The 118,569-nt window shown below is 52.0% G+C and overlaps 3 protein-coding genes, 2 non-coding genes and 1 pseudogene across 6 annotated transcripts; 4 read left to right on the forward strand and 2 right to left on the reverse strand.

Annotated features, from left to right (window-relative positions):
- The first annotated feature begins 11,126 nt into the window (after nt 1-11,126).
- On the forward strand, nt 11,127-94,450 carry PRRC2B (proline rich coiled-coil 2B). The gene is given in 33 exon segments (XM_032478689.1): nt 11,127-11,366; nt 36,432-36,601; nt 37,396-37,573; nt 40,416-40,518; nt 43,102-43,174; nt 47,010-47,153; nt 49,003-49,244; nt 49,699-49,820; nt 50,262-50,404; nt 54,771-54,861; nt 57,331-57,523; nt 60,992-61,307; nt 62,867-62,904; nt 62,906-63,112; nt 65,595-65,793; nt 70,193-70,409; nt 71,084-73,147; nt 74,467-74,663; nt 75,212-75,357; nt 75,911-76,052; nt 77,543-77,625; nt 78,023-78,211; nt 78,349-78,546; nt 78,977-79,063; nt 79,766-79,870; nt 80,011-80,203; nt 81,002-81,099; nt 82,008-82,135; nt 82,662-82,902; nt 85,631-85,807; nt 86,424-86,515; nt 88,702-88,783; nt 89,986-94,450. Coding segments are annotated over 32 exon segments (6,735 nt in total). The 5' UTR covers nt 11,127-11,366; nt 36,432-36,486; the 3' UTR covers nt 90,118-94,450.
- Nucleotides 80,690-80,775, forward strand: LOC116663453. Its single transcript, XR_004319703.1, has one exon. It is a non-coding gene; the product is annotated as a small nucleolar RNA SNORD62 (small nucleolar RNA).
- On the forward strand, nt 84,813-84,898 carry LOC116663454. The gene has a single exon (XR_004319704.1). It is a non-coding gene; the product is annotated as a small nucleolar RNA SNORD62 (small nucleolar RNA).
- LOC116663294 lies at nt 93,659-94,400 on the reverse strand (annotated as a pseudogene).
- A 1,508-nt stretch (nt 94,451-95,958) lies between the features above and the next one.
- Nucleotides 95,959-111,245, forward strand: POMT1 (protein O-mannosyltransferase 1). Its single transcript, XM_032478710.1, is given in 21 exon segments — nt 95,959-96,090; nt 96,844-96,992; nt 97,885-97,991; nt 98,165-98,215; nt 98,871-99,017; nt 99,774-99,885; nt 100,253-100,318; nt 100,395-100,488; nt 100,726-100,881; nt 101,515-101,645; nt 101,924-102,019; nt 103,194-103,286; nt 104,773-104,824; nt 104,826-104,870; nt 106,318-106,410; nt 106,704-106,824; nt 107,192-107,289; nt 107,871-107,984; nt 108,709-108,835; nt 109,612-109,789; nt 110,416-111,245. Coding segments are annotated over 20 exon segments (2,175 nt in total). The 5' UTR covers nt 95,959-96,090; nt 96,844-96,873; the 3' UTR covers nt 110,591-111,245.
- A 950-nt stretch (nt 111,246-112,195) lies between these two features.
- On the reverse strand, nt 112,196-117,108 carry UCK1 (uridine-cytidine kinase 1). 2 transcript variants are annotated; one of them, XM_032478712.1, is made up of 7 exons: nt 116,897-117,108; nt 116,320-116,479; nt 115,347-115,443; nt 115,008-115,150; nt 114,824-114,918; nt 113,009-113,057; nt 112,196-112,525 (listed from the first exon to the last, which is right to left on the reverse strand). In XM_032478712.1, exons 1-7 carry the CDS (start codon nt 117,002-117,004, stop codon nt 112,344-112,346), a joined length of 834 nt encoding a protein of 277 aa, XP_032334603.1. In that variant the 5' UTR covers nt 117,005-117,108; the 3' UTR covers nt 112,196-112,343. The 2 variants fall into 2 exon arrangements, 1 of the variants encoding a protein (XP_032334603.1); XR_004319535.1 differs by having other exon boundaries at nt 112,388-112,525; nt 112,619-113,057; nt 116,897-117,107.
- Nucleotides 117,109-118,569: the final 1,461 nt, after the last annotated feature.

Here is a 118,569-nt window from a genome sequence, read left to right on the forward strand (position 1 = left end):
TGTGGCCACAAGGCCCCGCCTTCCGCTCCGCGATGTAGACGTTCTGGGCATGCGTGAGGCAGCCTGCGTTTAGGGTGGAGTCGGTACCTAAGGTGGGTGTCAAGTCGTCATTAAATCTTGACATGAATCTTTTAAAATCGCTTGTCCACACTGAGAGAGCTAGCTTAATTAAAACTAAACATACCACGCTGATCCACTTATCCAAACACTGCAGGCGATACCTTCTGTGTCTATTTATTCTAAAAAAAAATCAGCGATAGTAAATTTTACTAATATGTATTAATTACACAGATTGATCCTCAGCTGTGAGAAGATGTTAGCAAAATTTAATATAGCTCTGATTTTTTCAAAGAATAAAAATAAAGATGACTAGAAGGATCATATTTCCCTCTCTCACCCCAGTGGGACCAGCTGGAATCCTCCCCAGGGTGCTAGCACCTCACTTCGCCCTACAAGAGTTCCTTTTGTTGTCTGCGGAGGCTGAAGCAGAGCAAAGCTGTATGGAGACTCTGGAGAAAAACTGCCTAGAATTATCTCAGGCGAGTCACTTGGCCTCTCTGTACAATTTCATCATCTTTACAATAAGGGTATTAACAGTATCTATCTCATAGGAGTTTTGTGATGATCGAATGTGGTTAATAACATGAAAGTGCTTAGAACAATGCCTCACCAACATACAGTAGGCTCTGAAGTGATGATGCTGAGTGAGTGGGTGTAGTCTCAGAGCAGCTTCCTATTGTTAATCTGTCCTTACTTTTTTTTTCACTTACAAGTTTTGGAGTCAGAATGATCTGGTTCCACACTGATTCTCCAAGCACGAGCCTTTTGCCTCATAAAATTTACTTATTCTGAGCCTCACTTTCCTGCTCTGTGAATGAGAGATGATGTAAGAATAAAATGACAACATGCATGTAACTTATTTAGCATGCTGCCTGACATTTAGTAGACTCTCAAGTAAATAAGAGCTGTGACAAAGACTAAGGTGTTTATCAATCCCCACTTCCTTTTCCTCCAGGGCATTCCACTAGACTGCAAATCCCAGCCTCCCATGCAGTTAGGTGGGGGCCACAAGACTGAGTTCTAGCATTCCTATCTCACCTATATTTCTGCTCTCCTCTCCTTTTTACGGAATCCCTTGTCATTCACTAGTTGACTTATCAAATATTTATTGAGCTCCTAATCTTTGTCCAGGGGAACTTACAGCCTAATGGGCAAGTAAGACAAGCAAGCAGTATTTTCTATGTAAAACACTGGCCTGTGAGCTCCGTGAGCATCGTATCTGTCTTGTAAGCTATGGCATCCCTGGTACTGATGCTGAACAAGTGATGGAGGTATGGTGCTATGGATTTCTGGAGGTGGACATCAACAGAGAAGGCTTCTTAAAGGAGGTGAGGTCCAACGTGTGTCCTGAGTGGTGAGTAGGATTCCCCCAGGCACAGGAGGTTGTGTGGGGCTGGAGACAGTTTGTTCCAGGCAGAGGGAACAGTTGGTACCAAGTGTGTGCAGGTGAGAGAAAGCTATGACTCTGGAAAGTGAGGGGGTGAGAGATGAGACTGGAGAGGCCATTAGGGGCCACGTCACATTCAGGAAGGCCCAGGAGCTTGGCCTGAGGTGTTGATGAACACCTGGCAAGACTAGCAGCTGGTGTTTCACTGGTTAATTTCTTCCTGAAAAGGATTGGCATAACCTCAGAAATTATTCAGCTCAGCCTCTCAGGGAAAAGCCACTCCCAGCCTCACCAGAGGAACTTTGGCAGGTGTGGCCTCTGACCTGTGGGGACACCACCCGGGGTGGCCCAGCTGTCTCATTATTCTTACTGGATTTTAGATTCCACACCTGGGTCCCACTGGCATGTCATTCCTTCCCTGGCTATTGTTTGTGTCAGTCATCTGCTGGGATGATAAAGGCCTGTACACCTAGACTTTGTGAGAAGGGGCTTGCCATGATCACCATCCATCATTCTTAACATCCTTCTTTAAACCAGCCATTCAATTAGCTGCTAACCCACAGGCCCAGGTGAATGGGACAGATAAGTCTTCATGCAGTTTGCTAGCTAGGAAGTCAATGATACATTTATGTAGGCAGCCTAGTTATTCAAACTCATTTACAAAATTTTCTTAAAATTTCCTGGAATGATATTCCTCTCTTTGACTTGATCTGACCCTTGACCAAAGATTTTTTTTTTTTTTTTTACCAAATAGATTCAGTATGACACAATGGTTTGAAGTCAGACAAAATTGGGTTTGACTCCTGGTCATCACTAGCTGTGTTGGCTAATTACTTATCCTCTCTGAGCCTTGCTTTTCTCATCTGTAAAATAAGGATGCTAGATTCACTGAGACAATGTATGTAGAATGTTTAACATAGCACCTGGTGTGGCGTCAGCCCTGGAGATGGAGGCCACTATTCAAGGTGAAAAAAAAAAATGTTTATACAATACCTCATGTGCTCAGTAAGTATCTCTACATGAGCCCACTTCTTCCGGATAGATTTTCTCTTCTGCTTTTATTTATTTATTAATTTTTTATTGAAGTGTATTTGATTGACAATGTTAGTTTCAGGTGTACAGTAAAATGATTCAGTTATACATATACCTGTATTTTTTTCTTTTCAGATTCTTTTCCATTATATGTTATTACAAGATAGTGAATATAGTTCCCTGTGCTATACAGTAGGTCCTTGTTGTTTATCTATTTTATATATAGTAATGTGTGTGTGTGTCTTCTGCTTTTCAGTTACCAGGAGGGAAACAAGCTTAGGCAGATTGTTTCCAAATTATGATCTGGAGACTCCTGGAGGTCCCTGAGACCCTCTCAGGGACCTGCAAGGTTCAAAACCATTTTCATAAAATTTCGAAGACATTATTCGCCTTTTTCACTGTGTAGACACTTATACTGTTGGTGGGTGAAACTGCTGGCACCTTAGCATGAATCAAAGCAGTGGCTCTAAATAGCATCAGTAGTCATTGTGTCCCTCATCGCCATGGTCTTACAGAAAAAAGGAAGGCTAGTGCTACTTTAGAATGTCCCCGAGGAAGCAGTAAAAATAATTTTATTAAATCTCAATCCTTGAGGGCATTACTTTTTAGTATCTTGTCTGAGAAAATGGGAGGTACCCCAAAGGCACTTCTCTGAGGAGTACCAAAGTACAATGGTGTCTACAAGAAAAGCTTTATATGACTCAGTTGCCAGCTGACCTAGCTGCTTTTCTCGGGGATCACCATTTTTATCCAACAGACAAACTACGGTTATTCAGAATGTTAGATAACATAGATCCGCTGTCTACTGGGACTGCCCTGCACCCCACCAGCCTCTCAGTAGGCATTGAAACCCCAATGGGGACCCAGGAAGCTCCTCAGATGCCATCAGAGGAGGCTCTCCTGGCTCCACGTAACCCATCTCTCCTTGGACCCAGAAGAGTGAACCTTTTAGAAATAAACAAAATGTGTATCTCCCATACAGTTGAAACATCACCTGGAAGGTTGGAAATCTAAATGATACATGTGTGAACAAATGATGGTAACATAACTGACCAAGATCCCAGCAAAAGTGCCATTTCGAATTAGATTATTTGTATTGTTGGAAAGTACACATAACACCTACCATTTTAACTACTCTAGAGCGTGCAGTTCAGTGACATTTAGTACGCTTACAGTGTTGTGTGATTATCACCTCTGTCTAGTTCCAGAACTGTTTCATCATCGCAAAAGGAAATCCCACACTCAGTAAGCTGTTACTCCCCATCGCCCTTCCTCCCAGCCCCTGGCAAACACTAATCTGCTTTCTGCCTCTTGGGATTTGTTGGTTTTGGATATTTCATATAAATGGGATCACGTGATATATGGCCTTTTGTATCTGGTTTCTGTCTCTTGGTATAATGCTTTCAAGGTTCATAGTTGATAGACATTTGGGTTGTTTCTACCTTTTGACTATTGTGAATAATGCTGCTGTCAACGTTCATATGTAGGTTTTTGTTTGAACCTCTGTTTTCAACTCTTTTAGGTCTGTGCCTAGGAGTAGAGTTGCGGGGTGATATGATAATTCTATGTTTAACTTTTTGAGGAACCTCCATACTGTTTTATATAGCAGCTGCACCATTTGATATTCCCACCAGTAATGTATGAGTGTTCCAATATCTCTATATCCTTGCCAACATTTGTTATTTTCCACGTAGCCATCCTAGTGGGTACGAAGTTTTATCTCAGTGTGGTTTCGATTTGCATTTCCCTGAAGGCTAATGATGTTGAGCATCTTTTCATATGCTTGTTGGCCATCTGTGTATCTTCTTTGGAGAAATGTCTATTCAATTCCTTTGCCCACTTTTTCATGGGGGTTGTTGGTCTTTTTGTTATTGAGTTGTAAGCGTTCTTTACATATTCTGGATGTTAGATCCTTATCAGATCTATTGTTTGCAAGCATTTTCTCCCATTTGTGGCTTTTCTTCTTCCTTTCTTGTTAGCAAGTTAGGTTTTGAGATCTATTCCTTCTCCAGTACCTACATTTCTGGAATACTGCCACAGAGGACAAGACCTGATTCCTAAATTCTCCTGCCAATGACCCTCCTTTAGCCTACATTTATCCTCAGCTCCATCTCAAGGCTCAGCTCCGCCAGGTGGCATGGCTTCCTCGGGCTCCATGTTGAGGGAGATTCTGAAGTGGTTCATTGGAAAGGAGGACCACAAGTTGGGATTCGGCCATTGACACAGAAAGGGAGGGGGTAGGACGCGTGCCTGGTTCTTGCCAGCGCTGTCCTTAATTTAAGAGCCTCCTTGGTGAATTGCTTCTTTCCTTCCCCCACCCTGACCTAAGCCCTACCCCTCCATAATTTTTCACTGCCTTTCCTCAGCCAAAGTTGCCAAGTTTTAAATCTTATCCTTATAAGAATAAAATATTCTTTTATTCCCCAGTCCTGGCTCTCTCCCTCTCCTGGGTCTTTCTCCCTGATGGAAAATGGAAGGCAAATTCCTAAGACTCAGGTGTGATGGGAAGAGAAATAGCCAGCCTTCCCTGCCCTGAACTCCCTTTGTCACGAGCCCCTCAGAGGAGACCTTGCTTGTAGCCCACACACGGTGCTGAGAGTCAGATGCTGCCCACCCCGGGGTGAGCACCAAGGTCTGGGCAGGGCCCCCTGCTGCCTGTTCAGACCCAAGTGGTGTATTTTTAGCTCAAGGTTCCCATTCCTCCAGAATGCACGTTCCCTGGGATGAGGCCACTTTTCCAGTGGCCACCAGTCAGCCCATGGTCCCTTCCCAGTGTCCGGATGCTCCCACCTCCAGGCCTTTGTTCAAGCTGATCCCTTCATCTGGAAAGTTCTTCCCCAGTCTCTTCTGATTAAACTCCATCCTTCCTTCAAAGCCTAGTGTCAAAAGCACCTGTACCAAGAAGGCTCCCGCAGCCTCCCCAGCTGGAATCAATTTCTCCCTGGGCTATTGTTCTTCTTCCCCCTCTAGTGAAGCTGACCACAGTTTCTGATCTGTAACTGGGACTCACTCTCTCTGTCAGTACACTTGCATTTTGGAGAACAGGTGCAGAGACTATGAAAGCGGGCCCGTCCAGGAATCCTGGCTCATAGGATCAGTAAACACGCTGTGGCTCTCACATCCGTGAACTGTACTGTAAGTTATCCATGCTGTGTCATCTACTGTCCTCCTGCAGTTCTGGGCTGGGAGGATGCGCTAAACCAGGTCAGAACCAGGCTTAAATGATTCAGACCCACCTCAGTCCTGTGCCTGGAGGTCATGAGAGCTTGATGAATTGGTTTTTATTGTTGTTGGGTTTTTGTTTGTTTGTTTTTCATGCCCCTTAACTTGAGAGTTTCTTTTATTAAATATTTTATTGAAGTGTAGTTGACTTACAATGTTAGTTTCAAGTGTACAGCAAAGTGATTCAGTTATACATGTACATACACATATATTTTCTTTTCAGATTCCTTTCCATTATGTTATGACAAGAAATTGAATATAGTTCCCTGTGCTATACAGTAGTTCCTTGTTGTTCATCTATTTTATATATAGTAGTGTGTGTCTGTTAACCCCCAATCCCTAATTTACCCCTTCTCGCCATTTCCACTTTGGTAACCATAGTTTGTTTTCTATGTCCATGAGTCTGATTTTGGTTTGTAAATAGAATTTGTATCATTTTTTAAAGATTCCACATATAAGTGATATCATATGATATTTGTCTTTCTCTATCTGACTTACTTCACTCAACATGATAATCTCTAGGTCCATCCATATTGCTGCAAAAGGCATGATTTAATTCTTTTTTATGGCTGAGTAATATTCCTTTATGTGTGTGTGTGTATGTATGTATGTATGTGTGTACCACATCTTCTTTCTCCAGTCATCTGATGGACATTTAGTTTGTTAATGTAAGAGTTTCTTGAATGGCGAGATGGTTTCTCAGCGCTCTACCCTTGCTGTGATAGAGCTCAGTAAACATTTTTTGCAGTTGGATGGAAGATCTTCATTAGACAGAATGAGTGGAGGTTTGGATAAGACCTGGGATGGGGGAAATTAAGAAGTCCTGAGAACCAGGAAGATCATCTACAGATAATCTGCCACCAGTCTGCCCCTTCCTGTACACCTGTGCTGCTCCGTCCGCCGAGGGGCGGGAAGGGTTTACTTCCCCTCTTCTTGAGTCTGAGCTAGCCCTGTGACTCACTCTGACAGGATGCACTCTTTAGAGGCCTGTCAGCTTCCACTGTTACTCCTTTGGAACCCAGCTGCCTTGCTAATAGGGAAGCCCCAAATATTTTTCTGGAAAGGGGGGCCACAGGAGAATTCTGGAGCATGAGACACCCTGTGGAGGAAGAGATGTTGCAATGGCAAGAGTGACCCCAGTTAACACCAGGTGGAACAGAAGAGTCATCCAAAAACCCACTAAATGGTGAGAAATAGCAACTTGTTTTAAGCCACTAAGTTTTGGGGCTCTTTGTTACATGGCAGCTGATGACTGACAAGGGAGGCTCCAATGTGTCTGAGAGGAAGAAGAAATAACAATAATAACCAGCATGTTCTGAGTGCCTGCTGGATGCCAGCCTGTGCCATCACCCAAGGTACATCATCTCATTTAATTCTCACAACACACTTCTCCCCCAGTTTTTAGAGGCTCAAGGAATTATAGTCAGTTGTCTAAAGATACCCAGTAAATGAGGATAGAGACAGGATTTAACTCAGGTCAGTCTGACTCCAACTCCTGCACTTTTAACCATGGCTCTATGCCCAGGGGAACAGTGTAGACACAGTGCCAGTTTCTGGGTTTAGGTTGGACACCCACTGAGGACGTGAGCTGACAATGTGAGCTGGTGGGGCCTCTGAGGTTTGCGGAACCTGTGGGTGGTGTGCATGGCCATGCTGTGGACAAGACTCAGGATCTGAGTGGCTGAAGGGAGGCTTGGCCTTGAAGCCAGATGGGGCTCACAGGAGAGGCTCCTGGGGCGGCCTCCTGTGCTCTGTGCCTGGGCCAGCACTTTAAAGGCCAGCTCCCTGTTTGTGTTCAGTGTCTCATGGTCCTCCACTTCTCTTCACTGATTTGCCAGAGCTTTCTGAGGTCTGGATGACCAGAAAGGCTCTCCTATCCACAGTGGTGCGATGCAGCATCGGACAGCCAGGCGGTGGTGGGTGAAGGTGCCGTAGCCTCAATTTACTGATCTGTAAAATGGGGGTGATAATAGACCCTAACTCACAAAATCATGGGGCAAAGGCTGTGATAAACAGAAACTGGGTGCAGACACAACCAGCCCTCCACAAGTGTGCATTCTCCTGTCCGCCTCTTCCTTCTACTCAACTCTATCACCAACTGGGGCAAATCACTGACTCTGTGTTTTAATTTCCTTACCTGAAAGTGCTCAATAAATGGTGACCATTACTATTTTTTTAATTGAAGTATAGTTGATTTATAATGTGTTAGTTTCTGGTGTACAGCATAGTGATTCAGTTGGACACACATATGTATATTCTTTTTCATCTGCTTTTTCATTACAGGTTATTGATTATAGTTCCCTGTGCTGTACAGTAGGACCTTGTTGTTTATTTAAATGGTGACCGCCGCCCCCCCGAACAGAGGCACTGGGGAATTGAACCCAGGACCTTGTACACACCAACATGTGCTCTACCACTGAGCTACATGCCCCGCCCCTACATGATGACTGTTCTTGATGGAAGGATGAAAGAAGCCCAGCAAAGTCTTAGACTTTCCAGGCAGTGGAGCGATGGGGGGGGGGGGGTGGCGGTGGCGGAGGGGAGTCTTCTGGCTTTCTTTTGAGGCTAGGACTGGATACGGTCCCAGCAGATGTCAAATTCTTTCTCTGAGTCTCAACATTTTCTCTGCCTTCATTTTTTTCCTTCTTTCATTCAATAATCTCTCATTAAGTACCTCTGATGTGCTGCTGATTGTGTGCTAGGGGTGCTGGGGAATTTTAAAAAAATGAATATGTCAGTGGCTCCGTTTGGAATGAGCTCCTAGGCTTAGAGGGGACACACATGTGTATAAAAATGATGGCCAGCAGCAAGACTAGGATTATGATGGAGGGAATGTTGGAGTGTGCCTGAGGGGGTTAGAGAAGAAGAGATCAGGGCATAAGAAAGAGGAAAAAGGAGACAACCTTCCAAACCAGTGAAAAGAAGGAGAAAAAAAAAAAAAAAAGAAAAAAAGACTTGAATCTGACCAGTGACAGGGCTTTCCATATTCCACATGAAATTAATGCAAAACAGAGCCACATCTAGCCATAATGTGGTTTTTAAAAAAGAAAACCACAAAGAAATACATATCTAAGTATTATACAAAAACGTTACATTTCAATATACCAAGAAACAGTGATTCCATCTTGGGGCAAATACAATTCTGTATATGTAAGATCTGCAGTTGGCTGTGAGAGTTAGATGAAATTCCCCCTCTGACTCAGTTTGGGGGTCCTAAGAGGACTTCTCCACCCCTAAGCAGAGTTGCAAGTTTCCTAACATTTAACAGAAGAAGGGAAAAAAACCTTATCTGAACAAACTCTTGCCCATTGGTTCATGCCAGCGCTCCCCAGCTTTGCCTTGCATGGCTCGCTCATTTTGTACTTTTTTTCCTGGGTATTGCTGTTTACTTTATAGTAACTTTGATTAAATGAAAGTGTCTCCTTGAAGGTTCCCCGTCCATCACAGGCAGACTCCTGGTGCTAAATGATCCCTTGGTCCAGCCTTGGTCCAGCCCTCATGTTCTGCTCTCTTCTTCCTTCTTCCTACCTCTGTCCTCTTTGGGTCCCCAGTCCTGGGAGAGCTTGGACAGGCACCTTCAGGGTCCTGGAGAAATCCCAGGTGCAGCCCTGGCTGACAGCCTCAGACCATGGACAACAGTCCCCCTAGGCTGCCCCAGCATCTTAGCCTTGTTTTCCCCAGGAAGGGCTCCCACTCCAAAGACTAACACTGCTGGGTTCAAATCCTTGCTCCACCACCTGTGCCATTTGTGATCTCAGTTTCCTTATCCGTAAAGTGGGAACAATAATAACTGTCTCCCAAGTATTGAGTTATCTCTTGTAAACTGCTTAGCAGCATGCCCGGCCAGGAAAAATGCTCAGTAAACAGTATCTATCATTGTTGCTGTAGTCACCCCCAGAGAAGTACAGAAAGAAAAGGATTTCCTGAATCCAGGACAAAACCCAGTTTTTGTGGTACCAGGGAAACATCCACTGTCATTTAACTCCCAGGGACCTAGCAGCCTTTGCTGTCCCCAGAGGGCGTCACTCCCCTTCCAGATCTGCCCAAGGGGCAGCGCACTTGTCCACTTGACTTTCTCCCTGCTTGCCATCTGAAATGTTTCCCCATATTCCTTCCAGAGCACTCAGGGCCCTCCACACTTTTCATCTTTTTTTGTTCACTCTCACCAGATAAGAAAAAGAGGTAACCTCCTGATCTTTAATGAGTCCCAGAGCCCCTTACCTTCCAGTCACTCATTCCTCCATGCAACAAGCCAGCCAATATTTATTGAGCGCCTACTGTGTGCCAGGCACCCTGCTCAGGGATTTCACTAACCACAATCCTAAATCTAGTCAGGTTGAAGTGGGTTAACTTTCCGCCCAGATCTAGCTGAGTGGCGTCGGGCACATTACTTAACCTCTCTGAGTCTCCATTTCTCATCTGTGAGTTGGAACTGTCATATCTCCCCTGGAGTTGGGATTAAATGAGACCAACCACTCCCCTGCGGCTGGTGTTTACGGTGTATGTGGACAAGTGCCAGAGATGATTTGGATTCTAGGCTTCAGATACATTTCTTTTTGTCTTTCCTTTTTCAAGTTGTTTGTTTTTCTAATTGCCGAAGTATCTAGAATAAAAAGCGAGACTCCTCCTAAGCCCTCGAGACCTCAGACCGCAGAGGTAACTAAGAGCAGAGTGCATTCTCCGTGACCTTTTGTTTTGCACTCACACAAATACACACTCAAGAGGATTGGTTTATTATTTTTCATCTGACGAAAATGGAATAAAGTATCTAGACTGTGCAACAAGCTTGCTTTTGAATTAACAATGTATTACTGCAGTTTCCTTTCTGTGCATGTATCAAATACATACTTTAACAAAATCCGGGCTCACGGCCTGGCAGCAGGCGCTGCAGTTCTGCAGGGGGAGGGGGCGGAGATCCGGGCTCTCACCCCTCCCTTCCCAACCCTCCCTGCGCCAGGGCCTCACCCGCCCCGGCCCCTCCAGCCCAGCCCCTCTCCTTCCGGACCACCCTGCCCCCTCCCTCTCCCAGCCCCCTGCACTGGGCCTCCTCCCCTTCCCAGCACCCCCCTTCACGGACCCCTCCTCCTCCGCTCCTCAGGCCCCTTCTGGGGCCCCCATCCCGAGTTCCCCCTTTCCCAGGCCCCCTTCTCCCAACTCCGTTCCCTAGTCCGTCCAGCCCCTCCTCCGGGCCCTTCCCCCTTCCCGAGGCCCCTCCCCGGTCCCCTCCCCCTCCCAGGCTCCCTTTCTCTCGTACCCTTCCCCCTCCTCTCCCCGGCCCCTCCCCCTCCCGGGACCCCAGCGCCCCTCAGGCCCAGGGGCGGGACGGGAGCCGCGGATCCCGGGAGGCGCGGCAGGGGGCGCTGCGCGGGCTGAGGCGCGGCTGCGGGCGGCGGCGGCGGCGGCGCGAGGAGGAGGCAGGAGGAGGCGGGGGCGGCGGCGGCAGGCGGGGGGCGGGGAGCCGAGCGCGAGAGGGAGGCGAGCGGCGAGACACAGGCTCCGAGGCTCCAGCGAGCGAGCGAGCGCCGAGCGAGCCCGGGAGGGAGGGAGCGAACGAGCGAGTAGTTGCGCCGCCGCCTCGCAATCCGCCGCCATCCCGCCGCCTCCGCGCCCGACCGCCACCCGACCGCCATTGCCCGGCCCAGTCGCACCCGCGGAACCAGACCAGGTGGGCCCGGGGTGCGGGGCGGCGCGGGGCCGGGGCGGCGATGGCGGCGGCGGCGGCGGGCGCGGTACTAAGATGGAGGCGGCGCGGCCCGGCCGGCTTTGTCTCGGCGGCGGCTGACTGACAGCGGCGAGCCCGGGCCCGGCACACCTTTGTCCGCGAGCGCCGGCCTCGGCCCGCCCCGCGCCGCCGCCGTTGGCCTGCAGGGCCGGGCCGGGGGCGGTCGGGTGGGGGGGCGGCGGGCGGCTGGCTGGCCATTGTTGTGGCGGCGCCGCGCGGCCTCGGCTCGGGCGGGCGGAGGGGTCGGGCCCCTTCTCCCGCCGGGCTCGCAGTCCCCGCGCCCCCGAGGCTGGGCCTGGGCGCCGCGCGGCCGCGGGCCTCCCGGGAAAGGGGCCGCCGGTGCAGACGGGGCCCCCGGAGCCCCCGAGCCGCCTTTCCGCCCCAGATCCCGACGGCCGGGAATGCCTCCGCGGTCTGGAGGGATCGAGGACGGTTCCCGGGTGGCCCCATCTTGCGTACCCGTGAAAGCAGACCCGGGGTGCAGAGCCGGGGTCGCGGGCGACCCTCGGGGCCGGGGGCTGGGCGTAGAGTCGCCGAGCTTTTTCGGGGCGCGAGGCCGGGCGGGTCCCCCCCCCCCCGACTGTCCCCGAAGTTGATGGTCAGGGGCTGCTGGCCTGTGTGCAAGGGACAGGGGGGTTAACAGCCGCGCAGACTGCTGCAGTTTGAGTGCGGGAACAAGAGGATTATTTTCGAAACACTTAATGCTCTGTTGCTGAAAATGTTTAATAATAAACAGGATGTCGCTACTCGGGGCCTGCCAGATCGGTTTTTTTTCATCCCTTCCTTTTTCTTTTTTCCCCCTCCGCCTTCTAAGTAAAACACAGCACTGTTGAAATCGCGGGCTTCTGGAGAGTGGATTTGCCTACGTAAAATTGAAAGGCGGTTTTTTTTTTTTCCCTTTCCCGTTTCTCCCTTTTTTTCAGTATCGGGGGCGGTCCGATCCCACCTTTAGGCAAGCCGGGGAGGTGTTTTTCAAGAAAATGGTTAGCTCGAAGGAAGTGGGAGAAGGGGGGCTGGGAGGCTCTCCGGAGTGTGTCATTTGCTAAATGGCTGCCCAGGAGAAACCTTTAGGAAGCTTTGCTTTACAGGACTGTTAAATTGTCTCTGAGATTTGTTTTTTTCCTTCAAGGTTTTGTGTGCATTTTAAGTGAGTTTATACATTATCATCGAGTTTGGTTTTTGTCACCATCCTTTTGAAGTCTTAGCAGGGTTTCTCCCAAGTCCAGCTATAGCCTTCTAGCCCTGTCTGTGCAGTACTGTGGTCTAAAGTGGGCCTGGGGAGGCCCAGGCTTTGGGGTGTGGATCCTACTTCTGTCAGAGAACTCTGGAACGCTCGGAGCCTTCGCTGGCATACTCAGGGGACATTGCACCCTCCAGCCGGTAGAGTTGGGAAGATGGTGAAAGACCTCGAAGAGGGCCTGGCACACAATTGGTGCTTAATAGTTGTTTCTCTTAGGGCTGTTTGTATAACTGCTATCAAGTCCTAGGGTGGAAGTTAGCCACTTGTGCCGTGCTTCATGGTGAGCCGTCAGGCAGATGCCACAGGTGCTGGGCTAAGGCATGGACAGTGGAGGAGGATTACAGGCACAAAACATCACTGGGCACTGCTTATTCACCGCTGGGCTTCTTTGGGAAGACAAGGATGAGAAAGAGTAGCGTTTGGAGCCCTCAAGAACTAAATGGACCTGGGTTGTGTGGTAATTGGTCTCTGTCCTTGGATCTGGGATGCCTGCCCTTTTCGAGGCTGTTCTTGTTCTTTTGGTTTAAGGCAGAGCAGGAGCAGTTCGACAAAACAGGTACCTAAAGACAACAAGCAGAGGCCTTGGGAGTCCTGCCTTTTGAGGATAACTGCCTTCCTTTGGGAATGGCAAGCAATCACTCGGGGAACCTCTGCTTGTTTGGGCAAGCGTGTCTCTTGGAGCCTGGGTTCTGGTCCTCATCGGGTTACCTTACGCAAGTCTAGGCCTCAGCTCCTGTGTCTGTAAAACGGGAATAATTATGCCTTGCCCTGGGTAACTGTTGGGCCTCTTGGGAGCCTCATATACTGTTTGTAGCAAAGTGCTTCCATCCATGGGAAGGTGATGAAAATGTGTTTTTGTTGGTTACTTAGTTTTCTGGTCTCTGCTAATTCCTGCTCTTTTTCTCCTGTTATCTTATTGATGGAACCACGCCAGATTGTATCTCCAGCTAATGTTTTGATAACATTCTGGAAGTATCAGAATGGCCTGGAAGAGCTAAGCTTCTCAGCCAGACCTGTATGTCTGCTGTTCATTGGACACCATAGGAAGGACTGAGGCTAATGCGGGGGAGACTCTCTGAGTCTTGGCCATGGGTGAGGGCTGAGACCCAAGTTTCCTCTGGGCCAAACCTGTAGCTCGTTTGTAAAGGGCCCCAGAGACGACTCTGCTTGGACATAGTGTGGTTCTGCAGTCTAGTGGGAAATTTGTTTTGGTTCATCCCGGCATTCCCACAGCCATCTTAGTTTTGTTTTGTTCTTTTTTTTTTTTTTTTTTAACCTCCTTGGAACCTCCTCCAGGCCTGGCTGTGTGACTGAGACATGACTGAGATGTTTCAGCAGCGTCAAGTTGGCCTTTCAGTTTTCCCTACTTCCTGCCTCCTGGCCCATCCTTTGTAACTGATTTCATTCTGGGTCTGGACTGTGTTAGCTGGTTGGTTAGGGAAGTAGATGAATTAGCTGCCCCTCCCATGAACCTTTTTGGTTACCTGTGAATTTCAGTTATCCACTGGCTCCCTAATGCTGATTGCACGATAAAGGGGCCCGTTTCAGCCTGTTGTGGGGGCCTGTCATCTTCTGCAACACTCTGGGTCCTCTCCATTCTCCTTCCAGCCCAACTGGGTGAAAAGAGATCCTGGGGAAGGAAGAGCCAGAAACCTTGGGAGAGTGGAATTTCAGGAATGGCAAGTCAGAACTGGTTCCAGCACTGTCTGGTTGCCTGGAGCCTGGCCGAGGGATTTTTTTGTTATGCCTTTTGGTTGGCCCATCCCCCACCTTCTTTTAAATTTGTTCTTTTTTTTTTTTCCTGAGGGGATTATTTTATTGTATTCTCAAGATTTTTTTTTTCTTTTTGCCTTGCACAAAGTACTGACTCATGTTGCTAATAGCTGTGTGCTGGTTGTACGTCTCATTCTACCGGTTTAAGATTGATCATTTCTGTGTTGGTTTCTATTTCAAACCTGAATAGGCTGGTTGGGCCAGTCCATGTATTCCTAAATTTGGTAATGAGGCTTCTCCACAGTCAAACGTGCCTATCCCGTTACGGGTGAGCAGGTGCTAAATAGGCCAATCTACACTAGATTGTAAAGCAGTGCATTTCCCCCTGAAGAGTACAGTTTTCAGCAGAGATCTGTTGGGCTTTGTGTTCTGAATCTCATACTTTAGTGAGGGCAAACTAGACTGTCTTCTTTTCTAATCGTAATTTGATTTCTTTCATAAGATTTCCCCCCCCCCCCCGGAACTTAAATAGACTTGGGAACCTTGGGTCTGTTATTTGGACAAAGAAATAAAGGCATAATCTGAAGAATATAATTGAATCATTTTGCTGTACACCTAAAACTACTGTAACTCAGCTGTACTTCAATTTTAAAAATAGGTAAGCAACAAGGATTTACTGTATAGCATGGGGAACCATATTCAGTGTCTTGTAATAACCTATAATGGAAAATCTGAAAAAAAAAAGTAACTGAATCACTTTGCTGTACACCTGAAACTAACGTGTTATAAATCGACTATACCTCAATTTAAAAAAACAAAACAAAACTTGGCCTCTGGTGCTGGAGGTGAGACATGGTGATCCTTCTGGTGAAATAAAATTGTGTATGACAAGCTTTTAGGGGTACAAGGTGCTGTTTGGACCGGCCTCCTCCACTGGGAGCTGGAAGACCTGGGCTTTGCTGTGGGTGTTATCACTGTCGCTCTGGATGGCACGTGGGACTCTCAGCCCTAGGAGAGAGGCCTGCCTTTGGGACTTGAGCCAGAAGTCTTGGTTGAGTTTGTTCCTAGCTGTACTCGTTGACTTTTTTTTCCCCACTCCCGTGAGGGCTGAGCTGAGGGCTGGGTTGTTCTGTAGGTGCCAGCAGCGTGGTCGGTGTGTAAGGCTGTGTGTGCGTGCAGCAGGAGGTGTCTGCCAGCAAAGTGAAGTCTGTCTTAAGTTACTGGCGGTCCTTCACAATCTCTCTAGACGACCTCCTTCTGCTCCCACCTCTGCAGCTGGTTTTGTAGCTCTGCTCTATATCCTTTCTTCCTCTTTCAAGAAAACCACTAGCCTTTTCCTCTCTGTAGTGGTACAAAAGCAGTATTTATTGCTTTTAGAAGTCACTGCTGCATAGCAGATACTCCTTGGGCATCTCCTGTTTGCCAGGCACTGTGCAAAGCCCTTGAAGTACATTTTCCCCCATTCATAAAAGGAACATTTTCACTGAAAAAAAAAATGCAAAATACTGAAGAGGATAAAGATAAAAACACAAATCACCTCTACCTCGTCATCCAGAGATAGCATTAAGACTGGTGTATTTCTTTCTTTTGATTATGTTTTTTTTCAAAATTAGAAAAGTACTATATACATTATTCACATTTCATAGGTCCTCTTAATGTTGTAGTATATTTCTGTAAGTTATTGAAAACATGGATTTTTAATAATTACATCATTGTTCTTATGTGGAGATGCCAACATTGACGCAGTTCTCTATTACTAGACATTTAGATTTTTGTTACCCATTTTTCCTTCTTAAAAGCAGAACTTTCGGGAGCATTCTTGCGTGTAAATTTTGGGTCCATGTATTTGAGCCCTTTGATGAATGGGCTTGGGATCTTAACTCCATTTCCTGGTTTGAGTCTGGACCAGTATCTTGACTTATCTGTTGTTCTGGGGACACAGGTGCGGCTGCCCACCTTGTGTTCCTCGGGAGCTCATGGGCCAGTCGGGGGAAGGCAGGCACCTCCTTAAAGAGGCCCTCAGGATCCCTCAGCCCCACTCTGTCCTCACCCTCCTGTGAGTCTTTCCTAGTCCCCATTGTTTTTCTTTCTTTTTTCTCTTTTTTCCTCTTGCTTTTGTTTTCTCTTTTTTCCTCTTTTGTTTATAACTTCATTCTCAACTTTAAAAACAGATTTTTTAAACCATTATTTTATTGTAAAGTACACACACAAAGTTCGCCACCTTGAACGTTTTAAGTGTCCAGTCCAGTGGCATTAAGTACAGTCACAGTGCTGTTCAACCACCTTCCATCTTCAGACCTCTGTCCTCTACCCGGATTGAAGCTCTGCACCCACTGAACACACTCCTCACCCCCTGTCCCAGGCCCTGGCGGCTGCCGGTTCACTTTCTGTCCCTATGAGTTTGATTAGTCCACGTCCTTTAGATAAGTCGAATTATCCAATATCTGTCCTTTGGTGAATGGCTTATTTTACAATAGCATACTTTTTTCAGGGTTCATCTGTATTGCTGCGGCATGTGTCTGAACTCCATTCCTTTTTAAGGCTGAATAATATTCCATCACACACTTATTAAAAAATTTTTATCTTTTTAATTTTTTGGTGGGGGGAGGGAGTAATTAGTGCACACGTTTTGTTTATCCATACAACTTGGAAATACATTTTTGTTTTTGTTTATTGAATTGTCCTTCTCCCCCATGGGGTGTGACATGAGCAGAGTTCTGTTGCTGTCTGTTCCTTGCTGTGTCACACACAGAGGGCCCTCCGTCACCGTGTGTAGGGTGAGCTGTGGAAGAGGGTCTGGTGGGAGCCCTCCGAAAAGTCAGGGCCAGCTCAGCCTGGCTTCGGGGGGGGTCAGGGAATGCCTCCCAGAAAATGTGGCAGACTTGAAGTAAGCACCTCTTGAAAATAGCGAGGCTTGGAGTAGTTAAAGATGTGTTTCTAAGTTGAGGTCAGAAATGTGTGGGCCGCAGAGGGAAGCGGGTGGGTCAGCTTGCTTTTAGAAGGTGGACATTGTGCAGGTGCTCTGGTGTGGCATGGGATGGCCGAGATGGGAAGGTGGGCTTGGGCTCCGGGCCTTCCCAGCTGACTCTCCCTTGTGCTTGGAGCTCATCCCCTTGTGGGATGGTGGGATGGATCCCATTGCAGGACCTGCTGGGAAGGGGAGGTCATCTCCTGTGCTCTTTCCATGGTTCCTTTGTGTCTTTAGCGCTTTTTCGGCAGGTGTTGTTTACATCTAGTTCAGTGCTTAAAGAACTGCTCTGTTCCAGGCGGGACAGAACACACAGGCCGGTCTGGGAGGGGCACCCTCCACACTGCTTCCTGGCCGACCTGTCAGTGGGACTGAATGGGCTGAGTGTTCAGAAATGCTGGGGAGAGTGGAACAGTGCCCTGAAGCATAAAGTGGAATTCTTTTTCTGATGTAAAATTAATTACCAAAGTATATGTACCCATATAGAACGAGACGAAAAGAAAAAGCAAGTGTATGTAGAAAAGCGAAAGCTCTTCTCTCCAGCTTCCCAGGCGGTGACCACCGTTTACGGTTTGGTGTGCTTATCCTTCTAGGCTCTGGGTGCGCTCGTGAATGTGGCCCTTTGTAGGCAGGTTTTTAAAAAAGTTCACATGAGAGTATACATAGTGAGCACTCTTCCATACTAAGGTACACAGACCTGTCACCTTGGGTGTTTGAAGAATAATACTTGTTTTTTTAAAGAAAATAATGCAAGTGCATGGAAGAAGAAAACAAAAATAGTTCTTAATCCCTTGGCCCAGAAATGCCAAGTTGTATTGGAAGGCATAAGGGTTCTTCCCCAGTCTCTCTGAAAGGAAACACTATTTGAAATTTCCTATGATTCCTTCCAGAAAAAAAAAGCACATCATTCATCTGCATTTATATATGTTCTTAAAGCATGCTGCCCTCTTCACTTAAGGAAATGTCTCCACCTGGGCCCTCCTGTATAGATGGAGCACAGCATCAGTGTTAGCAACTGCAGGCGCTCAGTAAACAGTAGCTATTAATGGTTCCTGGATCCACCACTAGCTGAGGGCCTGGGGGTTTGGAGTAGGCAGGCTTATACGCTTGGGGCTCTTTTGTTTACTAGATGTTGGTGTTTCTAATTGTGTGCTAAGCCTTCTGCTCTGTGCTGAAGATTTAGACCCAAATCAAACCAGCCCTGCCCTCTCCTGCAGAAGCTCAGACCCTGGCCTCCCAGTGGGGCAGGGGCATTGAGCTTCTTTCCGCCATCCATCTCTCTCCGAGGTAAAGACCGTCTAACGGGAGCATTTGTTCACTGCTTGCTGCCCTTTGCCGAGTCTTCTGTTCTTGGAGGGTTTGAAATGTCTTGAAAGAGATAAAGATAGGTTTGTTAAAGCTCATGGGTTCCAGCTGCAAGGGAGGCTCTGCAGCTTGGCAGCCTCGGCCCCAGACTGGCATCAGGCAGACAGGAGTGCTCATTTCTGCCGCTTACACCCCCCAGGCCTGGAGCAAGTCTCCCTTATCCCCCGATCCTGCTTCCTCACCTGCGGGGTGGGGTTGGAACCTGTCTCACCGTGTTACTGTGACAATGGCACCTAGTCCCCTCAGAAACAGTCCAAGGTGTTGATTCTATATTGCTCAGTTTACCAGGACTTTAAATACAATGTAATAGAGGTGTAATTAGTAAGTACAATGTAGCAGTTTGTTACCAAAACCCAAACACTCCAGAAATGCCCAAAGTAGAAAGTAAGAGTCATTCCTTCCTGCTTGCTATGTGTCTTGAAAACAGGTTCTTTTTCCACGAGTGAAAATGTTTTAAGGACACCGGTGAGTTCTAACCCTGAAGCGACTATGGGAAAGCAGGAGGTGAGAATGTTCATTGGTGTACTTAAGACTATGCGTAGTTTCCAGTCCTTTCCTGTCCTCATAAGGAAAAAAAGAAAGGGCCATGGTGATTCTTTGTCCACCTGGATGACTGGCAATGCTGTATTGGTGACTCTTAGAAGTGGCAAAGGGGAGTTTGACAGGTGCTGCTTGCTCCCCGGAGATTAAAGCTGTGTGAATTGGTATTGGCCTGGGGGTGTTGGGTACAGGTGAAGGGGGGCTGTGTGCTCCGTGATGAGAGCTTGTTAGAGTAAAGGGGCAGGACAGTGTATGATGGTTTAGGAACTGGGGAGAGAATATGGGGTGGGGTGGGGTCTGGGAGTTGTGATAATAGAGTTCTAGTAGGATGGGTAAGGTCTCAGTAATATCCGTTTATTATAAATAACCAATGAGTAAAGTCAGTGTATTTGTGGGCGAGCACGTGTTCCTCTTTCCCCTTGCTGAAACGACAGGTTGGCGTCCCTCTGAAAGCCCCTGGGGACCGCTTAGACCGACCGTATTTTTTGGTTCTTCCTTTTCTTAACTTCACACCTGATCTTGCCTGATTGGTGACCCAGTGTCTGTCGTCATCCTGCGTCTCCTCTAGTGTCTGAGGCCTGGAGGATAAACAGCACGTGGATTCTGGGGCCCAGTGCCTCGGGCTTTGTTGGAGATCATTTAAACCAACTCAGCCCTTGTTGTTCCCCTGTCTTCAGTCTATTTGAATTTATTTTCATCAAAGAGAAGGTGACTTGGGGGGGGGGCTAGTCGTTGATGAACTCTCTCTATATCAGCAAACACCCTCCTGCACGAGGCTCAGCTCCGAGATGGTGTCACAGAGAGAGAAAGGGGGTGGGTTGACCTTGGCCCCCATTTCCTCATCTGTAAGGGGGTGTGACAGTGAGGACAGCCACCTCAGCGGTTGTGGGCAGGATCCTCTGCACAGTTGTAATTATGATTCTGCCAGCCTGATCCTACTCGGATTAAAGAGACACATTACCATCCAGGTGGAATGGTTTGTTGCCAAGAAGTCTCCTTGGGGGCCTCTTCTGCCTTCTCTAGACTGAGGATGGGAGGGCGCAGGTGGAGGAGGGCTGCCAGAGGGAGAGGGGTGGTTGTTTTAAGTGGCTGGTGTTCTGTGTCCCTGTGGGCATTAGCTGCTGGAGGGCACTTGCCTCCTGTGTAATTTACCTGGTCAGAGGTCTGGGGCCTGCAACACTGCTGGTGTCTGTCTCTGGGCGGGGTCACAGTTCTCATCTTCCGTCTCACTTTTCTGTCCCTTTCAGTTCTTTGGGCACGAACTCAAAATATGCTTTGTAGGTATATCAGCTGGTACACGAATATTGGCCCAAGAGTTAAGTTCTGTGTACTGGGACATTGGTTGTAGTATTACTTGTTGCAGTGCGCATGGTACGCAGAAAATGATTTCCAAGTCCATCTTAGGGCAGTGGGTAAATCAGTGTGGCATAGCTACACAGCGAAATACTACATAGGCATTACAAAGAGTGAGGTAGACCCGTTTGTGTTTTCTTGAAGAGATAACCAGCGTATTAATAAAGGAAAATAAGTTGCAACATAATGTAGTAACATCCCACATTTTTAGGATAAAAACTGAAGACCCACCACTGGTAGCTTTGTGCAGACTGTGAAAAAAAGGCGTGGAGGATATCCACCAAGTTAACATTGGTTACCTTTTGAGTTGGATAGACTTGTTTTGCATACTTTAGTGTCTTTTGAATTTGTTATAATGGATGTGTATTGGAAACACCTGTTAGTTGCAGAGATAACTAATTACACAGGTAACCCATATAAACTTAAAAAGAAAAAAGAAAAGAGAAAAGAGTGTGGGCCAAGACTGAGGCTGGTGCCTTATTGACTCTTTCCTGGGGAGAGCTTCACCTGGGCTCCCTTCTTTGGCTCAGACCCATCCGGAGTGCCTTGGCTCCTAGCTCTGGGGCCCTGATGGGTCACAGGAACCCAACCAATTCAATCATGTCTCTGTTTGTGTGTCAGTGGTCCCGGGAAACTGCTTTGTTGATCTAGTTAGAAGGAACAATCCGATACAAATGCCGTCTCCAATTTCTGTCCTCTACTAAATCAGATTTTATGATACAGAGTGTAGAGTTTGGTGGCATTTGTAGAGTGCTTCTCACTTGCTAATTCACCATTATTTGGCGGTGGAAGGGGAAGGAGAAATGGAAATGGAGTTATGTGTCATGTATTTCTTTTATTTGCAGGTCCTTGGTAAATTTTGACCCTGGGCAGGGAGGCTTATGTGTGACAAAACTGTCCACCCCCAGCTGTATATTGAAATGGCCTTTTCCTTTTTTTTTATTAAAATTTTACTTACTTGCTAAATTAACTGCATATTCAAAAGGTGAGATAGGCCAGTAACTCTCTGCAGACTGCACATGAACTTCTAACTGGAGTCCGCTGCAAGCTTCAGCTCTAGTGTGCCTGTGCGTTAGGTGGGTGGGAACTGACGCCACAGCCCATGAGGAAAAGAGCCATAACAGCATTGAAATTGGCCAAGAGTGATGAGGATCCGACTGGAACCATCCAGCAAGTGCTGTGCTTGAGCTGGCGCACACCCTGGGGCCACTGGACCCTGTGTTAGGAGGAGATGTTCCTTACCTGATGCAGTGCCCCGCTCAGACCCCAGCCACCCACCCGGGGCCAGACTTGCCCTACACAGTCGCGTTGGCTGCAGCCCCAGAGTGCGGGCAGAGCCTGTGCGGGTACTGTGGGTGGTTAATCCTGGGCCTCAGGCCCCTTGGTGGCCCATATGGTTGTTGTCAGGGGCCTACAGCATGGACCTCGTAATCCCAGTGGCAGGCATTGTTTCTCAGGGCGCAGGGAGTGCCCACACTTCCGCTGCAGACCTGGAAGTTAGACTGATTTGGGTTCAAGTTCAGGTTTTGTTCATGCCCTAACATGAAGATGGTGACCTTGGGCCAGTCACTGAGCCTCACTGAGCCTTGGTGTCTTGTCTGTAAAATGAGGGTACAAATGCGTTTCTCTCTTTTATTTCTTGCTTCAAAGAACTATTTTAAAATTGAGCTTTAGTCAAATGTATTCATTCAATGACTTTTGGCTTTTTCTTCATTGTTTCTGTTTTCCTTTGTATTCAATTGTTTCTCTTTTTCTGATTTTTTATATCACATTCTAAATTCCTAACAGAATTTAAAGTTTTTAGATTATTAAATTTCCTCAGAGTACAAATTTGTCTTTGTTTTTAAAGTTTGATGTGTAGTGTTTTTTTCTCCATCTGTGCTATTTTCTAGGTATTCTGCAGCTGTGGTTTTGAATTCCCCTTTGAGTCAAAAGTTCTTAGTAGGGAGTTTTAAGTTTTCCCATTGATGGGGTTATTTTTACTTCTACTTTCATTATATCTTGTTTTATTGCACTGTGGTCAGAGATTTTTGCTTTTCAGAATTTGGGGTTTTCCTTAAAGTCTCCTATGGAATCACTTTTTGAACACATTTGCTGTTCTGCCTTGATCAGATCATGTATTATCTCTGTTTTGAATGGGCTTTGACTTACTAAGTTGTAGAGATTTTTATATTTTCCAATGTTTTCTACTTAAAATGATCTTTTTCATTTTAAAATGACTCTGCAAATACAGATTCATACCAGTTATATTTTCACTATGGATTGTCCCCCAACTCATATGGAATGCTTCTTTGTTCTGCTTTTTACTCTTTTGTGTCTGGCTTCTTTCTTTCAGCATTATATGTTTGTGAGTTTCATTTGTGTAGTTGTGTGAGTTTATTCCTCATTTATTTTTCTTTAGCTTTATTGAGATACAAAATGACAAGGTGGACAGCATAATGATTTAACTTACATTATGAAGTGATTACCACAATAAGTTTCGTGAACATCATCTCATAGAGATACAAAATTTAAAAAATAGAAAAAAACTTTTTTCCTGGTGACGAGAACTCTTAGGATTTACTCTCCTTAACAACTCTCACATGTAACATACAGTAGTGAATTATATTTACATGTTGTACGTTGCAGCCCTAGTTCTTATTTATCTTGTAACTGGAAGTGTGTACCTTTTGACCACCTCTATCCAATTCCCCCCACCACCCCCACCCCGCCTCTAGTAACCAGAAATCTGATTTCTTTTTCTATGAGTTTGTTAGTTTGTTTTTGAAGTATAATTGACCTACAGTACTGTGTTAGTTCCTGGTACACAGCATAGTGATTTGATATTTTTATGCTTTTCAGAATGATCACCATGATAAGTCTAGTTACCATCTGTTCCTTCTCATTGTTAAATAGTATCCTGTTATGTGAATATAATATTTATTCATTCTAGTGGTGGTAGACTTTTAGCTTGTTTCCATTTTGAGCTGTTCCAAATAGTGCTGCAATTAATGTTCTCACACACATCCTTCAACGTGTGTATGTTGGGTGTACACCTAGGAATGGCATTGTCAGGTTGGAGGGTAGGCATTTGTTCGGCGTTAGGGGATGTCTTCCAGATTCCCGAGATTGTACCAGCTGGCACACCCACCAGCTGTGCAGGAGTGGTGTCCCATGCTCACCAGCACTTGGTGGTGGAAAGATGGTAGTTTTCCCCAGGTTGATCTCTGGATTCCATGTCATTCCAGCCAAAATCCCAGCAGACTTTTCTTTTGTTGTTTTGTTTGGCAGGTGACAAACTGATTCTGGAATTTATATAAAAGTGCAAAAGGCCAAGAATAGTCAAAATATTCTTGAAAAAAATTCTTGAAAAGGAACAAAGCTGGAAGGACTTATCTTACTAGATGTCAAGACTTTATAAAAGCTACAGTAACTAAGACAGCACAGTGTTGGTGAAAGAATAGACAAATTGGTTGATAGAATAGATGGAGATCTTAAAACAGACTGCACAGAAGTTATCACTTAATTTATGACAAAGGTGCTACTTGATGAATGGGAAAGATGGCCTTTTCAAAAAAAGGTACTGGGAAAACTGGATTTTCCATATGGTGAAAAAATGAATCTTCTGTCTCAGGTCATATCCAGAATCAGTTTTAGGTAGCTAAACATGAACGATAAAACACAGTAGAGCTTCTAGAAGAAAATGCAGACTATCTTTGTGATCTTGGAGAAGATAGTATTCCTTAAATAGGTTACGGAGTGCACTGCCAAAATAGAAATGATTGCTACAGTGAACTACATTAAACCTTCTATCTTCTGCTTTTTAACAGATGCTCAAATAAAATGCGTCAGGTACTATTTTATAATTGACCAGATACATTAGCTCATCTGTCAGTTCCATTTACCCCGGGAACCCTCTGTCCTGCTCTCATCAGGCTGGTCCTCTCTTGCCTGCTGTGCAGATGCCATCTTGGGCTTTCTGGGGTTGTTCTGGATCTGGTCCCTGTGTTGCATCCTGTGTGCGCGTCTGTGTATCAGTTGGGTAATGTGAGCATCACATAACAGCAACTGTCTTAAGCTGCCTTAAGCAATAAGGACATTTGTTGGCTCAAGTGACTAGAACTCAGGAGGCGGGCAGGTTTCTGATTGGTTCGTTCTGTGTGTGGTGTTGTGGTCCTTAAGGAATCAGGTGTCTTATTTGTCTGGGTGGGTCACTCGCAAGAGGGTTGGGTTTCTCTTAGACCAGGCTTGCCCCGCCCCCCGAGCTGGGTGTGGGTCAGCCTCCCAGTCCGCAGGCTTCCTGCGGAAGGACAGGGTCACTTCCTCTAGGAAGGAGGAAGGGAGAATTTGCTGCTGTGAAGGCGGGCGGGAGTGGCCACTGTGACGCTTGCCTCTGTCTTGGTTTGCTCTCTTGTTCTAGAGCACCTTTCTCTGCAACCTTCTGAGAAGGCAACTGTTTTGGGTCCTTGTGTGAGTCCGAAGATCTTTTTCTGCCCCCACACTTGGTCAGGCTGGGTGCTGGATTTTACACTGAAAATTGTTTTCAGGAGGGGAATGATGCTGATAAGCACATCACTTGCTCCTGAGAACTCACTGCCATCCCATTGTTCATCCTTGGGACCTCTTTTTGGGGGAATGGCTTTCAGAAGCTTTGGGTTCTTATCTGTATCCCTAATGTACTGAAATTTCACATGTGCCTTGTGCTCTTTTTACTTTCATTATTTTGAGCACTTGGTGAGCCCTTGCAGTCTTGAGTACTTTAACTGGGAACTTTTCTTGTAATTTTTATTTGATAATTTTCCTTCCTTTTTTTTTTTTCCTCTTTGTTTCTGGAACTAGTTAAATTTGAACTTGTGGGGATTAATCTAATTTGGGGGTTGGGGAGAGACTTACATTCATCTCCTTGTTAATTTTTCTGAAATTTCCTTGACTTCATCTTGCATTTCTTCTACTGAAATTGAAGTTAAAAAATTTTTAGAGTAATTTGGATTTACAGAAAAGTTGGAGGTGCTATATACTTGTTACCAGTTTCTTCTCTTACAAAGATCTTAACATTATTATGGTACATTCGTCCCAAATAATGAACCAATATTTATACACTAGTTTATATTTTACTCAGATTTCCTTAGTTTTTACCTGATGTCCTTCTTCTGTCCTAGGATACCACATTTTAGTTGTCATGTTTCCTTAGGTTCCTTTAGGCTCTGACAGTTACCCAGTTTTCCTGTTTCCGAGGACCTTGACAGTTTTGAGGAGCACTGATCAGGTGTTTTGTAGAATATCTCTTAGTTGGGGTTTGTCTCATATTTTTCTTGTGATTAACCTGGGATTATGAGGTTTTGGTTTTCGTGTGTTAAATTCTTCCTAGGTCTTTTTCCTGTTTTCTGATTGCCCCGAAGCGCATGCACGCACACAGACACACACAAATCCTGTTTCTGTTGCATGTGTGCAGCATCTTCTCTTCATTTCCTGAGGATATTAATTTTATATTACATATTTTAAAAAAAATTTTTGTTTCCTGGCATTGTCTGTTTCCTCCAGGTTCTTTTGTTTGGTTGGTTTCTGTCTCTGAGGTCTCAGATGTCTGTGGTCTTGGGCACACACAGTGGGTCAGAGGGAGCTTTTGGGTGGGTGGGCAGCTGGCCCTTTATTCTTGAGCCCCAAGTGTCTGCGTCTGTAGGTTTTTAGAAGATTCCTTTGCCAGTGGTGGCGAGGTGGAGCTGTTACGTTTGTCTTCGGCTCCCCTGTGAAGCCCCACAGCAGAGGGGGCCTGAGGTCCCCCACGATGTGCTCCTCGGGTTTTCACTTAGCTTCTCTTTTAGCTCCTTTCCTCTCCCTCACCCCCTTTGACCCTGGTGTTCTCAAGTCTAGACTTCTCTGGGTTAGCTTATCCAGAGGGGAGAGAGGAGGCGACATGGGAGGCTGGCTGTTGCATAGGCAGCTTTTCTACAAGTGCTCCCAGCTTTAACTCCCCCCCCCCCCTCCAGTCTTACAGGGCACCCCTGCTCCTAGCACCTCCTGAGCCCTCTGGGTTCTCAGTTCCTAGCATCCTTTAGTCTGCTAAGTCTGTTACTACTCTGTCCTTTGTCTGCCTAAGTCGCCCCTGACTTTTGGATTCTCTTTGTCGTTTGTTTTCATTTTAGAGGGTTTTGGAAAGGTGAGCTGTTAATGTCTGTGGTCCTTCTGCCATGTTTAGCCAGAACACCCCCATTTTCCAGAGAGTTTCTATGAATCACGTGAACTTAAATTAAGGGCCATGTCTGGGACGTGTGTGCAGACACAGGGTTACACAGCCGTAGCTCTGGGCGCCTGTGTTCCAGTCGCTGTGTGCGTGTCCATCAGCTGCACCGCTTGCTGCTGTCTTCACGTGGTTGGTGGCGGTGTCTTTCTGTGCCAGAACACCTGGAGCTGCTGCTGCTGTGTTGCCAGACCCTGAAGACAGGATGAGTTGGCATGTCTGGTTCGTTGTCACTACCTCCTTATAGAAAGTGAACTGCCTGTCCTTGTCCTCGTGAGTGGGGCGGGAGCCTGAAGGTGCAGCAGGAGAGGTGGGGCATAGTGACGCCATGGGTTGGCTCCTCCTCTGTGCCTGGAGGGCTCCATCAGGGGTGTCTGTGTGACACCTGGGACCGTTGTCTCTAGTCCTGCAACAGCCTTCTAAAGTAGGTCTTCTGTCCCCACTGTGTGGCATTTGGACTCTCCGGCTGGCTCCTTCCACCGTGGCAGTCCGTGCGCAGGGAGACCTGCTGCTTCTCCTGGGGTGGGTGTCAGCTTCTGCTGTCCGCAGCGGCTGTCACTTGGTGGATGATTGAACCCATCTCTGTCTGTCTACCCTCCTGTGTGCCTGTGTTTTTCCGGCAATGAATTTGTGAGGACCTGGGGCTTGGGAAGGTGGAATGAATGCTTTCTCTTGGGCTAAAGAAAGGCACTTCCTGCCAATTAGTTACCCCTCTTCTAGCTTCCAGACTCCAGCTTGGAGGTGACATCATTCCTGCGGGAAAGGCTTTGGGTGTAAACACAGTCACTGCTGGACCGGACAGGGACAGGGACAGTGAAGCTGTGGCTGGCTGGGACGTTGTCCTCTGTGTGTTTATGCTCGGCCTGTCTGCAGTACTCTCTAAGCTTTCTTAAAATCATTCTCATAATTTTTTTTAAAACAGAACAAATCTCTTTAGAATTTACATACACTGATTTTTGACCTTTCTTGCTAAACTCTTGAAATAAGGAAGCTCAGACACAACAGAACAGAGTAGATAATTAGCAGCGCAGCACGCTGCCCCAGAACTGAAGTGACTTGTGCTGGTGAAGAGGGATCCCACAGTGTAGCTGGGAGCTGGTTTACGGGATAATTTTCTGTGTTTTCTTTAAGCATCACTGTTTTTCTGTATCAAGCATATATTCCTTTAGCTACTAAAAAATGTCATGGATAAACAAATGAGCAGGGCCGGGATGATTCACCTCTGTGAGGCAGTCTGTAGTAACACCAGTGTGTGGTTGTGTGGAACGTCCCTGCTCATTGCCCTGAAGGAAACCTTGTAGCTAGAGCAGTTTAGTGCTGTTTGAAATGTAGTTACAGTGGAGTGTTTATCTCAAGGGTTTTCTGAGCATTAAAGTGCATCTCTGTCTCCTGAGAATTAAAGGGGGTCCACAAATAGATCCTAAACATCCATGGGTTTATGGTCATCGATTTGAAGGTCTGCCTTCTGCATCAGGGCCCTTAAGCTGCGATATGCCAAAGCAAAGTGGAGCACAGGTGTCCAGAGGGAGCTGGGAAGTTGGAGGCTTCACTGGTTGTATGGGAGTCTGGGAGGCTGACGGTGGGGCTGGGCAGCTGAGGGGTGAGCAGCGCAGAACCAGGGTGATGGCTGCCCTGGGTCCCGTGGGTTGTAGCCATTCTTTCACTTATTCCTGACGTTAGACCTGTGAGGTGGGTAACGGTGTGTTCATCTCTGTTAAATCCACAGGGAAACTGGCCAGTGTTGGGTGGAGGCAAGATGCAAACCCGTGTTTTGGAGAGATGAGACTGGTGGGGGCATGGTTGGGTGTCGAGATGAGACTGGATGGTGGTCTGGGGCCAGTGTGTTGGGCTAGAGGGTTTGGATTTGACCGTGGAGCAGTGGGATGATGTCGAAGGTATGTGAGCAGGTGCTCGTGACCTGGTTTGATTCTGGTGGCGGCTGGGCTGAGAGAGCTGGGTCTGTGGTTCAGGGAGGCAGTGGCAGGGCACGAACAACCCAAAGTGTGCGGCGAGTTGGGGTAAGGAACTCTGGTCCCTGAAGCACAGGCCTTGAATCTCATTTTTAATTTCTGTTGCTTCCTAAATGTGCCTCTCTCCTCGGGGCATGGCCCTTCTGCTGGTGGCTGACATCTCCCATGACACTGGGAACACTGGGTTACCAGAGCCGCACTTCCACCCAGTGTTGTCCCCTTGGGCCTTCATTTTCAGGCAGCTTACTCTTGGAGAGGTTTGTACTCTGCTCTCCAGGCTCCCACATGCCCTTCCTGCGGAATCCTCACCTGCTCAGGCTTCTGCAGGGGAAGTGACTGCTTGTGTTGCAGACTCAGCAGCGCAGGTTTCAGCTTCCCGGGAGGGCCAGCCCCTGACTGCTGGGCGTGGAGAAGTGGGTGCCCTGCGTTCCGACTGGTGCCCTGTAGGAGCCTCTGAAAGCTAGAGGTGTGGAGGGTGTTCGGTTACGCTGTTGCTGAGTAGTGAGACAACAGACATCCCCCTGCGGACCCAGGCAGGATTCCCCACCCCCATCCCCCACTCCCACCCTGTCCTGGGGTGAACCCCTTTTTATCAAATCCGTTTTATGGTAATGTATCTGCTTCTCCCTTTAGACTGAGGAGTCAGCAAACTGCAGCCCCAAGAGTTCCAATAAAGTTTTATTGGAACCCACCTCTGTGCTTTTGTTTCTGTTGTCTGTGACTGTGGCAGCGGCCGGGCGGTGGAGTGGTGGTGACGGAGATGCTCACTGTCTGGGCCTCCTGAGAAGACACTGCGGAGCTCCTTGTCTCCGCATCCTTGGCACCGCACCCCCAGCAGCACTCTGTTATGCAGAGTGGGCATGCAGGTCTGAGAATTGGAAGTAGGTGATGCGGTGCCTCCCTTATGTCAGAGTGGTTCTTTGCTAGACACTGACTTGCTGGAGAACGATGGAGTTATTTCTTTCTCCTGTACCTGGGTTTTGTGGTGATGGTTCTCTGTGTTTTGACTGAGACTTGACAAGTGTACTGTTTAATGGCTGTATTCTTTCCTGGCCCACGTGCCTGTTTTCTGCACTGTTTATCTGGCCTGCTCTCAGTTTCCATTCCTGTCAGATCATGCGTTTTGGTATGTTTTGTGTAGCAGTGGGATCTTTCCTTCTGGACAGAGATATTCCATCTTCCTTTCTCCCCACTCCAGGTTGGGGCTTCTGCTTGTGCCTCGCGGCCCAGGCTCTTAGGCTAAATGCCCGTGCTCCTTGGGGGTGGGGCTGGAACACACAGTGCATCCTTTCATGTTGGTGACTGAAGAAAAGAGCCACATGGTGATGTCACCAGATGTCCTGAGGATTGAGGACTATTTTAAAAAAACAGGTGATTTAGATCAAATATTACTACACTCAGGGAGGCCTGGGTGTGCCCTGAGGCAAATCTGGCTGATGGCAGCATTGGCGCGTATAAAATGTTCATCTTTGAACACCTCGTCCAGTACCACCATCTGTGCCACCACCCAGAAGGCAGCCTTTGAGCTGGGGTTGCCGCAGGGCAGAACCAGTGCACTCGCCCTCCCACAGGTAAAGCCTGGAGTCATAGTCCCCCCAGCGTGTGTCTGCAGCCTGGTGTTCCTGCCTGGACTCCAGGCCCGGTTCCAGCATCAGTAGCCTTGTGACTGTGGACAAGTTACTTCTCTTTCCTGACTGCACCTTAGCGTCCATCTCTGTAAGGCAGGCTGATGACAGGAGTGTCTTCCAAAGAGGATTGTTGTGTGGAGTTGGGATCAGGGACTGAGCGCTGAGCCGGCGCCTGGCCCTCAGGAGCTGGGCCACACTGTGATCGGCCCTGCGTGTGCAGCTGCAGTGGCTCCCCGCTGAGCTACAGGCTGTCCCTAGAGCTGGCTGGGACCCAAGTGGGAGTGAAGTGAATCCTGTTACTCGGAAATGGCTTGTGATAACACTGAGTGTGGGAGATCCTCCCCCTGGTGGACGGAGAGCAGTCTGGTGACCTGGACAGGTGGGGCTGCTGTCTGGAGAGGCGGGGCCTGCTTATTAAGTTGCCTTTGTTAGCAAATCTTTCTGGGAGTTTTTGTTCCAGGAAGGCCTGGGCCTCTCAGCACTTTTAGGTAACTTGCCAAGGTATGCAGACCTGGATTTGCTTTCTAAATGTCCTTTTCTTCATTCCCCAAAGCTATCTTTGTGTGGATTTTAGGTCCTTCTTTCCTCTACGTAATGGCAGCCTATTATTTTAGGTCAAACATTTTCCATATGCCTGCGGGGGGCCTGCGGGGCCTGAGGGCTTGCAGCAGTGGGGGTGGGGCACAGGCAGGACTCCCTCTCAGGCAGGGCTTCCCTTGGCTTGTGTCTGTTTTGTATATAATACTGAGGATCCAAATTAGATCTTGTTTGGGGAAAAAAAAGCAGAAATGAATTCTGTTGCCTACAGAAGGGAGTGAGAGCAGCGTGAAAGCGGTGGCTGCACTCCAAGCTTGGTCTGTGCCCATCAGGCTTGAAAGGACACGCCTGTGACCCACCCAGAAGCATGTTCACTCTGCTGGCTCCGTGATTCACACCCAGTTGTTTGCCTGCACCTCTTTCTGCTGTCTGACAGGGCTGGGCAAGCTTAGGGGTGGGTGTGTGTGTGTGTGTGTGTTGATGGATAGAAAGTCAGCAGATATTTGGAAGCTGGTTAAACCCCTAGTAACAGTCAGTGTCCCTGGCCTGAGTTTATGAAAACCAGGGGCAGGCAGAGGAGCCAGATGGGTGTAGGACGGAGCTAGGCCCCAGACGTGGCCCCGGTTCACTGGAGGTGCGTACAGTTGGGGGAACCAGAATGATTTCATTTGTGTTTCGGATTTGTGTCCAGTAGAATCTGGTTAAATGAAAGAACCCCTGTATGCTCTAAGGCCCGTGTCTGTATTCTTTCTTTGTAAAGGGCCAGAGAGTACACAGTTTTGCCTTGTGGGCCACTGATGTGCATTCTTCAGGCCAACTCCAGCTTTAAGGGAGAGTTGGGGCTGGAAGAGCCTCCCTCTGTGTGGTCTCACTGTGGAGCATCACACTGACCAGGTATCAGGCTCCCTCCCCTGGTGCTGTTTCCATAGCAATGGTCACTTGGTTCCCACAGCCCGTTAGCATCCTAGGTTTCTGTCAATATAAAATCCAACCCCGGATGTGTGGTCAGAGATGGCTGCTTTGATGGTGAATCACTTGTAATTCCTTGGCTGTGGGTTATTAACATCGATATGTTTGATTTTAGAACCTTCTGGCACTTGTGAAGTCTTGTCTTGGCTCCCCAGTTCTGTAGATAGGGAAACAGGTCTAGAGAGGCCAGAATGTGCTCAACAGGCACAAAACTTGGTTAAAAGGTGGGAGAAGGGGCTTCAAAAAATTGCAGTGTTGGGTTGAGCGTAGGCGGTAGCCCCGTGTGTCCTCTGTTTCAGCTTCTCTGAGGGGCCCTCATTGCAAGAAGTAGGAGGCGTTTTACCTAAACATAGTAGGTGGTGGTCAGTTAGTATTTGCTGAATGGTTGAACTTATTGAGAGGACAGAGTTCAAGCAACAGGTGGAGACCAGCCAACATCTCTTAGACACGGTTCCCAGGAGAGTGGCTTTCAGTGGCCCAGCGCCTGCCTGCCTGTCTTTCCTTCTTTCCTTCTTCCTTCCTTCCTGCAGGAGTGGGGTTGTGGTCAGGCTCTGGCCTCCTGATGCTTCCTGGGGGTGGGGTGGGGCTGGTTAGTTCTGAGAAGCGTGGTGTCACCAGGAAGACCCATGGAGGGCTCTCCGCTCCGACATTTGCCCCTGGGCCCAGGCAGTGCAGAGTCAAAGAAAGATTGGTTTGTATCAGTGAACAGGCAGAAGTTTGGTCTGGCAGGTTTTTTTTTTATAATGTTACGTAAGTTTCATGTGTACACATCGCATTTCTACTGCTGCAAACCCCACAGCGTGCTCACCGCCAACAGTGTAGTTTCCATCCGTCCCCACACAATTGATCTCCTTTGCCCATTTCGCCCTCCCCCAATCCCTTCCTTTCTGGTCACCACTACTCTGTTCTCTGTATCCATGTGTTTTTGATTGGTTTGGTTTGTTCATCTATTTTGTGTTTGGTTGGTTTTTATATTCCACATAAAAGTGAAATCTTTCTTTGTCTATCTCCATCTGACTTATTTCACTTAACGTAATACTCTTGAGGTCCACCCGTGTTATGCAAATGGCAAGGTTTGAGTAATAGTCCGTTGCATTTATATATACTACATCTGTTTTATCCATTCATCCATTTAGGCTGTTCCCATATTTTGTCATTTTGGCTTTTGTAAGTAATGCCATAATGAACATAGGGTGCGTATATATTTTTTTCAAATTAGTATTTTCCTATTCTTTGGATAAATACCCAGAAGTGGGATAACTGGATCACATGGTAGTTCTGTTAATTTTTTGAGGAATCGCCATACAGTCTTGCACAGTGGCTGCACCAGTACACATTCCCGTGGACTAACAGATTTTAAGTAGCTCGGTCAGGGACCGCGGAGGTGTAGCTGTGATTTAGCATTTCTGCCGTTGTGCTGCAGTGAAGGGTTGTGGAACATGCTGCTTATGAACTAGCCCTGTGACCGTGGGTGAGTCCCACCATCTCTGCAGGCTGGATGCCGCGTGGAGGTTGTGTCCCCTTTATCCCCTGCATGTCCCAGGCCCAGCTCACTGTGGGCACATGGCAGTGCTCAGGAAAAATGTGTTGGATAAATGAGTGCATTAGTTTTCTATCGTTGCTTTGACAGATTACCATAAATCTAGTGGCTTAAAACAACACATGGATTCTCTCACAGTTCTGGAGGTCAGAAGTCTGAAATGAATCTTGTTGGTCTGAAATCAAAGTGTCAGCAGGGCTGTGTTCCTTTTGGAGGCTCTAGGGGGAATCTGTTTCCTTGCCTTTTCTGGCTTCTGGAGGCCGCCTGCCTGCCTCTGCTCTCTGTCCTCTTCCAACTTTAAAGAACATCGCTCCAGCCTGTGCTCCTATTGCCACGCCTCTCCTACTCCGAGCCTCCTGCCTCGTGCTTCTGAGGACCCTTGTGATTCCACTGAGCCCGCCCTGATAATCCAGGACCATCTCCCCTTGCCAGGGTCCTTCCTCACATCCCTTTGGCTGTGACACATGGAGGGTAGCATGGCCACAGGTTGTGGGGATTAGGACATCCGCATCTTTGTTGCTTGGCTTGTCACAGTTTGTTCAGTATCCTGGTCAGAGTCCATGGGGAGGCCTCCTGCTGGTGAGTGGAAGACTCAGCCCTCTGCCTGGGCCCCCCTCTCTTGGCGGGCCCTACTTGGACCCTTGCTCAGGCTGTAGGGCCTCTTCAGGGGTGCCCCCCAGGCTGCCCAGCTGTTTCCCACCTGAGACCTTTGAAAGTGCTTGTTTAAGGCCTTTCCTTTTAGACCCAGGGTCAGCAGACTTTGCAGGCTGCATGCTATCCTCTTGCATGTTCTTTGCTGTTCTGTTTTGTTTTTTTTTTTTTTTTAACAAATATGAAGAATGTAAGAAAAAGTCATTTTAGCTTGAGGGCCTTAAAAAACAGGCCATTGGCTGGGGCCCTGACTTGTGTTTGCCAACCCCTGTTACAAACCGAGCTCTGCACGCAGGGGCCATGTGTGGCTCTCACCACAGCGACAGTGCCAAGCGCTTTTGTTGATGGTGTTGAGTGTGTGTGTGTGTGTGTGTGTGTGTGTGTGTGCGCGCGCGCGCACTAGCGCTAGCAGGGGTTCCTGTCCCCCCCAGTGGTCTTTTCTGCTGGTTTGATTTGACAGAATTACCTGATCTTAATGGAGACTTCCAGGCTATTCACGTTTGAAAGCCTGTTAAGCACTGGCCATTCTGCCGCAAGCAAGAGCCGCTCCCTTTCCTGGAGGGGCTTACAGCCCAGTCTGGGGGGGGAGGCAGCCCGGGGAGGCTGTTACTAATTCTGACTTCAGTGGAATTGGACCCAGTTTGGGGGAGGGAGATCTAAAGGTAAGGGGTGTGTTGTGGAACCCTGGGGCGTCAAATCTGAATTTAGACACTTTGGGATGGTTTCCACCCCCGGTCACTGCTGTTCCTTGCTCCTGGCACTTGAGGGTGACTGGTACTGAGTGGCTCTGACTGGTAACTTGGTGAGCATTTCTGCTGGTTCCTTTTTCACTGAGCCCGCTCTCCTGGACGCTGCAGGGCTCTTACCTCCTGGGCTTGGGTGCCGACGCGAGCCTCTCCCTTCCCCTCGGCCAGCTGAGCTGAGTGAACCAGGATGTAGGTGGGGAAAGGAGTTAAGTATTCAAGCTGGGTGGCTGCAACCATGTGGGGAGGAGAGGAGCCTTTCCCTGAGAGAGGGGTGACCACCTGGTAGGTGTCCCCTGTGCAGAGGCGAGCTCTGCGCATCGCACCCAAGCCAGGACTCTTGCCCCTGGGCGCCCATCGAGGTGCGTAAGCTTCCAGCTACAAATTGCATGCTTATCTGTTCCTGCACCTGAGACAGTGACTGGAGGGTCTTGAGTATCAGATTTATTCATTTTCATGACTTGTGAAATGAACGAAAGGTTGGATAACACCCAGCCTGTTGGATGTGCTCTTCTGGCCTGCGTGGCTTCGGACTAGGATGAAGTGACAACCCTTCCTGCTGCAGCGAGACCAAGTGCCTCTTATGAGGCATGGGTGTTTTCACAGCTGTCTGTTTCATCATTAAAGACAAATTGTCAATATGTCTAAGTTGATGCTTTAGCTTTCTTTTCCATACATTAATTCCAGTGGAGGTAACGGTCACCTGTACAAGTTTTTATTTTCCATGATCAAGTTTAGAACCGATAGCCAGGATTGGATGTAGAATAAAGGGCACTGGAGCTATTAGTCCTCAGTGCCTGGCACGGGGCCTAAGTATTTGAGTGGATGAGTGAAGCCAGTGCTCACGGAGGAGCCTGCAGAAAGGTAGGAAGTAGCAGAGGGGAGGAGCTTCTCTTCAAGATTTCCTCCGAGTGGGGAGGCAGGAATCGGGGGAGCAGGCATGGACATGCAGCCCCGTGTGGGCTCCCCCAGGGAGCGCCTGCTCCCTGCTCTCTGCTTGCCACGTCTGCACCTCAGAGAGCCCTGCTCTTGTTGGCTAAGCAGGCGTTTTTCCCTCTGGGTGCTGGTTCTTTATTTTGAAAAGAAAGGAACCCAGCTGCTTGGTTGCGTCCCTAGACTTGGTTTGGCTCATCTGTGAAGTGGCCAGCCTTCCGTCAGCGAGTTTTGTGCTCCCCCCCCCCCCCCCGTCTGCCTGCCTTATTTTGGTGGTACATGGATGTGCTGCAAGTGACAAGTAAGCATTTATTTTTGCACCTTGAGGAGCTGTCCTTGCCTCAGAGAGAGGACTCGGTGTGTGCAGGCTTCCCTTTCCGTGTGATGGGTGAGTGAGAGACTCCAGCTGGTTTTCAGCTGGGGGAGAGCTCTCAGCCTGGTGGGGTGGGGTGGGGTGGTGTCTACAAAATGCTCTGATTTAAACGTGAGCAGGACAGCTTGTGTGTGGTAAGGACATCTTTCTAGGGACAGAGTCCAGAGCTTTCTTCAGATCTTCAAGGAGATCCACCATCCCTGAAGGATTCAGTCCATTGTGTCAGAGGTTCTGGCAGATTAACATGCTCTTTTTTTCCTTTTCAAAGGCAGATCGGGAGCGGTGCCAAGAAAAATTTCCTTACTAGATGACATTTCATCGCAATGTCCGATCGTTTGGGGCAAATAACCAAGGGCAAGGATGGGAAAAGCAAGTATTCGACTCTCAGCCTGTTTGATAAGTATAAAGGAAAATCAGTAGACGCGATCAGATCCTCAGGTAAGAGCGAGTTGGAAGCCAGCTCCTTATGCTTTCCCTTCGGTGAGAAGCCCGAGGTCAAGGACTGGGAAAAGCCAGAGTCCCCTGTCTGGTCAGACAGATGTGGTCCACGCACGCCAGTCTCTGGGCCGTGGTGGTCATCCCGCAGTTCCAGGGAAGCGAATCACTCTCTGCTCCTATTTGATGTCTGATTTCAGAGCCTGGAGTGTCCTGACTGCTGTAGTAGGGTTATTTCCTCATCTATCTTTTCTTACTGAAGCCATGAATATTTTTAGCCTGAAGGGTAGAATGGAACTTAATTTGCATTAGAGTCACTTTTTTTGGGTTTCTTGGTTCTGATATTCTGGAACTTGGTGGGAAGAGTTCCTGTTGATTGTATCCGTACCCTGTGAGGATTGTATGGATGTCAGGGGCCCCGCTCAGGCTTGGGTCCAGGAGAGGCTGTCCCTCCAGCCCTGCTGTAACAAGGCCGGAGCAGTTGCCCCTTGCAGGGGGTGGCTACTCTGTGAGATGGAGGTTTCGGGCCTGGCTCCTTGCCCGTGTTGTAAACTCCCTGAGCCTTCTGTGCTCCAGTGAAGTGGGAGCCTCTGCTCAGATTTCAGCAGCTCCTGTTTCTCTGAAGTCCTCGTTGAAGAGCTTGTAAAGTGACCACTTTTTGTTTCCGTGACAGGTCTGTCCCTTGTCTTTCGTTTGATTGTCTTTGACATTATCAAGTAGAGTTTGGAAGAGCAGCAGAATGAACCCAGCATCTTTCCTTCTGTAACTTTCCTGTTTCCACCTCTCCCTTCCTGCAGTTCTTCCTAGACATGGCTTACAGAGTCTCGGGAAAGTTGCCACAGCCCGGCGTATGCCACCGCCTGCAAACCTACCAAGCTTGAAGTCTGAGAACAAAGGAAACGACCCCAACATCGTTATAGTACCCAAGGACGGGACGGGATGGGCAAACAAGCAGGAGCAGCAAGACCCAAAGAGGTTTTGGGAGAGGGGCTGGTGGGGGGCGGGGGCTGGGGCTTTCCTTCTGTAGGCTGCCACGCTGGAACCAGGGAGATTCCAAAGGAAGCTGCTTCCACCCTTCCTCCTGCTGCTTAGTTGTTTTTTGTGCCCTGCCTTAATTTTTCCTAACTCTGGGAGCTGATGCTGCGGTGTTTCTGTGAGCTGCCTTGTCCCCAGTGACCATGTCCCCTGTACCTTGTTAGGAAGGGACTCATCACCCCCCAGAGGAGCTTGTGCAGTGACTCAGAGCCAGTTCCTGTACGAGCCCCGGGGGACAGAGCTGGTGCTTGAGTTCTTCATGCTGGTGGGGGTCCCCAGGTGCTGGGCTCCTGGCTGTGGGGCCAGCAGCTTTCCACACAGGCTGCTGCAGGAGCTCCAGACAGCCCAGTCACTAAGGAGAGCACCCCCAAATCCAAGGAGTCAGGGTCAGTACGCAGCCTCCCTGAAGGCTCCCCCTCTGCCAGCACAGTGCTTATGGGAGCCTTAGGGGCTGACACACAAGTCATCACTAGAGAAAGAGAGCAACCGTTGCAGCTGCTATTGGGTGGTGGGGCCGAAAGCTCAAGTCCGCCAGGCACGCGACCTGGTCCTGCCTTCCCTCAGACGCCTGGGCCTTTGTCCCTCTCCTTCCGCTGCTGGTCTCCTCGGGCTGCATTTCAGCCAGTGACAGGCTGTCCAGGAAAGAGGACTTGGGGTTTGTGCTGAGGGGGGCCTGGGGAGGGACAGGACCTTGCTAAGGCTGGCAGGCGGAGTCCTACTGCTAGGGTTTGCCTGTTGGGGAGTGAAAACAAAGCGGTCCGGCCTTTTACACTTTCTTGCCCTGCCTCCCTCGTGGTGTGGCTGCTCAGACTCAGGACCCAGAAAGTAAAAGTGGCCCAGGTGACAGCTTGCCCCCAGGGCCCTTTTCTCTTTTCTGAAAATGGCCACAGTAGCTTTTGTGAAACCTCCTTGTAGTGACTTCAGATGACACGTGGAGAGTGAGCAAATAATTCAGTCAGGTTGTCATTGAAGTAGTCATACCTGAAATAGAGTCTTGCAGTAGCTGTTTAAACACCCTTCCCAGCGTGTCCTCAAGGGTCGTACTGATTGATGGTATAGTATGACTTTCAGAGTCGGGCAGGTGTGTGCGTGTGATTTCCATCCACGCCCTTTATTAGCTTTATGGGACCTGGGGAATGATCTGAATTCTGAGCATCAGTGTCCTCCTGTGAAGTAGAACTAATACCTGGCTCCGGGGGGTTTCAGGAGGTAGAGGAGGTTACGCAAGGCAAGCTCTGAGCACAGAGCCTGGCACAGAGGCCGTGCTCGCAGGTGTCAGCTGTCACTGTCATCGCTCTATCCAAGTGTGGAACGCTACAAACTCGGTAGTGAAACTGACACTGTTCATTTCAGTGAAAGCAGCGAAATGCCTCTGCTACTGACAGTTCTAGAGAGAGGACAGAGCCTCGCTCTCTCCCCTTATCCAGTCTTACCCAGCGTCGGCAGAGAAAGTACCAAGTAGCTGGAATGAGGCCAGTTGTGCTGAAGCCAGCCTGCCAGTGAGGGGTGGAGTGCAGTCCTCCGCTGCCCTGGGCCACAACCCGTGGGCTGTCAGGGCGGTGGCGGAGCAGGGGCCACACCTGCTGGAAGTCAGTGCTTGGGTTTGGAGAACACAGAAGTGACGCTACCTGGAAGCGTCCATCTGAGGCAGAGGGTGACGTGGGCAAAGGAGGACTTACTGTGTAGCCGTTGTGCGTGGCGAGTTGCAGTGCTGAGTAAGCCTGGGAGAGTGTATGTGTAGAGTTTGGCTTCAGCTTACAGATGAGCCGCTGGCATTGGTGGATTCTGGCCAAGAGCTTGCGTCCTTCTTGAATCTCGTCAGGTGGAGACTGAACAGAAAGAGTGACTAGAAGGCTGCAGGCTGGCAGGCTCTTGTTGCTGTCTCAGACGATTACTTGGGGAGTAATTAACAGATGCACTTTGCCAGAGGGCAGTCCCACTCTATCTTTTAAACTTCAAAACATCTTTTAATCCAGCTTTTCCATTTCTCAGAACTTAGACTGCTGAACTGCTCACACACAAGTGTGCAAAGATACATGCGTAGAAAAGTTTACTGCAGTTTTTACCTGTAATAGAAGAGAAATTGGAGATTGGTACATGTGGCCCAGCCACCTATGCTGTGTCGTTAAAAGAAAGGTAGAGCCATGTGCATTCTCATGGAAATGTGTCAGGTGGATTAAGTAAAGCGCAAGCTGTGGAACTGTGTGTGTATGCGTGTGAACTGTATGTTACCCCACGGGTATTGAAAAAATAGTCTTACTATATGTAGAAAAAATCTACTTGAGTTTCTCTCTGGAGGATGAGATTGTGACAAATTCTGTGTCATGTTTATTAATTTATTTTTACTATGAGCATATAATTCTTTTACAAGCTAAGAGAAGGTTAGAAAAACACCATGTTTCAAAGCAACCAGCCCCTGAGTTGCTGTGGGCTCTTGGTCAGGAGTGAGGGGCAAGGGGCTCAGCCCCTTCCCTGCACTGGCTCAGTGCCCCGCTTGGCAAACCCTCCATCCCTTCCTTGTTCATGGTGAGCTCTCAGTTTTGGCAGACAGAAGGCCCTGCAAGAAGGCAGAGGTCTGGCCTGTAGGATGTCACGGTGTAGGCCTTACTTGTGGTTCAGTTTCTCATTGCCTTTGCCAGCATAGGAGTCTACCTGGGAAGGTATTTTTGTCGCCCACAGGAGTCTTGCTCCCAGCGAGCAACCGTGTCTCTTGGGAACGCGGAGGGACCTTGTCAGCCTGGCCGGTGCCTGTCTAACTCTCATGTATCCTGTCTTTGTCTAGTTCCACTGCGACGGCCTCTCAGCCGCCGGAGTCGCAGCCGCAGCCGGGTTTGCAGAAATCTGTCTCCAATTTACAGAAGCCGACACAGTCAATCAGTCAAGAGGTAGGTGCTAGGGACCCTGTCCCTATTGTTGACCAGACATTGGAGCGCTTCGCGCCCCTGTGCCGGGGTCGGCTGGGGGCTGTCACCGAGCAGGGGAAGTCTGCACAGCCTGCTTACTCCAGAGACAGACCCCAAGAGGGGTTTGGGAGAGGAGCGTGGGAGATGGCCGTGGTCGCTGGTGGAGCAGGTCATCTGCAGCTCTTGGGAAAGATCCCAGGTCCGGAATGGAATGCAGATACCTCATTTGGTTCCTGTTGGCTGAACCTGAGGTGAGGTTGCTCAGGCCAGCAGGGGCCTAGATCAGGGTCCCTCAGTGTCTGTGTGGAAGCTAGGGCCTTAAAGAAACAAGGGTTAGGGCCCAGAAAGTTCAGTGTCACGTGAGTTTGAAAAGCAAAATTAAACAAGCTGCTTTACTTGCTTTTTCTTAATGTCGTGCTTTTTCTCCACATCTTCAATATGCCAGCGTGTCCTGGGACACTCTTAGAAGAAGACGTAATGGACGGCATTCCCCAAATTTACTTGTCCTTGGGAAGCTTTTCTAACTGAACGTCTGTAGAAACTGGTGTCTCTCTGAACACACTGGGAAATACTGCACTATAACCCTTTACTTGCTGATGCATTTAAGCGGAAGTCATGATGTAATCGATGTAAACTTCAAAACATCACAGCATGCCCAGTCCATCGGAGTCTGTCTGTGGGTCACAGAGATCAGCTGGCAGCTAGGATTCTAGATGGTGTCTGAATCTATTAGAAGACCAAAAGAAAACCAGATAGGTTCCTGACATTCCCCGGCACTCTTGAAAACAGTTTGAACTGCTAATTTTGTGTTGCTGCCTGGGTGGTAAAAGGTCTGAGGTGCTGTCCTCTGTCTGTGGGGAAGGTTTCTGGCTTTGCCGGAAGGATACCCTCCTCCACCCAACACTGAACTGTGCTTTGGAATTAAGGGAAAAGAAAGGAAGAAATCCATGTTCACACGAGGCCCCATGTCCATTGGCCTAAGTCTCCTGGGGCCTGTCAGTCAGAGTATGTAGCGTTGAGTTCCCCAGAATTTGAAACTAAGTGAAATTAAGGACCTTGGTTAATTTTACAGCCTTGGCTCTACATCAGACTCAGCCTTCAGAGCTCATCAGAGACGTGCACATCTGTACCAGTGCTGCAGGGTCCGGGCTGGGCCTGCGTGCGGTCCTAGGCAGTTGGCTGTGGGAACTGTCTGTGGTCAGGGTGGGGCCCTGTCCTGGAGCCAGCACCCAGCACTACCTGGCGCTCAGCTCCTCCCAGCGCGTACCAGCCCTCCTCTCATGTGGGGCTGGGAGCAGGGGAGGCTCCCCATGTTCTCCGGCTTTTAAAACCTCACCTGAGTCATTACAGCAGTTCTCCTCTTGGGATGAGATTTGCCACAATGTTAGGAACCCCTTCTTGGCCCCGCAGGCGTTCTCTTCTGTTTCAGTGCCTTTGGTGGGTGAGGACAGGGGTGCTGTCCCTGTGACTACAGACATCAAGCGGGAGGCTGTGGGGCGGCAGCACCCAGGGCACCCCTGCTTCCTGCTGGTCTGGAGCCTCGCCTCCCCCCTGCCAAGGGACGCCAGCCCCAGCAGGAGCTGCCTTGCTGGTCATGTTGCTGTCACCACCCGCATGTGGTCTGCGTGGGGGGATTGTGGGCATTCCAGACCACCCATGGCAGGCACTCAGGGCACACCTGTGAGAAATAAGTGGATTGTTGCTCTGCACTGCGGGTGAGAGAGACGGCCTCTGCTTTGAGTTGTGCAGTGGTGGTGGCAGGGGGAGGGGTGATTATTTAATCTGAGATCTAATCCAGTGAGTGATGGAATGGCCTGCTGCTTCAGCTGCTTTGTTTTGTGTCTTTACCTTCAGTTGTTAAGCCTCGTGTTGTTGGGAAAGGCAGCTGACCTCAGTGGTGGAGACCTGAAGGGCCTTTGGACGCAAGCAGGCGGGGGCGCGTCCTAGTCCTGCCTCTCTAGCTGGGTGTCTAACCCAAGTGACTCTCAGCCTTGGCCGGGAGGTGGGGGGGGCGTCCCAGGTGTGCTGCAGTGAGCTTCTGGCAAAGGTTAGTGGAGCCGGCAAGTCCAGATCCGTGCAGGGATCCGTGCAGGCAGAGGCGTCTGACTTGGGGAGCTGTGCATTGTAGGATGGCAGGAGTTATGGGAAGTGGTGCAGTGGCCTGGCCAGCCGAGCGCCAGGCGGGTTTGTGTTCTTCTGTAGCAGTGGCACCCAGTGTTTGAGACATGTGCTAGAACTGGGGTTTGGTCTTTTTCCGGAGCAAGACAGTAGTTCTGTGTGGGCCCGGGAGGCAATGTGAGGGCATGCTCGGAGCCCGGCATGGCTTGGCTGTGTGACTGCGGGCTAGCCACTCACCCCTGCCTTGCGCCGCATCTGTCCGACCCCCGGCTTCTGCATGAACCAGAGACTGTGGGGGTGGATCCTGCTCAGCTGGTGGTAGTGGGAACAAGGCTGTAGCGGTTGGGCCTCCGGTGAGGGCCCAGGGGGCACCTTGTTCTGACTCACTCAGTGATGGACAGCAGGCCCACCAGGCTGGCCCTGTTCTCACTGTCTGTCTTCTTTCAGAGTACAAGTTCAGCGCCAGGTGGACCAAAGTCATGGGCACAGCTGAATGGAAAGCCAGCAGGACACGAAGGTGGTAAGTGTGTGTGGGGCATTGCTGTGGGCAGGTGTGAGAGACTGGCCTGGCTGGGCCAGGCGGTCTTTGGCCTGAAGCTTTGTGGACCCTTCCCCAAGTGAGATACTGCTCTGTGGGGTCTTTGCCTTCGCCCCGGCTGTGGAAGCGCTGATTCTGCAGAACCCATCAGCTCTCGGATGTCATTGCATATTACTGCTGAAGCAGTCCTGCGGTGTGCAGGGCAGACCCGGGTGCCCGCCCTGCCGCCAGTTGCTTGGCCGAGCTGCTGATGGAGTCAGCGCCCCTGGGTCTTGCCAGCTCTCACCCCCTCCTCTCTCCTGGGGCCCCGGGAGGGGGGCGTGTGTTGGGCGGTGACCTTCCTTTGGGCCTGGGTTTATAAATAAGCCAGCCATGGGAGTTGAGCTGCTTGCTTTTGCACAGTAACACCAGTGTTGAGAGGGCTACGTGGGATTTGTTGCCATTAGTCCATTAGGTCGTGCCAGACACTGGGGAAGCACTGGAAAATGCATTTGGCTCTGTCCAGCTGTGGGGCTTCAGCAGAGGGAGGATGGGGGTTGGGAGGCAGAGGAGAGAGAGTCCAGAGCTTTGAACTCATGCTGAATGGCAAACTGAGTGGCTTCCGAGGCAGGACTGGAACAGAGCAGTGTGGGTGAGGGGCGGGGGTGCCGTGGGGCCCGGAGCCTGTGAGCCCTGAGCCGGGGGGGGGGCGGGGACACGCTCTCCTCCAGCGACCAGAGCCCTTTGAGTGTGTGGGCCCAGGGCCAGCAGGTGTTTTTGAGAGAAGGCAAAGATCCAGACTTTTCTTCATGAGCTCCCTAACCTTCCAGCGTTGGCTTGACTGTCTCTAGCTCGCTGTGCAGTCCTTGCTCGGCGAGCCCCCGAGCTGGAAGGAGAGTGAACATGGTGTGAGCGGTTAGACCCCAATTGCTCTTCCTTCTGTACAGAGCACGGGCTGCCTTTTTCACCCTTTGCCCCCTGACCTGGCATTGCTCTCTGTCTTCTGTGTATCCCTGCCAGCCAAGGCCTTGCCAGACTTAACGTTTTATAGCTTATAGTAGAAAAAGAGCTACATGTCCTGCTTTCCCTGTGCAGCCCTCACCACTCTGATGCCCAGAGGACGCGCCATCCCAGGGTTGGAGGCCCACCTCTTGCTCCGCCCCTGTGGGGAAGGGCACATCAGTCCGTGCGCTGGGTTGAAGTTCCCGCTCCTCTAGAGGAGCTACGGGCAGGGGATGTCGGCCTGGGACTGTGAGCGGGCTGTACGGGTGTCTCCAGCCTGGGGTGAAATGGAGGGATGGGCGGGCCGGGTGGTGACAAGGCATCCCAGCCCCTCAAACCAGGTCTTTACGGAGGATTCACTCGACTGTTAACAGTGGTTCTTCGCTTTCTGTAGCCTTTGTTTCTGTACTGTTGGAATTTAAGTAAACCAATGTATTAATTTTTATTTAAAAAGAACTACAGAGATAAATAAAGAGCTCGCGTACATGGGCACAACCCCTCTGGAGGGCAGCTGGGCACTGCCTGTCACATACCAATTTGATACCTTTGACCCGGCACTTCCACTTTCAGGAAATCACCCTGTTAAGTGACACTTGCAGGTGTATGAAATGGCATATATACAAGATGATTCACTGCAGCATTGTAATAGCAAAAGATTGGAAACAGTCACTTGAGTCAATTTATGGTACTTTAATAAATACTATCTGGCTATAAGGAAAAAAAGCAGTTTTCTGCTGATATGGCAAGATCTCCAGGACATTAAAAAAAAAAGTGTAGAATAGTATGTAGAACATATTGTTATCATTTGTGCAAAAAATCAGGGTGTGGGAAAATACACTTTAAAGAAATGTTGAATATGCAAAAAAAAAAGTCTCTAGAAGGAAACATAAGAGGAAGGGAGGGGAGGAAACAGAAAACCACCTGTTTTGTGTAGGCAGATGGGGCACGAGGCGGGGAGGAAGCCTTTCAGTTTATACCTTTTAAGGCTTTTTGCTTTTGAACCTTGTGATTGTATTACCTATTAAAAATAAAACTTGATTTAGAAAGTGATTCTAAAACAGTAAAATACTCTAAACGTGTGATAACTCGTCTGCGAGACGGCGAACCCAGCGGCCAGGGGAGAGAACAGAGGCGTGCCGACCCAGTGGGGCCAGGGTGGGCTTCTGACTCCCCTCCTGTGCTGGGGCCACAAGCCAGTGATGCCAGCAGATTGTGGGGATTTGAGGGTGTTGCCCGCAAACCTTTTCAGGGCTTTGAAATTCAGAAGAATTCTTCCTGAATTGATAGGCTCTCTCCATGTAGAAGGTGGTTGTGTGGTCAGTTTCACCTGGGTCAGACCCAGGAGGCCTAAGGGTATGGTTCAGGCAGAGGCCAAAGGCACATGGCTCGTGGCCTCTGCTGCCAGCAGCACCACCAGGAGCTCGATCTGGGGCCTTGGAAGAACCCCCTGACTTTCCCACCTCGGTTTCTCACGACGGAGAACAGATGATGGGGCGGGAGGTGAACATTGTAGGGCATGGAAGGAAACCTTAGGAATACTACTGCTTTGGTTGGAGATTTTGAGTTCTTCACTTTATCCTTTTTGCCTGTGGAGGGTAAGTTTAATTCATGATTGGAATAATACCTTTAGGACTGTCGAGGTAGAGAAAAAGTAGTGGGCATTTGCTGGGTTTTTTTTTTTTTTTTAACTTCAAATAATCTACTGTATTTTTACAGTATGACTTTCACAACTCATTCTTGCCAGTGACCTTTTAACATAATGAAGCAGCTATGTGAGTCAGGGGCCCCTCCACAGAGCAGTAAGGCTCCATCGTGATGCTTGGCGATTGTCTCTCAGGTTAATCATTTGTTAACCATGTGCCCAGTGATCAGCCTGGCAGGTTCTTTTGACCGTGGACCTTTTCACTAAGTGGGATGGTAAATGAACTGGCTCCTTATGCATCTTCACTAGTCCCGGCTGCATCTTTCTGCAAAGTCTGCCTTCGTTAGCAAGTCCACAAATCAGTGGTGCTAAGAAATTTGCCTTGGGGCAAATTTGACTTTATTTTCTAGGGAGTAAGTCATATCACAGCTGGACATCGTGCTGTGGTGTTAGCCTTACTAAGTTTGTAGGGTGCTGGACGTGTGCTGTGTATTCCAGATAAAAGGATCAAATCCTACTTGAGACCCTAAAATTCGTCACTTATTAACAATTCATTCAGCAGGCTCCCGATGCTGAGTGCAGTGAGTGATAGGAACAGTTAGAAAAAGGCTTCTTCCCTGAAGGAGTATCTAGTCTTGGGGAATGGTTGGAAGAACAAAGAAAGAAATCATTCCCAGGATTACAAGAGTGAAATGTTTGGCCTTGAGGAACTTTGGAGAAAATGGTAAACTGGAGCGGACAAACGAGGAGACAGTTGTGAGGGTCAGCCTATGGTGGAGGCATTGCATGGGGGCATTGCCTCCACCCAGAAGCAGCTGACTTCACTGGGCTGATTTCACTGAAGACCATGCTTATCTGCCCCCAGGGTCACCAGCAGGACCTTACTGCCTTCTTCCAGGAGCGGACTGGGGAGGGTCTGGGCTGGAGCAGCTGTGGCATCTTCCCCCACGCCCTCTGTAACCAGCTGCTGCAGGTTAGCTGGCAAGGGGCCTGGTGCAGCCTGCAGCTGGCCTCTCCTTGTCACCCTCAGGGAACCCCGGCGTCGCTGTGCCGGCACCAAACGCCAGCGCAGACAGCGCACTTGAAGGGAGCTCACTTCAGGGCCGTGTGGCTTTGGGGGTGGGCAGTTGCCGCAGCAGAGAGCTGTGATGCTGCTCTCACTCGCTCCATAAGTCTTTCTCATTTTCTTGACAGGTTTAAGGGGCTCAAGCCGACTGTTATCCTTCTCTCCCGAGGAATTTCCGACGCTGAAAGCAGCTGGAGGGCAGGACAAGGCTGGCAGAGAAAAGGGCGTCTTAGATCTGTCGTATGGGCCAGGACCAAGCCTCCGCCCTCAGAGTAAGTGAGCTACAGCCCCTCTGGGCGCCCGTGGGAGCAGCAGGATTTCCCCACCTTTCTGGCCTTTAAGAAGTGTGCCGCTTCTCACAAAGTTAGAGCTCCGGGGTCCAGGCTCCTTGCCCAGAAGGCGTGGTTACTGACCCTGCACCTGATCCCTGCATCTGCCGGACCTACTCCCTGGGCTGGGCTGGAGGTCTCTCCTCCTGTCTTGACCTTCGGGTCGGGCCAGGCCTATTTGCCTTCCCGGCTGTCATGGGATGTCTGTTCTGCTGAGCGTGGGTGGTCGTGGCGAGGACAGACAGGCCAGCTTGGCCCCTGATTCCAGAGGTGGTTTTCTAAGCTGTGGTCCCCAAACCTAGACAGATCCCATCAGCATCACTTGGGGAGTTGGTTAAAAAGTCTGATTTCCAGCGCTCCCCCATCCCTAGCCAAACTAGAATGTATTTTTTTAATACGTCCCCCTGGTTGAGTCGCCAGCCCAGCACTAGTCTCCCCAGCCCCCTCATCAGGCGTTGGCCAAGGGGCCAGCAGGATGGTGGAGTGATACTTGCTGCTGATGTTTTTTTCTTGGTGGCCTAGGGTGATAAGTTAAGGTGTTGTTTAGAAATGAGATTTTCCATCTGTTCTAATCACGGGTTCTGAAATAGCTCAGGTTGAGGGGTGGGTGTTGATTGGGTCCTGAAATATGAGGGACTTTTATCTGCTTGTTTTGATTACTCCCCAAGGTATCTGAAAGTCAGAACTGATACTCCGTAAATGAAATGATCACTATGCGACTCTTTAATGAAACATACTGCCTTTTCAGTGACCATTGCTGGGTTATTTTGTCCACTCCAAAAATATAATCAAATTCCTTAGGCCAAGAACTGGAACTTACAGGGATTAATTAAGATGAGCTGCTATGGACTATAAAAAATTAGAACTAGGAGAAGCTTCTCGGAACGATTCTACTTTCGGGTTTGAGAAGATGAAGAAGCAGATGGCCAGAGGGGTGATCACAGGGCTTGGCCAAGGTCACGCACAGGTGGTTGAAGAGCTGGGGGCAGACTCTGATTTTGAGGCTCCCGTCCTGAGCTTCATTCTCACAGGGGTCAAGTGTTCAGGGGTCTTCATGTTTCAACTCCTGCCAAAAAGTTGACTGAAAAGAGGTTTTTTTTGGCTCATCTGATTTCTCCTTGGCCTCTAATTCCATCAGATTCTGCTGTGTTGGGCAGTAGAAAGCATCACCTTAAAACGTTTGGGAGGATTGGCAGTTCTCAGCCTGTAACCCACAGGAGGGCCCCATGGGCTGCTGCCGGGGTAGACAAGGGTGAAGGCCCCAGACCCTTCCACACCTCTGGCCTACCTCAGGAACTGGGGGGGTCTCTGGAGGTGCCTCTGTTGAGCAGAGCTTGAAAACGTGTCAGGGATTCCCTGGGCTCAACATCAAGTCCATGCTGAGCACATTGCTGGTTCTGATGGGGCTGGGTCGGTGTTTGTGAAGAAATGACCAGACGCTGTTTTCCTCGGGGCTGTCTTGGTTTCTCTGGGGTGTTAGGTCTGTGGCTGTGTGGTTTCTGTGGCTCGGTGAAGACCTTGTCTTGTTTACACTTCCCTTCTCTCTGGGCGGACCTCATTTTTGTGTTTCTCTTACAATTGGACTTCCCTCAGCAAGTTCATGCTCACTGGCCAGGTGTCCGCCCCCACCTTCCCTGACAGGCTTAAACAGTTGGCTCGATTCCTCACTTTGTTTTTTATTTTTATTTTTGTTTTTGGTGAATGAGGGGGGTCCCTTGACCTTCAGAACCTCATGCAATCCCTCCTCCCCCCTCCTCTTTCCTCTCCCCTTTTGCCCCCTTTCGATTTCCAGATGTGACAAGCTGGAGGGAGGGCGGTGGGCGAAACATAATTTCTGCCACGTCTCTGAGCGCCTCCCCAACTGAGCTGGGCAACAGGAACTCGAGTGCGGGAGACGGAGCCCCCTCCTCGGCATGTACCAGCGATTCTAAGGACCCCTCTCTCCGCCCGGCTCAGCCTGTCCGAAAAGGGGCTTCACAGTCCATGGGGAGTGTATACCACCCACCTACATACCATGACATGCTTCCTGCTTTTGTAAGTCTTCGGAGTGTGTGCTTCTCCCCGTGAGGTCAGATGGTTCATGTCCAGCAGAACCTGCTTCCTTCAAGTGGTTGAATGTCCACCTGGGGTTCTCCCTCCCGATTTCTTTGCCCTGATACCCTACTCTGGAGGCTTCCATTACTCTTGCATTTTCTTTCCCCCTTTTCAAATCTCAACAGCCTCTAACTTCTTTCCCTGGTGATGTGGACGTCATTTAGCCTTGGTTCTTTAAGAGAAGGAGAGGCAGGTATTCCCCAAGACACAAGTCCCCGGATTCACATACTGACAGCAGGAGAAAAACGGGGGAGATGGTGATAGAGTTAATTGGGAAACCCCAAAACTTTCCTGTTTTTCCCATTTTCCATTTTCCAAAACAAATTTTAATGCAAGTGGAACTTAGAATCTGGGCCATTACCAGAAAACCCTGTTCATTGATGTTATGTTTCAGATGTGTTCGCCACAGTCATCAGAGAACCAGGGTACAGTGGAACGAGGATCTTTCCCCCTTCCCCAGCTCCGTCTTGAGCCCCGTGTTCCTTTTAGACAGTTCCAGATGAATGACCAGGACGGGTAAGGCTACTGCGTTATAGTCACGTACGTAGAAGCTATCCCAGTTGGTGATACTGGACAAGATAGTGGGGCTGACGCATGAGAGTGCTTTGTCTTCTGGAGGCTTCAGGAAACCTGAAAGCCAACTCGAGGCCCCAGGGTGTGTGGGATGGCTGGCTGGGACGTGGGGCTGAACAAGGGATGGGGTTATCATTTCAAGTTCCTGACAAAGTTGAAGATTTGACACATGTTTATTGCTGCTACCCAAGATGTTAGCACTGAGCGTGTAAAACTGCAGAAGGAAGCTGAACTTCTGTCTGGGAAGCTGAACTCCTTCATTATATGTTTTGTAAAAAGGAGATGATTTTAATATTAAAGGCAAACATGCACCTTGGCAATGTAGGACTTCCGCCTGTATACCTGTCATGAGTCCAGCATCTTTACCCTTCTCTCTCTCATCAGAAAAGAAAACAGGCTGGGGGTGACTCGCCCGGTCCGTCCACTGAGGCAGCTGGTGGAACGGGCGCCACGGCCCACCATTATCAATGCGGAAAACCTGAAGGGCCTTGACGATCTGGACACCGACGCTGACGATGGCTGGGCAGGTGGGTTGTGGCGTTCTTGGTGTGCTCACAACTGATGATTTAAAATGGGAGGCCTACAGTCCGTCTCTGCTTACCAGGCTTGAAAATAACACCCTCTGACAGCCTCGTGTTTTCCCTCGGCAGGTCAGAATGGAGACATGGGGCAGGGAGCAGCTTCACTGCCCTGAAGAGGTTGGCATTCAGACCGTGTTTGCTTCAAGACCGTGGTCTTGATCTCAGAGGGAGATTTTTGTTAACTTTTTAAAAAGATTTTTTATAATGGAAACGTTGAAACAGTGTAATGAACCCCCTGCCAGGCTGCCCATCACCCCATTCTGCCAAGATTCTTCCACTACCTTCACCTGCACCCCATCCCCCAACCTTACTTTCTTTTGAAATTCTTTTGGATCGTTTGTTTACAAGTAAACTTTAATGGAATTGAAAGGCACACATTTAGTTGTTTGATTTTTGCAAATGCACCCACATGTGTGATACAGCCCCCCAGTCCCTTCCCAGTCAGTCTTCCTCCCCGACTCTGCCCAAGGCTTCCCTCCAGTCTTAACCTGGATTAGCTTTGCCTGTTACACAGCTGCAAATGGATGGGGTCCTACAGTTGTTACTTTGGTGTCAGGTTTTTGAGGTTCATCAATTTTGTTGCCTACATCAGTGGTTGCTTTTAATAACTGAGACATACTTCACTGTGTCAAATACTGTAATTTGTTTATCCACCCGAATGTTCTATTATGAATAATATTTTCATTTTTCTTGAGTAAATATCTAGGAGTAGGACTGTGGGCCAGAGAGTAGGTGTGTGTTAGGTTTGTAAGGCCCACAGACCTTTTTCCGTGGTGGCTGGGGGTGTCATCCCCAGCAGCAGTTTTGAGAATTTGGTTGCTCTACACCCTCACAACATTTAGCCGTTCTAGTGGGTGTGTAGTGGTAGCTCACGCTGCTTTTAATTTGCATCTTGCCGATGACTAATGGTGATCAACACGTTTTCATGTTTCATGTGCTGTTTGGCTACTGGTACCTTTTTTTCCCGAGTGGTTGAATACAAGCACTTCACAGATCTTTTTTCCCATTGCCTACCTTGTCTGTGCATTTGTTTTTAGCCCTAGGTATTGATGAGAAGTTTTAAACTTTGATGAAGTTTAATTTATAAATTTATTTTTATGATTTTTACTTTTGTGTCCTTTATAAAAATCTTTGGTGGTGAAGGTATTCCCTTATGTTTTACAGCTTTACCTGTTACTTACTGACCTGTGGTCCATGTTGTAGTAGTTCTTGTGTATGAAGCAAGGTAGCAGTCAGGGTTCGTTTTAATCCGTAAGGACACCCAGTTGCTCTGCATCGTTTGTTGGTAAGACTTTACTCTCCCTATTGGGCTGCTCTGGCACCTTTGCCAACAATCAGCTGATCATTAAGTGTGGGTCTGTATCTGGTCCCCTGATCCTTATGCCAGTACCACAGTGTAGCTTCGTAGTAGGTTTTATATTCAAGTAGTGTAAGTTTTCCAGTTTTGTTCTTTTTCGAGATTATTTGACTATCCTAAATTCTTTTCATTCTCATATGAATTTAGAATCAACCTGTCAGTATTTTAAAAGACCTGCAGGTATTTTGATTAAGATTGTGTTGAATTTATTTCTGGATAAATGATATCTTAATTTTGAATCTTCTGTCCAGGAACGTGAAGAAACTTTCTCTATTAGGTATTTTCATTTCTCTCAGCAGTGTTTCGTAGTTTTCATTCTAGAGGTCTTGAGCATTTTTGTTGAATTTATTCCTAAATATTGTTATGTTTTCTGATGCTATTGTAAATGGCGTTGTTTCTTTTTTAATCATTTTATTTTTTAGTCTTTAGTGTTATTATATATACATAAGTAGAGTTGATTTTTGTGTATTGATTTTATATTGGAAACTTCACTGAGTACACTTTTTAATTTTACTAGTTTTTGTTGATTTCTTAGAATTTTCTATATAAACCATCATGTTGTCTATGAGTAGGAAGAGCTTTTGCCTTTCATTTCTTTTTCTTGTCCTATTGCACTGTGCCACTTTTAGTACGGTGTTGTATTCAAGTTCTTTGTTCCTGATCTTAAGGAGAAAGTGTTCAGTGTTTCCCCTTTAAGTCTGATGACAGTTGTAGGCCTTCTGGAGATGGTCTTTACCAGATCGGAGAGGTTCTCTTCTACTTCTAGTTTGCTAAATGGCTTTTTTAGGTCATGAATGGGTATTGAATTTTGTTAAATACTTTTTCTGTCTCTGATCATATGATTTTTTTTTCTTTTGTTTTAAAATCTATTGGGTTGCATTGATTTTTTTTTTTTTTATGCTGAACCAGCTTTTCATTCCTAGAGTAAATTCTACCTGTTTGTATGGTTAGATTGGATTTGCTGATAATTTTATTAAGATTCTTGGTGTCTAGTTCATGGTGGATATTGGTCTGTGATTTTCTTTTAATATCTTTGTGGGTTTTGATAATCATCTTATGGCTGGGCTCATAAGATGTGCTGGAAAATGTTCCTCCTTTACTTTCTGAAAGAGCTTCCCTGGGGTTGGTACTCTTTCCTTTGATACGCGCCTCGTAAAATTGACCTGTGAAACAGTTTGATCCTGGAGTTTCCTTTCTGAAGGCATTTGTGTGTATAATTTATTTGATTAGTCACAGGGCTGCTCAGGTTTCCTGTGTTTTGCATCAGTGCTTGATAAGTTATGATTTTCAAGGGATTTGTTCATTTCTTTCAGTTGAAGTTCTTGGTGTAAAGTTGTTGACAACATTCCTTTTCCTCTTGATGGCTGCAGGATCTGTAGTGATACACCACTTCCACTCCTGACAGTTGGTAGCTTGTGTTTGTTCTCTTTTTCTTGTTCGCTTCTGCCAAGGGCTTAGTAGTCTTCTTAATCCTCACAGAGGGGCAGCATTTAGCTTTAATTTTCTCCATTGCTTGATTGTTTTCTAGTTCATAGATGTGTTCATTTTAATTATTGGGGCTTTCTAGATTTCTAACTTAATTTCATTACAGTCAAGAGAGCACATTGTTTATGACTTCAAGTTATTGAGACTTATTTTATGACCATGATGTGGTCTGCCCTGGTGAATATTCCAGCTGCATTTGAAAAGAATGTGTACTCTCTAGATGTTAGAGATCATGTTCTGTAAATGTCAACACAGTCAAGGTGGTTGTCAGTGTCGTTCAGACCTTATGTACCTACGGATATTTTTGCCTACTTCTATCAGTTACTGAAACTGAGGTGTTAAAAAACTCTTCGCTATAATTCACTATCTCTTTCTTCCTTTAATTCTGTCAGTTTTGCTTCATTTAATTTGAAGCTGTTAATGAGGCATAAGCACATTGGTCATTTTTAGAACTGACATACTGACCCTTTGTGTTGTTTTCTGATGTCCTTCTCTAATTCTTGTAATAGTTCTTGGAGTCTGTTTTGTTAAATGTTAAAATCATTGTTCTAACTTTGTTTATTGTTGTCATGGTATATATTTTTCCATTCTTTTCCTTAGAGACCCTTTGTGTTTGTGTTCAAAGTGATGCTCTGGTAGACGGCGCGTCGTTGCACTTGCTGGGTCATCACATCTAATGCTCTTTTTAGTTGAATCGGGCTTTTTGTTGTTGTTTCCCCTTTTTTAACTATATATAGTTCATGTAACAAAGTTTCATATTGTGTAACATTTACCCTTTTAAAGTCTAAAATTCAGAGATTTTTTAGTATAGTCACAAGTTTGTGCCATCATTTCTACTAATTCCAGACCATTTTTGTCACCCACAAAAGAAGCCCCTTACCTGTTAGCAGTCACTCCCGGTTACCACCACACCCTCTGGCAACCACTGATCTACTTCCTGCCTCTGGGTTTGTGTACTCTGGACATTTCATATAGATGACATAATATGTGGCCTGTCACATCTGGCTCTAGCACTCGGCAGAATGTCTCCAGGGATCCCCTTTTGTAGTACCACATTGTGTGTCGCCCATCGCAGGGTGGGGAGTGCCCTGGGACAAAACGGCAGCTCGCAGATCTGGTCGGGCTTCTGTATTGCTGGGATAGACTCCTGCGTGGTGTCTGCCCGCTTTTGCTCACTCTCCTGCACCTAGTATACTTGCAAAAATACCTTGTCCAGATTCAAGAACTGTTATCTTAATAGGGTTAAGTCTAACTAAGGAGGGTTAGTCTAACCAGGCTTCTTTGCTGTTACTAGAGTCAGAGCTGTCCTTCACTCTAATCTGCTGTGTTTGCTCTGGTGGTAGCAGCTGGGTGGTGTGACTCACCCAGTCGGGTTGACATAGTTCCTGCCTGGAGGAAGCCTCCCACTGGCGCTCTTAGCACTGTTGAGATTCACATTTTTTGTCATTCTCCTTGACACTCCTGTTGCAGGCCTCCATGAGGAAGTGGACTACTCTGAGAAATTGAAGTTCAGTGATGATGAAGAGGAGGAAGAAGCTGTGAAGGATGGCAGGCCAAAGTGGTAAGGAGCCCCGTCCCTGCTCATAACACCGTTTGAGCGGAACATGGCATTAGTGAGATGTGAGTGCACCAGCATTTTGGTGCTGTTGTGTGCTGGTCACCACGCAGGTGCATTTGCTAGTTCCCCAGCAGCCTCCCGGGGGCAGATGTTCCCGTTTTGCAGATGAGGGGGCCATAGCTATCAGGAATGGAGCGGGATTTGCATCCAGGTGTGGCCAGCTGGCTGAGTCCTAGTGATTTGACCGTTATGCCAGTATTTTCCCGAGTACGTACAGACTACTTGTTCTGCAGAGTGCTTTGGTTGTATTGCCCCAAAAGGGTTTTCTGGCCAAGCAAATTTGAGAAACCACCTGGGTTCAACGTACTTCTTTACTCCCAGAGCCTAGGATACACATGCTGAAGCATGCTGGGAAATCTTCGGGTGGCAGGAGAAGCAGGAGGCAGGGGATGCAAGATTTCCTGAACTGATTTGACCACTTTAATGTTCTCTCTCTCTTTCTCTCTCTCTCTCTCTCTTTTTTTTTTTTTTTTTTTTGGATCATTTCATTGGACTGCTTTTTATTCATAATGCCCTTTGGAAAATACTTCATTGTAGTCTAGTCCCTCTAGTTTTTAGCATAATATCAGTAGCATTGGCTAATACTTTTAAAATAGTACCTGTGGTTGCTTTAATTTGCTTTTTTCTTCCGCCTCAGTACCAGCAAATACAAATGCTTCTCTTTGTGTGGAATTGCCTGTTTCCTTTTATATTTATTTAACTTACTATACTTTCCATTAAAATGTGATTACTGTTTTATATTGCATAGATATTATGGTCTAATATTTTTCCCTTTGTCTATTTTATTGTCAATAATTGAATGTTTATGTAGTTGAGTCTGCAAGTCTTGGTTATTTCCTCTTTTGTTTCAGAGCTTCACCCCTGGAGGGAGCTGGTCATGATCTTTTGCCACGCTCTCTGATGATACACAAACAATTAACTAATTGAGGCTTCTGTAATTTATTTTAATGCTGCTCGATTTTAACTGAAGCTTTGGATGTGCTTGAGAAATAAATATCTATGGGTCAGTTCTTGGAACACAAAAGGAAATGTGATCAAGAATTTAAATCAGAGGCAAAGATATAAAATTTTACAGATTTATTGGAGCAATAGGCTGCTCTGTTCCCTGTGTCTTTCAGTTGATGTGAACTGACTATTCAGTGGAAAGAGACAGACGTGGGTTTTGGACCCAGCTTCACTACTGACTGTGACCAAGGACACATCAGATAGAGAGCTCTCAAACCAGCCACCTCCTCCCTAAACCTGCTCTTTTTCAGTGTTCTCTGAGCTGGTTGAGACTTCTACTGCAGGCTTCTGAGTCTTCTCTAACATCTTTATTTCCCCATAAAGGGAGCCCATTCATAAATCCATGGTAAAAACATCATAATAACAAAAAATAAATCCATGGTGGTTTCCTGAAACCTCCCCTATTTCATTCCTTTCTGTTCATCGTCTCTGGGGGCCACTGGGACCAGCATCCTTCCTTCTCTGCACCAATCAGAGGCCAGCCTTCCTTTCATCTTACTCTTCACGTTAAAGACACAGATCTTTTCTGGTGGATCAGAAACCTCGGTGTGGCCTCCGTGTCTCTGCATGAAGTCAGGAGTCACTCACAGTTGTCGCCCTGTCTCTGGTCTCCTGATCCATCCCACCCACCTCATCTCCCCTCCACCTTCTGTACATGTGTGTGCTTGTACGTGTGTGTGCACACGTGTTAACCAGACCTGACTCCCTGCCTCTCTCTGCATGCCTGTTGTGTTTACTGGGTGCTGCTTCTGCAAAGACGAGGTGCTCAGTAGATGCATACATGTGTTCTGCCCCAGTGCCTTTGTTTACACCAGAGCACAAGAGGTGAGCACTGCACGGATCTCTGTTCCCTTCGAGCCTGCCCAGAGTCTCCGTCTGGCGTCTGTCTTCTCCTTTTCTGTGCTATGTGTGCTTTGCCTTGCACCTCTTACTCTTAATGCATCATTTGGGGAGCCCTCTTTTGCTGCTGGGGGGCATTTATTAAGCACATCCTTTATGCAAAGCACAGGGAAGGAGGTAGAATACAGGGAGAAGGGCCTTCATTCGGGTCGCGGATTCAAGTCTTAGCTCTTCCTTGTGAAAATAGCTCTCCAGTCCCTCAGACTCAGTTACCATCTCTTTAAAACAGAGGGAGTAAAGACTCTTTCTGCAGTAAGTGAAGTAATGAATGTGAGCCATCCTGCCTGGAGCTGTGTGTGTAAGACTGACTTGGTAAACGTTGGTGCTGATTTTGGTGCTCTGGGCGTGTCCTCTCACCTGTAAAGGGGGTGAAGGGTAGGTCTGTTCTCGTGAAGGAAATTGTTATTGTTAGACAGCTGACTGTGGAACTCCCGAGGACCTGACTGGTAAGATCAGACCATGTTTGGGCCGACTAGAAAAACTAACCCTCCGTGCGATTTGTCCTAGGAACAGCTGGGACCCCAGGCGGCAGCGGCAGCTGTCAATGAGCTCTGCAGACAGTGCGGATGCCAAGCGCACCCAAGAGGAAGGGAAGGACTGGGGTGAGACAGTAGGCATGAGCCGTGTCGTCCGGAAGGTGCCAGAATCTCAGCCGCCTTCCAGGAAGCTTCACAGCTGGGCGTCAGGCCCTGACTACCAGGTACCGTGGGCGCTGGAGGGGGTCTGTGCCTGCGGTTAGCTGGGACACCCACGTGTACACACACGCACACAAGCTCTCACGTTCATTTGACCAGAGTCCCAAGGCAGAGACTCCAGCAGGTCACCTAGTTGGCTGTTCTGAGCCTTCCTGTTTCGCTGAGTTCAGTGGCCAGGTTTCTGAGAAAATCCAGGTGGACATTTCTTGCTCTTTCTCTTTTTTAAACTGAAAACATTTCTTTTAAAATTTCGAGACAGTCACAGCCTTACAGAAAAGTTGGGAGCGCAATAGAAAGAATATTTTTTTTTTGGAACCATTTGAAGAGTACATTGCTAGCCTGATCAGGCCCTGTCACTGCAGAACACTTTGGTATCTACTTCCTCCCGAGAGATGACATTCCCACTTGGTGGCCACAGTCAAACCCAGGAAATCAGCACAGATACATCCCCGCCATCTGGTCCCCAGAACCCATCCTGCTCTTGCCCATTGTCCCGTCAGTGTTCCTCACACCATAGAATCCGAGTCAGAGTTTCATGCTGCCTCGGTTGTCCCGCTCTTTGCTCTTTAGCTCCCCTCGGTCTGGAGCAGCTCGTTAGCCTTTATCACACTTTCATTTCAGGATGTTGATACTTCTGAAGATCACAGTCAATTATTTTGTGGAATTCACCTCAGATTGAGTTTACCTCGTGCTTCCTCATGATTAAGTGTAAGGTTTCCCCTTTTTGGCTGGAATCTTGGAAATGGCCCCGACTCTTCTTGCTGCATCCTGCTGGGTGACCATGATTCCGCTCTGCCTGCTGGCCACCTTCACTTGGGTCACTTGATTGAAGTGGTGTCTACCAAGTGTCTCACCGTGGAATTTTCACATTTCACACACTCTTCCTGATCTGTAATTGGTAGAAATTTTGTGGAGAGTTACTTTGAGACCATGAATATCCCATGTCTCATCACACTTTGGGGAAAAAAAAAAAAATATATATATATATATATATGTATGTATATGAATAGATATATATCAGTGGGTTATAATCTGTTACTCTCATTGTTTGTTTTGAAGTTCAGATTGTCTCTGGTTTGGCTTTCGGGAGCCTCTTCAAGCTGACGGCTATGTCCTTCTTTACATGTCTTCATTCTGTTTTGAGGGATTCCTTGCTTTGTGATGGAACAAGCTTTTCCAAGCTTGCTTTGTCCTTACCCTGCCTTGGCCCTAGAATCAGGCTTCATGATGTTTAGAAACCAGTATGAGCACAAGTGTGCTCACCGCTGTTGAGGTGTCGTTGCTCCTGGGCCCTCTCTGTGGACAGAGTTAGGGAATATAAGTCTCTGATACACAGACGTATAACACAGTAATATCTCCAGTTCCACAGAATCCATTCTAGTTTTCTCCCATTGCATGTTTGTAGCTCCTTCAACAGTGAGGTATCTGTCTCCTATGGTCTGTAAAATTTGCACTGATTTGGTCAGTCTCCCTATTTCCACCACCTCTCTTTCTCCCTTGCACACATGCCCTCCTCAGCCACTCAGATGTCAGTGCCCCCCACATGGAAGCCCTGAATTTCTCTGGTGGGCCACCTCTCCTTAGGAATTCCTGTCTCACTCAGCTTGATTGGGCTTCAACGCCCACAGCAGCCACGTCTCCATGTCGACAGCCTCCTCACCTGCCTGGGCTCCGACCACCTGTCCTGAGCTGTCGTGACTCCCTGGCACCAGGTGCCTGCCTTGTTCTGCCACATCTCATGACTGGGACTGAATTCAGCAGGAGGGCCAAAGCAGGGGGTGGGTAGATGTAATTTAAATACACCTGGCAAAATCTGGCATATTCAATTCACTTTGCTATTTAAAAGGCTCCTGTTCCATATCTTCTTATAAAATGAAAATGCCCTTTACCTTCAGTCTTTTTTACTGAGTTCATATTATGTGCTAGGCACTGGGCTAGACTCAGGAGACACAGAAGTGAAACAAAATAGACACAGTACGACTCCTGGAGATTACCTTGCAGTTAATCTAAATTTCATTCATATATTGGGATTGCTTGGTATTCAAAAGAAGGTTTCACTGTGAGCTGCTGATAACAGCACTGAATTAACTGAATAGAGCCAACAAAGATAAAATCTGTATAATTTTATGCATCCAGATTTCTGGAAAGATTGTCACAGTTCAAGTGTTTTGCAGAACATTTAGTTTATAAAATGATGGCTAATTTGGGGGCCAGTTTGGAAGGGCGCGTCTGTAGTCTTGATGATGTACACATATCCTTTGATTCTGCTGTTTCATTTCTGGGAAATTCTGAGGAAAGTAGTCAGGGATACACATGAAGGTTGGTATGTACCGAACACCAGGGGGTAAGGTAAACTGTGGTATCAGCCGTGCAGTGAGACAGCTCACAGCCATTACAGAGCACAGACAGGTGTTAGTGCTCAAGGACAAAGTGGGGGAAGAGGGCACACTTTGGTTCCAATTGTATTACGTAAAAAGTACCTTCATGCTTCTAAATTAGAAATTTATAATCCTTTACGATTGTAGTAATTGTCTCTGGATTATGAGAAGTTAATTTTTAGGAGAAAACTCCTTAACTGCAGTCACTCTGTTACATAGTACTTTTATGGAGATGTAATTGACATACAAGAAAAGGCATAGATCTTGATTTTTTCATGTCTAATGACTTTTGACAGTTACGTACATCTGCGTAACTGCAAAACAGGAAGTTATATGTTTTTTCTTATCGAATCTCACTGGAATTTTAGTGGCTGGCATTCAGTTAAACTTGCCCATCATTTGTACTATTACATATTCTGCATGTAGCTTCGCTTCCTGCAGATCAGTGAGAAGTCTTCCCAGTTTTGAGAGTTTTTCATGCTGGATCTTTTGCACCCTGGTGGTTGTCCAGTAACTGGCAACCAGGGAGAGGCTCAAAAGCGGGTAAAATATTCAAAAGAGATGTTTCTAGAGATGCTTTTATATATAAAGAATCACCTTGAAACTTTATTTCTGAGTATGAATTTCAGTTTCTGGCTCATCGTGACCCGAGTTTATGTATTTTCATGGGAGAAAGGGTAGAGCAGTTTTATGGCTGAGAAATGCTGGGGGTGTGGTTTCCCACTCTGTTCTTTAGCTCTGGAGGCTCAGTCTGCTGTGCCCATGAGTAGTGGTCAGAGCGTCCATTACCCGGGGGTGACCTAGGTGTACGTCCTGGCACTGAGTGCTTTGCAAACAGTTTATTGCCTTCTCACAGTCCCGAGGGCTTCCTGTATTGTCCACAGTTTACAAGTGAGAAACTAAGTTGTAGAACGTGGCCGCTTGCCCAAACCTCATTCCACATACAGGAAAGGGCAGAGTAGGAGTAAAACCCGGGTCTGGCAGCACGTGACTGTGCTCAAGGGTCTTGGGAAGGAGCGCTGATCCCACCCTGGGGGTGGGCCCTTCTCCGGGTTTGCGACATGCGCCTCAGCTGAGGCTTTCTTCTCCTGGCAGAAGTCCTCTGTAGGCAGTGTGTTCCGGCAGCAGTCTGTCGAGGACAAAGAGGACAAGCCGCCCCCACGGCAGAAGTTTATCCAGTCAGAGATGTCTGAGGCTGTGGAACGAGCCCGAAAGCGCCGGGAGGAGGAGGAGCGCCGGGCCCGGGAGGAGCGGTTGGCCGCCTGTGCTGCCAAACTCAAGCAGCTGGACCAGAAGTGTAAGCAGGCACAGAAGGCGAGCGAGGCCCAGAAGCAGGTGGAGAGGGAGGTTCCCCGCTCTCCAGGCGTCGAGAAAGCGCCTGCACAGGAGAATGGCCCTGCTGTCCGCAAAGGTAAGCGGTGGGCCCTCGTCCCACAACCTGCAGGCCCTGGGCTGTTTTCACTGGCGGTTGTCTGCATCTCCCTGTGTCTTACAGCTGGGTGATGTTGGGAAGCCCCAGTCGTTAAGAGTTTGGGCCTGGGTTCACATCCTGTTCCAACTACTTCAACCCACTGGCTTCAGCCGCACCTCTCGAGCATGTTTGCTCACCTGTGACACAGGGTGGCGATAGCACATGCCTCCCCGCATCCTGAGGGGCCGCAGGAGGTGTGAGCACTTGGCACGTTTCCGGGTGCGGAGAGCATTCGGTGGTGTCACCAAGTTTGTCATCACCGCTGCTGCTACTCAGCCAGAGATGCAGGAGCTCGAGGACCTGAGCATGAGCACGGGATCTTGTTCACGACAGGGAGGGAAGAATACGTTTCTCCTGACGTTATTCTAGAAGGACTGCATCGCTCGGCTGCACAAGCGATGTTGAACACTATTACATGATGGAGGGTGTCTTTGGACGTCAATCTTAAAGAATATGTTCTTGCTGACTTTCTCAAATCAACTGAAACCAACTTTCTTCAGTAGAGAAGGACCTGATGTTAGTTTCAGGTGCTGAAACTTCTCAGATGGAAGAATTGCTCTTGGTCTGATGGTCATCAGCACCCTTCAGGCCAAGGAACTCAGAGAAATAGATCATTGTCCTTCTGTAAATGTCCTGTCCATGCAGGACTCGCCGAGGTGGGGCAGTGGGAGCCTGGGCAGTGGACTGCGGGTGTGAGTGTGGGCCGTGGGTGCTGGTCTGCTGGTGGGCCTGGGTGTTGTGTGTGCCCCAAGCCCCTCTGTACCCGCCCTGCCTGTCAGTATTCCCCCGGGACGCTGGGTCCCTGGGGCTTCGCCTCGACATTTGTTTGCCTTCTGCAGTAGAATTAAGAACACGAATGTCAATTACTCCTCAACAAAGCTGAAAAAAAACCAAAAAGAGTGCAAAGCTGGGACGGGGCAAGAAAGAAGGGAATTCCAAAGAGAACAGTGATGGGAGATTGGGTTGAGCTTTTACTACTCGCCAGCTGCTGTTTTCAGTCCACCCCATGGACTGTCCCGCTTGATTCTCCCAGAAGCCCTGGGGCGGGTGCGCCTGTTCTCCTCACTCACAGATGAAGGAACGTGCCGGGAGAGGCTGGCGGGCTGGCCCGGCTCACACAGCCGTGGGCTGTGCTGATTCTCGTGGCCGGAGGATGGGTGTGTGGACTCTAGTGGCTGATGGCTGCTCTCCTGTTTCCTGGGGTCTTTTCTAGCAGAGCCGCTCCCGTCTGGAGCCAGGTCCCCACTCTGCTGACGGTGTGGCCTCAGGCGGCCCACCCCACCTCTCGGCCCTTAGTGTGCTGGTCTCTCACGTGAGGATGAGCTGGGGACCCCGTGAGCTTGTGTGTGGAGAGCAGTTAGCACAGCACCAGGGGTTGAGGATGGGTGTCTAGCCGTGGAACGTAAGTGCCACCGAGAAAGAGCATTTGCTGTTAAACATTCGGTCAGCCAAGCTTTTGTGGACTCACCCGGCAGTTTCTCTTCTTCTTTGTTCCTTAGGCTCCCCTGAGTTCCCTGCCCACGAAGCCCCCAACACGTTTTCAGGAAGAAGCTCCCACAGCTCCTCCAGCTGTGGCTCAGAGCAGCAGCAGTGAGGAGGGGGCCAGGGAGGCTGGATCCCCTGCACAGGAATTCAGCAAGTACCAGAAGTCCCTTCCTCCCCGATTTCAGCGCCAGCAGCAGCAGCAGCAGCAGCAGCAGCAGCAGCAGCAGCAGCAGCAGCAGCAGCAGCAGCAGCAGCAGCAGGTGAACAGGGGATGTTAGGTGTTGTCAGCAGACCTGCCCCTGAGCAGGCGTCCCCTCTCCTCCGCACACCACCTTCGAGGAGAACCCACTGCAAAAGGTTGCTCATGTGTATCCTGGTCACCAGCAGGGATATCAGGAATTCTGCCTCAAAACTTGGAGACTTGGGAAGTCAGCCCTGGCCATTAATTTTTCCAAGTAATTTCTCCTTTGAATGAAAACCCTCGTTGGTAGTTTAGGGACCCTGTTGTCTAATACTGGTAAGGAAGAGTGAGTTAGTGGTGTCTAAGTCGTTTTTTCATTCAGAGCCCTACAACGTGGCCACTCCTTACGCCGACAATCGCCCTGTCCTTGGGAGCCTCCCAAGGACTGGGGAAGGCCTGAGCTGCTGGGAGAGCTTCAGAAAGAGCTATGTTAGCCTTGGGTCAGGGAGGTGGGTTGTAGGTTTTGAGTTGGATGGCTGTGGAGTCTGGTGCAGCTTACCTAGTCAGGTGTGACCTTGGACAGGTCAGTGTCAAGCAGCGGGAATGAACACCTGCCTCTCAGTGTGACAATCAGGGTTTAATGATGCCTGTGAACTGACTTGCCAGTACAATCAGGGTCTTCTTTATTGGTGATTCATAAATCTTAAAAAGGACCTACTTTTTGCTCTGAGGAAGACTGCATGGGTCATGGTAATCATAGCGGTCTCTTGTAGTCCTGGTCATCTTGCCCAGCTGGAACCACCCATAATAATTATTTGTCTTAGAGGAGTGACCCATGGAAGAGCTGACTGCTAATGAACAGTGCGGTGGGAAACAGATCATGCATGGACGTGCTTAGCTAGGTGTACAGTAAATTATTGTTAATAATCGAAGTGTTTCAAAACATGGGTGCCCTAGGAAACACATCAACATCTCAGACCTTTTCCCAGAATCTCTTTAGTTAGTTGCCTTCAAAACCTTTACCCCAGATCCTCCTTTCCTTGGGCCCCTAGGAAGGATTCCAGAAGCTGACCACATTCTGCCCTCTCAACAGGAAGTTACATTCATTGTGCTTTAGTTACTTACGGGCTTGGTGAAGAATTCCTGATTGACTGGGGAGGTCTGGAGTAAATCAAGCCAGACACAGTAGGAACAGTTGTTCTAGGTAACTCTTCTGGGGCGCAGTGACGGGTAAATCCTTCCTCATGAATAGAAAGAAGTCTGAACGTGCCAGTGTAGCCTGAGAAGTCTGGCAAACAGACTGTTCGGGTTCCCCAGGGACTTGGGGTCTAGACAGGAGGAGGAGCCGTGGGCAGAGGCCCGCAGCCTCCTGTGTGGGCCAGGAGCTCTTATTTATCAAGTGCTGAATGCTCCTAAGAGGTGCTGTGAGTGCCGGCGAGCTGCCCAGGGAATCCGGCCCAGGCTGGGGTTGGGCTAGCAGGCTGGTAGGAAGGGGTGTGCAGGTCAGCGACCCACCCTTGTCTGAGTCTGCCACGAGCGCTGCCAGAATGCTGGTCCAGGACGCACTTGTGAGGGCAGCCCTGGAGGTCACTGGTGCCCTGGAACAGGATCTGAGGTGACCCCTCACTGGGTCCAGGTTCTTAATTTTTAATACTCTGTTGATGCTTTACATTCATTCTTTTGGGCACCAACATTTTCTGCACCAGGTCCGGTGGTAGGGACGCGGATGCTGCGGGGAACTCGCGTCGGTCTCATGGTTTAGGGAGGGAAACCGGCAGCAGCAGTGTTACCTGTTGCTGATGGTACGAAGGAGAGCAGAGGACGGGGGCCTGACCTTGGGTTCAGAGTTGTGAACCCAACTTCCCAGAGGAAGTGCTCGTTAGGCTGAAACCTAAAGCATGGGTGTGGGTGAGCAGGTTTGGGGATGGAGGGACAGAGGGCCCAAAGCAGGCAGGCAGGCAGGAATGTGGAGCGGAGAGCCAGGGCGGTTGTGGGGCATTGCTAGAGAGGCGGGTCGGGGGCAAGGGGGCGGGCAGGAGCCGCAGGGCCCTGTGGGTCACATGTACCCCTGTGGGATTTGGGCTGTTAGCTGGAAAGCTATGGAGAACCCTTGAAGGATCTTGACCTGGTCAGGGCGTCTGAGTGTGGAGAGTGGACTGAAGGAACAGTGTGGTGGGGGTAAGGGGGGCATCCCTGGGTGCTGTTCTGGCCAGGCGCCATTCCAGGTGAGTATTGGTCTTAATGAAACCCCGTCCCTCTTGTGTGGCAGAGGAGCCCAGGGCATGGCTTCCATCCGGCTTGGGAGAGGCTTGGGAGAGGGCCTGAGTGCTGTAATATGCTGGGATCTCCCCTCGGAGCAGCTGCTCCTCCCTCCCCTCTTTGCCCATCTGTGCTGGGTGGGCTGTCTGTGCCACCTGGGGGAAAGCTGAAGAGCCTGTGTGTGCGTGTGCACATGTTTGTGTGCATGTGCTTGTGCACGCGTGTGTGTGTGTACGTGCATTTGTGTGCGGCCTCTTCACCCCCCAGCATCTGTCCAACCTGGTCTCTCTCCCCCTGGTCAGGAGCAGCTGTACAAGATGCAGCACTGGCAGCCGGTGTACCCTCCTCCGCCTTCGCACCCACAGCGCACCTTCTACCCGCACCACCCCCAGATGCTGGGCTTCGATCCCAGGTGGATGATGATGCCTTCCTACATGGACCCCCGGATCACGCCCACCCGGACCCCAGTGGACTTCTATCCCTCAGCCCTGCACCCCTCGGGTAAGCGTCATGGTCTAGGGGCCTTACCTGGGAGCCCATGATAGTGTGGCGTTGGAGGGCGTTGCCTCGTGAGGTAGACAGACCCACCTGGAGTCCAGTCTGGCCTCTTTGCAAGTCACGTGACCAGTCTGAGCTTTAACTTCTTTGTTTGCAGAATGAGAGTGTGATAATAGCACCTGTCACAGAGAACTGTCAGGAAGAGGCCTTCCTAAGATCATGCCTTGTAAATGGCTTTAATTAATTTTTCTGTCTCTTCTGTGTCATTTTGTCCCTCTTTCCATTTTTAATGTTTTTGTGCTTTCTTTTTCCCCTTGACTAGCCTTTCCCAAGGTTTATCGAATGCCATTTTTTAAAAGTATCATTTGGGTTTCTTAAGTCCCGTTTTATTTGGCTTTTGTTTCATTAACTTCTGCTTTTTCCCCCCTCATTATTTCCACTGAAATTATTTTGTTCTTATTCTGACTGATTACATTGGATGCTTATTTAGCTCATTAATTTCTGGCTTTCCTGATGTATTTAAATCTCACCTGAGCTAAGAGCTCCTATGAGTATTAAGATGAAACATTTGTATTATTGTGCAGTTCTAAATGTTGGTCTGCTTTTGATTTATCTGTTTTGAGTGATGATTTTTAATGATGTAAGTTTTCCAGATACAGAGTTTTAAGACGATCTTTAAGGTTAATTTCTAGTGTGGCTGCCTTCTGATCAGATAATAAGGTCTACATGATACAGATCAGGAGTCACAGACGTTTTCTATTAATGCCCGATAATAAAAATTCTAGGCTTTGAGCTGCTGCTTAGCTTTGCTGTTCTAGAACAAAATAGCTGTGGGCAGTAGTGAGTGAATGGACATGGAGCCTTCACTTTCCTGTAAAACTTTATTTTTAAAACCAGGTGGCCTATCCAATTTCACTCAAGGGCTGTAAGTGTGCCAGCCAACCCCCCATCTAGATTGCTTGACACTTGTTGAGATTTTCTTTGTAGGCTGTTACGTGGTCCTTTTTTCTTTTTTAAAATCATTCTGTTTGCTTGAAAATAATGTGTTCTCTAATTGGATGTGGTCCATTCAATTGTGCTTGCCAATTGTGCTGTGCGAATGTATCTGTAACATTACGATGTATCCCCTTGATCAGTTACTACGAGGTGTGTGAACATTTCCTGCCATGACTGTGGATTTGTCAAATCTTGTGATGCTGTTAGGTTTTTGCTTTGTCTATCTGGACTCGAGTGCAGGCTTGGAATTACTGCAGCTTGCCGCTTTCAGCTTTTCGTGGCTCCCTCGTTACCACTCGCTGTGCTTCCTACCCTCAGTGTGTGCTTGGGGGTAACATCATCATTCTAGATTTCTTTTGACTCATATTTACATGGTTTCTTTTCCCCCCAGCTTTTTGCCATCAGCCTGAGTTCTTTCTGGGGGAGCATATCTTTGTGTATACGAGTTGTGTGTGGTTTTACCCACTTTGAAGATCTGTGACTTAAATTGCTAACGTTGGTCTCTTTAGATTTACTGGAATCATTACATTCAGATTTCCTGTTGTCCTATTTCATGCTTTCTTTTTATCCCTCTTTCTTTGCTTTTCTTTTTCTTCCTTTTTTGGCGTCAAGATTTCCTGTTTCTGCTTATTTTCCTTCTGCATTTTCTTTCTAATGTGTGAGTGGTTACATTGAATTCTAACCTGCACCGTTAACTTGGCAAAGGCGAACCGATACATGCACCCTGAACCTGAGCTCTGACTACCTCCTCATCAGTCTTGTTACCTTTGCCTGGAGTTTTAGTGCTTCCTTATTATCCTCGTTGTTTATTCGGTCTGCGCCCGTTCAGATCTGCCTGCGTGTTTACTGCTTTCCCTTCCAGCTTCTTCCTCCCACCTGGATTCCACTTCTTCTTCATGCTCCGTCAAGTTCTTTAGGAAGATCTTTTGGCAGTAGAAAATCATTTTGCCTGAAAAAGTCTTTACGTCACCCTTTCTCTTGAAATAGCATCACTGGGAATAGAATTCTGGGTTGGCAGTTACTTTTTTTTTGAGTACTGTGAAGATGGTAGTCCTTTTTTTTCTGGCTCCTGTGTCATATTTGTGTCTGGGTGGTCTGCAGTCTCCTTTCTGGCTGCTGTTAGGGTCTTCTTGTCTTTGGTCTCCCGCAGTTCTTTCTCACTGTGCTGTGTCTCGGTACATATCTGTGTCTTTTCTCACTTTATTCCGCTTAGAACTCACAGTGCTTGAATCTAAGGATGTATGTCTTTCATTGCTTCTGGAAAATTCTTTTCTAATTATCACAACAAACATTGCCTTCTTCCTCCTCATTCATTCTTTGTATCATTTTTTCATAGGACTCCCACTTAGATTATTTTGTGCCTTCTCATTCTGGCTTCCAAGTCTCTTAAATACGTAAGAGAGGTTATCTTTGTGGTATCTTCTGGGAAAATGCCTCAGAACTATCTTCCAGTTCAGTTTTCTCTTCAGCTGTGTCTAGTCTGTTCTTTTTCACTGTCCAGTGAGATTTTTATTTCAGTCATTATAGTTTTATTACTAGAATTTTTCCCTCAAATCTGTTTTTCTTATGTCTCTGTTTTTCTTAAGTTTTAATTCTTTCTTTTATGCTTTTAATCATTTGAAACATAATTTTCTAGTGTTTAACATTTTCATTTGTCATCTGAAGTTCTTGGGGAAGGTGTGTAATCCTGTGGACTCACCACAGACTCCTGGCGGGTTGCTTTCCACGCATGTTCTGGTAATTTTAGATTGCAGTTCCATTTTAAACAGTTTCATTTATCGTGAGGATCCAGTATGACTTGATTTAAGAGTATATCCCTCCAGTGTGGATTTTATGTCTTCTGCAGCCTAGAACCATCCTTTATTTTAACTTGGATGGTTTCTGGAGCATTCTAGGCATAAATCTGAATCATACCCCCACCCCAACCCTCGACCTGCATGCAAGCTGGCATGTGGCTATGAATTACTAGCGAAGGACTATTTTCCTTACCTTGGCCCAGGCCGAGACAAAAGCTCAGTCACCTTCCTGTACTAAAGAGCATGTATTTTTCTGATCTACCTTTTAATTGAGGGCACAACCCTTTGGGGGGTCTTTGTTCTAAGCAACATCTCAGCTACAGCTCTCTGCTTTGTGCAGAGAGCCCTGTCTCCTGTCCTGTGAGGGCATTTAGCACCAAGCCCTGAGGTTACCAAGGCTGACGGCAGAGTCCCTGGCTCCCCTGTGGGAAGCACTAGCTCCGGGCCCATGGCTTGTGGCTTTAGCTCCCTGGCGGTTTCCCATTCTTGAGGGGGGAGTCGCAGCTCTGCACATGAGATGTTTAACATACTCTCTCCAGCACTTCTGTGACAGGTGTTTTCAGGTAACATGAGCTGCCACATTGCTTGTACAGTGCTGAGCAGTTCCACCCACCTCGTGACCAATACTTAATAGACGGTGTGTAGTTTTAGGATTCCAGAGAGGGTCCCCACCACCACTTGACTCAGACTAACTTTGTGTTGGACTCAGGTACTGATAGCAGTTAAACAGAGCGCTCCATAGCTAAAAGAAAGCTTAAAACTGCTGGCCTGATATAGAAACATTTTCCTGGTCAGATTATCTCAGCTTAAAAGACAGCACAACACAATTTTTGGCTAATAATTAGCTTTGTAAAGAAAATACTTGAAAAATCAGATCTTTTCCCTGCAGACTTTGGCCCAGTGAGAGACACCTTTAATATTGTCTGCACCAACCCAGCCGCTAGTGTAATAGACATGGGCAGAGGCCCTGGGTTGGGGGCGCCGCTTCCCGGCTAGTTTATATCTGGTAGGACCCAGATGTCAGCTTTATCCTCAGCTCCTCTGGCCAGTTAACAGTTCATTGTCATTTGCGTATTCCCTGTACAAAATGTGAGAGTTACTGCCAACCTTAGGGTTAGAAATAAAAGGAACTAAAGCCCAAATCCCTTCCTGCATCTTCTTGCTGGCGTTTGGAAGCAGGTGGATGCCAGCTGCTTGTCCCGTGTGGGCTCCTGGCGGGTAGCTCATCTTCACCTGTCTGTGCAGAGACCCTTCTGGCCTCTCCCGTTGCCGACTGACTGGCCCCTCTAACCCTCTGCCGTCATCTGTGAGCTGTGCAGTCTGCTGTTCCCTGTTTCCGTTTGCCAGTTCTGTATACCCTTCCCCCACCCCGGGGCTCTTCACCCAGGAACTAAGGCTAAACCTCACAGGTCTTCCAGCAGGCCTTTTGGGTTGCTTGCGTGGGTGCCTTCAGAGATTCTGTGAGCAGAAAGATGAGACCCCAGTGAGGTTGAGCAGGTGGGGCGCTGTGTCGATGTGATTGGTAGTTGGAGTAACTTGTCTCCTTTGGGCCTGTGGTTGGCCCATGGCTTTCTGAACGAGGTGACAGATCGGTTCTCTGCCTTCTCCAGGATTGATGAAACCCATGATGCCCCAAGATCCCCTCGGTGGGACTGGCTGTCGCTCTGAGGACCAGAGCTGTGTGCCCCCACTGCAGGAAAGGAAGGTGACTGCCATCGATCCAGCCCCTGTGTGGGGCCCCGAGGGCTACATGGCATTGCAGAGCAAGGGCTACTCACTCCCCCACCCGAAATCCAACGACACTTTGGCCATGGATGTGCATGTCAGGTGAGACGAAACTTGGTCCTACTGACCTGCTGCTGAAGGAAGACTCTCCAGGTCCTAATTGAGACAGGGCTCTGGGAAGAGGCACTATCCCAGGAGACACTGCCCAGGGGAAAGGGCGTCTTTGGAGGGGCTGCAGTGCCCTCTGGGGAAGGGAGAGTGTGAGGAGGAATGCTTGATGCTTTTGTGTGAGAGACGCTGAAGGTGGGACTGGACGCCAAGGAGAAATCCTGCAGTTGCAGGCACACTCTGTGGAACCTTGGGCTGGGGCAAGGGGTGGGGCCTCACAGGGCAGGTGGGGTCGAGTGCGTGGGTCACGGCTCCTTCCTGTGAAAGTAAAGTAAAGCAAGCTGGCCCTGCTGGCCCAGTGCCCAGACTCTCCACGGACTCCCAGGCTCCAGCTTGTTTGAACCAGAGGATCCCCAGCTGCTCGCTGTCTCCAGGGTGGCAGGCTGAGTCCACCAGCAGCCACTGAGTTCTTCAACTCTCTGGACTCCAGGGCCACCACCAGCCCACGGCCCAGCATCTCTAAGACCTGTTTACAGATAGAGCAAATGTTGGTGCTATGGTTTTTTTCTTTAAAATTTTTTTTCCTTTTTAAAACTAAACTGTGTTCAGCATGGAAACAAGGAACCAGGCTCCAATCACATTGACTGATTTTTCTGGTTCCTTTTCAGGAATGAAAGCTCTTACTCTGCCTCACCCGGAAGGTCAGGGGGCGTAAGTGCCCAGCGAGATCTCCTTGAGGAGAGAGGGGAGGAGTACTTGAGTGCTTTTGACAAGAAGGCCCCCGCAGACTTTGACAGCTGTGTCTCTTCTCAAAGAATAGGCCAGGAGCTTTTGTTTGCATCCCAAGAAAATGTTCAGGAAGCAGGTGCTCCTGGGAGTCATACCCCAAACCTCAGGTGTTCCCCCTTGGAGCCCGACTTTTCCCCTGCTGAGAAAAAAACAGAGTATAGCAGTTGGGACATTAGCCACCAGCCAAAGGCCGCTGACACAGCCACCACTGTTGAGAAGGAGGCGCCCCGGGAGGAGCCATCCTTTAGCGTCTCCTCCTGGGAGAAGGAAGGGAGCCCCAACAAACAGCCATCCCTGGAGCCCGAGTGGACACCGGAACCCCGGGGCTCCAGCAGCCAGCACCAGGAGCAGACCAGCAGGACCCGGAGGTCGGGACCCATCAAGAAACCTGTCCTGAAAGCCCTCAAAGTGGAAGACAAGGAGAAGGAACTCGAGAAGATGAAGCAGGAGCCAGGAGAAGGGAGTGCCCGCCTGGCCCAGGAGAAGGGGCCCGTCCTTCAGATGGCAGAGAAGGAGGACCAAGAGAACGACCCAGCACTGGCCAACTCGGGCCCCGCCCCCCCAGAGGACCCGGGCTCTGCCCACGCTGGTTTGGGCCACGAGGCCAGCAAGCCCAAGGAGGAGGAGAAGCCCGACAGGGCCTGGGAGACCAGACCCTCCCGAGAGTCCAGCGACACCCCCCCGACAAAGAGGAATAACTGGATCTTTATTGACGAGGAGCAAGCCTTTGGGGGCCGAGGGCAGGCGCGGGGCCGGGGCCGCGGTTTCAGAGAGTTCACCTTCCGAGGGCGGCCTGCCGGCGGCCTCTGCAGCGGGGGGGTCCTCGGGGCACGAGGCATCTACAGCAGCAGCCAGAGAAGTGGCCGAGGCCGGGGACTGCGGGAGTTCGGTCAGCCGGAGGACTACCCTCGGGCCAAGCCCCGGCGGAGGATCGCCAGCGAGACCCACAGTGAGGGCTCCGAGTACGAAGAGCTTCCCAAGCGGCGGCGGCAGAGGGGCGCGGAGCCCGGGGACGAAGGCCCACTCCCTGAGAGGGAGGAGGGCGCCTCGAGGAAAGGCGACTTCAGAGAGTCCTGGCGGTCCAGCAGGGTGTACCCCGAGGACCATGGCGGACTGGATGCCAAGAACCGAGGCCCTCGGGCCTTTGGGCGAGCCCTTCCGCCGCGGCTGAGCAATTGCGCATATGGTCGGAGAACCTTCGTGTCCAGGGACCCCACCCACTGGCAGGGCAAGAGCCTGGCTGCCTCCCGGCAGGAGTACGGCCCTCCCGACGCCTGCGGGGCCCGGCGGCCCCCAGACCGAGATCTTATCCCGGACACCTACAGACACTCAGATGCACTGGGCGCGCGGGCCTTCGAGGACAGCCGCGTGGAGGACAAGAGGTCCTTCTTTCAAGATGACCACACGGCAGACTCTGAAAATGCCGAGAACCGGCCCTTCAGGAGAAGGCGGCCCCCGCGCCAGGACAAACCACCTCGCTTCCGGCGCCTCCGGCAGGAGCGAGAATCCCTGGGCCTATGGGGGCCAGAGGAGGAGCCCCCTATGCTGGCTGGCCCGTGGCCAGGCCGGCCCAGGCTGTGTCCTGGGGACAAGGGCGGCGCCGTGGGCCGCAGGTCCCCTGAGCTCTCATACCAGAATTCCTCCGATCCAGCCAATGAGGAGTGGGAGACGGCCTCTGAGAGCAGCGACTTCAGCGAGCGACGGGAACGGCGAGATGGCCCCGAGCCCGACCCCCAGGTGGACGGCAGCCTGCCTGGGGCAGGTTTGGGCGAGAAGAAGGAGCTGGCCAAGAGGAGCTTCTCCAGTCAGAGACCCCTGGTTGACAGACAGAGCCGAAAGCTGGAGCCGGGAGGGTTTGGGGAGAAGGCTGTTAGGCCAGGTGGTGGTGAAACTTCTCCCCGTTATGAGAGCCAACAGAGTGGGACGCCTTTGAAAGCCAAAAGGTAAAACAAAAACAAAATCCCAGGTTCTGTTTTGTTGCTGTTCTGTTACAAAGTTGGTTTTTCCAGCAGCACGTCCTGCATGCATGTCCCACCGTGTGTCAGGTGCCCCTGGCTATTTCCCGCTCGTTGTGCTCCCGGAGGGCAGCCGCCCACCCAGCCCATTGTATGTGAGCGTCTCCATCACTTGCTCTTGCTTGCTGTCTGCTTCTCTTGTGGCGTGTTGTTGTCACTGTGGCTTCATAACCAAAACTAGACCTCCCCCCCCACCCCTCGGTGGTCCCCATATGGTGCCTGTCCCAGCACCTGTCTCCAGAGTTCACCCTCCACGTGTTTCCTTGGAGTCTGGCTGAGGGGCCGCCGCAGTGAGGGGGCAGGATCTGTGCGTGGCAGCCGGTGAGCACCGGTCAGCTCACCACACTCCTCTGCTCGGGGCTGCTGGACGGGCTTTGCTGGCCTTCTGGCCTTGCAGAGTTGGCTCTGCCCCGAGTGGCTCTGCTTCTTGACACAGTGAGGAGACTACAGCACCGCTTCGGGGATTGCCATCTCGGCCTGATGAGAGGCAGGCAGGAACCAGAGTGGGTGGGCCGCCGGAGGCCCAGTGAGCATCCCTTCAGGAATGAGAGGCTTTGAGGTGGATGGTCTGTGCTCATTGTCCAAGGGTGCCCCAGAGTCAGAGTAAGGGAGACTCCATGCAGCCTACATTCTTGATCAGGCACAGGCCATGCCCCAGTGTGCCAAGGAAGACTGTTTCCTACCTCTTGCCCCCCCTTAGAATTCAGGGCACAGGAAGGAGCCTGGGCTGTAATTAATCCACCTGCAGAGAAGGAGCCACTGGGGAGTGTAGATTCCTTCAGGGGTTGGTCTAGTCTAGGTTCTAGGCCCCAGATGCCAAGACTTGGCTTTGCTTCTGATTTCTGCCCCAAGAGGCTGTCAGTAGGGCAAGGCTTGGGGTCCTTGATGGTCAGTCTCGTGAAAGGAGTAGAAGGTTCTGGACCCTGTTCTAAGCATTCCCCTTCTTTCTTTCTGTAGCTCCGCTAAGTTTGGCACATGGTGGGAAAGGACAGAAGTACTAGCGCTGGGCAGGGGTTGGGGAGAGCAGCGTTCCCGTGGGCTCTGCTGTAGCAGTGTGGCTTGCACTGCTGCCCTGCGAGCAGCTCCTGCAGAGTGAAGAGGATGGTGGGAGGAAGTGGACGTGGATTGGGCGCTGTGTTGGCGTGCATGCTGTGTGTGCATGCTGTGTGCACATGCAGTTTTAACTTTTCTCTACTTCCCTAACCTTCGGCCACTTCTGAGCTAAAAGGAGCCTCCTTCCTTTGTAGGTCCCCAGAAGAGGCCTTGCCTGGAGGCCTGGGCTGCAGCACTGGGAGCAGCCACTACACACTGGAGAGGGCACCCCATGCCACCTCTGACATCCCTGAAGCCTCCTGTGAGAAGGCAGAGAAGGAGGCCAAGCTGACTGCTCAGAGGGCAGGCGAGCAGGGAGAGACCATGAAACAGTTTGACCTGAGCTATGGAAGTGAGTCTGACCTCATGTCTGCAGGGCAGGAAGAACCTAGGCAAACCCGGGGTCCATGACCAGCTCCGTGGGTGGCTGAATTTGCCCTTCACTGAATGTCTTAGCCTCTGGGCAGGTACTGGCTTAAGAGCAAAACACACAGGATTCCCACTCTCATGTTACTACTCACAACCATAATAGTTCTGCTGTGTCCCACTTTTAAAGATCTGGAATCCAGGGCTCAGAGAGGTTGAGTGGTTAGTCAACGGTCACACAGCAGAGCTGAGACTGAAGTGTCTGTCTCCAAAGACTCTCCTCTTAATCATAATGTTGGGCCTCTTTGGTTTGCGCTAACAGTGTGTCAGGGTAGGGGGTGGGGTGAAAGAAAGGGTGCAGGAATCACAGCTGGGTTTCCCAGACCCTGGTGAATACGCTGGGGCTCAAGCCAGCTGCTGCCCGGCCCTCTGAGCTAAGTCTGACCTTAGATATCCTTAGATGCCTGTAAGGTTGGGTTATTCTTGGTTTCCAATAAATGGAAACATTGTCCCTTCTTACGAATCTTGGTTCAGATGCCATCATTGAAAATTGCGGGTCCAGCCCCGGGGAGGAGAGTGAGGTGGGCTCTATGGTGGGAGAAGGCTTCATTGAAGTCCTGACCAAGAAACAGCGCCGCCTGCTGGAGGAAGAGAGGAGAAAGAAAGAGCAAGCCGTGCAGGTACATGGGGTGCGGGCCCAGGAGTCGGGCAGGAGGGCAGGCTGATGCAGAGGAGCCCGGAGCCGGGAGGATAGGAAGGCTCGGGGAGGGAGAGCATAAAGATGAGAGCATTAAGCAGGTGCTCCGGGTGCCCGCTATCCCTGTAGTCCTGTGGGAGTAGATGGTGTTGTCCCTGCTCTCAGAGGTGACTTGTTCTGGGAGAAACCAGCTGAAAGGGGGCTGAGCCGGATGCAGACCTCTGTCAGCTCTGAAGTCCATCCTCCCACTGTGCTCCGGCCTCAGTGGGACAAGACTTGTCACCCCGGGAATCACGAGGGCTGGCCGCTCTGTTCTCAAAATGAAGTCAGGGCCGAGCACCGCATGCTTGCCTGTGTGGTCGGTGTTCAGAGCACAGTTCCCCAGCCCGGGAGCCCTTTCCAGGGGTGGTCGAAGTCTTGACTGGCAGGTGCTCCAGCATCTCTGGAGCACTTTCTCGGGGTGTGGTCTGGGGGGGAACTTGTCCTCTTTCGTGTCTGACGTCTAGGCTGGACTACATCGCCTTTTTTCTCCTTAGGTACCTGTCAAAGGTCGAGGTCTTTCCTCTCGTATCCCTCCTCGGTTTGCTAAAAAGCAAAACAACCTGTGCCTGGAGCAAGGCGATGGGACTGTGCCTGGCAGTAGCCTGGGCACCGAGATCTGGGAGAGCAGCAGCCAGGGTAAGAGTTGGGCGTTTGGGCTCAGCTGCTCGGCCCACAGCCGCCTCTTCCTCGTGACATCTTACTTTGGGGCCATGAGCGTAGACGAGCTTTACCTGTTTCCCGGCTTCCTTTGCTGAGTCAGGGTGTTAGATGCCACCTTAGCACCACGTTCTGCTGCAGCCTCTGAACAGATGGAAGGTGGTCCCTGCCTGAAATCTCTTGGAGAGCAGACCATTCCATATCCGCTGATCCGGAAAAGGATAGCCCCCAACTCCACCAGCTGAAGTTGCTTGGGGAGTTGGCTCGACTCTGCCACGTCAGTTATCCTTTCTTCTTACCTTGTGGCCAAGCAGCAGACGACTGCCAAGAAGAATGGGAGTCCCGGAGCGTTCCTGTCTGTGCTGTGTGCCCTTCCCTCACCAGGAGGAAGGTTCTATCAGCCCCTTCCCAGATGCTCCCTTAGAAAGACTTGAGACCAGACCATGGTGGCCCTTACTTTTTGGAAAGTGTGTTTCCCTGAACTTAAAAAAATTTCATATTCAATGCTATTTTTCCAGTAAATTTGCATTTTAAAATACAAAACCATTTTAATTAAGCAGATTCTTCTTGAATGCCTGCTTTTGGCAGGGCCTGCAGGGTGCACAAGGGGGGCTTGGAGAAACCATCCATTTCCAACTTTTAATAGAAAGCAGTGAAGTCTTCCAGAGTGAAGTGACTTGACCCCAGAGCCATGGGGCAAACACCCAAGATCCAAGGTTCTGACTCTATCCATTTTACCACGTGGCCTATCCTCACGCTGGTTAAAACCTGGGATCCAACACATTGCCAGATAACATTGGGAAATAGTCAACTCCAACTGAAAATACAATTATATTTTAATAACATTTTGGTATCATTCAGTTTGGTAGTTTGTGAGTGGTGGTGTCATGGTATAAATGTCCGAAAGTACTTCCTGCCAGATTGGTCAGGCAGAGGGGACTAACTCAAGAGCCACGCCTGGTTACTGCCTTTCCCCCCAGGACTCTGCAGTGTCTAATTGGTTGCTCAGACCAGGGGTCTGTGGATGGCTTCAGAGGGCCTCTGGATCTTAAAATAGCACGTGAGGCTTTGTGTATGTACACAAGGTCTGTGGCTTTTGTTGGACTTTCAGGGTGGTCTGTGAGCTAACAAAAGTTGCATAATACCAGCTCAGATCTTTCAAAGACTTGAAGAGATGCCAGCTTGTAGAAATAAATGAAAAGAGCTTTACCACAGCAGGGGTGGTGACACAGAATTCTAATAAGTGTCAATAAAAAGTGGCCAGTGTGTTCTGCAGAGCACATAGTCAGTGAAAGAACAGGATCACTTTGATTGAAACCGGTCCGAGGATGCTGAACGCCAGGTGTCGAAGCTGTGCGCTAGCGTGTGGACGGTGGCGGCAGGGAGGGTGGCTGGGGGCTTGGGTCTGTGCTGGTTTTCCAGCTTGGTGCTTCTCCTCTAATTCCCTGACTGTCTTCCTCCTCTGGCAGCCCTCCCCATTCAGGCCTCAACCAGCGACTCCTGGACCAAAGCTGCCACTGCCTTCAACAGCGCCGAGCCTGGCTCTGCTGAGGTGAGTGGCTGTCGAGCTGCCCAGGTGGTGAGTGTGTGCTCGCCATCTGCCTTGGTCTCCAGTCTTGCTTTCTTCCAGCGTGAGGTGCCTGTGTTGGGGGAAGGCAGGGAGGGGATGGCCAGGGAAGACCTACCCTGGGTAGGGCAGTGGCTAAGGGCCTCGCCTCCACGCCTGGTGGTGGTCACGCGCCGGGTTTGGTTCACGGGTGCAGTGAGTTTGGCGGTTTCCATCCAGGGCCCACACGAACCTGTGGTTGCGGTCTCGGGCTGGATTGGCGCATTTGGCGTGTCTCCAGTTGTCAGAACAGGACCCTGGAAGGCACAGGCAGCCAGGAAATGTGTCTTGGTCTCACTCTGCAGTAGAGGTTGCACTCTGACCTCTTTTATGCCTCGCACAGCAGGGTTTTAAGAGCAGCCAGGGAGATAGTGGTGTTGACCTTAGCGCCGAGTCTCGAGAGTCATCTGCGACCTCCTCGCAGCGCAGCTCCCCGTACGGCACTCTGAAGCCAGAGGAGGTGAGCGGCCCCGGCCTGGAAGCCAAGGCCGACGGCCACAAGGAGCAGGCGCAGAAGCAGTCGGAGCCAAAGGTAGCCTGGGAGCCCCGCCCCTGGGGCTGGGCAGAGGGGCTGATGTCTTTTGTCTTCTTCCCCGGCTCCTGGGACTTAGAAGCTAGAGATCAGGGTCGTTCCAGGATGTGTGTCTCAGCCTCTGCTTTTCTATCCAGGATTCAGAACAAGGCTCAGGACAGAGCAAGGAGCACAGACCGGGACCTATCGGCAACGAGCGTTCTCTGAAAAACAGAAAGGGCTCGGAGGGGGCCGAGCGGCTGCAGGGGGCCGTGGTCCCACCTGTCAATGGGGTGGAGATTCATGTGGACTCCGTGCTGCCAGTGCCACCCATTGAATTTGGAGTCAATCCAAAAGTGAGGCTTTGATTTGTTTCCTTGTGGGGAGTAGGGTGCTTGGAGAGAAAGGAGGGGGCTTAGACCAGTGTCTCCTGGGAGGAGCAGGGAGATGGGAGCTGGCAGTACTCCAGGGGGCGTGTTGGCATGGAGTCGTGGGCCAGGAGGTGCTGTGAGCTGCTTTCTCAGTTTTCCTACTGACAGCAGCCGCCTTCTCAGGCCGAGCCGTCTGCTGATCTTCATCTCTGCTGGGTGGGGCGGGGAGCCGGCAGGCAGAGTAAGGGGGTGACATCCTTTCTTGGGTGCTGTCGGGAAACATCTGGCTGTCTTGCTCACATGGTGAGTGCCGCTTAGTGGGTTTTTTGGGTTTCTGAAACTGGGAACCAAATGAATGTGTCTCTGCCAGAAGGTAAGCCAGGATGATTTCTGTGGGTTTGTTCCCTTTTTCTAGGACTCTGACTTTAGCTTGCAGCCTGGTTCTGCCTCTGGTCCCACAGGGAATCCAGTTGTTAAACTTCAGGACGCGTTGGCCAGTAATGTAAGTCTGTGCTTCCACCTCCAGCTCTATGGTGGCCGTGCTGGCAGGCCCTGGGCTGCACGTGGTGCTCCGGAACCAGAGGAGGCGTGTCAGCACTGACGTGGGTGGGCAGGCCTAGTTTGAGCCCTCGTGCCCTCTCTAGGTAGTTACACATCCGTGGGCAAGTTGTTCCACGCCCTGGTCTTTTGAAATTAAAATGGGGTAGTGTAATTCCTAAGGTCTGGTTTGTTTGGCATTTTGTGACTTGAAATGTTTCAAGTTCTGTAGTCACGCATGTTAGAGATTGCTGGGCTAAATAAATTTCTTTACTCTACAATTTCTCAGAATCCTTTTAACGTGCTGGTGGGCGTCTGCAGGAGGAGGGTCTAGCAGTTGCATTTCCGAACACGTTTCTAGGGATTTCTTTGTCACAGTTTCGAGGGGAGGGGGACTGAGCCAGGACCTAGGATCTCCACACCAGGCAGTGGGTGCCTGTGTGCTGGCAGCCCGTCCTTTCATGCTGTTGGGGCACAGCTGCCCCTGCTAGGGGGGCTTGGTGGGGTGCAGGGGTGGGCGTGGCTCTCCATGGCCTTCTCTCGAGGGAATCAGTGAAGGCAGCTATTTTGGGGGTGGCCTTGCACACGACCAGAATGGAAGGTGTGTTTCCTGTGAGCTGTGGGTTCTTCTGTGCCTGTCAGTACTCCATGGTGGCCTTCCCTCCAGGCTGGGCTGACGCAGAGCATTCCCATTCTCCGGCGTGACCATCACATCCAGAGGGCCATGGGCCTCTCCCAGATGTCCTTCCCCACCGCTGACCTCACTCTGAAGGTAACCCTGCCAGGAGCTGGGCAGGGGCCACAAGGTGCCTTAGCTTGCCTGCCGACCCCTCCCCCTCCCAGGCTCGGATCTGTGCTGCGCGCTGCCTCCCAGGTAGTGATTCTCATCTCCCCACCTCCTTGCTTCTAAAGATGGAGTCTGCGCGCAAGGCTTGGGAAAACTCACCCAGTTTGCCGGAGCAGAGCTCTCCAGGAGGCGCTGGCTCGGGCCTCCAGCCCCCATCCTCTGCGGGAGCCTCCAGCGGGGTCAGCTACAGCTCCTTCGGCGGAGTCTCCATGCCGCCCATGCCCGTGGCCTCAGTGGCACCTTCTGCTTCCCTTCCAGGTACGTCGGCCCCAGGCCAGCCCAGGGAGCCTCCCCACTCACTCAGGAGAAACGCTGGACGGCCCTGAGCACCACTCTTCCTTGACTGAAGGAGTGTGTTGGGGGAGCTGGTTTCCAGCTGGGTGCTTGTGGCTGCCCACGTGCTCGGATAACTTGCACCTTCTGCTTTCCAGCTTCCCTCCACGGGGAAGCGGGACTGTGACTCCGGCGAGGCTCGCCCCCCTCCTGGAGAGTCAGACCACGTCACATGCAGTGTGTGTCACCTCTGCCTGTCAGCAGCTCTCTCAGCCTTGGCCCCTCCTCTGTGAAAAGACAGGGTGGTGATGGCATTCTCTGGGGGTAGCCATGCCAATGGGACCAGATCGTATCGGAAAGTGCTTTGTATCAGTGAACCCTCGATAGGTGGTAGCCCTGACTCACCATCCCCATCACTGTGTTGGTGCTGCAAGGCAGCCTGTGGGGACTTTGAGGGCCCAGCTGCCAGAGTCTCAGTGATGCAATTCCAATAGATCCTTCTGACCCTCCACTGTGGACTCAATAGCAGGGAGATGAAGAGGAACATGACTGAGAGACCAAGGCAGCCTTCAGTTATGACGAGTCCCTCTTGCGTGTGGGGGCGGCGGGCGAGGGGGTTCGGTGGGAAAGGTGGGCTGGGGACAGCCCCTCCTCGTGGGCACCGTGCTGGGCAGGAGCACTAGGCCGGCAGCGGGCCGGAGCAGGCTCTGCACACCCAAGTCCTGGGACCTTCAGGAACAGTGAGACTTGATCCTGTTCTACCTCCTTGGATTCTGTTTCCAGGCAACCACCTGGCACCTCTCTACCTGGATGGCCATGTGTTTGCAAGTCAGCCCCGGCTGGTCCCTCAAACGATACCTCAGCAGCAGAGTTACCAACAGGTGATGAGAGCAAGCCAGGTGGCCCTGTGGGGGACTGGGGAGGGTGCAGCACACAGTGTGGCTACTTTCTTCATTTATCTGTTTGTTGTCAGTCTTGCTTCCCTTGCCCCTCACGTTATGCCCAGCTCCTGGCATGTCCTGGCAGCCAGTCAGCATTTATTGAATGAATAAATGAGAGACAGGAAGGAGAAATGGGGCTGAGTGCTCCAGACACTGCATAGTTTTCCTTTCTCAAAGTTCTCCTTCCTGCACCCCAGCTGGGGAATTCGCTGAAACGCAATTCTCTTTGGTGATCAGGTATCCTTCTGATGAAGAGAAGACAGGCCTAGACTCCCAGGCATGGATGCATTAGAAAGAGGTAGTTTTAGAAGCAAGCAGGTGTTTGTTTTTATGCAGGATTGGCATACCTTCTGTCCTGTGAGGGGATGATGTTTGGAAGTCTCCCTCCTGAAGCTGGTGCTGGCTTTCCACAGGGTCCCACGGTCCACAGCCCCGTGTGACTGCACAGACCAGGACCAAGTGCATTTTCCGGGACAGAGGACTTGGCCTGTCCTAGCCTCTTTTTAAAGTGTATTCTTAAATGCTGTGTTGTTCAGTTGTGCAAGATCTTGACCTCCACGTGACTGAATTGTGCTGCACGTGTTCTTTATGTGCATTTTCCATTCACCGTCATGTTTCTGTTGGTACGTGTAGCTAGGATTCGTTCTTGCTGCTGTACAGAATCCAGTATGTGGATATACTGGGGTTTGGGGTTGCTTTTTGCTGAGAGCAAAGGAAGCCTGGGAAGGACTTGCTGAGTTTGTGTTCTGGGCAGTGTTCGGCTGCCCCTGGAGAGGGGCTGGGGGAGAGGGGAGGTGAGTATTAGCTGGGAGGACACCATGGTGACCTGCCGGGCTTCCCGTCCACAGGCCGCCGCTGCCCAGCAGATCCCAATTTCCCTTCACACATCTCTGCAGGCTCAAGCTCAGCTTGGACTGAGGGGCGGGCTCCCCGTCTCCCAGTCTCAGGAGATCTTCAGCTCCTTACAGCCCTTCAGGTGAGATGCCAGGGCGGAACGGGCCCAGCGTCCCGGCCTGTGGACCTGTTCCCTGTGTCTGCTGTTGCTCTGCGCTGCTCTGCTCTGGGCCGTGGTTGGGGGGGCAGTCACAGCCACTTCACAGTGAACTGTGTGGTAGCAGGCCAGGGGCCTGGCCCCGTTTTTCTCACCAAGTCATACTGCTCTTCCTCCCCCTGCCTCACCACCTGTGACTTGCTCGTTCAGGGCGTCTGATGTCCTGTGCTGTCGGCAGCACACAGGTTTTCCTGTGCCTTGTACAGCCTGGATATGGGGTCTGTTTAATTCAGTGATGCTCGGACCCTGGTCCCTAGACCAGCAGCAGCAGCACCAGCTAGGAGTCTGTTACAAATGCAGATGCTCAGGGCCCATCCCAGACCTTCTGAATCAGAAACTGTGGAGGCGGGGCGGGCAGCCGTGTTTGAGCAGGCTGATACGTGCTCACGTGCTCACGGCTGAGATAACGCCGGTGCGGTCGTGCGCTGACCTGCCCGTCTGGCTCTTGCAGATCTCAGGTGTACATGCACCCCAGCCTGTCACCGCCCAGCACCATGATCCTCTCTGGAGGCACAGCCTTGAAGCCCCCGTACTCGGCGTTCCCAGGCATGCAGCCTTTGGAGATGGTGAAGCCCCAGTCCGGCTCGCCCTACCAGCCCATGAGTGGAAACCAAGCCCTGGTCTACGAGAGCCAGCTTGGCCAGGCTGCAGGGCTCGGCGCCTCCCAGATGTTGGACTCCCAGCTCCCACAGGTCAGAAATTCAGTCACCAGGGCTCTTTCCTTCATGATTGTTTATCCCTTTTGTTTGCCTCTTGATGTATCCTGACTTACTGTCTGTAGCCACTGTGACTGGTCCTTGGGCTGCGAGAACCAGGGCCAGGTCCTCCACCTCTTGTCAACAGTCCCAAGGCCTGGCTTTCCCCTAAGAGCGAGGCTTCTCTTCCTGCCCTCCTAGCTGGGGCTGGGGGTGGGTGAGTGTCCTCTGGGCATGCTCCCTGATGCTTCTAGACTGCTCTGCCTCCCTCCTCCCTAACCCCAGCTTTGAGGCCCACACCAGAGACTCTGCCCCCTCCGGCCCTCCACACTGCTGTGAGCAGACTGCTGAGTCCGCATGGGGTTCCCTGTCATCCTCTCCCTTGAGCCGAGGGCAAGAGAGACAGCTCTGAGGGTCACTCCCCTCCCTCGGCCCCTGGCTCAGTCTCCAGCATGGCTCCTGTGGTACATCTCAGGGGTTTTGCTGTCTCTGTAGATGACACCCCAGGTCTCTGCCCCCAGTTCCATGGCCTTCTCACCACCAGTGCTCCACTCTGCTCATGCTCCTGTCTGGACTGGTCATTACCGGGAGCCGTCATCTCAGGCTTGAGGGTCCTCCCCGGTCACCACCTCTGACGTTTCTCTCCCACTCCATCTGGTGACCTGCCTCCGACCACCTTTTTCTCACGCCCTCCTTTCCTGCCCCTTCAGCAGATCCCCACACCCGCCCTTGTCTTTGCACTCAGCTCCACCCCTCCCTCACTGAGTTAACCAGGGTTAGATCCTCCCTGCCTCTGCCCAGCTGTCTATGACGGGAGGAGACACCCCTGTCAAACCACATTCAGCTCCGGACAGCCAACCCACCGTGGGTCTGCGTGCCTCCCTACCCTCCTCGTTGCCTTCCCCACCTCCATCTTGCATCCTGTGCTGCCAAGGAAATAGCAGTTGTAACAAAAAGAGGATTGCTCCAAGCTCCTGGCGCCTCCGAGCCAAGGGGTGGGGGTGGGGCCGGCCCGGCTTTGAGGGTGGGCTGTGTGCCTGGGAGCTGTCCTGCCCGCCCCCCTGGGCGCTGCTCCAGCAGGCACTCAGGTGTGCTGCCCTGCTGCCTCCAGCCGTGAAGGTCCTCTCACCACATCTCCAGGAAGTTCCTCCGGTTTGTTAAAAAACAAAAACCAGAAATCTTGTCTGAGGATATCAGTAGATTCCATGTTCCTGAGTCTGATGGGTAGTTCTGCATCCTCCTCCTGCTGGCCCATCACATTTTGACCCTGTGATCGCTCTTTCCCTCTGAGTCACGTTCTCGGTTCCGAGGACACCTCTTTTGGTTTTCCTTCTGCCTCCCTGAAGCCTTCTTCCTTGGTCTCCTTTGTTGTTCCCTCCTTGCCTCCCCAGTCTGTAAGTTGCCGTGCCTCCTGGGCGCTGTCCTCTGGCCTCTTTCTAGTCCTGTGGCTCTAAGCTTCATCCAAATTCAGCTCTTCCCAGTTCTCCCAAATTTATATCTTTATCCCAGATCCATCTCCTGGATCTGAACTCAGATCCAGTGGGCTGCCTGCCACCTCTGCTCATAACTCATGGTAGCTCAGACTTAAAGTGAGCGGAATTCCTGTCTGGCATCGGTCATCCCTGGGCCCCTGCTCCCCCGCCCCCCCGCCTCTTCAGCATGTTCTGTTCGCTCTGCCTGTGGAAAGCATTCAGAATCCAGCCCATTCTCGTCCCCTCTAGCCACCACCCTGTCCAGGCTGCAGGAGCTCCGGCCTCCTCTCCTGCTCCTGCTCCTGGGCCTGACGGTTGGTTCTCAAACACAAGTCAGGTCACACCACACCCTGAGCTAGTGCCATCCCCGTCCCCATCCCACACCCAGTTGCGCACAAGGGGCAGCACAGGGTCCTGGGGTCTGGCCGCCACGTGTCTCAGTGATGCAATTCCAATAGATCCTTCTGACCCTCCACAGTGGACTCAACAGCAGGGAGATGAGGAGGACTGTGACTGAGAGACAGAACGTGGCTTCCCCGCCCCCGCCCCACCCCACAAGGGTCTCCAGGCCCACCTCCTCCCTCTCACCCACCTCGGACTTAAGGAGTATTCCCTCTGGCCTGGCAGTTCCCGCCCCGTTCTTCTGTCATAACACGATTCAAAAGGATCTCAGACTTTAAAAGGATTCCAGGAACCCAAAATCCCAGACCCCTGTTGAGTCTTGTTTTCTGTCACCTTTGGAGGTAAAGCAGTGAAGGGCCTTGCCTTTTTGTGCTGCACGGAGTAGCGCCAAGATACACCACTTCCTGAGGGGGCTTCCTGGCCTTCCCTGACCCACCCCACCTCCACGCACTCTGTACCCATTCTGTGTCCCGCGTGTCACTGTGTTCTAGCTGTTTCCCGGGTCTGGACGTGTCCTGGTGTCTCCCCAGCACAGAACGTGTGCTCAGGGGACCTCTGTGGGATGACAGCGGTAGGGCCAGAGCTGCACACAGACAGTCCTCAGGGAGGAGCCGAGCACGGCCACCACCTAGGGCCTGTCCCTGCCTCTGAGAGTGTGGAGTCCGGGGTAGTCTGCTCTGCTCAGACCGTGGTCCAGCGTCTGTCCGCCGTGTGAAGGCCTTGCTTTCATTATTCTGGGATAAGAACCTGCAGTAGAACCTGTGGTTGCTCTTGGATGCGTGTGTAAATGCTCATTTGTGGCTTTCTCCCCACATCTCGTCCTCTTCCTGACTGTCCCTGTTGTCCTGCAGCTGACGATGCCGCTGCCCGGCTCCCAGCTGCCCCTGCCTCGCTATGGCTCCGGGCAGCAGCCCCTGATCCTGCCACAATCCATCCAGCTGCCACAGGGGCAAAGCCTCTCTGTCGGGGCCCCCCGAAGAATTCTCCCGCCTGGGTCCCAGCCTTCGGTCCTTAACACCAGCAGAGAGGTAAGGCTGACTCCCTCTTGCTGTGTCCCAGGGTTGGGGGTAGGTTATCCTAGGGACCCTCTCTAGATAGTCAGGAACCACTGCTGTGGCAGAAAATGCTGGCGGTCCGGGAGACAAGCTCCAGGGCCTCACTGGGCCCTGCTGATCTCTTGTTCATTGCCAAGTCCTCTCAGTCCCACAGCAGGAACCCCTTGGTCATGTATAACCAGCAACGCAAGAGGACTGGGTGTGTGTAGATGCCAGGGCAGGGCGGGGACGGTGTGTGATACTGAGGCCGAGGGCTGGGTGGCAAGGAAGTGTGTGGGACCCGCAGTCCTCACCAGCTCCCAGATTCTGCTGAGCATACTCCTAGGGGAGCGAGGTCGCATCCACCACGCGGGTCTGCTGGGGGTGGCGCTCAGTCCACCATTCCCGCCCCACCGGAAAAAAAGCAAAAATGCGGGACATTCCTGCCTGAAGCCTGGACTTGGGGGGGAAGGCCTGCACATTCCCTTAGAAGATGCCTCTCCGTCCTGAGGCCATCAAGGCCCCGTCGGCTCTGCCCAGGGTGGTTCAGCGAGGGCCAGCTGTCTCCAGGGCCCTCCAGTGGCAACCTGTCGTGTCTCGGTCTCTTTAGTCCTCTCAGATGGAGATGAAGGGCTTCCACTTTGCCGACAGTAAGCAGAACGTTCCTTCAGGAGGCTCTGTGCCGTCGCCACAGACCTACAGGTAAAGAGACGCACCAGGGGTTGGATGCTCACAGCGGGGCCCTCACTGTTGGGACCTGGGCCCAGGGGAGCAGCACAAGGGCTCTGAGGCTGAGTCGCCTTTGTTGGCCCACGTGTCACCGTGAAGTTCCTGTGCCAGGACACAGGAGAATCTGAAATTGGGAGGATGGTTTTGTTTTTATTTCTCACCATTAAGTGCTCTGGTTTGGGAGAGCTAGGAAAAGGAATGGCTGGTGTTGTAACAGCGTCAGGACTGACCCTGGCTACTCACAGCTTTCTTGCCAGATTTTTTAAAAAGATTGGTGGAGAAGGCAGACACCCTAGAAGAGGAGAACTTCCTCTTCTGGGGCCGCGTGTCCCCTGAACTGGCCCTCTGACCCTCCCAGGACTTGTTGCTGCCGGGCTGGGGGCTGTGCCTCAGTGTGGCCCCACCTCTGCCGCCTCTGGGTCTGTCACAGCCTCCAGTAACTGTCCCGGCCCCTCAGCTGGATTCAGAGGTGGCTTTGTATAAATTAGGGTGTTGAATTGCAGTTGACCCTTGAACAGTGCAGGGGTTGAGGCGCTGGCCCTCCATGCAGTTGAAGATTCAGGGATAACTTCACAGCCAGCTCTTCATATCCATGGTTCCGCTTCTGGGGATTCAACCAACTGTGGATCGTGTAGTACGTATTTATTGAAGGAAATCTGAGTGTAAGTGGATCAGTGCAGTTCAAACCCTGTGATGGTCAAGGGTCAACTGTATTTAGTATGTTTAAAAAGTCAGAGAACTTTTCACCCCTGGAGAAGAGCGCTGGCTGGGAGGCAGCACACTCTGGCTTTGGGCCCGAGGGTTGGTACAGCCGACTCTTGTTAATTGTGGGAGATTCCCGGAGACCCTCCTGTTGGCAAATGAGTAGGAAGAAATCCAGGACCTGCAGTGTCCCGCGTGAGGTTGACCGCGCAGCTCGGCGCGTGGGTCCCTGGCGGGGGCAAGGCACTCCTGCAGGTCAGTCTCTGACGTCCCGAGTCACTCTTGCTGTGGTCGCCCTGCCCTGTTGCTCTTGGAGCGTGGAGGCTGAGTCCTCCTCTGCCCCGGCATTCCGCGTTTCCAACTGCACTTCCTCAGAGAGGGATTTTTGTGAATTGTTCCCCATTTCTTTATCTTTTCTGTTCTTACTTTCACTTTCTTGGCTTTACGTACTCTGTTTTGTTTTCCAACCATATTGTTCACATTGGCCAAAATAATAGAATGAAAGAAAAATGCACACGGACAGCAGCACCACACAGTGATGTGGTTGGGGGAAGGGAGGAAGCGCCCCGCACGAACAGATGCTGCGGGCAGACTTCAGCTGCATCTGTGTAGCGCCTTCCTCGGGGGCCAGTCCAGAGCAGGGACGCTCGCACGAGAGTCGCCTGTGTCCATCCGGTGTAGGAGTGGCAGCAGCTTTAGTCTTTGAAGAATGTTTAGGAAATATCAGCCTTAACTGGCAGCTTCTGTTCTGTTGGTGTTTCAGCAGGGTTGGGAAAACGGGTGTGTTTTTATAGTGCAGCGTTTCCCACGTTTTCTGGGAACAGGACTTCTGAGGCACGCCCTGTCAGGAAAGAGTTCCCTGTGCAGATACTGGGGGTGTGCTGTGCCCAGGAGGGCTTGCTGGGGAGTTGGGGTGCACCTCAGCATGGGGGTGGAGTGGCCCCTGCGGAGAGTCCTGTTGAGTTCCACGTACATAATTTCTCAGGATTTTTGACCACAGAATCTTTCTTTCCCACATAGCACCTAGTTAACATCCCTGGGAGAGAGCCGTCTGGTCCATGGAACACATTTAGAAAGACATTGTACATTTTTGTTACTTTTGGTATCTCTCTTTCCCACTCCCACCCCCAAGCGAAGACTAGAAAGATACTCGGCATCAGTCTTGTCAGGTTTACGGACCTTGTGTCTGGATCCCAGCATCCTATTGGTCCAGATTCTCCAAACCCTGAGAGACGGTCCGTTGTGTCCGTCCATCGCCCATTCAGGGTCTGCCCGTGATGGGGCCCTGGCCTCTGTCCCCCAAGGGCAGCTCTGTGACCTGGGCTGGAGGTGCCAGGGCACAGTGACGACCCCCTCGCCCTGCGCTCTGCCTGTCCGGTTCTATTTCCTCCATCGGAGGCTTGACTCCGTTTCTGTGGTGACGCGTGTGTTCTCACCCCCTCCTTTGGTTTTTTCAGGCCTAGCTCTGCTAGCCCCAGTGGGAAGCCCTCTGGATCAGCAGTTAACATGGGCTCTGTGCAGGGACACTACGTTCAACAGGTAGAAGATGGCTTTCCAGACCCTCCAGCCCCGGACGCTTAGGCCCGTCTCCAAGCGCCAAAAGAGGAGGGACTGTCCAGCCTGTTTGAGTGCTCCTCTTAGAGAGACGTGCCCTGGCGCTTAGAGCGTGGCGCTGGGAGCCGGGGAGCCCGAGTCCCTCCTGGAGAAGGCACTTCTCCTCTTGACGGGCGTCTGGATCCTTCCTTGTCCTGCAGAGAAGGGAGGATGCGGATTCCTCTGAGGAGGTGACGCCAGAAGGTGGACTATCCCTCCATAGTGATTGGGCTGTGAAGGCGCTGGGACTTGGTTAGGCCTGTGGGTCAGCTCTAGAAGCCGGGGCGTGTGTGCGTGCCTGGCGGGTGTGCCTGGCGTGTGGCTGCGCGTGCTAGCTCTAGTAAGTGCTGTGTCTCGTCCTTGTCTTGGCCGGGTGGGGTTCAGACGCAATGACGTCTTCCCGTTTTGTCCCAAGAGGGATGTCTCAGTGTCTTGGTCTTGGGCACCGTTCTCTTCACCACTCCTCTAAAATGTGACCGGGCTCCGGGGCGCAGACACGTCAGGTGTGGGGTTTGAGTCAGACAGCGTTCCTGGCTGGCGGAGGTGGAAGGGGGTTGTTCATTTCGCTTCTCCTGCCTTGGGTCCCTGGGGGTTGCTCTTCGAATTGTTCAGACTGAGCTTCCAAAGCTTTCTTCCAGAGTTCGCACCACGGCGTGAGGGGCAGAATCTGACACACTTCGCTGCACAGAGCTGCACGTTCAGGGGACCCTGACTGGGAATCTTGAGATTGAACTAGAGGCTTTAGGAAAGGTTTCTACAAAGTGAGAGCTGGGGAGGGTCAAAGATCTGGGAAACCAAGTCAGCCAAGAGGCTTCACGCCCCTCAGCACAGTCAGGAGCTCTAAGACTTGTGGGTGCACTAGAGGGGCGTGGGGTGCACTGATTTGAAAAGGTTCTTCCAGTGGGCCTTGGCCCGCGGGCACCGCAGAAGCTGCCCGGAGGACCTGGTGTCTTCCTGCCTCCGAATCACTGCACTCGGCGCCCACGGGAGGGAGTTGCTTCCAAGTCTGGTCTTTCTGCCCGAGGACCGGCTCTTTCCTGTAGCTTTCCCCGTGACTGAGGAGCAGCAGGCAGGTGGTGGGAGTGCGTCTCCTGGCCTGTGATTCTGCATGAGGGTAACTTCCTTTGTCCCCATCCGTCTGTCCAAAGGCCAAACGAGTGGATGAAAAGCCCAGCCTGGGAGGCGTGAAGCTGCCAGAGGCGCCCTCGGCTGCTTCCCCGATGAAGCGAACGGGAGCCATCAAGCCTCGGGCGGTCAAAGTGGAGGAGAGCAAGGCCTGAAGGGGCTCTGGCCGCCTGCCCCGAGGACCGCCGCCACGCAGCCGGATGCTGATGCTGGGGAGTCTCACCGACGGCTGGATGCACCGTCCACCCCCGGGCGGGACTGAGAGACCTCCCTCTCTTCTCCACTCCTGAAAGCAACGTCGTCCAACCAGCTTGCACCCCTGGATATGTGGCATTGACCTGCTTGCTTGAATACGAAACAAACAAAAAAGCAGACTACTCCATTCCCATCTCCTTTCCGCCACGACTGTGGAGGGACAGCCTTCGAGCAGTGCAGATGAGCCGCCCCTCCTGTCCCGCTCCCTCCTGGCCGCAGGGGCCCTCACAGCGCTTCCTCCCCGCCCGCCTCCTGTCTGTCCCCAGACACACTGGTTTGGCAGCAGGGCCATTTTATTAGTTGGAGACTTTTTGTTTTAAAAAGCAGCTAAGGATTTTACAAAGGAGAAAGGAAAAGAAAACAAAAACACAAGCTATGTCTGTGTAGCTGGACTTTTATATGTCCTTCGCCATTCTCTCCCCACCCCCTTTTCTGTTCTGGTAGTTTCCTATAAACTCTCTCCTGTTAGTTTGGCACATCACAGCGATACCTTAAGAGATGACTCTTAAGAATGTGTCCTCTCCTGCTCTCTCTCGGTTAATCTTTGAGGTTACTTGTAAAAAGGAGTGGTGATTTAAGACACGCTCCTAAGCACAAGGTGTCCCGCCGTGTGCTTGGGAGGTGGTGATGCGGCGGGGAGGGTGGGCGGCTTTCAGTTGAGTTCCAGCCCCTGGCCTGATGGCCCAGGGGAGCTTACGGGCAGCCCAGTGAGGTTAATGGCGTTTTTAGCATAAGAATTAAACAGAATTTCTGTCTTAGACTCTTCTGAAGCTAGTGGGAACACTGACCGCTGGGCACCCAAGATGAATCATGGAGATTAAGGCTCTGGCATTTTCCAGCTTGGCCTGGGCAGTGCACAGACACCGCCCTTCAGCGTCTCTGCTTCTGGGGCTTCAGCACCTTCAGGGGCTGTTTCACATACTCCCCCTTTCCTAACTTTCCATATCATGCCCATCTCCTTCCTTCTTCCTGAGCCTGCTGCCTCCTCTCTGGGTCCTCCTGTCCCTCCACTTCCCACGCAGCTAGAAACCAGTTCCTCCATGTGGTGATGGGTGTGGGGGTGGCTGTCACCAGAGACCATGCAGTTCCTCTGCATGGTGACCAGAGGGCGTGGATGGCGGTTTGGCTGGATCTGCAGCAAAAGCACGTGGTCTGGGAGGCTGCTGGGACAGAGAGGCCTGAACTGGGCAGTGGGTGTGGGTCTTTGCAGAGGCCAGAGCAGGGTCCAGGGGGAAGATAAGATGGGTTGCAGGGCTGACCATGGTTCTGGAACAGCCTGGGTGGTCTCTCGAGTCTGCAGAGCCGCCTCTGTCAGGATGTGTGTGTGAGGCGTTTTATGCTGGGGTTTTTCTTGTTTTTAAAATAAGAACTAGAAGGAAATCCTCCCAGATTCTGTCATCCCAAGGAAGGGCGAGGGGACGTTTGTTTCAAGCTTTGCACATTCTCTTCAGAGTAACTAACCAGCCATCTACCTGTCAGTGCTGGTGGGTCCAGGGAAGACCTGGCTCAGAGGACGAGGGGTAGGCAATAGGGGGTGTGCCCCGGGCCGTGGTCTTCGGCCCCATGTCCAGTGAGCACACAGGGAAGGAAGCGCCTCGGGGACCACTGGGGTCACTGCTCGTTGCTCCTCACTGCTTTAAGGGAATGGGGACAGCCTCCTAGCAGAGTGCCCAGGTCTCTTCCTGGGGTCATCTGGGGAGGACCAGATGCTTTACTGCTTAAACAATAGCTTTCAGCACTCCCCTCCTTGCCTCTACTCTCAGACCTTACTTCTCACTAGCCTGTCTTTTTTTCTCCTTCATCCCCTGAATCTTGACCCTAAAGTCCCTTCTCAAAGGGCCACCCATTGAATGGAGGGCCCCGTGTGCCCATGCGCTCTCCACCCACTTCCCCGGCGGGCATCTGGCTGCTGTCCCAGTCCCGAGCCGCCCTCCTCTCTGCTTCCAGTCACCCCTGCGGGAGCCACACACTTACAGTTAGAAAACACGGCCAGACCCCTCACACTTAATTCCAGTGCACATTGTCTGTCAAAAGGAAAAAAGATTTTGTCACTTCGAAATTCAAAAGAACAGTCCTGGATGCTGTTACAAACTCAAGATGTACCCTTCAGGTGAACCTGCCATCACAGTGACAGTACTCCCTGTTTGAGGGGGGAAAAAAAGGGTCACCTGTTATCCTGCCCTTTTCTCTACCCCTGTATCCCCCACCCCCCAATAAAAACAGAAAACACTAGAATTTATTTATATGTATTGATGTTGTAGGTCTAGGTGAAAAAAAGGTAAATGTTTCACTGCTCTATTTATATATAATGTCTGAATTATTCTGTGCAGGAAAGGCCAGGAAATTGCATGTGAAGTTCAGTGCGTTTACCACCTCTGTGTGCCCAAGCTGTGGTCTCTTTCCCACTAAGATATGGATTTTGAATTGAACTCTGGAGGCAGAAGGTAGGCCTCAGGCCTGCCCAACACCCAATCCCTTCCTTGGCCTGATTAAATGCAGAGTTAATCAGGTCTGATTAGTGCAGACATGTTTTAAGGTGCAATATCTCTCCTCCTTTAATGTGGTTTTTAGAGCCAAGCTCAAGGTAATAGGACTTAAGGTCTTACTTTGGCTTCAAATCCCCATCCTCAGAGTGCATGTCCATGCAGAGGCCTCTGCCAGAATGCTGTGGGGCTTTGGCGGGAACAGGCGAAGACCAGCACTTAACTTTTCTGCCACTGAGGTTGGGGGGGTGGTGTCAGAACCTTCTCCCTGCACCTTTGCCTACTAAAGATGCCCTCTCTTCTGATGCTGGCAGCTTTGCCCTGGCTGTTGAAGCTGTAGCCCGCTACTCGGCAGCAGTGACCCGCGGTAGTGCCCGTCCAGCGTCAGTTTCTCAGTGGGGTGAAGCCCCAGAGTGTGGGTTCATGTATCTGTGAGGCGGCGTCCCCCACTGAAGACTTCTTTGTCAGCTGTATTTGGTCTGGTTTTCTTTACCATTGCTTCTTTTTTTTTTTTTTTTTTTTTTTTTAATCAACATGATTACTGTTTTCAAACTTGGAATTCATACACTTCTGGCTCTTGGTTCTTTAAGGGGGAAAACTAAAGGATGACTTTCACACATTCAGGAAACTCGGTTGGTCCGGTTCCAAAGCCATGGCCATTCCAGCCATTTTGAGGGGATACTGTGGTAGCTTGTTAAATATTGGCATCAGTTCTCTCCAGCCGTACCCTCGTCCTCCTGTCTTCTGGATCCACCTTCTGGATGGTTGATGAGGTTTGTGACTAATGCCCACGGGCCAAGGAGGTGGAGGGTCTGCACACGTGTGCGGCCTCACGCAGATCTGGCCCCTTGGGGCAGTGGGTGGTGAACTGGGAAAGCCCCCTCTGCTGTTTGGTTCCCCTCTGCCAAGTAGTTGCATGTTGCCTCTCAAATTTGCATTTGTTCCTTTTCCCTTCTTGCAGAGCAAGCCTGGGTTAGAAGGTCTGTTGGAAATGGCCTTCCACAGCCAAGGACACTAGAGTGTTTGTGCTTTGTTGTGTTCTGTGATGACTGGGAAATGCATACTTCCAGAAAGCCAGCTCTTCCTGTCTGAAAAATGTGAGACGGACCTAAGAGAGATCACCCGGACAGGAGTGGCTCAGGGACGGGGTCAGACACTGCCCCCCAGCCGTGCTCTCGACCCAGACCACCAGCGCATTTGTGGCTAGTGATCTTCCCGGTGCATCCCACCTGCTTTTCAGCTTTTCTCCAGCCGTTAGTGGTCTCCAAGATGGCAGCAGTGTCTCCAGGGCCCTGCCTTCACGCTGCAAAGCCTGGGAGTGGAACTTTCTGTAAAGCTCTGTGGATGACTCTCTTCCATTGTTCAAAGGGGATACTGTACTCCAAGCTTTGGACCTCATGCCTTGCATAGTCAAAAGGGTTTGGGGTTTTGTTCTTGAGAGGGTTTTTTTTTTTTTTCTTCTTATTTTGGCCTTTCCTCTCTTTGTCTTTTCACGTAGACCAGATATTTGAAAGGGCAGACGATGGCTAAAGGTGTAACATGCAGCTTGTTTCTACATTGTTTGGGGGAGCTTTGACCTTGGATGGAAATGGAACTGTGGACTCACTGGCCATGGTGGCCCACTCACCCTCCCCTCTTCCCTCCGGTTCAGTACCTGTTGTTTCTCCTTTCAAATATGTGATTGTACTAGCTCTTTCCATATGAAAGAATTCTCCTTATTTAAATAAAAAAAGTTAAAAAAAAAAAAAAAGCCCACCGCTGAACATGCTTCCACAGGTTGTGTGTCCTCGATTCTCTGTCATTTGACTAGAGACTCACAGACAAAAGTTTTCGTTCTCTGAGTATCAGGAGGGACTGGACTGAAACACCTTATGGCACTCTGGGGGGAGGTGCGGTTGAAACCTGCGGTTAAGGCATCTTCCAAAGGGGTGGGTTAGCAGTCCCACCCCTGCCCTCGCCGCCCTGCTCCTCATTTGTCCTGTTTTGTTGCCACCTCTAGCATCCCATTTGGCTGTAAGTTAGAGAGGATTGTGCTGCACCTTGGGATAGGAGAGAGCAGGCCAGGTGCCGGCAGGGCAGTGTCGAGAGCCTGGATTTGGGTTCAAGCAATAGCTCTCATTTCTGCCATCCACTGGTGGCTTTGCGACCTTGGGAGAGCCACTTCACCATTCTTGAGTCACAATTTCCCTCACTGTAAAACATGAGTTGTAACCAATGCCTACCCCGTGGGGAAGTGTGGCCGCAAGGTCGTGGGCAGCTTGCACCAGGTAAGACTGTAGGAAACTTATAAATTATCCCCAAGTAAGTTTAACAGTTTCCATGAGGAATCCCGGCCCGCAGATCCTCCTCCTGAGCCTCTCGACTGTACAATCCTGGAGGCAGGGCAGGGAGGCGCTCAGCTCTACCGGCCACCCCGCCCCCTGGATTCACTGCTTCTGATGACAGGCAGTTCAGACCTCGAGGAGCCCTGCCGCGAGGGAGCCCGGGGGCCCCACAGGACCCCACAGGATGGGGCCTCTGAATTCTGATGACGCGGACGGTCCCTGCTTTTGTATGAAAGACCAAGGGCTGAGAGCCCAGCCCCAATCCTCCGGGGACCAGGAAGCCCAGCTCCCTCCCTCCCCACAACCTAGGTAAGTCAGAGTAACCTGCACGCCGCCTAACACCGGGTGACCAACATTCATTTCAGTTATTGAACCTGCAGTATCCTTTTGTTCTTGAGGGTTAACTCCCATATCGACAAGGGACCGGGAAGCAGGGTTGTCTTCCTGCCGGTTAATCGTCCCGGCCATTCCCTTAACCCGAGGTACTGTGTCGCGCTGCGCCGGGCCACGAAGGCTGTGTGGGGCCGGGGGGGACGGGGGGCGCAGCGGCCCCAGGCCCGCCTCCGCCTGCGCGCGAGTCCGCGCCACACTGAACGAAGTGCACATAAGGTCCCACTGGGCCGTTTTAAGGAGGTGCCCGTGTTTGCGCGCATAGCAATCCCGGAGTGCCAAAACCGTTACTGACACCAAGGCGGCGTGAGCCCACACAGTGCGCACGCGCGTCTCCCTCGCCCAGTGCGCACGCGCGCCACACACCCCGGCGGGCCCCGCAGACGCGGCGAATCGAGCGTCGAGCGGGCCGGTGGGCGGCGGAGAGTGCCGAGCGCCCTCGCCCTCAACGGTCGGCGCGCCACCCCCCGCCCCCAAGGCCGATCCGAGGCGTGGCCATGCGCGGGGAGCGGCTCTACGGGGACTTAAAGAAACGCTGAGTACGTTTGGGGTGCCGGGGACTACAGCCCAGCCGGGAGCCGGACAGTCAGTGCGGGACGCGCGTGAGCGGCCTGCGGAGGAACTGGGGCCGGGGGCGGCCGGGTCCTGCGCGACCCCGCGGCGGGGCCGAGGGCAGGTGCGCGCCGGGAGAGGGGCCTGCCGTAAGACGCAGCCTGGATTTGAGAAGGGAACGCCCGGGGCAGCTGTGCCCGGCGAGAAAGGGGCGGCGCCCAGGGGCAGGTGAAACCTTTGGGAAGGATAGCGGCCCGGGACAAGTGCAGCCTGTGAGAGAAAGGCAGTGCCTCCCAGGGCAGATCACATCTTTGGAGAGAAGAGGGGTGCTCAGGTCAGATGAAGCTGCAGGGAGAAACATCCAGGACAGATGTAGCCGTAAGGATGGAAACGCACCGCTAGAGACCAGATGCAGAAACAGGTGCGAGAAACAGGGTGCCGGAGGCAGATAAGAGAAGTGGAGCCCAAGGGAGGATGAAGCCTCGGGAAGGAAACAGGGAGCCGGTTGCACATGCGCCCTCAGGGTGAGAAAGGGGACGCCCAGGGGATGGTGCTGTCACAAGGCGGGAAGGGAGGGAGGCTCTGAGGCTCAGGGGATGGAGGTCACCTGGCTGTAAGCTGTTCACACTGCCCAGATGAGGTGAGGCAGGGAGGCAGCCTCATTCATTGACAGGAAGTGCCCAGCAGGTGTTGGTGGAGCGAATGAATATTCAGTTCTGAATCCCCACCTTGGTTGACTGCTGGTACCCACCTGACTTTCTCAGCGACCCCACACCGTGGTCCTCCCTGGTGCATCCAGGGTCCTGTTCAGTCTCTTGTGAGTCTTCAGGGTGCCTGCCACAGGTGTTCTGATGACAATTTCTTGCTTTTTTTCCAGAGCATCCTCCCACGCCTGCTTTTTTGTAAGATGGGATTTCTGCAGCGCCCTGTGGTGGTGACAGCTGACATCAACTTGAATGTCGTGGCTCTGACTGCGGTCGGGTTACTGAGCCGCCTGTGGCAACTTGCCTATCCACGGGCTGTGGTGTAAGCCAAACAATTCCATTCAGGGTGAATTGGAAGGAACTGTAATTTGTTCAGTGCACTGGCGACAGGAAGTGCCTTTTTAAACAGCATAAATGGGAGAGTAAAATTGTGGTCTTCCCGGTGATGGGTGTTTTTGGCAGTTAGTGGAGAGATTACCTTGCCCCAGGACAGCCCCTGCAGAGGCCACCGATTCGGTCTTGCCCCATAGGTCTATAGTGGGTGCAGTAGTCTTGGGTGACCACTGACATTCTGGAGAGTGGAGGGTGGAAGATTGAGGAATTTGGAAGTGAGTCCTCACTGACCTGAGAGTGTCATAGTGGGAAATGATTGCCGTTATTATTAAAGGGTTGTTGATTATGTGAGTAATACATGTGTTCTTTTTCATTTAACTTTTTATGATGGAAAATGTCAAACATATACAAAAGTGGGGAGAACTGTATATTCATCACCCAGCTTCAACAGTTCCCAGCTCATAGCCAACCCCTTCTCTGCGGTGGATTTTTTTGAGGCACATCAGAGACTTTATGTTTCACTCATCAACAATTCAGTATCTGTCTCTAAAAGAGCAGGATTTTCACAAACCATGTGACCACAGAAACATCATCACACGTGAGAAACCGACAGCAGTTCCTCCATGTCATCACATGTCCCTGATTATCTTTTATACCTGCGACTGTTCTGTCAGGTCACCAGGTCTGACTCCAACTCTTGGCTGCAGACACAGTGGACAGGGGGCTAAGCCTTGAGTTGGGGACACCATATGGTTGGGGTAAAGATCCAACCTTTGCAGGTCACCGTCCAGAGTCATTTGGACACAGGTGTACGTTTATCCTCGTGCTGTTTGTTGACAGTTAAGATTTCTAGTTGACTGTGACGTGGGTTTGCTTTTCAGTTTTGATGAAGTGTATTATGGGCAGTACATCTCTTTTTACATGAAGCGGATCTTCTTCTTGGACAGCAGTGGACCGCCGTTTGGCCACATGCTGCTGGCCTTGGGAGGTAGGATTCATTAGTAAGAGAGGTGGGCCTTGAACACTTATAAATGAAATTTCTCTAGGGCAGAAGTGGTGTCTCATTCTCTGGTTATCATTGTTTCCTTGTTGCCTGCCACAGTTTGGTATTTCAGAAATATTTACCAAACAGGATAGTTACTGGTTAATCTTCTGTTTTAGGTTATATAGGAGGATTCGATGGTAACTTTTTGTGGAACAGAATTGGAGCAGGTAAAATATTTTCATTTCCCTTATTAATTTACATAAATTAGAATGGAGAAGTAGGAAGGTTAAGTAATAAAGTTTCACAACTATGGTGTACCATTCTTTTTTTCTTTTTATGGAGATACTGGGGACTGAACCCAGGACCTCGTGCATGCTAAGCACGCACTCCACCACTGAGCCACTGAGCATGCCCTCCCCTGACAATTGGTTTATTAATCTGAATCCAGGGTATGATAAATTGTTTCAATACAAAATCTGGTAAATATCTTAGTGTTTAGTTACGGTAAGTATTTTATCCCTGGTTTTTGATCCACGAAGCACACTCTCTGTACATGTCATCTGACTGCAATTATCTTTCGTGCGTATAAATTTTGTGTTGCTAGTGTTTTTGGAGATAGACAGGGTAAACTTACACATAAGCGTTAACTCCTTTCAGAGTCCTCGGCATCATTCCTGTACTTACTGAGAACTGGTCCTTGACCACATGAAGCTCCTTGGAAAGCCTTGCCCGTGGCCCATACATCCCGCTCCCGATGTGGTCTCCTGTCTTGCAAACTTGCGATTTAGTCTGTGACCCTGATGCTCTGTATGAAGAGGCATGGGCAGCAGATGCAGGCAGCGTGTGCCCGGTCGCTCAGCCCTGCTGTGCTTGCTTTTCCAGAATACAGCAGCAACGTGCCCGTGTGGTGTCTGCGCCTGCTGCCGGCCCTCGCAGGGGCCCTGTCAGTCCCCATGGCTTACCAGATCGTGTGGGAGCTGGGCTTCTCTCCCTGTGCCGCCATGGGGGCCGCTCTGCTGGTGCTGATCGGTAAGACCTGGGCCTCCGCCCCCTGTGGTGTGTGTTGGGGGGGGGGAATCCCCTCACGCTGGCCTTTGTCCTGTGTCAGTGTGCCGGGTGGCGGCGGGGGGAGGCTCATGGCTTTGGAAGATGGACCCCCTGCAGCGACTTCCACTCACAAGACAGCAGAAAGCACATCTGATTTGTCCAGGTTGGACTCGGAGTCACCCCAGTCCCAGGTGGTGGGATCTTGGGGCTGTGTGTGCAGACTGCAACATTAGGAGGTGCAGGCGAGGGTGGCAGGCTGCCCAAGCACCGCTCCTACATCCACAATGAGCATCTCCCGCTCCGACCACATCTGTCCTCAAATGAGAAGCTGACCAGCGGGGATGTGGGCGGACTCAGCAGTTAGTGGACATTCCTCAGAAAGGACCTCTCAGCCCAGGTCTCCGAACACATGAAATTAAATGAGATGAAAATAAAAAGAATTCATGTCTGTTGAGCGCCGACCCTAACTGGAGCCCCGTGCCCAGAGAATGTGAGACCGTCCAGGTGGCCCTGCAGAGTGGGAATGTCTCCTGCAGATGAGGAAAATGAAGGCTCAGAAAGGTTCAGGGACATCCCCAAAGTCCTACAGGCGTGATTCACGCCCCAGAATTGGCCTTCATGCTTCAGAGCCTGCATGTCCCCTCCCAGCCACCCCGGGTCTGAAATTCCCGCCTTCATGTTTGGCGATGATTGGTGTGTGTCCCTGTCTGGGGCCGACACGCGCCGTCTTTCTGACAGAGAACGCTCTGGTCACTCAGTCACGGCTGATGCTTTTGGAGTCAGTGCTGATATTTTTTGATCTATTGGCCGTGCTGTCTTACCTGAAGTTCTTCAACTCCCAGAAACACAGGTACGGAAGACGGGGCGTGTCCTCCCCAGCTGGTAAGAAAGAGGGGTCTCGGTGGGTTGTTGGCCTGAGAAGGTCTGGTCCCTTTCCATTTGGGGGAGCTGCTCCCCATTTCTTGGGCACCTTGATTGGCTCTTGGCTTGTGACTAAAAATAATTCTTATTTTTCTATAACTTTAAGTGGAAAAAAACGTTCTGGCCAAAAAGGAAAATTCTCTCAGGACTGATGGCTCTTTTGGGAGATGTGGAATCATTTTCTTGTCCCTGAAGCTTGGCACAGCCAGCAGACCCTGAGATCTCCGAGGGGGGAGCCTTCTTCGGCCTTCAGGAAACAGTCTGAGTTCCCAGCTCACTGCTCTGCTTTGCCCCAGGCCCTTCTCCCTGAGCTGGTGGTTTTGGCTGACGCTGACGGGCATGGCCTGCTCCTGTGCAGTTGGGTGAGTTTGATCCTCCGGCGGGCGGGCCAGTGTCCGCATCCCCTCGGGCTGTCTCATCTCAGCTTTCTCTCCTCAGCGTCAAATACGTGGGTGTGTTCACCTACCTGCTCGTGCTCGGAGTTGCCGCCGTCCACGCCTGGCACCTGATAGGAGACCAGACACTGTCAAACGTAGGTGCTGACGTCCAGTGCTTGGGGAGGCTGGCCCGCAGGGGTGCAGGGAGCGCCTGGTGCCAGGGCCTCGGAGGAGGACCGGCCGGGGCCAGCCTCCCGGTCTGCGTCTGTAGGGAGCTCGGAGCTTCGGCAGCCGGTGCTCCCTGAGCGGCGGGGTCTGTGGTCCGGGGTGGGCCCGCCGTCCCCTGAGCAGCAGGGCTAGGGGGCAGTGACTCCTCCTCCCTGGTCTGGCAGGTCTGTGTGCTCTGTCACCTGCTGGCCCGAGCTGTGGCTCTGCTGGTCATCCCAGCCGCCACGTACCTGCTGTTCTTCTACGTCCACCTGGCCCTGCTCTGCCGTTCTGGGCCTCATGACCAAATCATGTCCAGTGCTTTCCAGGCGAGCTTGGAGGTAAAAGCGGGACCCCTGGCAACCTGAGAAGGAAGGCAACACTAGACCTGAAGTTTTCTTACACAAATAGCACCAAGCGAGCAGTAGAGAAAAGTCAGGTCAAGAAGTGAGGTGTCTGCTTCACTGTTTCTAAGCTAGTTCTGAACCTGCTGGCGGTGTGGGGAGGGGACGGGGTCTGCGCTCTGCAGCAGGGGTGCTGGGAGCTGGGCCATCCTGCTGTGTCTGCGCAGGTGCTGGGTGCACCGGGCAAACACGGCTCCACGTTCACTCAGACTGACTTTGCAAAAACAATAAACTGCTCCCGTGGAGGTGAGCAGGAATGCAGGCTCTGAGGTCGGACAGGCCTGCTCTTAAGTGCCGGCCCAGCCAACAGCCAGTTCTGTGTGTTCCGGCAAATCTCTTAACTCACCTAAGTCCCAGTTTTTGCATCTCTTGGACGGATGTAATTGCCTTTATCCCAGGGTGCTTGTAAGAAGTAAATGAGGACGAGCGGGGAGGGATGAGGTGAGTGTCTGGCGGAGGGCAGCCTGCAGTCAGTGGTGCCACGGCGCAACAGGACAGGATGGCCGCATTCTCTCTCGCTCTCTCTTGCCCTTGCTCGCTCACTCACTGGCCACTCTGCTTCTGTCTCAGGGGGGCCTGGCGCGCATCACACAAGGCCAGCCACTGGAGGTGGCCTATGGCTCCCAGGTCACTCTGAAGAACGCCTTTGGCAAACCCGTGCCCTGCTGGCTTCATTCCCACCAGAGCACCTACCCCGTGATGTAAGGAAAGTGACATTTGTCGTTTGAAGAGTATAAAGTGTCTTATTTTCTCACATTTGTTGCTGTTGCCCGCTTTCACTTGATGTGAACGAGTTTGTGAGACAAAAAGAAATCGAGCTCTTAGACCCCAGTTCTCGATGAGTCTTGTGGCTTCTGCGTGGAGAGCCACCGAGGGCCTGCGGGGCAGGACGACCAGACACCTGGCCGGGGGGCGCCCAGAGGGACCTGGGGAGTCAGGGCCCCTTGGCCCCACCTACAGGCGCATCCTCTTCATGCAGCTATGAGAGCGGCCGAGGCAGCTCCCACCAGCAGCAGGTGACCTGTTACCCCTTCAAGGACGTCAATAACTGGTGGATTATAAAGGACCCCAGGAGGTAAGTGCAGGTCCTGGACGCCCCTGCCTTAGTCCCAGGCCTCTCTGTCCACGCACCCCCTCCCCCCTTGAAGCTTTGGGGCCTGCTGTGCTGAGAAGCCTGCGGTCAGAGACTTAGCCCAGCATTTCATCCCAAGGTATTCACAGGCATGTCCCAAACTCTCCTCCTGTGTCCGTCTGCCTCCACTCCCCCTCACCCTCTCCCCTCCCCTCCATGCACAAGGGAGAATCCCCTCTCCAAAGGCTTTCTCTCACTGGGCCTCCGTGACCCCCCACCTCCAGCCCATCAGCCAGTCTTGTTGATTCTGCCTCCAGCTGATCCCCGAGATCTTGAACTCTCCAGTCTCCACTGCCCCCCCACCGCAGTCTGCATGCATCCATGCGTACCTTCCCCCTACCCCCCAACGCTGCAGCACCTGTAGCCCCAAGGTGTCAGGTCACTCTCCTGCTCAGCGCCTTCCTGAGAGCTGGGCTTCCGTGGCTCTTAGAATGAATCCGGCCCCTCAGGGTGGCCTGCAGGGCCGCTCCACCAGCTCCAGCCTCCCTCGCCCTGCTCCTGCTCCCACACATGGCACTCGCCCTGCCTCTGCGTTCCTGGAGCCAGGGGGCCTCCTGCCTCGGCTCTGCACGCGCTGTCCCCGCAGCCGGGCAAGGTCGCACTGGCAGACTCCCTCTGACTTAGCGCTGCGGGTCACCTCCTCTGGGAGGCTATCTCAGCCGCCCTCCAGGGCTCGAGGTCCCCTATCTGTCACTGTCCCATAGGCTGCCCTGTGTCCGCTCCCTGCTTCCCGCTTAGTGCAGTAACTGGAAGGCAGTGGCCACATCTGGCCTTAGCCAGATACTCAGCACCCAGCCCAGCATCAGGGCCTGATGGGCCCTTCGTCCTCTTTCTCTGAGTGAATACGGACCAAAGTCTGCCTGTTAGAAGGGTCTGGGGGCAGGCATGGGCGTTCTTAGCAAGTATAGCGCAGCCACAGCGAGACGATGGCGAGCAGGGCCACGCTGGGAGGCCTGGAAAGTGACCTGAGGTTTCAGGAAAGAGTTTTTAAATATAGTGTACGGGCTGTGTTTTCCCACGCACTCACCTCGAACAAGGTGCACACTGACGGGGCAGCTGTGGAATCCCAAATTGCCTAAGCAAGGACAGGGCCCTGACACCAGCACTTTCTCCCCAGGCACCAGCTGGTGGTGAACAATCCTCCAAGGCCCGTGCGGCACGGCGACATCGTGCAGCTGGTGCACGGCATGACCACCCGCTTCCTCAACACGTGAGTCCAGAGCAGCACGTGCCCACTGCCGCTGCCTTGCTGTGCACTGGATGTTGTGGGCGTGCCCAGTGATGGCCGTGGCTGGGAGGGAGGGGGCGGGAGGGGAGCCTTTGTGATCGGAGCCGGGACGCAGCCAAGGGGCTCGAGTGACGGGAGAGTCCTGCCCAGAACACAGTGCAGGCACCCTTGCAGATGTGGGCCCCACTGAAGCAGAAGTGAGTTCAAGAAGGATCTAAACTGGGGGATGGAGTCAGGACCCTCCCTGCCTTGACCCCTGAGTGGCCGCCTTTGTCCCGCTTCCACCCAGGTCATCCCATGGGGTCTTCATGACCCACATCCGAGCCTCAGTCCCGGCCTCCCTGCTGAACGCCTGGGCTCTCTGCCTTGGGTCGGTGGCGGCTCAGCCGTCATCCTCTCCCTGTTCATTCCTAGTCACTGCATCGGAAGATCCACTCCCCTCTCTCCTCACCCACCCCCGCACCCAGCCCCTTCACTCGTCCTTGGGAGCCACCCCGACCTGTGCCTCCCGTTCCTGCGCAGCAGCCACTGCCGTCTTTGCAAAACACACATCCTACTGGCAGTCGCTTCTCTGCTGAGGTCCCTCCAGTGACTTCCAGTGCGACTGTCACACTCAGAACAACCCCCACCTCTCCCCTGGCTGCAGGCCCCTGATATCCCCCCACCTGGTGGCTCCCTGGGGAACATGCCAGTCACCCAACCCCCCCCACTATCCCCAAAATGACCAAGTGCAGCCCCCTGGGGCCTTCACATTTGTTCTGTCTGCCTGGAATGTTCTTTCACTAAGGCCCCCCCTGCCCCACAGCCCATTCACAGCAGTTTATTCAGGTGTCAGCTGAAGTGTCCCCTCACCAAAAGCATTTCTTGCACAGTGTCCCCAGCCTGTTTTGAGATTATTCATAGTGCTCAGGCGGCCTGTGGTCGAGTCTTCCCTTTTCAGGGTGTGAGGGCCATCTCCCCGCTCACTGCGGGGTCCCCAGCTCCTCCAGAGGGCCCTGCGCAAAGCTTGATAAAGCGTGATTTCCCAGTGAGTGAACAAGGGGAAATGGTGTTTCTGGGCGTCTGAGGTCAACATCACAGAGGGGACCTGGTCTTCCAACAATATTCTTAGCACCCCACCCACTTCGAGTTGAGTCCTGGTGGCAGGGAGCCCCCAGCCTGCTCCGGCTGCACGCCTGGGCTTGGCTCTTCCTCTGAAAGAGGCCCATGGTCTAGATGGATGCCTGCCAGATCCCGTATCTTGTGCTTTCCCCCAGAAGTGTGATTATCGCAGGGCCTCTGCCCTTCTGTGTTTGATTCGTTGCCTAGCTCACAGTGGTGCTTCCTTGGGGAGTGGCAGTGGTGATGCTTTAAGACGCAGCTGGCTTTGTTTCCCAGAAAGCGTTTTTCCCCCTTAAAGAACCAGTGAGTGCCTTCCAGAGGAGCTGAGCTCGGGGAGGCCCCTCCGCAGCATTGTTTGGTTTTCCAGGCATGACGTGGCGGCCCCCCTGAGCCCCCACTCGCAGGAGGTCTCCTGCTACTGTCGACTACAACATCTCCATGCCCGCCCAGAACCTCTGGAGACTGGTGAGTCCCCACTGGAAACGTGCACAAGCAACACAGCACGTTCCAAACCGCACCCTAGGATCAGTGAGCAGGTGTACGATGAGGTAGGGTGTTTGCACAGGGGGCAGCCTCCCCATTCTAGGGCACGCAGGACTTGGGTGGTTTTCTGGTACCAGAGGAAGGAGCTTCAGGCACAACTGGTGAACGGCCCCCACAGGGCTCCACCTGGCTCTGCGCTGCCAGGAGAGGTTTCCCTCCACTGTTTTTAGCCTCCAGACCAGCTCACTGAACACACGTGGTTGGGGCTCTGGCCACCTTCCCTCAGCCAGGAGCCTCTTTCGTCAGCACTTGCCCGATGTGAACAAGGATTCCTAGGGGAATGGCTGCTGGGCGCTCCGTGGCAGGACACCAGCACCCCCGTTCCTGGTCCCTGGGCCTGGGGGCGCCTTCCTCTGAATGCGACCCTCACTCTTCAGGGCCACACGCAGTGCCCGGGGCAGGGCAGTGGGAGGGAAGTGTTCTGTTCCTGGATTGTTGGACCCTTTGAAGTCGAGGACCTGAGTGCGAAACACAGTGGTGGTGTGGCGATCGCCTGGGGCCTGCCTCCGGGAGAGCCAGATGCCCTGCAGTGCTTACCGGTGCGGCAGCAGGGGCCGCGGAGGCCGCCTTCAGTCTCTGTGCAGAGCAGGGCCTGGGCTCTGTGCCGCAGACGCTCCATGTCCCTCCCCGACGTGAGTTGTTGCCCCCGTCCCTTGTCCCCAGGATTCTCCTGAAGGTCCTGCCCGCTCCCCTCACTGCCGCTGCCGAGGCCGTGGTTGACCCTTTTCCTTCTCCCCCGCCCCGGCTGGTGGCACATCAGCCCTACACGCCCACATTCCCAGGAAGAGAAGTGCAGGGAACCCGCGGGGAGGACGGCTGACCGGGGGCTGTGTTCCAGGCCAGCCCTCCTGTCCTGCTCCCGCTTAGCCCTCGGGTTCTGGCTCGTCAGCAGCTGCCTGACCTCTGGGGCCGTCGCCAGGCTCCAGTAAGTTCCAAATGACAGTGCCAAGCTCTTCAGATGCTGTTTTTTATTATCTAAAGTCAGGAGCCCCCTCTAAGGGCGTCTTTTCAGGGACAGGCTCCAACTTCCTTTGCCCCATCTTTGTGTTTGGTCCGAGCTCTGAGCCCTCGCACTGACCAGGAATCACAGAAGCACGAGGAGAAGCATCGTCTTTAAGTGCCCGCTGAAAAGGCTGCCCCGGGCAGCGTCTGGAGGCGGGCGGTGCCCCCGCCCTGACCCCCACCAGCACCTTGCACAGGTCTCAGGAAGAGGGTTGACAGCGCTGTCCAGGATCAGCCGTCAGTCTCCCTGGGGGATGGCCCCCTCATACCAGACCTAGTCAGCCTCACTGTTGGGTGACTGGTCTTCATTTTACACTTACGGAAACTTGACAAAGAATGAACTAATGGACAGGATCTGCTCTTACAGGACATTGTGAATCGGGAGTCGGACGCAGAGGTCTGGAAGACCATCCTGTCCGAGGTCCGCTTCGTGCATGTAAACACCTCGGCCATCCTGAAGGTAACCAGGCACTTCCTCTCGGCTTGGCCGCTCTCAGCCATGGGGGAAGACCCTTCAAGCTCTCTCGGCTCCTGCCCGGCGAGTTTGGGCGAAAGTCTTTACTGTGTTTACACTGAAGGTGGGAGGGGCGTCTCTGTAACTTCTCAGAACTGAACCCTCACGTGAAGATCCCCACTGGAGAGCCAGCTGCTCTTGTTGGCTGCTGAACAGTGACCAGGGTGGGGTCCCCCCGGCTGAGCTGAGCCGGGGACTCAGGCACTCCCGTCACACCCTCCCCTCCCCCACTTTGCTAGCTGAGCGGGGCGCACCTCCCGGATTGGGGCTTTCGGCAGCTGGAGGTGGTCGGGGAGAAGCTGTCCCGGGGCTACCACGAGAGCACCGTGTGGAACGTGGAGGAACATCGCTACGGCAAGAGTGAGTCCCCCAGCCACCTGCGCCCCCTGAGACCCCGCGCTGAGTCCCTGGTGGGAAGGGAACACGGGCGCTGAGCTCTGCTCCAAACCCTCTCCCTCCCCGTGCAAGCTGAAGCCGTAAAGCACCAGGGAGAGGGCCTGGGGTCACTGGAAGGCAGTACCACTGAGCTTTCTTGCCCAAAAGATCCTCAGCAGAAAGGGGGAAATTGTGCACGACAGGGAAAACCACATGGAGCGATGTGGTTGGAAGGAGCCCTGGCGGGTTGTTTGAAAAGCAGCGATGTCAGCGTCTGACTGAGCTGACATTTCCTGCGGGGGCTTCTGACCTGCTTCTACTCTGGTCTTTTGGGTCCTGGTGTGTCCGTCAGGCCAGGAGCAGAAGGAGCGGGAGTTGGAGCTGCACTCACCGACGGAGAGCGACATCAGCAGGAACCTGAGCTTCATGGCCAGATTCTCGGAGCTGCAGGTGACAGGCGGGCAGAGGGGGTGTGACTTTGTCCCCCGGGTCTGCAGAGTACGGTGTGATCTGTAGGACACTTACTGCCCAGCGTCAGTCTTTACACTGGGACCTGGCTGGGCAGCCAGGGAGCGTTTCCCTCTGTCCACTGCGACACACACGGCACTGTCGGTCCCCTGCCTCGGGGCTTTGTCAGCAGGAACAGTCAGGGACCGAGGAGACTGCAGCATCATGGCATTGCCACACAGGTCAGGTCACAATGGGCCACAGTCAACATGACAGAGCTCTAGAGGACTGGGAACCAGACACTCAGGGTCCCGAATCTAAAGTTGCCCTTAGCACCCAGTCCCATCGCTTAATCAACAGGCGGGCGGTGGGAGCCCTAGGGTAGGCGCCTCCTGGGGCCACTGCGGGGTTAGAATTCAGGTCTCCTGGCCCGTTGCACTGCCTCCGCTGCGTGATCTAAATGAACTTGAAGTTGGACGCCCACGTGAGAGGGGCAGCAGTTTAGCCCGACGCCTGGCAGATCCCTGAGCGAGGGAGGCAGCTGGCTGTCCCTGTGACTCCGGGAGACCTCTGCTTTATTGCAGTGGAGAATGCTGACAGTGAGAAGTGATGACTCAGAACACAAGTACAGCTCTACGCCGCTGGACTGGGTCATGCTGGACACCAACATCGCTTACTGGCTGCATCCCAGGACCAGTGTAAGTGGAGCATTTGCGTGGGCAGAGTTGCCCTGTGCCTGAGAATCCTCTGCTGCTGAAAGTAGCCATTGCTCCTGACCAAGGCCCAGCTTTCTCTTGTTCTTCTCTGACAAATGCCTAGGACCTGCTTTTCTCTAAGTGCTTTGGCAGCACAGGGCCAAAGCTCCTGTGAGATGCCAGGGAGTCGGGTCCTAGCGTGTCTGCAGGTTGAGGGAAACCAGGCGTCACTGCTGGGGTGGGAGTGCATGGTTCCCATCTTTGGCAAACATGGTTTTAAATAGCCCCGCTTGATTTCCTGCATAGCACCTGGCATCCGAGCCAGCCAGTGCTGTTTACCTACATCCTCTCTCTCCACCTGGGAGCACCGTCGCAGCATGCAGGCAGTGCCCAGTAATCACTGACTGACGGGTGTCTGCTGGAGATGCTCGCCTTTCTCCACAAGCCGGGGAGCGCTCACTCGCTGAGAAGCAGGGTCTGAGATGAGAGCTTCCCCGGAACCCTGCAGCCCTACCTCCCCTCTGTGAGCAGCTCTGTTGTCAGAAAGGAATCCCGTCCACTCCCAGTTCTCAGCTGCAGCTTACAAAACTGAGACCCTTCGCCCTTCGGTAGACAGGGTCTCGCCGGGCACAGGCACGTCCATCCTGGCAGCAAGGGCGGAGGGTGCGGAGGGCGCCGGGGCTGCAGCGTCTTGGCTGCGGTGACCGAGTCTCCGTGTGTGCCGCAGGCCCAGATCCACCTGCTCGGGAACATCGTGATCTGGGCTTCGGCCAGCCTCGCCACCATGGTGTACGCCCTGCTCTTCCTCTGGTACCTGCTCAGACGCCGAAGGAAAGTCTACGACCTCCCTGAGGGTTCGTGCAGCTGCCCACGAGGGCCGCCCTCACGCCCCCTCCCCCTGGTTCTGATGGGAGCTCCCTGTGCTTCGAGGATCAACCCAGCTGCACCCGGAGGCAGTGCCTTGAGGAGGCCTCTTTGTTCCTGCCTCAAGGGAACTTAAGTTATTTCTCTCCCTGGAGACAGAGTGTTGCAATCCAGTTCTCACGTGGCCTTCCAGGCTTCCCCAGGGAAGAGCAGGTCAAGAACTTGCTCCCTGACCCCAGGATGCCCTGGAAGTGGCTGATCGGACAGACCAGCCAGTGGGCACTTAGGGGTGGTTGAGTGGCCATTTGCAAGGACAGAAGCCCCCTTAAAACCATCCTGAAACACAGAAGGAGCAAACACCCAGGGCAGGGCTGGCCCCAAAGGCGCCTTCTCCGGGCTCAGCTCTGAGCTGGCCTACTCTCTCCACTGACTCCTGGCTCCCCTGGGTGTATGCACAGATCCAGCCCCTCCACTGCTCCCCAAAGAGTCAGACCGAACTTAGGATTCCCGGGTGAGCTGAGACCAGGGGGGATCGAGAATAAGCGGGGCCTGGCCCCAGGGGGGCGGGGATCTCTCCGGAAGGGATGGTAGGACCAGCGGGAAGTTACAGTAGGTTCTTAGGACACAGTCTGTTCCTCCTCCAGAGGCGGTGGGAAGGGCTTGGAAGGGAGATGGAAGCCGGGAGCTGGTGTGTCCCCTCCAGACAAGGAAGCCAGCCTGCTGGCCTGCAGAAAGTGCGCCGGCCTAAGATGACTTCTCCTCCCAGATTCCTGGCTGCGCTGGGTGCTGGCTGGGGCGCTGTGTGCCGGGGGCTGGGCCGTGAACTACCTCCCCTTCTTCCTGATGGAGAAGACGCTCTTCCTCTACCACTACCTGCCCGCGCTCACCTTCCAGATCCTGCTGCTCCCCGTGGTCTTCGAGCACATCAGCAACCACCTGTGCAGGTACAGGGCCTCGCACCTTGGAGGCCAGGGGCCGGGGGTCATGAACGGCAGCTTCAGTGTGACGTGGACTGGGTTAGGTCACGAAAGAGGCACAAGGCACTGAGGGGGCTCAGAGGATGAAGCTGAGGCTGGAGGGAGACGATGGGAAAATGGGGAAGGACCTTTAGGCCTGGAGCAAAGGAAAGGAAAGGAAACCGTGTGGTGTGGCCTGGAGCAGCCAGTGGCTACTGGCTGGATTGCAAGGTGCGAGGTAGAAAGAAACCAGGAAGCTCTGTGAACCGGAGCGAGTTCTGGAGGTCAGAGCAGAAGGCGCGTCCTCTCTTCTTTTGGTAGCCAGGAGCCTCAGAGTATCTCGGGGACTGTGCTGTGACTGCACCGGGCTTGGGGACAGCACGCCAGCATTAGGGGTTAGATGGAGCAGAAGCTGTGGAGATTCTGGAAGCACAGGGGCGAGGAGGGCGGGGCTCAGTGCATCGTGCAGGGTGTGATAAGGGCTGACAGTGAGGTGGGGGGGCAGGAGGAACGGAAAGACTGGGGTGGGTGACCACGTGAGCGAGTGATGTGGAGAGGGTGTTGCGGGGATGAGCCAGCCTCCCCAGGCCCGCGCTCCGCTCTGGTGCCTGCAGGTCCCAGCTCCAGAGGAGTCTCTTTGGCGCGCTGGTTGTGGCCTGGTTCGCCTCCGCCTGTCATGTGTCGAACACGCTGCGTCCCCTAACCTATGGGGACAGGTCACTCTCACCCAGTGAACTCAAGGCCCTCCGTTGGAAAGACAGCTGGGACATCTTGATCCGAAAATACTAGCAGTTCAAGAGCACGGTGAACGGCAGGGCCGGGGTCGGGCCAAGGCAGAAGCTTCTTTAAGGAGCGTGTGTTTCTGACCAGCAGAGTGGCTCTCGGTGTGGTGGGGACTCTGGCTCAAGGACTCCTTTCTGGTTTTGTCCCTGAAACAGTCCCCTGACTACCGCATCATTTTGAGCAAAGTCTACTTTTCCGAGGCCACAAAGAACATGCTCTCCCTCCACTGACTCCTAAGAGCCCCCTGAACTGAGTGTGGAGTGGCCAGCGTAGGACTCGGGGATGGCGGAGAAGAGGCAGGAAGGGAGCGAGTTAGGTCAATCCAGACAGGGCCCCGGTCCTGCTGACAGAGGCCAGTGATGGGGTTTGGCTGACGGGCCTGGCCCTGCTCACCCAGAGCCCCTGTCCCCAGCCAGGCCTTGAGGAATCACCCTAACGCTTCAGTGCCAGAGAAGCTACTGGGGTGACAGCCCTGGCGAGGTGGTCATGGGACACTGGGTGTGACTCCTGTCACTGACTCTTAGAACTCCCTGCCCTGAGATTCTGCTGAGAGGTGTGTGAGAGAGTAGCGCCTTTAACCGCCAAGGTTTATCATCTGTACACCTCCTTGTCCTGAATTCACCTTTTTTTATGTAATTAAAAAGGGACAAACTGGCATTCATATTTGGTGTTATTTATTGATTCTCTCTCCAAGAGCACAATAAGCTTGACAAACCTGTCACATGGTCATCAGAAACCGGCCACCGAGTCCAGCCACGCTCGATGGACGTCATCTTGAGTGAATACAGTTAGTACTTGAGAGCTGGTGGTGATGGGAGAGGATCAGTTTTACAGAAACAGCTGCCACGTGGGAGGGAGGACAACCAGGACAAGACCACGAGCGTCTGTGAGGCGTGGACACGGGGTGAGCACGGGGACAGGCTGCCTCTGGGCAGCAGCATCTGTTCGTGCCCCTTCGGTCCACACACACCTCGGCTGGGGGTGGTGTCCCCTGGACTTGGCCGTGGGTGACACTGGGGAAGGCCTGTCCAGACAGCAGCCGGGCTCAGGGGCCCCGAGCAGGACTGTGAGGGCACTGCGCCTGCTAGAAGGCGGGCCCCCACCAGGCAGGCTCAGGGCTGGGTGAGCCGGGCGCTCCCCGCGTTGTGTGTTTGATGCTGGTTAAGGAAACGCTTGCTCCCCAGGGCTCGCTCCTGGCTCTGCCTTCGGAGCGCAAGCCAGGAGGAAGGAAGCCCCTCTCTGGCTCCTTGAGTTCCAGATCCGTACGTACCGGGTTCACGACCCACTGGTGGGTCATGAGACTGGGCTGAGAGGTCACCACGAGCAAGGGGTTAGGAAGCGTACTGCAGCAGAAAACGTGGTGTGTAATGCAAAAAGGCCTGCAGCCTTCTGCTTCGGTTACGTGTGTGTGAAACAGACCAGTCTTCCTCACTGTGTCCTTACTGTCACGGTCACAGCATCCAGGCTGTTTCCTCAACGTCCCCCCAGATAGTTACTTGCTTCCCACGTGTTGGGTGGCATGTCTCAGTAACTAGAGGCTCGGCCTCCTTAACTCGAGGAGGCAGGTGAAAACGTCAGGGTCGCCTGCAGATAGCCTGTCAAACCCAGTCTGAATGACGTGTCCAGGATTCCCGAGTTAGTGAGGGACCCCAGACCCTGACACCACCCCGTCCATACCGGCCGCTGAGAAGAAGTGGCGGTTGCGTTTTTAGTGGCAGGCGGGCATCTCTGGACCGCCGGGAGCCAAGCACCCCGCTCCTCAGTGGGGCCTGCTGCTGGACTCCAGGTGCGACCGTTTGCCCGAGGTCAGCACCCCAGGGTGGTCTCCGGGCTCGGAAAACGTCCTCTTGTAGCTGCGCCCGTTGGACCCTCCGCGGTGCCACTTGCAGATGTCGCCGTTGAGGATGTCCTGGATGTGCTGCACGATCAGGTTGATGGCCACTGCGGCAAGGACAGACAAGGGCGGGGTCAGCCTCCTCTGTTCTCCATCGCGGCCCTGAGGCCCCAGGGCACTCGGCCAGGAGGGCTGCCCACCTAGGGAACCGCTCGGCGTCCTTACTCGGGAAGCATGCGGCCCTTCTCCCCGGGGCCTCCGCAGACGGACGGGTGCGCGCCGGGGCCGAGCACAAAACCTACCCGGCTTGGTGGATGAGGGTTTCGGTACTAACGCTGGTTAAAATACTTCCTGCTAACGAGTGGCTCCCTGCAAACAGTTTTCCATGCGTCTATCTTTCCCTCCAGCTGTACTGAGGTGTAACTGACACAGCACGTTGCGTCAGTTTAAGCTGTACAGCACGTTTAATATTCTTCCAAGTGCCACTGATACGCCTCACGCAGGGACTTCTCAGGGACCGTGACAGGAGGGGCAGTGCCTGCTTCATGGCCCTGGGAGGGGTCGGGGTGGCCGGCAGGCCTGGTCCTTACCCATGTTGTCCACCCCTCGAGGGATTATCACGTCAGCATACTTCTTCGTCTGTAAGGCAAGAAAAGGAGGGTCTCGTAAGGGCCGGTCCTGAAGGTGATTTCAGCCTGCTTGGGGCCAGAGGCAGGGGAGCAGGCCCGGCCTGGCCCAGCAGGGTAGTTCTCAACCAGCTGAGAGACGGTGACCCCAGAAGTGAGGGAAAGGGGGCCAAGGCAGCCAGAGGAAACGGCCCTGCTGTCCTGGTGTCTCTGAGGCTGCTCTCTCCATGAACACCGCTGCAGAGACTGGTTCTCTGTGCTGACGGCCTGCTTCCCTGGGCCAAGTGAAGCGGGCGCCCTGCCCCTACACGGGGCCTTCCTCCGCTGGAGTCTGGGACCTTGACAAGAAGCCGGAGGAGCAAGCGGGGCAGGTGCAGCGTTCTCACCCCGGTGACAACAGGGCTGCACTGCAGGCGAGGATGTCCGCAGAGCCTGCGCCCTTCCGCCAACGCCCTCACCTGCTCCCACGCCGGTAACTCACTCCCTGCCCAGTGCTCTGCGGGGTGACCAGGGACAGACACCAGGGGGTGCAGGGCCATCGGAGGGACCCCAACCAGATGCTGCTGAGGGGGCTGCATCTGAATCAACAGAGGGAGGCGAGGCAGAAAACGGTCTGAGCCAAGAGACAGACCGCACACCACCAAGTGTCGCTGGCGTGTGGATCTGGGACAACGAGGCCCATCACAAGAGATGAGCCCCCGGGGGCAGGTGGGACCGAGTCTTGGGGCCGCCGCGTCTGCAGGCAGCGGCCACCCTCTAAAGATGTGAGCACAGGAGGGCCAGGGCTGCCTTCTACAAGGCGGCCTCTCGGGGGGCGCAGACGGTGGGCTGAGGGTGCAGAAGTGCAGCCCAGCAAAAAGCTGAGAAAGGGCTTCACTGCGGGGATGGGGGGTGGGGGGGTCGGGGGTGACCAGGTTAGCTGGACTCAGTGTGTGGCTACATGTAACGGGCTGAGGGGAGAGGGAGGCTCAGGCTGAGAATGGTCCTGCCTCCACACGGGGGCCCCCAGTCACACGTGATGTCCAAAGTTTTACCATCAGCTACCGACTTCGCCAAGTGTCTTTCTATGAATGAGAGACTACAACAGTCCAGAAACTCATCGGCCATCAGGCCATTGTCTGCTGCCCGTTCCTTTGTGCTGTATTTTTACATTTAAGAAGCAAAATATTAACAACCAAAAAAAAGCAGCAGCAAAATATTGTTAAATTTCCCTTTAAATCCCTCCATCAGTCCTATCCAGTGAGAAGTGTAAGATGGAGGAAGAGACAGGTGGCCACACACAGTGAGTCCCTCCTCTCTGCAAGCCGCTGGACCTTCCAGTGCCGGCCAAGGGCAGCCCAGAGACACACCTGGCATGGGTGAAGTTATTAAGCACCTACTATGTGCCAGACACCATTTTGGCAGTGAACAGACAAAAACCCCTACCCTCGTGGAGCCTGCCATCCTAAGCAGGGATAGGGGAGCGCACGGTGTGCGTCAGCTGACAGGCAGGGCCCCGGGAAATGGCAGGTGTTGTGGGGGAAGGCCTGGGGCAGGGGGGATGCTGGCGGCAGGAAGACGGGGACCTGGGCTCTCTGAGGCAGCGAGGGTGGAAAGAACAGAGAACACATTCATAGCTAAGACCTGCTCCCTGTGAACTTAGCTACAATAAGCTAATTTCTCCATTTATACAGCAGACCCCATTTATACAGCACAATTCAGCTCTCAGAGAACAGGGCACTGCGGGTCCTTCTGAAAAGGGAGAGGGGAGGAGGTTCCCAAGTAAGCGAAAGGCAGTACCGGGAGGCAGAACTCCTCGAAGGCCGGCTTGACGAAGGTGGTGTACTGCGTCAGAATCTGCTCCAGATCCCGGCCACGGTGCACGTCCCGAAGAACTGCAGCCACAGGAACAAGGCGGGGGCCTTCAGACCTCGGGCCTCGCAGCTGGCCAGAATGGAGGCAGGGAGGCCCAAGTCCACCTTACCTCTTCTTGACAGCCTGACATCGGAGTCAGTGTCCACAAAGAGGCGCAGGTGGAACATGTCCCGGATCTCCTGGCTGTAGAACACCAAGATGCCCTCAAACAGGACCACGTCTGCAGGGTAGACCACTGTGGTCTCCGCTAACCTGCGAGGCGAGAGCAGGTGGGGAGCCCGCAGTCAGCTTCAGTCCCCAGGCACTGACTCTGTGGTGAGCACGGATCCCAGTGCGGGAGAAGGGCGTCCCCAGAACCAGCAGGGCGGGGCCCACTGTGGGGTCCCGGGGGGTTGTCCTCACCAGCCCCCAGCACACAGCCCTCTCCTCCCAGGAACCACTTGCTTACCTTGAGTGGGTCACAAAATCATAGGTTGGGACCTCGACAGTTTTGCCTTCCACAATGTTTTTCAGAGTCCTGTGCATCAAATCGTTATCAAAAGCATCTGCAGGGAGGGAACAAGATGAGCCCAGTGTCCTTGTGCTGGGGACAGGAGGGAACTTGCCCTGCCTTGGGGTCAGCACAGCTGGGTGCAGGTACTACCAACGACCCTAAGAAACATTTGGACGAGGAGCTGCCTCTAGTTTATGTTTGCAGGATCTAAATCCCAGGATGGATCTGTCCTTGCTGCCCTCAGGCATTGCCACTGCTCAGGTTGCTGTCCCACCCAGAAGTTAGAACACAGGGATCTCCTGATCAGCCAGCCCTGGGAGGCAGGTGGGCCAGGCGTCTGCTTCTCAGGCCACCTTCCCATGTGTCCCCTGGAAAGGAATGAAGATGGGAGCCAGCCACAGAGTGGAATCTCCCAGTAGCAGCAGGCAGGGACAGGCTGGCCCTTCCGCCTGACCCACTCCATCTCCACCTGTTCTCCTGGCCCCTGATCAGACCAGGAAACAGGGCTTCAAGGCCTCTGGTTCTTGTTTACCCACTGCTGGCCTCTTGAGGCCTCTGCCCCAGGGCAGGTGGGGAACTGAAAGGCCATGGTGGTCGTGACCTGTGCAGAGGGCCACTAATATCAGGGAGGTGAGTGGATTTCTCGACGACCACAGTTGTGGCAGAGCGGTGGTCCTGCAGGCCCTTCCGAGGTGAAGACATCCTGACTGGCTCCAATCAAAGGAGCCTGTAACTCCTGCAGCATCACCCAGGGCCCGGAGAGCTCCGGAAAGACTTCCTGGCCTAACCACACAGCCGGCTCCAGCACGGATTATTCAGGTGATTTCACAGAACCACTCAGGTTTCTCCGTATCCCTGTCCAACCCTGGACCCAGGCTCCCTGCTCTGCCCTCCTCCCACACACCCTCCCTACTCTCAGGGTCTCTACCTGGATGGTCGAAATTGTACTGTCCCTTCAAGGCCTTGGCCTTCTGTTCCGCGGTCAGGACCTTATAGAAACTGTCCTGACTGAGGATGACCAGCTTCCGCTGCCGGTGGTCTACTTCATTCTGTCCCAGCAGCTCCATGATCTTCTCACACACGGTTGACTGGGGACACAGAAACAGATCCCCGCCTGGAGACGCTCATCCCGCCGCGGGCGTTGGGGCCTGCACAGACCTGGCTTCTGGAGACGGACCCACCAGGTCCCGAGGGGCTGCCAGGTCCGTCAGGGGCAACGCGGACCTGGAAGCTACGAGAGGCCAGGCCAACGGGAGGCTTGGGGGGAGCCCCGAGGTCCAGCGCCCCACTCCCAGCCTTACGCCCTGTCGGGGCCCGGTCCGTCACGCCGCAGCCCCTCGGCCCGCCCCCAGCCCGGCCTACGCCCACGCCCGGGAGGGGGCACCTCGACAGCCAGAGGCTGGGATCTCTCTCTGGACGGAGGCCAGATCGGGCGGCCCGGAATCCCAGGGGGCCGGGGGCCGGGGGTCGGGGTGACACGCAGGCCCCGCCGCCCAGCCCCTTACCTTGCCGCTCGCGGTGCCGCCGCTCACCCCGATCAGGAAGGGCCGCTGGTGAGGACGGTCCGCCTCGGGCGCGGCGGCTTCGCAGTCGCCGCCTCCAGCCGAAGCCATCTCCGGCGCCGCTCGCCCGCATCGGGTTCCTAGCTCCCGCCGCCTCCCCAAACCAGCCGGCCCTCCCGCCCCCGCGCAAAGGTCGGAGACGCCCACCGGGGCTCCACTTCCGGGAGGCGCGCGACGCGGCGGGGCGGGGCGGGGCGTCGCGCGCGCGGGGCACGACGGGAGTTGTAGTCCCAGGAGCCGAGGGCGCTGCGCAGGCGTGGGACAGACCCCGCGGCAGCTCCGCGAGGATCCCGAGGCCCTTGGACACGTTACCTCGGCGTCCGTTTTTTTTTTTTTTTTTTTTTTTTTCCCTAGCTACAAAGGACAAAAGCCACTCAGAATCGCAACTGGCTGAGGAGGTGTCCAGATGCCAGGCGGCTTCCCAGCAGAGACTCGTGTCGGGAAGATTCCGTCCACCCGCACCTACGGTGCCTGGGGGCATCGGAATGACCTCCCGAACTGCAGGACTGGGGTCGAGGACATGGGCCAGCGTCAGCACTGGCTGATCAAGACTCCTCAGTCCCGTGCCCCGGGCCGGAAACTGGAACCAGTTTTGCCGTCTCGTTTGCTGTCATCCCGAGAGCGAGGCATCACCTCTGCACCTCTCCCTAACGCTCAGCTCCTGCCTCCAACACGGGGTCCGACCCCTCTTGCCTTAGCACAGCCTTAGCAGTGCCTCGGCTCGCCCCGACTGCAGCCCAGCCTCCACATTGGCCACCTGAGATTCCTAACACTGACCTGATCGTGTCACCCACCCACTCCCCAGCTAGAGCCTTCAGTGGCTCCCCGCTGCCTCTGGCAGCAAGTTCCTGGCCTCCTCAACCTCACCAGCGCGTGGTGGGCAGAAGTCATCTGATGACTTCTTAGACAAACAGGAGGCCGGCTGTTAGCCAAGAAGACAGAGATGATGTCTGCTGGGTTCCACCTATGCCCTCAGTGCCTGGCACAGAGAAGGCAAATAGCGACTGATTCAAATTGCATATTTCCCCAAGGCATCAAGACTCTCTTTGCAGATCCAGCTCCTAATGCATTGTGAGCACAGCGTGAATATTTGATTATGTTGAAATACGATGTAGGAGAGACTAGAGTATCATGCAGACATCAGGCGAAGTCACTGTTTATGTAACTTCAGAGGTATTAACCCATTAAAGGAAGATGTCTGCTGGTCAGGGGAAGACAGTCCAAGGGGACCTGGGCTTCCTGAGCCCTGTGGACCTGGACAGAAAGAAGCTGATGAAGGAGCAGCTGGATCAGCATGAGAAAGCCACCCACTAACTGAGAGGACCTTACAAGGAGGCTCAAAACACATATTCACAGCATGGCAAGTTTAGGCACCAGGCAGTGAGCGCTGGGTTCAACCCTTGCCCCTGCTCCATATCCTTGGTCAGTGATGTGATGGGGAGGTTTCCTTACTTCCCAAATGTTATGACTTTGTGAAATTAACACATGTAGGTGGAGCACAGGGCACCCGATGGTGGACAGAGGTTTAACAACAGACCACAAGAGCAACTGAAATAGAGAAATTTGTTACTCACAGGTCCTGGAGGAGGTCCACAGGCATGCCTGGAGGAGCCACA

Source organism: Camelus ferus, chromosome 4 (assembly GCF_009834535.1).
Source record: "Camelus ferus isolate YT-003-E chromosome 4, BCGSAC_Cfer_1.0, whole genome shotgun sequence".
In the NCBI taxonomy this organism is placed as follows: domain Eukaryota; kingdom Metazoa; phylum Chordata; class Mammalia; order Artiodactyla; family Camelidae; genus Camelus; species Camelus ferus.

Bases quoted from the DNA above. Each gene is read 5' to 3' on its own strand.
- UCK1 (XM_032478712.1), bottom strand. From the start codon at position 117,004: ATGGCTTCGGCTGGAGGCGGCGACTGCGAAGCCGCCGCGCCCGAGGCG. The intron at 116,480-116,896 runs GTAAGGGGCTGG...CTGTGTCCCCAG, and splicing joins GCGGCACCGCGAGCGGCAAG to TCAACCGTGTGTGAGAAGAT. The intron at 115,151-115,346 runs GTAAGCAAGTGG...CTCGCCTCGCAG, and splicing joins GATTTTGTGACCCACTCAAG to GTTAGCGGAGACCACAGTGG.